At 32.2% G+C, this 103,288-nt stretch overlaps 13 protein-coding genes and 2 long non-coding RNA genes across 25 annotated transcripts; 10 read left to right on the forward strand and 5 right to left on the reverse strand.

Moving 5' to 3' along the window:
• Positions 1 to 1,212: 1,212 nt before the first annotated feature.
• On the forward strand, positions 1,213 to 7,576 carry LOC114173090 (protein TPX2-like). The gene is made up of 18 exons (XM_028057313.1): positions 1,213 to 1,638; positions 1,728 to 1,862; positions 2,172 to 2,264; positions 2,571 to 2,712; positions 3,051 to 3,159; positions 3,567 to 3,617; positions 3,902 to 3,999; positions 4,090 to 4,165; positions 4,247 to 4,309; positions 4,594 to 4,680; positions 4,945 to 5,003; positions 5,094 to 5,172; positions 6,393 to 6,458; positions 6,552 to 6,614; positions 6,798 to 6,875; positions 6,971 to 7,015; positions 7,143 to 7,231; positions 7,310 to 7,576. Exons 1-18 carry the CDS (start codon positions 1,452 to 1,454, stop codon positions 7,326 to 7,328), a joined length of 1,539 nt encoding a protein of 512 aa, XP_027913114.1. The 5' UTR covers positions 1,213 to 1,451; the 3' UTR covers positions 7,329 to 7,576.
• Positions 7,577 to 9,609: 2,033 nt separating this feature from the next.
• LOC114168991 (subtilisin-like protease SBT1.2) lies at positions 9,610 to 11,850 on the forward strand. Its single transcript, XM_028053999.1, has one exon. It carries the CDS (start codon positions 9,610 to 9,612, stop codon positions 11,848 to 11,850), a length of 2,241 nt encoding a protein of 746 aa, XP_027909800.1.
• Positions 11,851 to 13,744: 1,894 nt separating this feature from the next.
• LOC114174636 (subtilisin-like protease SBT1.2) lies at positions 13,745 to 16,006 on the forward strand. Its single transcript, XM_028059464.1, has one exon. The coding sequence runs from the start codon at positions 13,745 to 13,747 to the stop codon at positions 16,004 to 16,006; it is 2,262 nt and encodes a 753-aa protein (XP_027915265.1).
• Positions 16,007 to 18,240: 2,234 nt separating this feature from the next.
• LOC114173325 (YTH domain-containing protein 1) lies at positions 18,241 to 22,262 on the reverse strand. 9 transcript variants are annotated; one of them, XM_028057635.1, is made up of 8 exons: positions 22,145 to 22,262; positions 21,228 to 21,330; positions 20,519 to 20,748; positions 20,133 to 20,396; positions 19,969 to 20,045; positions 19,495 to 19,879; positions 18,858 to 18,917; positions 18,241 to 18,647 (listed from the first exon to the last, which is right to left on the reverse strand). In XM_028057635.1, the coding sequence occupies exons 2-8, from the start codon at positions 21,316 to 21,318 to the stop codon at positions 18,627 to 18,629; spliced, it is 1,128 nt and encodes a 375-aa protein (XP_027913436.1). In that variant the 5' UTR covers positions 21,319 to 21,330; positions 22,145 to 22,262; the 3' UTR covers positions 18,241 to 18,626. The 9 variants fall into 9 exon arrangements, with proteins under 9 accessions (XP_027913436.1, XP_027913429.1, XP_027913428.1 ...); XM_028057628.1 differs by adding an exon at positions 21,736 to 21,843 and having other exon boundaries at positions 18,241 to 18,917; XM_028057627.1 differs by adding an exon at positions 21,996 to 22,062 and having other exon boundaries at positions 18,241 to 18,917.
• Positions 22,263 to 25,438: 3,176 nt separating this feature from the next.
• Positions 25,439 to 26,841, reverse strand: LOC114173327 (leucoanthocyanidin dioxygenase). Its single transcript, XM_028057636.1, has 2 exons — positions 26,276 to 26,841; positions 25,439 to 26,179 (listed from the first exon to the last, which is right to left on the reverse strand). The coding sequence occupies exons 1-2, from the start codon at positions 26,773 to 26,775 to the stop codon at positions 25,618 to 25,620; spliced, it is 1,062 nt and encodes a 353-aa protein (XP_027913437.1). The 5' UTR covers positions 26,776 to 26,841; the 3' UTR covers positions 25,439 to 25,617.
• Positions 26,842 to 32,337: 5,496 nt separating this feature from the next.
• On the reverse strand, positions 32,338 to 33,080 carry LOC114174153. The gene is made up of 2 exons (XR_003602659.1): positions 32,988 to 33,080; positions 32,338 to 32,757 (listed from the first exon to the last, which is right to left on the reverse strand). It is a non-coding gene; the product is annotated as an uncharacterized LOC114174153 (long non-coding RNA).
• LOC114174152 (PGR5-like protein 1A, chloroplastic) lies at positions 32,793 to 40,707 on the forward strand. The gene is made up of 11 exons (XM_028058928.1): positions 32,793 to 33,163; positions 33,237 to 33,352; positions 33,495 to 33,591; positions 33,677 to 33,777; positions 33,995 to 34,051; positions 34,239 to 34,315; positions 34,413 to 34,464; positions 34,614 to 34,724; positions 34,797 to 34,894; positions 40,195 to 40,270; positions 40,434 to 40,707. The coding sequence occupies exons 1-10, from the start codon at positions 32,971 to 32,973 to the stop codon at positions 40,262 to 40,264; spliced, it is 972 nt and encodes a 323-aa protein (XP_027914729.1). The 5' UTR covers positions 32,793 to 32,970; the 3' UTR covers positions 40,265 to 40,270; positions 40,434 to 40,707.
• Positions 40,708 to 42,921: 2,214 nt separating this feature from the next.
• Positions 42,922 to 44,164, forward strand: LOC114166698 (expansin-A7-like). Its single transcript, XM_028051472.1, has 3 exons — positions 42,922 to 43,120; positions 43,200 to 43,515; positions 43,602 to 44,164. Exons 1-3 carry the CDS (start codon positions 42,958 to 42,960, stop codon positions 43,912 to 43,914), a joined length of 792 nt encoding a protein of 263 aa, XP_027907273.1. The 5' UTR covers positions 42,922 to 42,957; the 3' UTR covers positions 43,915 to 44,164.
• A 1,737-nt stretch (positions 44,165 to 45,901) lies between these two features.
• Positions 45,902 to 52,861, forward strand: LOC114166689 (protein FIZZY-RELATED 1-like). The gene is made up of 10 exons (XM_028051462.1): positions 45,902 to 46,435; positions 46,518 to 46,640; positions 47,123 to 47,227; positions 49,732 to 49,911; positions 50,013 to 50,075; positions 50,166 to 50,360; positions 50,754 to 50,855; positions 50,950 to 51,012; positions 51,141 to 51,209; positions 52,433 to 52,861. Exons 1-10 carry the CDS (start codon positions 46,025 to 46,027, stop codon positions 52,484 to 52,486), a joined length of 1,365 nt encoding a protein of 454 aa, XP_027907263.1. The 5' UTR covers positions 45,902 to 46,024; the 3' UTR covers positions 52,487 to 52,861.
• Positions 52,862 to 53,879: 1,018 nt separating this feature from the next.
• Positions 53,880 to 55,952, reverse strand: LOC114173885 (protein STAY-GREEN, chloroplastic-like). The gene is made up of 4 exons (XM_028058545.1): positions 55,534 to 55,952; positions 55,266 to 55,439; positions 54,622 to 54,789; positions 53,880 to 54,536 (listed from the first exon to the last, which is right to left on the reverse strand). The coding sequence occupies exons 1-4, from the start codon at positions 55,660 to 55,662 to the stop codon at positions 54,192 to 54,194; spliced, it is 816 nt and encodes a 271-aa protein (XP_027914346.1). The 5' UTR covers positions 55,663 to 55,952; the 3' UTR covers positions 53,880 to 54,191.
• Positions 55,953 to 64,325: 8,373 nt separating this feature from the next.
• On the reverse strand, positions 64,326 to 66,154 carry LOC114166160. The gene is made up of 3 exons (XR_003599858.1): positions 65,961 to 66,154; positions 65,779 to 65,841; positions 64,326 to 64,564 (listed from the first exon to the last, which is right to left on the reverse strand). It is a non-coding gene; the product is annotated as an uncharacterized LOC114166160 (long non-coding RNA).
• A 4,491-nt stretch (positions 66,155 to 70,645) lies between these two features.
• On the forward strand, positions 70,646 to 79,023 carry LOC114173678 (ubiquitin carboxyl-terminal hydrolase MINDY-2). 3 transcript variants are annotated; one of them, XM_028058198.1, is made up of 12 exons: positions 70,646 to 70,980; positions 73,784 to 73,902; positions 73,985 to 74,091; positions 74,187 to 74,274; positions 75,835 to 76,906; positions 77,016 to 77,070; positions 77,177 to 77,258; positions 77,406 to 77,486; positions 77,718 to 77,822; positions 77,912 to 77,961; positions 78,052 to 78,172; positions 78,544 to 79,023. In XM_028058198.1, exons 1-12 carry the CDS (start codon positions 70,797 to 70,799, stop codon positions 78,616 to 78,618), a joined length of 2,139 nt encoding a protein of 712 aa, XP_027913999.1. In that variant the 5' UTR covers positions 70,646 to 70,796; the 3' UTR covers positions 78,619 to 79,023. The 3 variants fall into 3 exon arrangements, with proteins under 3 accessions (XP_027913999.1, XP_027914000.1, XP_027913998.1); XM_028058199.1 differs by having other exon boundaries at positions 78,551 to 79,023; XM_028058197.1 differs by having other exon boundaries at positions 70,649 to 70,980; positions 78,563 to 79,023.
• A 6,901-nt stretch (positions 79,024 to 85,924) lies between these two features.
• On the forward strand, positions 85,925 to 91,665 carry LOC114173763 (homeobox protein HD1-like). The gene is made up of 6 exons (XM_028058350.1): positions 85,925 to 86,807; positions 86,917 to 87,037; positions 90,562 to 90,752; positions 90,860 to 90,991; positions 91,165 to 91,301; positions 91,390 to 91,665. The coding sequence occupies exons 1-6, from the start codon at positions 86,535 to 86,537 to the stop codon at positions 91,394 to 91,396; spliced, it is 861 nt and encodes a 286-aa protein (XP_027914151.1). The 5' UTR covers positions 85,925 to 86,534; the 3' UTR covers positions 91,397 to 91,665.
• Positions 91,666 to 93,582: 1,917 nt separating this feature from the next.
• Positions 93,583 to 97,315, forward strand: LOC114173849 (phospholipase D beta 1-like). The gene is made up of 10 exons (XM_028058498.1): positions 93,583 to 94,548; positions 94,620 to 94,736; positions 94,873 to 95,067; positions 95,146 to 95,394; positions 95,522 to 95,590; positions 95,671 to 95,818; positions 95,993 to 96,141; positions 96,425 to 96,598; positions 96,709 to 96,906; positions 97,022 to 97,315. Exons 1-10 carry the CDS (start codon positions 93,583 to 93,585, stop codon positions 97,313 to 97,315), a joined length of 2,559 nt encoding a protein of 852 aa, XP_027914299.1.
• A 2,279-nt stretch (positions 97,316 to 99,594) lies between these two features.
• Positions 99,595 to 101,063, forward strand: LOC114173149 (bifunctional dTDP-4-dehydrorhamnose 3,5-epimerase/dTDP-4-dehydrorhamnose reductase-like). The gene is made up of 2 exons (XM_028057393.1): positions 99,595 to 100,274; positions 100,418 to 101,063. The coding sequence occupies exons 1-2, from the start codon at positions 99,828 to 99,830 to the stop codon at positions 100,874 to 100,876; spliced, it is 906 nt and encodes a 301-aa protein (XP_027913194.1). The 5' UTR covers positions 99,595 to 99,827; the 3' UTR covers positions 100,877 to 101,063.
• Positions 101,064 to 103,288: the final 2,225 nt, after the last annotated feature.

The following is a 103,288-nucleotide window of genomic DNA, read 5'->3' on the forward strand; positions in this document are numbered from 1 at the left end:
ACCTGATTAAAATCATTTTAAATTTATTAATAATAAAATCAATTCAATTTAGGAAAAAGTATAGCAATTTTATCATAAATACATCATCTATTTCTAATTTTCCATACCAAATTATGTTGCATTTAAAGTATAAAAGCATTAACAATAATTAAACTAAAGAAATAACTATTTGTTCTGTTTCATAACAGTCTATATTATATACATTATCTCCCTCTACCAAGCTCTTTTTTATCTTCTTTACTATCTTACTGAATCAATGTTGTTCCAAAAGCTGCTAACTTCACTCTGAATTTCTGCATCTCTGATTTCATCACAATATACAAAGATTATGCGTATCTTCAAAAGAATAAAAAATCCAAGGGAAGTTTCCAAGGACAAGTTTCCAAGAACAAGTTAATAATGGATAAGGATGAGTTTTTTTTTTTGCCCTTGTGTACAAAAATATCCAAATTCGTCTGCTACTACTCACCATTAGATATTAACAAATTTATGAGAAAAAATATATTTTCCCTCGACTTCTTGATTATTTAATTATTGGCTTGCAGCTCCACTGTTATACACGTGTTTGTGTAGAGTTTGGAAGTAAAGTACCAACTTAAATATGCTCTCAGTTTTTAGAAACATGTAATTTTTTATTTTGATTTTTATTTATTTATATTTTTTAAAATCTTGATCAAATTCAAATGTTTACCACTAAAAAAATTGATAGAAAACAACAAAATCTTTCGACTTAAAAGTGAAATATTCTGAATTAATTTTTCAAATCTTGTAATGTAAAGTGATAATTCCTCGATTCCGCCAAGGATAGCTTGGTAAAAGAAGAAATAGGGATTGTAAAAATCAAACAGGAGGTGCGACTATCAATCGCTACCTTTTCTTTGGATTGCATCTGTTACCCGGCCCAGCCCAGCCCAAGAAGGAAGAAATAGAGCCGTTAGGGAGAATTTGATTACAAAAGGTGAAGGAGGGGGCGCCGAAATTGCAGAGTCTGAGTAGTGTGACCACACATGACGCAGCCCAAAGCACCCCTTCCCTTCAAATTGTAGGCCAAGGGTGAATCCGTCCAAACACAGTGTCCCACACAATTCAAATTTTGGATCGTTGGTCGTTACTCACTTACCTCACGCGGGTCCCACACTAACCAGACAAACAAGATTACAAAACCGATGTTTCCCATTTCTATTTTACACTTATCCTAATTATCAATTAATTAAAATAATAATATAATACTATTTCTCTTTCTATCCCCTGTGGCTGTGGTGTAATTACGAAACCTCAACACTCAACTGAAAACACTTCGAGAGTGGCACTGCCAAATTTTCTTTCAGTTCGCGAGTTTGAACGCACACAAAATATTTATTTACATTAAATATAATATACATTATAATAATGATGATGGATGGCGGTGCGATTTGACATTTGAACCAAAACCTATCTCAGCGAGGAAGAAGATGATGATGATGGAGGAGGAGGAAGACATGGAGATAGAAGAGCCACTGATGTTTGTTGCTCATGAGATTGATTTGGATTATGAGTTCGACGCAGTTCGATTCTTCGATTTCAGTGTGCAAGAAACTCCTGATCAAGCTCTCCAAGCTCAACAATGGTTTCAATCCGCCGTCAGCTACCCTCCTTCCCGTCCGTTTAACCCTCTCTTTCTTCCTTTCTTTCATACCTCTTCATAAATGTCCGTTGTTTGCTTTTAATCACTCTTTTTTTTATTTCAGCTTTTGTGGCGAAGCTAGTGGTAAGAGAGGACGAATCAGAGGGTCTGGAATGCGCAACCACCGTTCACGGTGCCAAGCCTAATAATGTTCCGTCGGGGATTGGATTTTTGCGCTCCGTTTTTCACTATGACGGTGGTAGGCAATCTACTTCCCTTATTCTATTAACTTCACTCTCGTGCCGCTGAACACAGTCTGGATTATTGTGCGCATTTGTCACTTCCGTATTTAACTTTATGCTCATTTTAATCCTGATTTTTCAAAACGACATTCACTTTGATCCAATCCTTTTTACGCAAAAGATTAGGGATTAATGTGAGAATTTTGTAAAGGACTATGATGAACTACACTTTCAATGTCAGGAATAGAAGGAGAGTTGACTCCAATTTTGTACTAATAAATATTTTAGAAGGAGAGCTCACTGATGTATTTTTTTCTACACTCCAGGTTCAAAAGGAGGAGATGAGAGCGGGAACATCTCTGCCTTGCTGAGTGGAGTTCCACGGGATGTTAACGGGAACCTGTTACAAGTAACTCCAGGTAACCAATCTTATGGATGGCGTGGTGATAGATTTGCTGAGTAAGGAAAGACAGTTTTTAAAAAAAATAAAAATTGCTAAGCATCAACTGATTAGTTGCACCACTTTAAAATTTGGCTTCATGAAAAATAAAGTTCTTTAAACCCAATCCGTATCGGAGACAAACATGGAGCCATTAGATTCTTCTTCTATTATTTAGGACATTATGTTTTTTTGGATTTTTCTTTAAGTTTTTTTCCCCTTACTCTCTATCTCGAACTGTTTTTTTCCACCCCTTTGAGCTTGACATCCAATTATATCGTTCCAGGACTGACCTTTAGTAGCAAGACAATCAATGGCAATTTGAGTTCAAAAGTTAAATCTGCTGCCATGAAGGGTTCAACACTAATGAAACCTACTGCTAGTCAGTTGGCTAAGCAAAATCGGCCCCATCAAATTGTTAGCTCAAGGTGATCGTTGGAGAAAATTGCCCCTTTCTCAACATTCAAGGCGTGAATTATTAGTAAAATTCAAACAGTCAACACTATTTGATTAGTTGGAAAGCTCCTTTTTTAAATGAATTATATCACTGCATTTTGCCATGAGATATATTTTTGTTCAAACATGGTGCTTTTATTTAAATGCTTTCTTGCTTGGATGGTCACTCTGTCCATATGAAGCCAAGCATGCCGGAGTATTACTGCATTTAGTCCCTACTTACTCTCAAGTTCTGTGATGTTTTATGGTACAAAATAAACTGCTTTTCCTTATATTATCTATAACTCAACTATTCCTTTGTCCTCCTCAGGTTTCAGAAAGTACAAGATGGCAACAAAAAAATGAATTCGTCTACGTCTTTTGGCATAGAGTGTCAAGCCGCCAAACGACAGAAATTAGAAGGTGGCAGCTTGCACAAGGTCTGTAAATTTGACTTATCTACTTCTGCCTGTAATTATCTTATAGCTGAAGTGGCAACTGTTACTTATGTCTCTGCTTATGTTTGGATATAAGCCAGAAATTGAACTTTTAGTGCTGTAAAATTTTGTTTCGGCTCTCAATGAGTTGCTGATGATACATTTGTGGTTAAAATTGTTTTCCTTCTTATGTATCAGAAATGCTTTAAGAAAGTTACAAGAACTTAGTATCTTTTTGTGGTGAACAATTACATCATAGATTATTAGAATTAATTTTGGCTCCATGTTTACTGGGTAGCATGGAAGTACTTGAAACCATGAACCGAGAATTTAAATGTGTCTTTGCCAGCATTCCATTTACTTTTGACAGGGCAGTTGAAATTGCTTACTGTGTCTTTTTATGATAATAGGTTGGTGATGTGAAGCAGCACGTTAATTTTGTCCACAAGGCACCTAAGAAGGTAAGGACTGTGATGCAGACTGCTTGCGTAGATTGTACATGTCAAATATTATTGATTTGTATGATGCTCATATTTTGTCCCATGTATTTTTTGTTGTTATTCATTATTGCTTTCCCTATTTGATTTTTTCTCGTAAACAAAGAACAAAAATCCATCCTCATTGTTTTTCAAATTTGAATAGCTAAAGTAGTTGTTAAATTCCTCATAGCAAAGGGGATCATATTTAATTAGGGATTGAAAATAGGTCACATGATGGTGCTCTATCAATCTGCATATTATTGCAGGTTGCCAGTGTTGATCAAAATTATGGACATTCCAAGCTGAAGATTACAATTCCTAGAGAGCCTGACTTAGAAACAGCTCACAGAGCACAAAGGATTAGGTTTGTTATTCTAGTGTAGTAAAATCTTTGTGAAGATCATTTTCTCCCCTCACATAATTGAACTCAATTTATTACACATGTGCTTTCCAGACCTAAAAATGCTGCAGAGGCAGAAGTTGTGACAGTGGCAGCCCCCAGATTCAAAGCCCGGCCATTAAACAGAAAAGTTAGTACTTGCTGTGTTTAGGTTCATTTTTCTTGTAACCTTTTACATCATTTTCCCTAACTAGTTATGCTCATAATCTAGATTCTAAATGCTCCTTCGTTACCATTTTCCAAGAGGAGCACACCACGATTGCCTGAATTTCAAGTAAGCTCTTGACACTTCCTTTCATACTTCATCCAGTTTCATTACCATTTCATCATGTAGAGGATGCAAAGAGACACATAAGTTGAAACTGTGTGTTTCAAGCACAACATGGAATTGATATTTATTTAGTGAATATAATAAACACAAAGATTCAGTTTTCCTAATTATTATACACACTCACACTAAATACAATAATACAGTAAGTGGAAAAGAATCGAACCAATTATTTACCAGAGACAGCATTGTTTATCTTGTTCATGTTCTTTTTATCTCTTGCTTCTCAGGAATTTCATCTCAAGACACAGGAGAGGGCCATGCAGCATACATCTGCGTCTTCGTCATCTTCACTTCATTGCAATGATTCAAATAAGGTTAATTTAGCTCCCACGATTTTAAATAGTAATATTAATGTCTCTTCACATAATTGTATTATTTGATTAGGCCAATCTCATTCATTTTCCTTGTACCTGATATGCAAATTACATTGGTTATGAAATTTCTAAAGCTTCAATTGCTTGTGATTTTTACCTGGATTTTCTTGCTTTAGTTTTTTGTGACAAAATATAGATATGTCAAAAAATTGTTTCAAGATGGAGGAGAATAGTATCTGGGAAATTGAACTTTACTGGTTGCAGGATTTGGACAAATCTACAACTGTTTCTGCTCAAGAAAATAGAATCGGGGATTTGAGAAGGTACTGTGATTATAAATGCAGAATTAACATTCTAACTCAATAAATCATGTAACAATGGTCTAACTTCAAAGTACTCCCTTTTGCACACAGGCCATCTGCCATGGGTGCTCCAAAGCATGATGGGTTGGACTTTGCACATAGTTTTAAAGCTCGGCCTCTTAATAAGAAGGTAACCAGATATTAGCAATGTATTTGGTATGAATATACCTGGACTGTGGTCCTACAGAGAAATGAAACAATAAACTTTAAATTATATTCCTGTTGTTGTATAAGATTTTCAAATTTCTTACTTTTAACCAAGCATATATCTTTAATTAAAATAGTTCATACAATTTTTTATCACTTTAAGAGATATATATAAGTCAATTGCATAACGAATTGTTTTTTTTTAAAGTAAAATATGTGTATATCTATCATTCATGTAAATACAATTTCAGTCCAAGTTATATTTCCAGTCAAACTAATTCTTGGTGTAAAACAAACAGGCCCTTGGTCGTCAAAGTAATTTAATTTCATGAAGAAAAGCAGTTATTTTGAAAATAAGAACTTTGTTAGCATCATTATATTATATAATATACTTGCCATCTGTATCTAGACTAAAAAATGTTGATTTAGTGTCTGTCTCGATTTTCTTAGAACTTAAAAGCTAAATTAACTTTAAAAATAGTAACTGGAAATGTAAGTTAAAGATTTTGGTATTTCTGTAACTATTTAAGCTTAAAAGATAATATTTCAAGTTGAAATAAAGAAGGAAAAGAAGTCAGAAGCCAAAGCTCCCTTTTAAAACTTCTCTTCATTAAAAAGAGAATTGCTTTTTTATAAGTTTCATATCTTAAAATTCTGTTTGGCAAAACTTCTCCTTTTAAGAAGAAACAAAACCAATCCAAGTTATAGCGAGGCTCTACCACCGTAGTGGGTGGTCCGGTTGACATTTATGATACGTTTGTTGGCTAGTTTTACTTATGAATTGTATCTTAAAATTGCTGCTTTGTATACAAGTTCTCAGACTCTTATTTTCATTTTCCCTTCTTATTCTTTTTTTTGTGAATTCAGAAAATATTTATTTTCTTCACCCAGTCTTAGGATTAACATAAAGTTATTTTTTTAACATTTTGTCTACCTGTGAAACTCAAGTTATTGTACTTAATCTCAAACTCAAAATAAATAATGTAAATAAAAGTATGATAACTTTTGCTTATAAAACCTTCTTTTGCTTATGATTTTTCTGTATTTGAAATAGTTTGATCTGTGAAAGATGGGGGAATTCACATGAATTTGTATTAAAATAGTTCATTTTCATTCTCTTACCTGCATCAAGTATGTTCTACCTTTCTTTCCACTATTATTTGTTTGATCTGCTGTGTTACCAACGGTAAATTGTCCGTGCAGATTCTTTCAAGTAAAGGAGATATTGGTGTTTTCCGGAACAGAAAGCAGGAAACCACTGTGCCAATGGTGAGTTGGTTTGCTTGTTTTTTCACCCTTTAATAATAACGGTAGTATGGTTGAAGAACTTGTCTATATCACATCTTGCTTCAATTTATACAGGAATTTAACTTCCATACGGAAAAGAGGATTCAGCATAATCCACCAATTGAACTCTTTAGCAAGGTGAATTAACGCTAATCTCTTTATTGCTCCTTTTAATTTTTTTTTGTTTTACTGCAATTTCTTTTGATTTACTCCTGCGCTATTTTGCATGAAGGGTTCTTCACTTAATCCTGCACTTAAACTTTTTGATTCAAGTCTAATTCCATTTATTCTCATTCATTTTCTATTTTAAAATGTTAACAGATGTCCCTAACATCAGAAGTCCACTCAAATAATGGATCTCACTTGAAACTGCCTCGGCATTCAAAAGTGTTTAGAGAGGTTTTCCTTCTATAATTTTGAATTGAATATGACGATCATAAATTGTTTTTTATTTGTCTTGATATCATACTGAGTTGTTCCTTTCTGGGTGTAAGGATTCAAAAGAAAATATAGGGAGTTCTTTTCAAGGGAATGCAAAGGTAATAATAGCTCTGCATGAAAACATTTAACCCTTGATTTTCATTCATATCCATTTTTGCTTCTTCTCCTTCAACTTCGAATGCTTTTCATGTTAAATATTAACCTTTGCTGACACAATTGTTGTAGGAAACGCCTTTCATATTTGGAGGAAAGCAAATTCACAGTAGGAGAGAAGGCTGCGACCCTGAAGCTGGTACTCTATTTACTGCGAGGAGGTATGCATAATTGCTGCTGCTGCTGCTGTTTATGTTCGGTATTGGCTATATTATCCACTTTCTGCTGAAATGGTGCAGGAGCTTGGGTATTCGATGACGGCAATATAAACATTGGTCAATGTGCAAGATAGCTGGGAAAATATGTCTACTGAGTTGAACTTCGATTACGACATAGCTGAATCTAACAGGCACCTAACAACTTCTCTCAGATTTATTCAAGTACACAGAATCTTAGAAAATTACTGTTAGGACAGAAGTTAGCATACTAAATTCTGCATCACTTGTATCTTGTAAAACTTCCTCTAGATCACAATCCGTTAATAAAATCGTTAACAGGTATTACTACATAGCTGAATCTAACATGCGCCAACAACTTTCTCAGATTTTATTTTTCAGTACACAGGATCTTAAAAAATTTGCTGTTTGGACAGAAGTTAGCATACTAAATTATGCATGACTTGTATCTTTCTAAGCCCAATAAAGTGATAAATTAATGAAATATTATACTTGAACTGATTATATCATTGATCAGCCAGCTAAAGATATATTACTTAGCTCCGAATTATCAAATCTAAACATTTGAACCGATATTCAAATTGTGAGAGTAGTGATGGAGATGGTTGTTTGCCAGGGCACTGAAGTGAAGCCAAACATTTAGTTTTGTTTATTTATTTTGAAAAAGAGTTCGGGTTAAGATATGCAGAAGCTTAACTACATCCCGTGAGTGAAAATCTTTTTGATTTTGTAACTTTGGATTCCGGAATCAGGGAATCGACCTCACAAGTCAGATGCAGAGAGGTGCTTTTTGTAATGTTTTTGCACAATACCTTCTTTGTAACAGATACTTTGGATTGGATGTAGAGAAAAACTTTGAACACTGGTATCTTGACACGAGTTACATTCATTTGATACAGCTTTTTTTCATGAAAGAGTGAAAAATAAGATCAGTGTCAAAATAATATTTTCCAAGAACTTTTGACAGAATGCAGGAGTATGTGCATATATTATTTTGTCTTTTGCCAAAACAACACGTTGTATACTGGACATACAAGAATGAATTAACTTATTCTTGACTATCATCTTTTTACATAAATAATACGAAAATCATATTTTTACTCGTGTGAATACTCCATATGTATATTACTTTTGGTTTGATTTTGTGCCATGTCAAGAAGGTTTTTTAAGTGTTAATATATTAGTAGTACTTATTTGAAGTAAAATATTAATACGTCTTCCAAAAGAAGATGAGTGATACTTTGACATCTCCTTTTAAACTTTTATCACCGTCTACCCATTTTTTATAATAATTTTTATTTAACAATTTAATTTAATATCCTAATTTAATGTTTTATTATTAATCACATTTATCAAAATGGTTGTATTTACGAAAATTATTGAGACTCAAATAATCAATCATGAACTCAATACCTTGACACTCAAAATTACTTTACAATTGCAATTTTTGAATTGAAAAAGAAAAATGTTAGTACTTTCTCTTCACTGTCAATCTATTACCATATACATATATAATCTAACTACTAAAGAATGTTCTCTGAAGTAGTTGCCAATTGTTAAGATATAAATTTTCTCTTTCACATGACAATTGATTGAAGTATTTAATTTAGCACCAACTTTAATTTTCTAATTTTTTTTTTCATTTATAAAATATAAACTCAAACCTTCAAATTATCTTACCTAATTCCATTCGTACAAATTGTCATCTAGCTTGATACAGATAACATCGGCTGATTAATTTTCAAAGGTGTATAGTATTTGAAACATTAAGAACTAAAAAAAAGTGAGATGAAGAGAATTTTTTTATAGTATAAAATTTATGCAGAAAAGAAAGAGTCACTACAAATAATTATAGACAAATATTGTATATATAAATATGTAAATTGTCTTTTTGCGTGCAACTGATGAGAAGAAGAGAAGCATATGATATAGAACACAGCTGTCGGTAGAGTGTAGTCTCCGCCAATTAATTATCACACAAGAGTTAGAGCGAACATTACCATGTTACTTCCTTATTTTAAGCATTCATTTTCTTCATACTTGCACACAATAAACCGTCTTAGGCCAGCAAATTATTGTAAGAAATTACACCTTCTACCAGTATTTTTCTTTTCTCATACAAAACACTGTACAAAATACAAAAGAGAGGAGAGAAAGCTGAGATAAAAATAACTAACATGACAGACAAAGCTAAAAAATAACGTTAATTAATTATACTGCAGGCCATTTCCTTCCTTGTTTGCTGAGTATAGTAAAACATTGACCAATTTGTGTTCCACTGCATGTATATATATACATGCATGGTATTAAGCCAATTTCAACCCAAGTAATTAACATTTCTCCAGAAAATTAAGTTCCCAACGATGGAGAAAAGCATGTACGTGATGGAGCTTGTGTTTCTTCTCGGTCTCATTTTCATGCTTGGCACCAATGCAACTTCATTTGCCGAAGACCATGGCAACAAGTTGCAAACTTACATTGTTCACGTGAAAAGGCCTGAAAGTAGACCTACTCTTGAATCAGAAGAGTTGCATAACTGGTACCACTCCTTCCTTCCACAAACCTCCAACAAGGATCGAATGGTTTTCTCTTACCGCAATGTGGCCTCTGGATTTGCCGTGAAGTTAACCCCAGAAGAAGCCAAGGCTCTTCTAGAGAAAGATGAGATTGTGTCAGCTCGTCCTGAAAGGACACTTTCTCTGCACACAACACACACTCCATCGTTCTTGGGGCTGCGACAAGGAGGAGGATTGTGGAATAGTTCCAACCTTGGCCAAGGCGTCATAATTGGAATCATAGACACAGGTATATACCCTTTCCACCCATCTTTCAGCGATGAAGGGATGCCACCTCCACCATCCAAATGGAACGGGCACTGTGAATTCACAGGGCAAAGAACCTGCAACAATAAACTCATCGGTGCAAGGAACTTGCTCAAAACCGCTGCTGAAGAACCTCCTTTTGAAAACTTCTTCCACGGAACTCACACTTCTGCGGAAGCTGCTGGAAGATTTGTAGAGAATGCTAGTGTTTTTGGCAACGCTCAGGGAACTGCTGCTGGCATGGCGCCTAATGCTCACTTGGCTATGTACAAAGTGTGCAATGATCAAGTAGGGTGCACTGAAAGTGCCATCTTAGCCGCAATGGACATAGCCATTGATGATGGTGTTGACGTTCTTTCTCTTTCCCTTGGATTAGGCTCTCTTCCGTTCTTTGAAGACCCTATTGCCCTTGGTGCATTTGCGGCTATTCAGAACGGAGTTTTTGTTAGTTGCTCAGCCGCAAACGCTGGCCCTGACTACGGCACTCTCTCTAACGAAGCCCCGTGGATCCTCACCGTTGGTGCAAGCACTATTGACAGAAAGATAGCAGCAGTGGCAGTACTTGGAAATGGTGCAGAATATGAAGGGGAATCTTTGTTCCAACCCCAAGACTTTTCCCCTACACTGTTGCCACTTGTGTATCCTGGTGCAGATGGAAACATCAACTCCAGCTTCTGTTTCCCTGATTCCTTAGACAACGTTGATGTGGAGGGAAAAGTGGTGGTGTGCGACATAGGTGGAGGATTTTCAAGTCTAGCCAAAGGACAAGTAGTTCTGAAAGCTGGTGGCGCTGCCATGATTCTCGCCAACCCAGAAACTCTTGGCTTCAGTACTTTCGCTGTTGCTCATGTTTTGCCTGCAGTGGAAGTTAGTTACCTTGCTGGGTTGGCCATAAAGTCTTACATAAACTCAACTACCTCACCAAATGCAACAATCTCGTTCGAAGGAACCGTGATTGGTGATGCACTTGCTCCCGCAGTTGTTTCATTTTCTTCAAGGGGTCCAAGCCGGGCTAGCCCTGGGATTCTGAAACCTGACATTGTCGGACCAGGAGTGAACATTTTAGCTGCATGGGCTCTCTCTGTAGACAACAAATTCCCACCATACAATATTGTTTCAGGAACATCAATGTCTTGTCCTCACCTCAGTGGTATTGCTGCATTGCTCAAAAGTGCACACCCTGATTGGTCCCCTGCGGCTATAAAATCAGCAATTATGACCACTGCCAACACGGTCAACCTCGGAGGAAAACCCATATTGGACCAGAGGCTTCTTCCTGCTGACATATTTGCCACTGGTGCAGGCCATGTTAACCCTAACAAAGCGAATGATCCGGGGCTTGTTTATGATATTCAGCCAGATGATTACATTCCCTATTTGTGTGGTTTGGGTTATGATGATAGAGAAGTTGGAATTGTTGTGCAAAAGAGAGTGAGATGCTCCGATGTAACAGTGATACCAGAAGCACAACTGAACTACCCTTCGTTTTCTATTGTGTTGGGTTCTACGACACAGGACTACACCAGAACATTGACCAACGTTGGACCTGCAGAGGCAACTTACATAGTGGATCTTGAAGTGCCTCTGGCGACTGGGATGAGCGTGAACCCTAGTCAGATAACATTCACGGAGGTGAACCAGAAGGTTACATTCTCTGTGGAGTTTATCCCAGAGGAGAAGGAAAACAGGGGCAACCAAAGTTTTTCTCAGGGTTCTCTCAGCTGGATCAGAGTGTCTGACAAATACACTGTTAGAATCCCCATATCGGTTATTTTCGAGTGATGGATAGTTGCATGCATGCATGCATGAGGGTGAGATGATGATGCTCAAGAAATAAAGAAGGGATGAAATGTCTAAGAAGGTTAATTTGAAGGGTTGGTCCTGTAATACTGTGTTAAGTCCCTAGTAGTAGAATAGTTCATTTAATTCATTAAATAATCTGTTGTGTTCAGATTGTCTCTGATGGCTGAAATGCACCACTTGTCATTTATTTTTTAATGGAATTGTTTTCTAATCAAATATAGTGTTGTCTTCATCTTCTGCAGGCTGCAGTTCATAAAGTGTGTTGGAATATGATATTACTGGAAAATAATGTTTTAATAATTTTCTCTTGTGTCCTATTCTAAGTGGTTTTATTTTATGTCTTTACATTTACTTAATTTTTTATATCTCAAAAACATTTAGAAGATACACCTAAAAAATTATCAAAATTTAATTCCTAAAATATCATTGTCTTGTTTATTATTATTGGGCCTAAAATCACTTTAGTCCTAAACCTCTTTTGTCATATTTTGATCCGTCAAAATATGGGTTGGGTTGACCCGTCTTACAATTTAATATTGAGTTCAATGGTTCGGTCTGTTCTGCGGACTCATAGGTGTGAATTTTTTTTTGAGTAAAATAATTTTTTTATTTTTTATAATAATTGATATTTATTTTTTATTAAAATAATTTTAATTAGTTTAGCTAATAAAAACAAGAAAAATAACAAAAAAATTATAATTAAAAGAAGATTATAATTAAAGTAATTAGGCCCAAATGGGAAGAGGAGTCTTAGGGATGGATATATAAAAAAGGGAGGTGCACATAGAAAAAGATAGCTACCGATGAAAAGTATATTTATTATACATTTGTTGACTAGTTTGAATTAGAGAATAAGATAAGTATGTTCCATGGAGAAGTTGAATGTTGGTTACTTGATATATGTGTTATGGGAATGCATTAGTTATATTGTTAGTTGAAATTGTATTATATAAATCCTTGTAAGGTTACAATAAACTCTTGTATTAAGTGGAACCTAGTTTCTACATTAATAAATATTTTCTGTGAAATGAACTTTTGAAAAGAGTGTGAACGTGATAATATAATAACTATACGCGCGGTATTGCATGCTTCAGAATAATTCGTTTTAGCCTAAATTTAAGAGAATGAGAATATGCATAAATCTCAATAAAATATTAAGAAGGGTGTGCTTAGGAAACTTAACGTGAATTTGAATATGGTTGTTGGACTTTGCATTTAAAGGAGGAACCGCTCATTGTTAGTAACACAATCTAATGTTAATGTTAAAGTTGTTAGGAATTTAAGTGAGTTTAAGTTTTATATGGACTAAAAATATAAAATAAAACACTATATAAGAATAAAAACTCATAAACTAATTTTCTTAAAATTTTGGATTGAAAGGAATGTTAATACCTTATTTAGTTAGAATCATGACTCATTAGTTTTGTATTTATTAGAAATTATTCGATATATAAAATTTAATATTTCATAATATAAAAAAAAAATAGATGTATTATTATAAAACAAAATATTTGATCATAATCAAATAAAATAAATAATATCTACATCAATATAGAAAAAAAAAAAAAAGCATACATTTGGCACCAGATATTGGATAGCGGGCATCACCATGCATCTACCTGAATTTACGTGATAATAATTTGTTACCTTGTTAAGTTCTAACCAGCTAGCCTCTGCTTGCATATATAATTTGGTATATATAGTAGCCGATCTGAAAAAACCTTGGTTTAGTCGAGGACAGCATAACCTTAAATTTTAATATTCCCCGTACTATAGGCCTCGTTAACAACTATGATTTCCACAGTATATATAACAACATGTAGTTCCCAGTTCTACCAACACCATAATAACCAACCAAGTATTCTCCACTAATATGGAACTTGCATTGCCTTTTGCTCTTATTTTTGCGCTACTTACTGTATGTCCAACAACTTCAGCACACCAAAATCCAGATTTTGCCAAAGCAATAAAACAACATTATCTTCCAACTCAAGAAATCGATGTTCCAAACAGCTTGCTGACTTACATTGTTCGCGTTGAAAAGCCTGATGAGGGTGGTGACTTGTATGCTTGGTACCGTTCGCTTCTTCCATCCAGTTTCGAATCTGACCAGAACCAGCGCCGCATTACTTTCTTATACCGCAACGTGATGAATGGATTCGCAGTGGAATTGACCCCAGAAGAAGCCCAAGCTCTTCAAGACAAGGAGGAGGTTGTGTCAGTGCGTCCTGAAAGGACCTTTCCGTTGCACACAACTCACACTCCAACGTTCTTGGGGTTGCAACAAGGACTGGGATTATGGCGCAATTCCAATTTTGGCAAGGGCATCATAATTGGACTTCTGGACACAGGTATAACCCCTGATCACCCTTCTTTCTCCGATGAAGGAATGCCACTTCCACCGGCAAAATGGAATGGCCTCTGTGAATTCACGGGACGGAGGACCTGCAACAACAAGCTCATCGGTGCGAGAAATTTTGTGAAGAACTCAAACTCAACCCTTCCACTGGATGGTTTTGGACATGGGACCCACACGGCAAGCACAGCCGCCGGAAGGTTTGTGCAGGGTGGTAATGTCTTCGGCAATGCCAATGGTACAGCGGTGGGTATGGCACCTGATGCACACTTAGCAATGTACAAGGTATGTGGCCGCTCAGGTTGTCTTGAAAGTGCAATACTGGCTGGAATGGACACTGCCATTGAAGATGGTGTGGATGTACTTTCTCTCTCCCTTGGAGGACCCTCTTTTCCTTTCTTTGACGATCCAATTGCACTCGGTGCATTCAGTGCAGTTCAGAAGGGAATTTTCGTTAGTTGTTCAGCCGGTAACTCTGGTCCTGATTATACCAGTTTATCTAATGAGGCTCCATGGATTCTCACCGTTGGTGCAAGCACCATTGACAGAAGAATATTAGCAACAGCGAAACTCGGCAACGGGCAAGTGTTCAGCGGGGAATCCATTTTCCAACCACACAACTTCAATCCAACGTTACTACCACTTGTGTATGCAGGTGCAAATGGAAACTCTTCTTCGGCCATTTGTGCTCCTGGATCCTTGGAGAACGTGGATGTGACGGGGAAGGTAGTGTTGTGCGAGGTTGGTGGATTGGTTAGAAGTGTAGACAAAGGACAAGAGGTTAAGAACGGTGGTGGAGTAGCCATGATCCTCATGAACTCAGAAATTGAAGGCTACAATCCCCTTGCCGAGATTCACGTTCTTCCTGCTACACAAGTAAGCTACCATGCTGGGTTAGCCATCAAAAGTTACATAAACTCAACTTCAACGCCAACAGCGACAATCTTGTTCGGAGGAACCGTTATTGGGAGTCTCTTTGCACCTGCAGTTACTTTCTTTTCCTCAAGGGGTCCAAGTTCTGCGAGCCCGGGAATTCTGAAGCCTGACATCATTGGTCCAGGACAGAACATTCTAGCTGCATGGCCCGTGTCTTTGGACAACAACGTGCCTTCGTTCAACATCATTTCTGGCACATCGATGTCTTGTCCTCATCTTGCTGGCATTGCTGCTTTGCTTAAAAACTCTCATCCAGATTGGTCTCCTGCTGCAATAAAATCAGCGATCATGACGAGTGCTAATACAGTGAACCTTGGAGGGAAATCCATATTGGACCAAAGGCTTCTACCTGCTGATGTTTTTGCCACCGGAGCTGGACATGTTAACCCCTTGAAGGCCAATGATCCCGGGCTTGTTTATGATATTCAACCGAATGATTACATTCCTTATTTGTGTGGCTTGAATTACACTGACAAAGAAGTTGGACTGATTTTGAACCAAAATGTGGACTGCTCCGAGGTGAAAACCATACCGGAAGCTCAACTCAATTATCCCTCGTTTTCGATTTGGTTGGGATCAACTCCACAGTTCTACACCAGAACACTCACGAATGTTGGAGCCACCAATGTAACCTACTTTTCGGAAATGGACCCACCTGTGGGAGTAGGCATAAGCATAAGCCCTGCTGAGATAACATTCACAGAGGTGAATCAGAAGGCTACATACACTGTTGGATTTATTCCTGGTGGAGACACAAAGAATCTCACGTTTTCACAAGGCTCTATCAGGTGGGTATCTGGCAAATACTCTGTTAGCATCCCTGTAGCTGCTGTTTTCGTGTGAAAATTTGGAGAAGTTAGAGTATCATATGGTTTTGTATTTAAGGAATAAAGATTGGAACTTGAACTCTCCAAAGATGCAGTGTTGCTGTGCAATGACATCAGAGAGCTATTTCAGTTCTCAACTAACTCTCTTAATAATATGAAGTTATTAGTTTTAAATGGTCTTATATACGTTGATATATATATTCTCTTTTTAGTTGAACCAATCAGTTCTTATTCTGTTGAACCAAAGTTTAAAGAGCTATTAACAAAGTGTTTTTAACAATGTTTTGAGAAACTTTCCTAGGTAAAAAAATATCATTTTATTACTTTATTATAATTAAAAATAAAAAATTAATTTACTTTAATTTCATTTTTAGAAATTTTGTTAAGTTTGTGAAAAGTTTTTTTGTCAAAAGTTAATTTTTCAAGTTTAAAAGGTGTAATTTTGTGAAAGGCAAATGAGTTTGGTATTACACCAGCACACTTAGGTGGAATCAATGAAGTCTATATATGTACCTTCTTTAGCTGCCAAGATTCACTTATTAAGGCTTTATGATGAAATTGATATAGTATAATGAGAACTGCTTAAACTAAAATAAAACATCGTGATAACACCATTATATTAATTATTTAAACATGTTCTTCTATTGTAAATATTATAAATAATATATATATATATATATATATATATATATATATATATATATATATATTTTAAATTGTTATAGCTTAACAACCTAATTATTGCATACAAGTGCCATACAATTGTTTTAATTATATTTTATTATTACAAAAGTTTCAAGTGGTTTATTAGAAACATTAAAGGTGTCAAACTATCTTTTAAAAATATTTTTTTAAAACTAAAACAACTACTCGACAACCTATTGATAATTAAAATAAATAAACACTTGTGTATCGATAAAAATTCAAAAGAAAAAAAAAACAAATAATAGGTATTATTTTGTTATATAAATTTGTTAAGAAAGCTAAACCTATAATCGTTCTTTATTTTAATTAAGGAAGTTAATGAATTAACTACTTATCTAAGAACGGAAAAGTGAATTAAAAAAAATGAAGTATCCTTTCTCTTGTCCATCAACTCCTCTCTATTTTATGTTATCTATTTTAACTTTTTTTGAGATATTTTCTAATCAAATATTATCAAACTTCAAAAAAGACAATATTTTAAATATATACAAAATTCGTATAAATTGACAAAATATATATATATATATATATATATATATATATATATATATATATAAAATAATATTTAATTAGATTTTCTTTTTCTATTCACGTATCGTTTTTTTCAATTTTACCCTAATTTATTATTTTAAAAACAATTTACTTTGACTGTTATTTTAAAAATATTTTTTATATTTTAATATTTATTTGAAAAAAATTGTGTATATATTTTATTTTTCAATTTAACTTATTATTTTAAAAATTAATTATTTTATAAATAATTTATCTTTAATCATTTTTATAAAAAATTCTTTTGTTTTTAAATGTTATTTTATTTAATAATTAATTAAAAAATTAATTATATATTCTGAAAATAAATATTATTGAATTTAGCTCAAATTTATATGAAAATTAAAAAGCATGAATACACATACACGACTAGAAATAATAATAATAATAATATTTTTTAAATGGTTTCATTATTTTAAAAATAAAAACAATTCCCTAATTAAATTTTAAGTAATAATATTTTAACAAGATTTATAATAGAACAATGTTTAAATACTATATTGAAGTTTGTCAGATAATTTACATATAAAACAAGGATCATTAAAATATCATTACTCTAAATTTTAAATGCCAACAAAGGATCCCAAGCAGTACTATCAAGTACTCCAAAGATTTCTCTATTTTGCCTGCCACAATTTTCTAGTAAATGCCAAAGAATTCTACCGGAAGAGGAGTATAATATATTTATCAACAATATTCAATATTGCGGTATTTTTAGGGTTGTCTTTGAAATGCTAAGAAAAGATTTTGAAATGTTATTTACATATTCTGTATACATCTCAAGCATCAAAGGCAATAAACAGCAATGATATTACCCATTTTTGGCCCCCAGACGATCATTTGCAATCCAATCAACTTCAGATCTATAAAAACAGAGCATATACATGGAAAACCGAGTGTTTCTTCATGCTTTTTTAAAAAAAAATTAACTAGCACGTATTTAAATATGACATGCTGAGTTCAATATTATAAAGAGCCTAAAGTAATCTCAAAACATTAACAAAATGGTAGACAGTTTAAAAATCAATCCAATATCACCATCATCTTTGCTGACAATTTTCAAGAGGGATAAAATGCCAGTTTAGCATAGGGATATTATATACACAAGGTACGTTTTGGTCATTCTGACTCTAATCTAAGCTCTGTACAATTTGCCAACAAGCCTCAAAGTCGCCTTGGAATTGAATCGCATTAATACGAGCTTCAATATCAAGTCCTAATTTTAGACAATTACAAGTAACTTCCATGTCATCTTTGCTATACGAAAACAGGAAAAGGGCCTCCTTGCCCAAAAAGTTACCATATTCGCATATTGTAGGAGATGTTGTATCCATGGAAAAGATGTCTGATGAATCCTCCAACGAGGGTTGCTCCTATTTCTATCAACACATTCTTCTATGTTCCTGCAAAATACATCCTAGCTGTGGAATCACTGAATTGACTACTTATTACGATTTGGAATTTGATTACAGTAATGACATTCATTTCCAACATGGTTTAGTTGCCTGAGAATTTTGATGTCTTGGTTATGGTTTCCTGTGACTAATGGATACCATGTCTAGATAAAAAAATACACAAGAAAATAGCAAAATGATGTTGATATAAATACTGACACTGGTGCGTAACTGTTTCCTGCCTCTGCTATGGACCTCCTCCAGGTATTCTTCATAGGACTACAACCAAAACAACATACATTCAATCAGAATTAGAAGAAAAAAATATAGAAAAGACACAAATTAAAACTGGAAAATTCACAAATTAAAAAGATAATAATCGGAGTTGAAACAGGATGAGTAAAAAGTGGAGGACTTGCACGATCGACCTTTACATGCCTTTTGAGCTGTCAAATAATCCAAACAAAATGACAAATTGTTCAATGTATGCTCTCTAACCATATCTGACTAGTTTTCTCACTAATGGAGAATATTCATTTATTGTGATTATAATTGCAGAGCAAAGCCATAAATATGATTTATTTTTTTATAAAAATTCTTCACAAATCTAGAGTCTGCCTAAATGGTGATTCAATATTACATTCTAATAGAAAAATAAGACCTCCTTCCAGGTTAAGGTCATTTGAAATATAGCACCACGTTTTAGAACACGAAAGATCTTATATTTGGTTTTAGCTTTGACAAAGGCATGTCATTCCCTAAAGAGGATTCTTAAGGTTGTCTAGCCAACAATCAGAAATAAAATGGAAAGAATAAAAAATAATTTATTAGAGGAAGAAAGAAATATTCCCAGTACCATGTCAAGAAAATCATCCTCAGTTAGGGTACTGCCAGCTAAAGGGCAGCCTGGAGACACACCCCAAAAATCTAATTGAGAAGACACGTCATTCTTTGTGGGTAGCTCTGGAATATGTCCACTATAATGAGCACGTTTAATCCCTGACAGTTGTGGCGACACAGAAGAAGTGATAGGCAATGTTTCAGTAAGCATTGTCCCACTGACTCTCTGCTTTGTTGAACGAGATTCATTTACTACAGGTTGATTTTGGTAAAACGGGGAAGAATAAGGCAGGGGCATTGACCATGACATATGAAATGGACTAAATTTATAGTCTTCGTTTCCCATTGAACTTGGAGTACTGACATAGCGGCCCTTAAATGAATAATCATCCCTTAATGAGCTGCACATGCAAAAACCAATAAGCAGGAAGCCTCCTCTAAACAGTGCTTGACAATAACCCGATAACAATTGCCTCCCTAAAAAATATACCTGGTCAGTAGGTCATTGGTATCATTCTTACCATCAAGAAGTTCACAAAGAGCTAGGCCAACGTCTGGAGATAACTCCTAAGAGGGGGAACTTGATTTAGAGTTACAATTGCATAACATATGCACAAATTTTGAAAGATCTAAAAGGTTAAAATAAAAGGAAACCTGACAGTCTCTGCTAATTTTGACAGGCTTATAGTCATTCAACGGATTCTTGAGATGTAGAGTTTTGTGGAAAGGCAAATCATTGAAACGCAGCCACTGGACCTTAAAACTGCGGCCCCAAGGATTACTTTTACCAATTCCCTCACTCCAAACATTGTCTCTACCCTTTCCAATGGAGGACATCATTTGTGCGTATCCTTGGAAGGAACCACTCATGTTGACACTAAATATAAGGATTACACAGCCCGAGTTCTGCAACATATACTGATAATTCTCAAGAAAATTATTTTTATCTTATGGTAATTTATTTCCTAATTCTTGACGGACCCTAAAGCCTAGAACTATTTAAACAATACAATTGGAGATGAGAAAAGTAGGCTACTTACATGAAAAGCTTCTTCTAGAATCCGTTCATTCATAATTTGAGTAGCCCAAATTCCTTTCTTTATAGACAAATCAATATTTTGACGGTTCAAACTCTTAATGATGAAATACTTAATATCATTCCACTTTTCCACTCCAATGCCTGTTGGATGCCCTATCAGACTATAAGAGTGTTCCGCTATATCTGTCCGAATTGGATTATTGTTTTCATTAAACTTGTAACAGGAGCTCTCTAACAAAAAGGATCACAGATAAATCAGAACTCAAAGTAGAAAAAAATATTAATACAAAAGAAAAAAAGCTAACATGCATTCATCTGTGCTTAAAAATAGATATGTACATGAATTTTGAGTATAATAAACTCCCAATCCCAATCTTCACTACACATGCCAAAGTCAGTGATCATATGGACAACTCCAAGAAAATTTTGCTAATTAAGAGTACGTTTGGATTTGTGAGTTTTTATGGATTGATAAGGTGATTCACCGTTTGGAAGTATAACTAAACAATGGAAGGAAGGATGTGGGACGAGTGTTTAGGTTAGAAATATGTAACTTTACTTTTTTTTGTCAGCCATTTTGTTTTACATATTTTATCTTACATGAAATGTTTAGTAATTTCAAATCTATAACTTCTCTAACTCCATCCCCCCACAATGGAAGCTCCTTAACCCACTTGATCTTCATGTTACAAGAGAAATATTATCAAAACCTGGATCATCTGAATTTCCAATGTCATTCCTCCATTCAGTGACCGATGAATCAACTACCGACACATTTTCCTTTGCGCTATCAGAAGACATATCCGAATTGACCTGTCATGAAATTATGAAAGTTAAATGCAGAGTGCAAAGTATCTACGTTACAACCACCCAATGCCAAAACTATGAAAGAGAACACCAAAACAACTATGTAGAATACAGGTATAGCAACACAATTTTCATAAATAACTGTTTTGCTGATGTCACTAACATGATTTCGAAAAAAATTAAGCAGATAACCCACGTGTTACTTTCATGATATTCATTCATAGGAAATACTAACAAACTACAAGGATTATGTTGGTTGTCTCCGTTAAAATTAGAGGGGGAGGGAGGATTTTACGGATAAATCTCACCGAGAAGTTTATTCTTTATCCTAAGACAAGAAAACAATCACAAGCCTGTTCTTCGGGATTTATGCGCAGTAAAATATAAGTAATGTAAGATAGGATAAACAACCTGCCCGAACAATCTAGCTCTCTCTCTCTCTCCCTCAAGAACACAGAATACTGATATAAGTCAAAGTTCACCTCAGTGAGAAACCTTGGTCAGAGTTTCCTATTTTGCCTAAAGTCGAAGCAAGAAGATTAATGGGTACTACAATTAGTTACAGTATGAATTACAAAAATTGAAGCAGAACAATAAAAAAAAACCCTGAATCCTAAGTGCGGCATGATTGGTGAAGAAGAAGAAAAGGTAAGGTGTAATACATAACCTACCCCCTTGAACAGTGAAAGACTTGCAAATGTAACGATGTGTGTGGTGCTTCAGGTGAAAGCAAAGTTACTGAATCGTGATTCAACAACGCATTCCATTTCAGCGTAATAAAGGAGAAGAGAATTTGCAATGGAAGTTTGAAGAGACTCACCAAATAGAGGAGTGAAGTCCGAGGCGCCAGTGTTATGAGTTTGGATCCTTATCGCTTATGTAATGACCATGCTGCACTTCTTGCTTTTCTTTACCGGCACTTTCTTTCTTTTCTTTTTGGAAGTGTTTATGCCTACTTTTTCAACTCTTTTCTAATTAAATCTTACTCCTTTTTTTTATCCATTCATTCCTAATTAAATGATGGTATTATATATTTATAAGTTGTTCTAATATTTTAAATTTACAAAATTATTTTTTTCTATCAAGTTTATTCAATTTGTATTTTCTGTCACTCAATTTGAAAAAGAAATCGTATCTAATTTAGATACTTATTATTTTACTCTAACTTCTGATTTGTTTTCTATATTATATTTTATATTTTAAATAATTAGATATTTTTTAAGATAAGTATGTATCTATCAAGTTGATGTAACCAAAATAAATAAATCATACATAAAATTGACTAATAGATTATAATTGAATATTTTTTAAATAAAATAAATAAATATATCTCTATTCTAAAATGGAAAAAAATATGGATAGAGTAAAAAACAATTCCTTCACGTCTATTTTAAAGAATAATAAATGTGAAACAGTATTTGTACTAATTATTTCTTTTACTTTTATAATATTGAATAAAATTAATTACTTCAATACAAATATCATCCGTCTTAATTATTGTTTAAAATTAAATGTAAGTATAACTTTAAATAGAAAAATTAAAATTATGAAAAAGACAACACGGAGTTGCTCTCGTGATTTGTGGTGTAGGTACTTCCAGGTAACACCAGTAACAGTAATTTAATAGATATTTAAATTTAAATTAATCAACATTTAATGAAAACAATTGGTTTGAATTTTTTAAAATTTTTTAATCCAATCTAAACCTGCCTCTTGTAGTAAAGTTTTGCTAAAAGAAAAATAAAAATATATAATTACACTGCATAACAGTTTTAGAATTACGCAAAAAGTTCTAAAACAATATAAAGTCCCAACACTCGACAAACTAATAAGATAATTTTTCAACTAGAATTTATAATTGAAATGGATTTAATGTGTATTTTTATTCTAATATAAAATAAAAGTAAAATGAGTTAAGAGATTTCAAATCCTAAATATAAATATAATTTGGTATAAATACACATTTGGTCCCCAAACTTGTTAGGAAAGTTCAATTTGGTACCCGAACTTTAGGAATGTTCAATTTGGTACTTCAATCTTCTAAAGAGATTTAATTTGGTACTCTCTGTTAAGTTGGAGTTAACACTGTGTCCGTACAGGACACGTGTCAAGCCATTAAATTTTTTTTTTATTTTTTTTTCAAAAAGATTAACTTTTTTTTTCAAAAATTTAAAAACTGTTATGTGTCCGTTTATCATCGTGTCACGTGGCAGTTTACAATCATGACATGTGGCAGTGTAATAGTTATTTTCAATTTAGTACCCTAATTTAAATTTTTGGTTCAATTTAGTACTCAAATTTTTTAAAATTATCCAATTTCGTCCGTTCCTATTTGAGACCAAATTAGTAAATAAGCTTAATTATAACTTATATAAACATGTTAAAATAATTGTTTTGAATTTATACATCAAATCACTACACCTAAATATTCAAATTAGGTTGTAAAAAATTACAAAGGTTAAAATGTAAAAAATAAAATAATTTAAGTATTTAGGTGAAATGATTTTATGTATATATTAGAAAAAGTTATTGTAACATGTATATATAGGTTGTAATTAAGCTTATTTACTAATTTGGTCTCAAATGGAAGATGACGAAATTGGATGATTTAAAAAAATTAGGGTACTAAATTGAACTAAAAATTTAAATTGGGGTACTAAATTGAAAACAACTATTATACTGCCACGTGTCATGATTGTAAGCTGCCACGTGGCACGATGATAAACTGACACGTGGCAGTTTTTAAATTTTTTGAAAAAAATAAAATAAAAATTTCATGCTTTATAAAATTGGGTACCAAATTGAACATTCCTATAATTCGGGTACCAAATTGAACTTTCCGAAAAAGTTTGGGTACCAAATATGTATTTATACCGTATAATTTTAACGTCGCATATCTTAACACTTGCCATCAAATGGTTTACTAAAATAATAATTATAATAAATGTAAACGATTAAAAATAGTATTACTTTAACAAAACTTAATAATGTATAAATATAATTAAATGATAAAATTCAATAGTAATGAATAAAAATATCGGATTTTAATATTTAAATTTTAACTTATTTTAGCAAGATAAACAAGTTTTATTTATAGTTATTTTAACATATTTCTCTTCGACTAAACAATCTCTTTTTTTTTACTTTTTTTCCAAATTTAGACATATTTTTTAGGTGTCGAAATTTTTATATAAATATGTATTTTCTTCTAACTTATCCTGGGTTATATTTACTGTAAATGATAATTAGGTATAAAGATGAGAGTATTTTTAAAATAGTAACATAAAATAGAATTGAGTTGAAGTGGTTAAAATTTACTAATATTACTCCACCAGGTATAATATTGTTTTTTCTTTGTATTTGAACAACCAAGTAATGATACAAAATTTCCTTTAGATATGTTCTCCTACATAAATCAATCACATGAATTAAAAGAGTAAACCTATATCAATCCATATTTGTATAAAAACTAATAAAAATCAAACCCGAACATTTACAAATTGTGTGTTAATCACAAAAATTCATAAATAAAATGAATTTATATGAATTGTTTTTATACATTTGAAAATGTAATTTGTGATCGATATCATATATCATAATTGATAGGAAAATTATCCCTAACTTTTTAATAAAAATATTCTAAAGAATTTTCAGCAACTTAACACACATGTATATTATTATTTAGATTTAATTATTTTACATAATATTTATTATTTATTAGATAGATAAAACCGAGTAGTTTGAAAATTGAGCCATCTTTGAAATAACTTTAAATTGTAAGTGAGATACTTTCCATAAAAATCACAAAACAAGTTTTTTTACAGTTCCAAGTAAGCTTTTTAATATCCATTTTGATCGATATATTTGAATTTGTTCATTAAAAAAAAAACAATGAAGGTGGAGGACTGCGTTATTTAAATAAAGTATGTCGCATATTTTTATATATTTTATTAGAAAAGTAAAGAACGGATATTTTGATATATTTTTAACTCATTATTTTAAATACCATTAAATTATCATATTATTAAAAAAATAAAAAAGAATCGAAGGATGAATTAAAAATAATCGGAAGTAAGTTAAAAGTATTATCTTATAATAATGATAAAAAAACAACTTGAATAAAGAAAAATAATATATTTAATAAAGGGGGTGAAACAAACTTAAAACAAGAGGAGAGAGACCAGATGAGTGGTCTTTTTATTAGTACAACCCATAAGGACTAAGAAAGTGCAGAAGAAGACAAACATAAAGTGCAATGTTATGTGAGAGTGTATGCGGAAGCCATTGAATCACTCAATTCGAGACAGCTTCCTCGTCCTTCCTGAAAAGTTTGTGGTGAATATGTTGAGCAAAAGTGCGGGGAGGAAAACGCGCCGGCTCTTTCTCAGTCACAAGTTCCGGCAATGGCTGCAAGATGATCTTCTCCTTCGGGGGTTCACAGAACACCGCCCACGATATTCGAACCTTCTCTTTGTTCACCAACCCCCTGTGGAGAATACTCTTGTACCTCCCGTTACTCAGGATCTCAATGGTGTCTCCGATGTGCATGAAGATGGAATTAGGCACACACTTCGCCGTCACCCATTTTCCCTCGTAGAAAAGTTGCAGACCCGGCACCATGTTGTGGAGGAGGAAGGTGAGTGAACTTATATCGGTGTGGGCTTCAACTCCCAGAGCCAATTCCGGCTGCGGACAAATTGGGTAGTAGTTGATCTTCAACTGAAGCAAAAGCTCTTCCATTCCACCAACCTCCTTCTCTAATCTTCCACCTTCCAACCCTAACCCAATTGAAAGTGCCTCCAGTATCTTCGTCGCAAGTTTCCTCAATAGCCTCGCATACTCGCTCGTAGCCTCACTTCTCATCAAAAAGAAAAATATGTAAGAAACTATATATATAATCAATCAGAAGTAGAAGGAAGGAAGAAAGATGATGATGATGATGAAAACTCACGTGTAATCGGAAGGTTTGGTTGGCCAGATGGAGAGGTCGCGTTTGTCTTCAGGAAAAACGAGGTGGAAGAAGTAATCTTCCCACTCCAATTGGCCACTGGCATTGTTGGCGAGCTTGCTTCCATAGCCCTGAATCTTCCCGGAGGCTTGATCGTTGGCGTACTTCTCCTTCTCCTCAATGGGGAGAGAGAAGAAGGTTTCACCTGCTTTCCGCAGGCGATTCAAGAGCTCCTCCGGGATGCCATGGTTGACCAAGTTCATGACGCCCCATTCCTCCGCCGCCTTCTTCAGCTTCTCCCGACACCTCCCTCGGACAACCTCCGACGGCGAATCTATCTCTCCCAGGTCAATCGTGGGAACTTGAGGCCCCTCCTTCTTCTCCTCCTCGAACACGTTCCCTATGTTCTCCAACTCCTCTTGCGGCCTCACGTACTCCTTCGGGATACACTTTATCCCACTGCTCGCCAAGCTTTCAACTCTGTGACCCACCGTACCCATCATCTTCAACCTTCTTCTTCAACCTTCACTTCTTCAATGTTCATTCAACACCCACTTCCTCTCCCTGGGTTTTATATTCCAATTCTAAGCAAACAGCACTGTCAATTTCCCTAACAGTCACCATCCATTTGCGTTGGTCATCACGTGACAGCTCCTCAACAAACCAAAAGTTCAACGCGCCTTGACTGGGGGTTAAGCTCCTGCATCATCTGCATGCACACCACTCCGCCTAACCCTCCATCGCCATTCTCGAACTTCTCTTTCTATCTCTCTCTCTCTCTTTTTTTTTTTTTTTTCTTTTTTCTTTTTAAAAACTAAATTTCTTCAACCATATTCTCCCTTTATTTATTACACCTCCTTCCCTCGAATAAATTCTCCATTCAACCAATTTTGCCTCCTTTCAATCAGAGGGGAAATATGGAACATAATGTTATTTATATATTTATATGTTTGTATATTTATATATTTATATATTTAATCAATTAGTATGTCTATTTAACGTTATCCACATAAAACAAATTATTTTATTCATTTTCAATATTTGTGTATATATTTGCTTTAAAAGAATACGTGGGATATCAATATATACGGGTACTATAAAAATAATTTCGACGTCGTGTCGGCTATAATTTGGTATCTATGAATCTCGAGTTGGTTCTGTTTAGAGTGGAAACTGGCCAATTTGTTTTATTCTGTCATTGATCTTTCTAAAATGGGTGTGGTAGATTCACATGCATCGTTCAAAACATATGTTAAAAAAATTTCAAGTTGTCAATGGATTCAGAAGTTGACTCACTAAAAAAATATATTCACGAGTTCACCTTGATAGGTTATATTTTTTCATATATGGTTTATAGTCATGGTCATGGCATAGTTATGGTCATTGAGAGATTGTGGTTCTATATGGTTATATAACATTAGTCTTACACATATAAGACCTTAGACACCACTTTTACACCAAAACCTTAAGGCAATGTTGTTATGGGTCTTTATTCTTATATGGTGTTTAACTTTGTCTTTTCTATCCAATGTGGGACTTTTTGACTCACACTTGGACTATTCCCAACATCTCCCCTCAAGGGTGAGTCCCTTGTTGTTTTTTTTTTCCTTTTTCATATGGTATATTTTCCCTTCAGGTGTATGAGTGACCCCTTTGGTTATGGTTATGCGGTCAGTCACATCGGTGACCCCTTTTGTTTATGGTGGTGGTTATGCGGTCAGTCACTCCGAACCATCGGCTCTGATACCACTGATAGGTTATATTTTTTCATATATGGTTTATAGTCATGGTCATGGCATAGTTATGGTCATTGAGAGATTGTGGTTCTATATGGTTATATAACATTAGTCTTACACATATAAGACCTTAGACACCACTTTTACACCAAAACCTTAAGGCAATGTTGTTATGGGTCTTTATTCTTATATGGTGTTTAACTTTGTCTTTTCTATCCAATGTGGGACTTTTTGACTCACACTTGGACTATTCCCAACACCTAATGTAGTAATTTCTTTTTGAAATTGAAAAATAAAATGAATGTATAAATAAATTATTCCATTAATATTTTGTGTAAACACAACCGGGGTAGATGAGAAGAAGAAAAAGTAAAAAATAATATCTTATAGTAAGATAAGATAGATGCACTTAACCCTGCCAAACATATTTCGTTATTTTTAGTAGTCAAATGTAAGAAAATCCAAGTTCTTCCTTCACATTTTACATGACATTTAAACATGTAAAACCCGCAATATAAAAGAAATGTCATTACAAGTTCATTTTATATCAACTTCAAATTCTCAATTATTTTAATATGATAAAACATTAAATTACTTTAAGTCAGTTTTTACATGAATTAAAATTAATCTACACACGCCCCAATAATAAAAATTTCGAAAGAGATTCTACAAGCTTATCAAAAGTTAGTGTGAAACTTTTTTGTATTATTTTTTTGACGGGTTTTGTTAAGTGTGTATTAAGATGATCTTAAAATTAATTAAAGAAACGAGAAAAAAAATGATATCATAAAATTTATATTGGATGGGAGAATGGTTGATAAGGGTTAGATGCATGCCATGCCACCAAAACCACCAGCCATCGAGTTTTTCGAGAATATATTCGTCCTTGTAATGTTAACTTAATGTTATATTATAATATATTATAAAAATTATTATTCTAATATACTCTAATGACTTAAAAAAGGGAATTATCAGCAAAATCTATTGATATCAAAATATTTTATAAATCAAAATTATTAACGGTTGAAAACATTTCTTATAGATAGATAGGAAAAAACCGTAAATATTATTAATAGTTAAAAATTTATTAATAATTATTTTTCAATAAATATTTATTTATAATTTTATTCATCAATAAAATGTATCGATAAATATTATATTTTATGTTTTTTCTTTTCTATTTTTTCAATGATTGTCACTATGGTTGCTACCACCGACATCTCTCCCGGCTATTGTCATCATTTGTTTTCCATCTTCTCTTTCTTTCTTTTTTACTTCTAATTAATTTTTAATAAATATTTCATTAGTGAAAAAAATTTACATCTATTTTATCAATCAAAATACTAACATATTTTTTAAAATATAATTATTAATAAATTTACTGATAAATTTCATAAAAATTAAATTATTGATAAATTTTTAAAAATTAATTATTAACGAATTTACCGACACATTTTAAAGTAAATTCATTAGAAACGAATTAAAACAAAATCAATTATTGACAAATTAATAAAAATAGATTTTTTCGGTGTATGGATTAGTTTTTATTTATGATCATTGAGGTTAATTCCACAATCTCTTCCACAGCTCCATAAGTCGTGTAAAGAGAATGTTGCCCTTATCTTCTTAGCATTGATTTATCCTACACACCAAAAGGTTCACACAAGTTAGGGTTTTTCTGCCTGCACCCCCAATTTGTCTTCCTTCACCTTCAAGTTTGACCTTGAAGACCATTATATCTTTCAAAAAAATAAAAAAAAAATCATAAATTAAATATTTCTGCAGCCTGCACCTCCAAAAATGAAATTCGATATCTCAGTTGAAAGCCGGTAACACCAATTTCTAAAAGTCGGTAACCCCAATTTTTGTTTTTAATTTTTTATATATATTTTTATATATTTTACAATTATATTTATATATAATTATATATTTATATTTAAGTTTAAGAAAATTTCTAATAAATTTATTTATATATTTTTTAGTTGTATATATTTATTGTTTAAAAATAAAAATTAAGTTGATGGATGTTGGTTGATAAAAACAATTAAGGTTTTATCTCTGGTCATAATAAATTATTTCTCAATAAGTCATCAAGAAAGTATTAAAGTAAAAAAGAAAAGTATGTAGATAAATGATTATCTTAATATTTGTCATAAATCATTAATATTTTATTATGATTTATGTATTTTAAATTTTTTATTCTCCTATAATATTTCTTCCAAATTAAATTTTACTCAAATTAGTATGAACCCTAATTATGATTTTAGAAATTCTTTTATCAAATTGGCATGGACCTTAATTATATTTTTACTCAAATTAGTACAATTTAAAATTATGAAGTTTAAAGGTTGTTGTGTTTTTTGCTGTAATGGTAACATTTATGGATATATATTGGGTTGCACTACAAATTCTGCTACACATGATGAATTAGTTAGATAACCTTAATTTGGAATAGAAATTAGAATATCTCTGTTGTGTAAATTCAATGATTTAGAAATATTAGAAATTGAGAAGTACATACGTGAATCACTCTATAAAAATGGTTTAAGTAAAGAAAATGAATAACTTTTTATTTAACTATAAAATTAATTTATATATAAAAAAATTAAATTTGGCACCGCTAAAATTTTTATTTATATTTCACTACTGTTCGTATTTTGAAGATCGATAAAACCGGATTTTGAAAGCCGGTAACACCGGATTTTGAAAGTCGGTAACTCCGGCTTCTGAAAGCCAACAATTTTGACTTCTAAAAGTCGGTAACTACAAACCAAAAGGGCAACAGTGGAATTATAAAAAAGCTGGGGGTGCAGTAAGAAAAACCCCACAAGTTATATACCTGGAGCAATGCAAGAGGTCCAGGCGACTGGGCCCAAAAGTGACAAAATCCTACAAGAAGGCCTAAGTTAGGGATAAGAGGATTCAGTTACAGTGACCGGTGCTTGCATTGAAAGACTTTGGATTTTATAATCACCACCATTGTCTATCTACACAAATTGCTTTCAAAGTCTTATTTAGTAAGGAGAAAAAGCAAGGAACAATGAAAAATATTTTTTCGTGTTAACGAATAGGATAATCTATAATACAAAATTTGTATTTGTATGGTATATTTAGATAATTTTTTTAATATTTTGGATTCCATAATATGAAATATATTATTCATTTTTCATTTCAAATCATATTTGAAATATAAATTTTATATTTTTATTGCACAATTCGAAACTTATTAACAAATACATTTTGGATTAAATAATCTGGGATGCGAAGTATATATTTTAGATTATATAATTCAAAATATATTTTTTACTTTTTATTTTTGAAATTGTATAATTTGAAATATGATTTTTTTATTTCAAGTATTATAATTTAGGATTTTTTGAAATTACATATTTGAAACTCAAAATAAATGTGTTGATTTGGTCTGTCAAATAAAAATGACCAATAATTATAATTTGTTTGGTATAGGATGATGGGCTAACGAACCAGACATGATTAGGGTAAGTTTTTTTTTTTTACTTTTTAAATTTATTTTCAAATATATATATATATATATATATATATATTAATAGAAAACATATTTAATTAAATAAAATATTTGTTAAACTTTTAATTCATTAGTTAATTTTTAATTAAATAAATTAAAATAATTATTACATTGACATGTTAAATTATTTAATTATAACTAATAATTGAAACTTAATTTGTAAGTGTTAATAATTTAAATTATAGTATTATTATATACTAAAAAATATATAATATAAGAAACTAATATTTTTTATTATTCTTATTTTATTTTTTAAAAATATCAACGGATCGATAATAACCTATATTTTGACTCTTCAAATTAACAGGCCGAATGAGATAGACTAAAATAATCTGAAAATTAAAACTTATCTCAATACATCCTTTTAACCTGGATCAACTAGATAGTCTTTTAGATTAATCTTTTTCGTCACCCCAAGATAGAAGAATCATACTTAAATTGAACTTTTATAAATTATTGTATTGTTTATAGACCATTAACTACCCAATTTTCTCTCCTTTTTTAATTATTTGTGTGTCATATTTCTTTTGGTGCATTTCTTTTTCAGTCATTCCACACCTCCATAGTCACCTTTTCCCTACATAAATATTTAGTTGACAACTTTTTCTTAATAATAATATAAATAAATAAAATACATAACTATATGAAACAGAGTTTTGATTTTCTTATATATTTATTTCGTGTCTTCAAAATAAATTGATAATTATTAATTTTAAATTTTTTAAATATATTAAAATTTTCTTTAAAATATCAGAAAATTGTGTTTTTAATGTGAAAAAAAAAACTCAGCACAGAAACCTCACTTTATAAAATAACACAAATATCACCGTAACCCCACCGGTAATTTTGCGGCACTGTCACGTTCTTGTTTCAAATCTCAAGAAATGAAAAATTTTCAAGCGCAGTCTCCTATTTCTTTGCCAATCTCTGTGTGTGATTCTCTGATGTTCATGGCGTGTTTCGGGAGAGAGTTTAACGAACAGAGAAACAAGAAGAGAAGGAGTGCAGTGAAATCGGTTGAAGAGACACAGATAAATATAGTCTTTGGTGACCACATCGTCTTCTGAACATCATTCATCATCTCTCTGCCCACGTGATAACCCTCAGCAAACACGAGGCCAACAGAACATTTCCACGTGGCCACAAGTAAGCGAATGGGGGCTTCAATTCGACACATGACGAAGACATGCCACTTAGTCACAAACCTAAGTGAAACAAAACAAACAAGAACACGATGTGAACTGTGAAGACAAGAAAATCAAAGAAGGGAAGGGAGAATAAACCGTTGCACTTCCCTCCACACATTCATCCTCGCCTTATCTTTCCCTCCGACCAAACAAATTAAAACAACCCTAAATAACAATGAATTTTCCTAATGCGTTATCATAAAACAACACATTCTCTGTTGGTACATAATCATGGCTACCAAACTCACCTTCACACTGTTGCAGCCGCAACCTTTCACTTCCCCTAGACCAACGACCTTCGTTCCAATCTCTTCCTTCTCCTCCACTTCCGTTTCTCCTCTCCACCTTCTTCAATTCAATGCTCGCCGCTTCTGCCTTCGCCGCCGGCTATTTCTGTTTCCCGTCAGGGCCACTGCCGATCAAGGTCTTATTTCTAACATCATCTTTTCATGCATTGCTCTCACATCTCACGACGCCGTTTCCTCTTTTTCTTTCAGGCAACGTTGAGGGAGATGATGTTGTGGATAGTAAAATCCTACCCTACTGTAGCATAGACAAAAAGGAGAAGAAAACAGTCGGTGAACTCGAGCAAGAGTTTCTTCAAGCACTGCAAGTACGATAAAAAGATAAAAAGATAAAAAGAACTACTTTTTTTAACACCCTTTTATTTATTTATTGCTGGATTTGTTATGCGTTATGAAAGAGGGAGCGTTATGTTTAACTTGAAGTGGGGCTCTGTTTTTGTTGGGGAACAGGCATTCTATTATGAGGGGAAGGCTATTATGTCAAACGAGGAATTTGATAATCTTAAGGAAGAACTCATGTGGGAAGGGAGCACCGTTGTGATGCTAAGTATATATATACATGGAACTAGCAATTTCACTCACAGTAGGATTAACTCTTGAAACATTTTGAGTCATTATTGGTTGCTGTGTAGGTCCGGAAGAGCAAAAATTTCTGGAAGCGTCTATGGCCTATGTATCCGGAAAACCAATCCTGAGCGACAAAGAGTTTGATGATTTGAAACTCAGGCTAAAGGTTTACCATTAATTCTCACATGAACACAGTCATGTTTTCTTGTTACTGATACACCATAAAAGTTAAAGTACTTTAAATGAAGTTAGACGATCAAAGAAGGATTCAAATCAATTTAAATTTTATGTAAAAAGTAAAATGTTATTCATTGCTTAAAGAATAAATACTTTTCAATGAACTCGGATTAAAGTGAAACCTTTTTAATGTTTAATGTTTGTAGATGGAAGGTAGCGAAATTGTGGCTGAGGGTCCTCGGTGCAGTCTTCGCAGTAGAAAGGTGTGTGTACATAGTTTAAGGATTTCATCATTCAAATACTAAATAAAAGTATACAAAAAGTGATGGTAACAGTGGTCAATTGTACACATGTGGAATTAATCATTCTGTGAACATTGAAGACAGAGATCAGTTAAAAAGTGTGTTAGATATGTCAATTCCTTAATTACTAATTGGCATCATTTTACAGGTCTACAGTGACCTGTCTGTTGACTACTTGAAGATGTTCCTGCTGAACGCCCCAGCTACTGTGGTTGCACTTGGATTGTAAGTAACTCTCTTTTTTTCTGTGGGTGATAACTTCATCCTGCTTAAGGTTTTGATTTCTTTTGGTTTCTTCCATTCTTTTCCTATATATTGTTAGGTTCTTCTTCATCGACGATTTGACTGGATTTGAGATCTCATATCTGATAAAGGTATATCATCATTTTTACTTGTTCTAGCATTCTTAGCTGGTTCTATTGCCCTCTTCATTCAAATAAGAAAGCACTTTAGCTGTCATATTTGAAAATAGCAGTATTACACCTTCAATGATTTAGCTAATGTCGTTAATTGTTAAGTGCAGATTCCAGAGCCATATAGTTTTATTCTAACTTGGTTTGCAGCCATTCCCTTTATTTTGTGGCTGGCTCAATCAATTACAAGGGCAATTGTAAAAGACTTTTTGATTTTAAAGGTACAGTTTTTGTTGCACTATCTCTTTATTCTGCATAATAACACAAGTACTAACATAGTTTTATCTGTAAAGGGCCCCTGTCCTAACTGTGGCACTGAAAATACTTCTTTCTTTGGGACTATACTGTCAGTTTCAAGTGGAAATTCCATCAACAATGTCAAATGTGAAAAGTAAGTATAAAACTGGTTTACCCTATTAGTGTGTATAAATATAATTGATTATGTCTTTAATAGATTATTCTATACATGTAACACCTAGCTGTTAGGGATTCTCAATTACTCCATGTAAATAGGAAATCTCCTATAATCCCTCCCCCTTTATTGAATATTAATGTAAAGATATTCTGCAGTGCCTATTTAAGAAAAGAGTGTTGCAGAATCAAAAACAAGTCATTCTGAAATACAATCTTGAGTATTGGATTGAAGTATGTTTTCACATACCGTGATATTGTGACATGGTATCAGAGCTACAACTCTGAACCGTGGGTCACTCTTGTTCTCCATCCCGCTCTGAACCGTGGGTCACTCTTGTTCTCCATCCCGCTTCTTCTTCGACCTGTTATCGAGCTCCGCTGCCGGGTCTTCTTTTTCGATACGCTATTATCGAGCTCCGCTGCCTCCATCTTCGTCACACTGTTCGGAATCCATTTTTCCGCACACTATTCGGAATCCATTTTCCGCACACTGTTGTTCGCAGTCGCTGGTTCGAACTTGTGATTGACGTTCGCAATCGGTGGGAGTTCTTCAACCTGTTCGCTTCTTGGTCGTTTGGGTTCGCGAGTAGTGGTGGTTCGTGAATCTATTCTTGTTCGCGATTTTGCGCTTCTTGGTCGGTTCGGTTCGCAGGCGGTGGTGGTTCGTGAATCTCGTTCTCGTCACTGTGATTATCGTGTTCGCTTCGATTCACGGTTCGTTCTTGTTATTGCTTGTTTACGCTCTTCGATTCATTCTGGTTTGACGTTCGTCAGACTCTTGTCTTCTTTGGTTTTGATTTCGAAAACCCATTCTTTGCATCCCTGTTCGTCATGGCCTCAGACAAAGTCGACACTTTTCTGGTTCGATTTAATGGAAAGAATTATGCTGCTTGGGAGTTCCAATTTAAGCTCTTTGTCAAAGGCAAAGAATTATGGGGTCATATTGATGGAAAAATTCCCGCACCGACGGCTGAAGCAGATTTGGCGAAGTGGGAAACGAAAGATGCCCAAATCATGACCTGGATTCTTAGCTCTGTTGAGCCTCATTTTATCATGAATCTTCGGCCTTACAACACTGCTAAGGATATGTGGGATTATTTGAAAAAGGTTTATCATCAAGCCAATGCAGCTCGAAGGTTTCAATTGGAGTATGAGATGGCTAATTTCACACAAGGAAGTCTATCGATTGACGAATATTATTCTGGTTTTCAAAATCTTTGGGCTGAATACTCAAATATTATTTATGCGGGTATTTCTGGTGAAGCCCTATCAGCTGTCCAAACGGTGCACGAGATTAGCAAGCGAGATCAATTTTTGATGAAGCTACGATCTGATTTTGACGCTACTCGATCCAATCTGATAAATCGTGACCCTGTGCCTACGTTGGATGCTTGCTTGAGTGAGCTTCTCCGAGAAGAACAACGAATCAAAACGCACACAGTTATGGAACAAAATATGAATTCTTCTGCTCCAGTTAGTGTGGCCTATGCTGCCCAAGGAAAGAATAAGCCCAGAGATATGCGTTCTGTCCAATGCTACAGTTGTAAGGGATTTGGTCATCTTGCAAAGGATTGTTCACAAAAATTTTGTAATTATTGCAAGAAAAGGGGGCATATTATCTCCGCTTGTCCTATTCGCCCTGCAAAGAAACAAGACACTGCTTATCATGTCTCAGTTGGTGCTTCGAGTTCTACAGCTTTGCCTGCTCCAACTTCTGTTCCTACACCTCCTGTCAACACTCTTACTCCAGAAATGGTACAACAAATGATTGTGTCGGCCTTTTCTGCCCTTGGTCTTTCAGGTAATACTCCTATTTCTTCTCAACCTTGGTATCTTGATTCTGGAGCGTCTAACCATATGACAAATTCTGTTGTGTCCCTATCCAATGTGAAATCTTATGATGGCAATCAACAAATTTACACAGCTAATGGAACCTCCTTACCTATTAGTGCTATTGGTGATATTTCTCCTTCTTTGCCTAATGTCTTTGTGTCTCCTAATCTTTCCACAAATCTCATATCCGTTGGCCAATTAGTTGATCATGATTATAATGTCCAATTTTCTCGTTCTGGTTGTGTTGTGCAGGATCAAGTGTCAGGGAAGATCATTCTGAAGGGACCTAAAGTAGGACGACTCTTTCCGCTATGCATCTCACCTTCCACATATTGTCCTGTTTTTTCTCTAGTTTGTGTTGATGATAGACAACTAAATAAAATGTGGCATAATCGTTTAGGCCATCCAAATTCTCATGTACTTAGTACCTTGTTTAAATCTGGTTCTTTGGGCTATAAAAACTCCCATGTTTCATTTGATTGTACTACCTGCAAACTTGGTAAAAGTAAAACTTTACCATTTCCTCATAATGCATCTCGGGCAAATCATTGTTTTGACATTATTCATAGTGATGTTTGGGGGATTTCTCCTATTGTATCTCATGCAGGTTATAAGTATTTTGTCACGTTCATAGATGACTACAGCCGATTTACTTGGGTATATTTTCTTCGGTCTAAAGCAGAAGTTTTCTCTGTTTTTCAACGTTTTGTTTCGTTCCTTAAAACTCAATTCTCTGCTCACATAAAAATTTTAAGATCAGATTCTGGAGGTGAATATATGTCTAACACATTTCAAAGTTTTCTTCAAAATGAGGGAATTCTATCTCAGCGTTCTTGTCCTTCTACACCACAACAAAATGGTGTTGCTGAAAGAAAGAACCGTCATCTTCTTGATGTTGTTCGCACTCTTTTGCTAGAATCCTCTGTTCCTCTTCGTTTTTGGTGTGAAGCTCTCTCCACTGCTGTTCATTTAATAAATCGGTTACCTTCTCCTACTCTCCATAATGTTTCTCCTTTCTATAAGTTGTTTGGGTATTCTCCTTCTTACTTTAATCTTCGTACTTTTGGTTGTGTTTGTTTTGTACATCTTGCTCCTCATGAACGTCACAAACTCACTAATCAATCTGTTAAGTGTGCTTTTCTAGGTTATGCTATTAATCAAAAAGGTTATGTTTGCTATGATCCGCAGCTTCGTCGCATTAGAGTTTCTAGGAATGTAGTCTTCTTTGAAAATCAGTTTTTCTTTCCCTCTTATGTTGCACCATCATCTTCATCTTTTTCCTTTATGCCACAATTTTTAGACTCTTCTCACACTATGGAACGGTTCAAGCCTGGTTTGGTGTATACAAGACGTCGTCTTCCTTCTGGTACCCTTCCTGATTCTGCTCCGACACTTGATTTTGTCCCTCCGCCGGCACTTGATCTTGTCACCTCTGTTCTACCTCTTCGTCGGTCCACTCGATCATCAAAACCTCCTGATTGGTATGGCTTCTTTACACCTATTTCTTTATTCACTACATTGTCGTCTATTTCTATTCCTTCTAGTTATACCCAGGCTATGGAACATGACTGTTGGAAAAAGGCAATGCAAGAAGAACTACAAGCACTTCAAGAAAATCACACATGGGATATTGTGTCTTGTCCTCCCACGGTAAAACCTATTGGAAGTAAATGGGTGTTCTCTATCAAACTTCGATCTGATGGCTCTTTAGATCGCTATAAAGCTCGACTGGTCGCTCTTGGTAATAGACAAGAGTATGGGATTGATTATGAGGAGACATTTGCTCCTGTTGCTAAGATGACTACAATTCGGACTATCCTTGCTATTGCTGCTTCTCAATCTTGGCCATTGCATCAAATGGATGTGAAGAATGCTTTTCTTCATGGTGATCTCAAAGAAGAAATCTATATGAAACTTCCTTCTGGTATGCTTCCTTCTTCCTCTTCTGATGTTTGTAAACTTCGATGTTCCTTGTATGGGCTTAAACAGGCTCCTCGGGCTTGGTTTGAGAAGTTTCGTACTACTCTGCTTAAGTTCTCCTTTACGCAGAGTCAATATGACTATTCTCTCTTCTTTCACAAGTCTACTGTCGGTATCGTTCTCCTGTTGGTTTATGTGGATGATCTCATTATTACGGGAACTGATCATGAGTTAATTATTAAGTTGCAAACTGCGCTCCATGCAACATTTCACATGAAAGATCTTGGACAACTCACATATTTTCTGGGATTGGAGGTTCATCATCGATCCAATGGCATTTTTTTAAACCAACAAAAGTATATTCAAGATTTAATCAAATTGGCGGGTTTAGTTGGAACTACTTCAGTTGATACTCCTATGGAAGTAAATGTCAAGTACAGGAAAGATGAAGGAGATCTCTTGCCTGATCCCACTCTCTATCGGCGTTTGGTAGGCAGTCTTATTTATCTCACCACTACTAGACCTGACATTTCGTATGCTGTTCACCAGGTCAGCCAATTTATGTCTTCTCCTCGTCATCTTCATTTTGCTGCGGTTCGTCGTATTATCCGCTATCTTAAAGGTTCATCTGCACGTGGGTTATTCTTTCCCAAAGCCTCATCTTTACAGCTTATGGCCTATAGTGATGCTGATTGGGCAGGATGTCCGGATACTCGTAGGTCTACTACTGGTTGGTGTATGTTTCTTGGTGATGCCTTAATTTCTTGGAAATGTAAGAAGCAAGATCGTGTTTCTAAATCTTCTACTGAGGCTGAATATCGTTCAATGTCAGCTGCTTGTGCTGAAGTTATATGGTTACGTAGTCTTTTGGACCAGCTTGGGTTTTCCCAACCTACATCTACACCTCTTCATGCAGACAATACAAGTGCTATTCAGATTGCTGCAAATCTAGTGTTCCATGAACGTACCAAGCATATTGAAGTGGATTGTCATTATATTCGAGAGGCCTTGACCAACAATGTCATCTCTCTTCCTTACATCTCTACTGATTTTCAAGTTGCAGATATCTTTACCAAAGCTATGACTCGACAGCGCCATCAGTTTCTTGTTGGCAAATTGTTGCTGGTTGATTTACCAGCATCAATTTGAGGGGGGATGTTAGTGTGTATAAATATAATTGTTTATGTCTTTAATAGATTATTCTATACATGTAACACCTAGCTGTTAGGGATTCTCAATTACTCCATGTAAATAGGAAATCTCTTATAATCCCTCCCCCTTTATTGAATATTAATGTAAAGATATTCTGCAGTGCCTATTTAAGAAAAGGGTGTTGCAGAATCAAAAACAAGTCATTCTGAAATACAATCTTGAGTATTGGATTGAAGTATGTTTTCACATACCGTGATATTGTGACATACCCGGCACTATCCCCACCCTATAATTAGACTAATACTGTGATTTATGATATATGATCTGTGATAGATCATTAGTTTAACAACCCAAGTTTATATTTTGCCTCAGTTGTGAAACCAAAATGGTGTATGATTCAAGAACAAGATTGATTACATTACCGGAAGGAAGCAGTGCCTAAATTGAGGTACATTGGCATTATATTTCTGGCATGAGAACAGCTTCATGTTTGTTTTGTGAGTGGGGTTTTTCCTTGTTTTTATGGGACTTTTCTGCTAAGACATCTTAATCTAAATGTTATACATATACCTGAAGGTTTTTAGCTTCATACTATTGTTTTCTGCAATTAGTTGAGGTGGTGAGGGTCAGAAACTACTACTTACATGTGGAAGCTAGAGACTAATTTATCAAGCCAGAAACTCAAGGTCGCTGTTCTTCTATAGGCCATGAAAGTAATCATTATTCTCACTGTGGTACATCATATATACAAGTACAAGTTGTAATTTTATGAACTTAGTAAACAAATGCAGGATCGTCCACTGGAAGAGATGAGTTACATGATTTCTTTTGTAACAAAAAAACAATCTAAAAAAGTTATGAAACTGCCCTGGTGGGGGATTTTTATTTGTTGGCGTGCTTTAGGCTTTAGCAAGCTATAATTTTTTGACAAATTTCTATAGGATTTGAAGAAAGAAAACTAGAATAAAATGAGATTTTTTATATAGAAGTCTCTCGTATAATATTTTTAAATTATTATTTTTAATTTCTGGCCAAGTTAGTTTTAGCTGACGGATAAATTTATTTAATCAATTAATTAATTTATCAAGAAGTTTTAAATTAACATATACCCTAATTAATAGAGAAATGATAGGTTAATACTCATATTTGATCACTTCTTTTACCATCTTAAAATTAACTTGTAATTCAAGACAAATTAACTTGTAACCTATGAAGGTGATAAAAAAAGTGGTCAAATGTGGGTGTCAATCTATCATTTCTCTAATTAATATATATGCCTTTCACTCTTATATAATAGAATCATTTAAGATAAATTTTAATAGTCATTGTTTAAAGAAATCTTTACGTATTGGTCAGTGATTACTAAGTGTAAACGATATAATTAATAATATTAATAAGAAGAAGAATTTGTCAGTAACTTATAAGATGACGAGCAATGATATGTTAACAAAGTATTTTTAACAAAGTTTTGACAAACTTTCTTATTCAGGTAAAAAAATATAATTTTATTATTTTATTTTTATTAAAAAATAAAAAATTAATCAATGTTAATTCTATTTTTAGAAAATTTGTTAAGTTTGTTAAAATTTTGTTTGTCAAAAGGTAATTTTCCTAAGATGACACATAAAAAGCTCCTACATTTGGCTAGTTTATTTGTTAAAAATTTTAGTTGACTCGAAACATCTCTCCAATTAAAAATTAAATTTAACCTAAAATTGAAAAAAAAAAACTCTTAGTTTTTTCCTTCTCCATACCTTATTTGTGTCCTATAAAATCCATTCACTTTAGAAAATAAAGCATTAAACTTCTAAATCCTTAACTATCAACATTTTTTTAATATATCAAATCGATGATAAACTCTTCAATATTTAGATAAAAAGTAACAGCTTGATGAAGAAAAAGAACAGTGGTGGGATCAGATTTACTTAATTTTAGTCAAAATAATCTGAAAATTTAAAAGAAAAGGCCTATGGCACAAACTAAAGAAATTGAAAGTGAGCTAGGGCTTTGAATAATCTTGTACAAAATTTATGTGTTTGGTTCCTTTTGCTTCCAGAAGAAAAAGGAGATGTTGATAAAATACAATTTCCTCTGAAAAACAAACATTTTTGTTAGGAGTGACAATACGAGTCAATCCGACCCATTTAGGTTCCGTGCGCATAAGACCCGTACATTGCGGGCTGGCCCACTCCGACACGCACAATTTATGCGGGCTGCAATCATTGGCCTGTCTCACACATCACTTAGCCCGTGGGTTGACTTGTTTTTTTATTTTTTGTTAGTTTTTATGATAAAACTTTCAATGTTTAAAAACTGGAACTTTAAGAAGTTCACAAAATTAAGTAAAAACTTTTGGAAGTTAGATGATAAAACATTTTTATCATATTCATATTCATACTATGACATACACAATGTATTCTTTAAATTTTAGCACATTAAAAAATATATAATACTTATCTTTTTCAATTATACAAGAATCTGGAACGTTAATTCAAGAGTCCATAAAAAAAAGTAACTAATATACACAAGTGTAAGTTTTTTTTATGCGGATCGCGGACCAATCCATGTAGACTGCGAACTTATGTAGGTCAAACTACTGCGAGCTAGTTCACTATCCTAACTCACATCGCATTTTTTTTGTTTTGTTTTGTTCTTGGTGGGAGGGTTAGCGGACTTTGTTAGTTCAAAGAGTGGAGTCGGTGGTTGTACTATAGACTCAAATTAAATACAAAAGTCAATATTTAAAATGTTATTGACTAATTAATTATAGTTCAAAGAAATAGTACAATGTCTAATGTGAATGAATTTTATAATCACACGAACATACAAAACTTGTCTGCACGTTTTTCACTAAAAATATATACCTTTTTTTTTTTCTTATGTGGTCTGTGGATGAATCATCTTTCATGGTCAGGGTTCGGGATTTGTCTTGTCTTGTCGATTACGTACATATACACCTTTGTCAAACCATATTGCTGCGAGAGCAAAAAAAAAACAACAACAATATTGTTGACTTTGCAATCGTGGGAATCACTAAGCCAAAACGTGCCCTAGAAATTGAACTTCCTATATAAACGATACATGCACCAGTCAATCATCATATCATCATACAGTTAAACTATTCAAAACATCACCATGGCTTCAACTCTTCAAGCTTCTACCTTGTTCTTTGCCTTTGCAACGTTCATTCTGATGTTCATGGGAGAGCAAGCAATGGCTGCGGGAATATTTCGACCCAGTCAATGGGCTCTCGCCCATGCCACCTTTTACGGTGATGAAACTGCTTCTGCCACTATGGGTATGTATATGTATGTGTGTGTTTCTCATCACTACCATATTCTAGTGTTCTTGAAATTACTAGTATACGATTGTTGCAGGAGGAGCATGCGGGTACGGGAATTTATTTCAAAATGGTTACGGGACAGACACGGCGGCTTTAAGTTCTACGTTGTTCAACAATGGTTATGCGTGCGGAACCTGTTATCAGATAAAATGTTACCAATCAAGTGCGTGTTATAAAAACGTTGCCTTTACGACGGTGACCGCCACCAATCTCTGCCCTCCGAACTGGGCGCAACCCTCCGACAACGGCGGCTGGTGCAACCCACCACGAGTGCATTTCGACATGGCCAAACCCGCTTTCATGAAAATCGCGCAGTGGAAAGCCGGCATCGTCCCTGTTATGTACCGCAGGTGAATTAGCAAATAAATAAATCATTCAATCTCATAAATTTGTTATACAGTTCATGATGATGATGATGATGACGATGATGATGCAGAGTGCCATGTGTGAGAAAGGGAGGGATTCGATTCTCTTTTCAAGGAAACGGGTACTGGTTATTGGTGTACGTGATGAACGTGGGTGGTGGCGGAGATATTTCGAGCATGTCGGTGAGAGGAAGCAGAAGTGGATGGATCAACATGAGCCACAACTGGGGTGCTTCGTATCAAGCATTTGCAACTCTTGGTGGCCAAGCTCTTTCTTTCAGGATTACTTCGTACAGCACCAGGGAAACCATTATTGCATGGAATGTTGCTCCTGCAAACTGGAACGTGGGACTCACTTATTCCACCACCGTTAACTTCCGCTGAACAATGAACTGCGCAACCCTTTGCGGCGGCGGCACACGCTTTTCCCACTGTTTTTTTCTTTATATGAAATCAAGAGACTGTGTCTGCTGCAAGTGAATTTTCTGCATACCAGCAGGTGCACACATACAGGTAGATGTAAAGAAACTGTCACTTTTTGTTATAGTTTGACAAACTTAAAGGGACGTTCATCGTTTCCTCAAAGTTCACACGTAGCTCCAAATTTGCAATAAAAGCTTCAGTTCTTTTTTCATCAATCTGGGTAACTTGATTCAGAAATTATGAAAGTGATGGAATTTGTGTTCTAACAGAAAAAACAGAAAAAAAAGTATTGAACATCTAAAATTAAAAAAAATAATTAAAATATTAATTTGAGTAAAAACTTTAAAAATTTTAAATTTTTTATTTTTAACCAGAACATTATTATCTAAAAGTTAAAAAGATATTTTTTTTCTTTAAAAATTCGGTTACATACATTCTTCTTCTTATATTTAACTAGAATTTATGTCAACATTTCATTGTTTTCAATAAAATCAAATAATTCGGTGCTATTGGACTTCTTTCTTAATGAAGTCATGCCAAACAGCACAACATTTTTTAAAAAATTACTCCATCTTAGTTTCAAAAGTAAATTACCCTACATTGTTAAAAAAACCTAAAAACTTGAGTCTGGTTTTATACTGAAATTTGGTTATCTTGGCCCCTTAATGAATTGAATTGGTGTTTACTGAGCTGGGGAGGCATTTGTTCTGTTAAAATGGGAAAATTGGGAATGAATTATTTTTAATTGTTTTGAAAAAGGTAAACTATTGTTTAGTACTTAATTTTTTTAGTTTTCTGTGTTGTTATTTTTCCGTCTACTTTTGTCAGGTTCATTAATCCAATTTAATTCAGTTAATTATATGTTTAACATCAATGATAACCATTATGGATATCATTGTCATATTTAATGTTGTTAGTTCAGTATTTTAAAATATTAAATGATTATTTTATATTAAAATAATATGACTACTGGACGTATTAATTATATATAATTCAACTGTTAAATTTAATGATTAAGATATAAATTATATTAAATGTATAATTTTCAAACCTTAAGTTTTGCTTACAAATGTTATATAGTAATTATGACCAATACGTTACACACACTACAACAAAAATCACTTTAGACAACAACATAAAATTATGATATAAATTATAAAAACCGTGGTCTAAAGATTAGACTACAATTTTTTAGGCGTTGTATAGGTGAGTGTAGCTATAGGTAATAGACAACGGTTTTTAGTATGACAATATTTTTAAAACCGTTGCTTAAAATTCTCACAATAAACAACAATTTTACATGTTGAATGTATACCTTACCTATGTTTTTAGACCACATTTTTACTAGTTTTGTCCACATAGTTTAAAGTAACAATTATATAATCATGGACTTTCATGATATTTATACATCATTTATAAAAATGTTGTTTATTATATGTTTAGGCTACATTTATTTAGCCGTTGTCTATTTTAGTGTGATCTAAACTATAAATTGTTGTAGTGACAATAATGACAAATACGAACTCCAAAATGGAAATAATTACATAGTAAATACGGTATACAATATTTACATTTTTAAAATTATATTTCTCACAAGCATTAAATTATTATTGATAAAAAAACAAATAATTATAAAATTCACCATACTTAATATTTTAAAAAAATAAATATGATTTAATTAAAATAAATATAATAGACAAATCGAAAGATCTTAAAGTTATTCGTCTTGAGTTAAAATTAATAAAATTTTAAAAAGGTTATAATTAAAATTTAAGCAAATAACTGATTATATTTTCTAAAAATAAATCTATTTTCAACTGCCACGACATTAAAATTTGAGGAATGAAAGTAAAAAGTGACTAATTATTTTACCTTACCTAGTATTGTGTGTGGTCGGGCGAGATGAGAAAGAGATAATATCATAGATAATAGGCGCCATTCTCACTTTTTTCCCGCGAAAAAAGCGTCTATTTCCCGGGAAAATTCTGGGGACTTCCCATTTCATCAAATCGAAGGAAGAAAAAGAAAAATAAGGGGGAAAGAGAAAAGGGTTTGGTCAGGTTTGATTATTATGGACGAATCGTTCACTCCACCTCCTCCAATGTCCTCTTCTCAGCACAACCATGTCAAACGAATGCTAGATTCCAATCGCTTCAAATCACCTTCCAAAACAATCTACTCCGACCGCTTCATACCCAGCAGATCCGCTTCCAATTTCGCTCTGTTTAACCTAACGCCGTCCACGGAAGACGGTTGTAGTTGCAGCCCCTATGGCAGTGCGCTACGGAGTGCCTTGTTTGGACCTTCCACACCCAACAAATTCGAAAGCCCTAATATATTTCGTTTCAAATCGGAGACTCGACAGTCCATGCACTCTCTTTCTCTCACTCCTTTTACTTCCCAAGATGTCCTTCTCCCTGGCTATGACTACAATCATAAGCCTCTTAAGCGACCTCGAAAGATCCCTCCTTCGTCTTTTAAGGTTTTTTTTTTTTTTTTGTCTGTTCCTGTTCTGAGAGGTTTTGTTTTGCGGTGTTTGGTATAATTGCAATGTTGTGTTTTAGGTTCTGGATGCGCCGGCTCTGCAAGACGATTTTTATCTGAATCTCGTGGATTGGTCCGCCAGCAATGTCTTGGCTGTGGCTCTGGAAAACTCTGTTTATTTGTGGAATGCTTCTAGCAGCAAGGTTTATATATTTTCTTTTTTATGACTAATTGGTTTTGGTAACCACTGTTAGGATCTTTGTTTCTTTGATTCCTGGTTGTACTAAGACGTTCCCACAAATTTTGGTCTTTCGTGTCGGTTACGAGATTAATCCTTGATCCATAGTCCTAAGCTTACTCGTATCTAAAACTATCTGATGAATATCGAGCATTCATACCTCTGGGGGTTAAGATTAGCTAGAAGTCTCTTATAGCAAACCAAAGCTTGAATTTTAGCTGGGAATTATGTTCGTATTTAGGGTGAGACTTCGCTTTGATTAGGATTGTTTTCAAACCAGGGTGCTTGTGCGAAGCAAAATAAAATTGAGCTATCATGTCGATGATGTTACTCGGGGATGTTGTGTTTCATAACTTGTATTGTTTTTTGTTTCCCTTTGTCTGCGTTTTATATTATTTGCTGGTGTGCTTAAGATGGAGCTGAATATTGAAAGTGACGAATGCGCAGGTAACTAAGCTATGCGATTTGGGGGTTGATGACTCCGTTTGTTCAGTTGGCTGGGCTCCGCTTGGTACTTACTTGGCTGTTGGATCAAACAGTGGAAAAGTCCAGGTAAGAGTTCATATGGAAAGCCAATCTCATGAAATTGTATCCACAGTTAGCTCTTTTAAGGTTTTTTAAGTGTCCTAGGTTAAGCATGATTCTTTTATGGGTATTCTTAGCAGATTCAGTGCACCCTGTCTGTTGAGGATTTTTTTTCTGCTATTCTTTCACGATGGTACTTGTACCCTTTGTGACGAGTTATACATAACTAGCCATGTACTATAATTCCAAAGAATCAAAGACATACTTTTGTCGTGTTAGGAAAGGTATCCGTATAGGAAGGGCATTAGCATGACATATAATATGACAAAGGTCTCTGTATAGTGATGGCAGTTGCAGTGGCATTTTATATAGCATGTGCTTATGACAAACACTAAAATCCATCGAGAATTCTAGATGTAAATTGTTACTCTGATAACAGCGTATTTTGGTAAGCTCACCATTAGCAAAGAAGGCTGATAAAAAAAAAAAACATTAGCAAAGAAGAAATAGAGTGGAATAGGAACCCTTGGTAAATGTTAATGATGAAATTCTGTATTTTGTTTTGCTGGGAAATATATTTTCAAGGAATTAATATGAAGTTGCTGGGGTGGATGTGAAGGAAGGGGAAGATAGTTATGGAAGTGATCATTAGATGGTGGTAGACATCATGTCGATCAATTAAACCTTATCAGAATGTTAGCAATCTAAATGCTCTCTACAGTACTTTCATGACACTGACAACTTCATGCAATACTCCTGTAGACAAAATGCGTTAATCTTAATGATTTCTTCTTGTTTAGCTTATAAATGTGTTTTGTTGCACATTAGGTTAGTTTTAGGCTTATGTTATTACATTTTAAGATGTTTTCACGTGTGTGTGCATCAAATATCCCTGAAAATATTTAGTTTTTAATATACACGGCTCATGTTTTGTCTTGTGTTTGCTGTCTATATCTATGGTTCAGCTTTATGTACATTCTTCATTATTACGCACTAAAACATGGGATAAAATTGTTCCTTTTCTTTATTTTTCCATTTTATTTGGAACCAAAGTACCCACTTAACCTGGAACACATCTCACATTAATGAAATTATGAGGAGGACAAATTAATACTACTGTTCTAGTCCAGGGTTATGCTAAACCAAGAAACAAAAGATTTAGAATGAGTATTTAGGATTGTCTTGGTTCAAAGTTATGGTGACTTCAAGCTAGAGAGTTTAAGTGTCCAGGCATTTGGACATTAGGGTTGTAGATTCAACAACTGATATCTCTACGTGTATGTTAAGATATGAAAAGATATAAAATACTGGAAAGTTGATTTTGGATATTTTAGTTAAAAATATAAGCATCTTATCTTTTCCTATAGTATCTTCGGGATTATAGGGGATTTGTTTTTAATTTATCTTCACCCAAAGTCCAAGCAAAAAGCTTCATTCCATCTGTTTAGTTGTGGTCGGTCAATATCTTATATAGCCTCAAATTCCCTAATCGGTACCTGAGTGTTCCAGATGGTTATGACAGGACACAACCTCCCAGCCTTTAGCCGATATCAGCTTAAGGTTGAATTCGATACCTGGGTGGTCTAAACACCTGGACACTTGAACTCTCTGGCTTGAAGTTACCATAACTTTGAACCATGACAATCCTAAACACTCATTCCAAATCTTTTGTTCTTCAGTTTAGTTTAACCCTATACAAGAAGAACGACTTATTGACAACGGGATTGTTCTACGTATAGGTCATGTAAATGATATTTCAAGGTGGCTTTTATGTAATTGTGCTGATCTTATATGTTGCTATTCCGGTAATGAAATGATTTGCTCAAATTGATTGTTGAACACATAAAATGCAATTAAAATTAAATAATTTAGAGTAGAACCCTCGTCTAAAGCTAGACTGCTATGCGGGGCATGGAACTACAAGTGCAAGTTCTGTCTATGTCTTGCATTTGTTTGATATCAGATCCATGCTCCTGTTCAGACCCCATTGGTTGGAAAGAGCGGTTCACTTACACTTAAAGCCAAGGCTGACATAAGTGAGTCTAGTATGGTACCAGACTAACGACAGTTTATTAAATGCACTATCAAGTCTTTTCCCCCTATTCTAGTTGTGCTATAGTGATTGTTAATTGCATATCCTGCTACCTTAAACTTGACTTTTGATGTTAAACATAAGTTTGTCGTGTTAGTGAGTCTAATAAACTTAGCCTCTTTGTTTTGGTGACTTCTATTCATTTGATAGTTATGTATTAATGGAGTACATAGGCACATGATGTGTTCTACTTTCAATTAACATACATAAACTTTATTTGCCCGCTTGGTTGAAACTTTGCTTTGGATCCATATCCATACTCAGTTGACCTAGAGGTAGGTGCCCGGTGCATCATTGCCACCTTAAACATTCTGAATTTGTGATATTTTGACCCATAAAACATGTTGTCAAAAGTCATCTTTTACTTGTTTTGTGATGTTGAGTACATTTATTGCATCCCTAGGACTTGCTAAGTTCCTCTTAACCTTTCTTTATGTAGATTTGGGATGTATCTCAAGGCAAGTCAATAAGAACTATGGAGGGTCATCGATTACGTGTTGGGACCTTGGCCTGGAGTTCATCTCTTTTGTCTTCTGGTAGCCGGGATAAAAACATTTACCAACGAGACATACGTGTACAGGAGGACTTTGTCAGTAAACTGTCTGGGCACAAATCAGAGGTTAGTCTTATTTATATTTGCAGTGACCTTATCTTATTAAACTAGCTACCTAATGTGTATGACTTAATGATTGAATTCCCCATTTTTTTGGTTCTTCAAAGGTTTGTGGACTGAAGTGGTCCTATGATAACCGTGAGTTAGCATCCGGTGGAAATGATAACAAGGTATATAACATCAAGCTGTGCCACTGCATTATTGTCTTTTTAATCTCTTCTTGACATAGGTTACTAATAATTTGTTTTCTATGTTTGCAGCTACTTGTTTGGAATCAAAACTCCACCCAGCCCATCCTGAAGTTCTGTGAGCATACAGCAGCTGTTAAAGCTATTGCGTGGTCTCCTCATTCAAGTGGACTTCTTGCATCTGGAGGAGGTACTGCAGACCGAAGCATTCGTTTCTGGAGTACTACCACAAACTCACCGTTAAACTGCATTGATACTGGAAGTCAGGTATTTGCTTCGTTTTAATTCTCTTGATCTAATAAATCTCTTGTTATTTGTTAGCTTTATGAAAAACTGAATTTATTTTGCCACAAGATTCATATTCCCCGTTGAAGGGTAATATGTTAAGTTTGATAAAGCATCAGATAACAGCAAACTATCATGCATGATAAAGCATCAGATAACAGCAAACTATCATGCATAATATGTCTGAGAAAACAATTTATATATCCCGTTGGCCACTCAATATCCATGGCAACAATTGTTAGATTATACTGAAGAACTGCTTTCAGAATTCATGGATTTTTCTCCACATATACAAGGATTATGGGTTTCTACCCCACACCGCCATCCCCTCTTTTTATATCATATAAAATGACTATCACATCTTGCATGGTACAGGTTTGTAATCTTGTCTGGTCTAAAAATGTAAATGAATTGGTGAGCACGCACGGCTACTCCCAGAATCAGATAATGGTTTGGAAATATCCCACCATGTCAAAGGTATATAGATAAAATCTGTTGTCATAACATAGACATAGTTCTTCAAAATTAATTTTAATATGTTTTACATTTTTTTTTTGTCCTTTTGATGCAGCTGGCAACTCTTACAGGCCACACTTACAGAGTTCTTTATCTTTCCATTTCTCCTGATGGACAGGTATTTCAATTGTTCTTTCGGCTATTATTCTAAGATTCTATGTAATTGGCGGCCATTTACAAAATTTCACTGTTTTCTGAATCTTATGTTATTTTCCTTGTGACGATGACTTCCATTTACGGCAATAGACTATTGTCACTGGAGCTGGAGATGAAACCCTAAGATTTTGGAATGTATTCCCTTCGCGGAAATCACAGGTAACTATTTATTAAAATATAGAGGAAAGAGTTTGTTATTTTCATGTTCAGCTCCTCTTGCTTACAACATAATTGACTGGATTTTTTTTTCTTCATCCTTTTTAAATGTTTAAATATCTGACTTTTAATAAATAATAGTTCTGAAAAAATATTTTCTTTTTACACATAATTGAAACTATCTTTTTTATTTTTGATACTAATAACCTTAAACGTTACCGTAATAATCAGACACACAAATTTACTCAGTTATAACCTTAATTATTGAGTGACAGAACTTGAACAAAAATTCAGAATTGTCAAATTAGATTTTTCTATATAAATTATTATTTTTAATTAAAAAAAAAGGTATTCATTTCCTCTCTTACCGTAATAATCAGACACACAAATTTACTCAGTTATAACCTTAATTATTGAGTGACAGAATTTCAACAAAAATTTAGAAGTGTCAAATTAGATTTTTTCTATATAAATTATTATTTTTAATTTTAAAAAAGGTATTCATTTCCTCTCTTCATTTGGTCTACTCAAAACAAGCGTACATGATAGTAAAATCCAAAAATATATAACTATTATTCACTATTATATCATAAAATTATCATAAAAAATTATCATTAAATATCAAAGATAAGATTACCTAGTATGGACCAAATTAAAGTAGTTGAAGTAATCTCTACGATAAGTTGTAGACTTGCCTTCTCCTAGATCTAAAATAGCATATTAACATAACATAGGTCAAACTACTTGTATTGGGTATTGCATACTAAAAGATTGTGTAATGTAAGTCGAAGCAAAAAATCATCTACAAGTCAATAATTGCTTACAAGTCAATAATTGCTCATAGGTGGGCCAAATTACATCAAAACCTTTCTAAACTTATATAAATAATATATAAATATAATTTTAAAATATATATAAAAAATAAAATGAGAAAACTTTGGGGAGCGGTGCTCCCCTTGGCAACCTTAACAGTTATCATAATATACAATCAGTTTTACACGATTTTACACTAACATAAATGTGCGAGTATGTTTACTATGTATATACATGAGAAGTCTTTCCTCTATATGTTGATTAGGATTTTTATTTGTTGGAAATGGCTTGGGCAACATTTGCTTGTTTTAATGTGTTGGAATGAATGCATATGCGTAGAAGTGACTTGGTCCTTCAATATTTTTAATTGTGAATATACTCACCATAGCCATATGGCTCTGATTATTGTGCAGAATACTGAGAGTGAAATTGGAGCATCTTCTTTTGGAAGATCCATCATCAGGTGACTTCAGCTTACATATATATATAGCACAAATGGCTGAATGAAATTTCAGAACGGCAAGAATACCGTAGGGGTGGAAAATTGTATGTAAAAGACATCTACTAATTGTGAAAGCCTTGGGGAGCCATGAATTTACAAATATGGCTGCCACTGGTGGAAATCCCTGCCCTTCATGAATTACCTTTAGATTTATCTGTACATGTTTGTTGAGGGGAGTTGAAGCCCAGTTTTGTTTTCCCCATTTTTTGTGTTCTTTCCTGTAATGCACCTTGCATTACATTGATAAATTAAGAATGTACCTCGAAGCATGTTTTCCATGTAATGGAACAGCTTTTGTATATAAAAGTATACTTCCCTCGGATGGTGTTTGTTTGTGCAAGGGTAGTATCCCCTCAAATTAGGGCCAAAATTTCAGTAACATCTTCGAGCGGTGATAGCTGTTAACTGAAGAAAATATCTGGCGTCAAAAGGTATTTTATTCTCTAAATTTATCTGTCTATCGAGCATGTTAGGTTTTTATAATAAATGAGCAAAATTTGCCTTGGGTCGGACAGAACGCAGGTTTTCTTGATTACCAAGAGAATTTTTAACACTTAAGTCTATATTTTATCTGTTGACAAAGTTTATATATTACACATAAATCATGCTATGCAATTTAACCATTAGCCTACAATCTCTGTTTTCTGAATTCTTTCGTAAGTTCGTGTAGAAAATAGAAGAGAGTGAAAAAATGCCATTCAGTATCTAATTTTTTGTTTTTAATACATTTATTGATTTTTAAAGTAGTTTCCAAAACTTTTTAGTACATTTTTGTGTTGGAAATTGATTGGTAATAATTAGTAAGAAAATATTTTTTTAAAAAAGCTAAGAAAAGTGTACACACCCTAAGGCTTTGCTAGAGTAAGTTAAGATTGATTAATTTTAAAAAAATGTTTAATGGAGAAATAAACTTTTTGAACCCGATATTTAGCAAGTGATTTAAATTTTAAATATTTATAAAGAATAATTACCTTAAATTTGAAGAATTTAAAATTTTTTAAATAGTTGAAAAAGTAATCACTTTTCTCCATCTTGTATTTCATCTTCATCTCCGTTTCTTCTCTTTTCTCCGGTCATAATCATAGGGTGGAGAAATGGCATTGATATATTTGTGACTATTGTTTATTCTCTCTTCGCTTCTTCCACTACTTTAGTTTAGGGTTTAGAATAAAGCAATTACGTAAATTACATCACCAGTTCTCATCGCATTCTTAAATCTTCTCTTCTAAGGCGGAAACAAGAATACCATCTCCAGTCAAACATCTCTATCCTATGTTTAAATCATTCCCAATACCTTCTCCAAACAACTTCTCTTCATTGGAAATTCAAAACTTATCACGCAAACTCAGAAAACAACATGACATCGAAAACTCAGGTTATTGTGAGCATATATAAAGGAAATGATACTTCCAAAAATTTATAGATGGACTTTCACTCCCTAAAAAACACGGTTTATGTTTTAGACCAATCACACAGACACGTGATACACGAACCAATTTAATTTTCTGCGGAAGAAAAAAAAAGTAAAATAAAAAATTGCAAACACTAGTGTCCCTATTTACATCGAAAGGATATTTAAGTGTTTAAATTTATCCTAATTTTCTGTACAGGGATAGGACATGCTAATTTGGCAGAAACCCTGTAACTGTGACATGAAGGTTTTTGTTTGTTTATAGATTTTGTTGTGGCTCAATCCCATCACAAGGTTCGTAATGGTGATTGGGAACTTCTTGAGACCACTGAATTGGGTTCAATGTCATTGGGGGAAAGCAACACTCGCATTCTTCTTGGCATGGCTGTGGAATCGCCAACCCCTCCTTGCTTCCAACACTTTCTTCTTCTTCTTCTTCCCTCTCTTCTGGGGCCCCACCGTATGCATCCCTCAGTGGGCCCCAGCATTCCACCTTGTTGAATTCTGGAATGTTGGAGTGAAAATATACCCAAACCAAGGCCTCTTGCAATTCCGGGTAATTGTTGAAAAGATCACCATCGCCGTGAACCACTGCTTTCAACACCTGATTAACACACGCAATTGCATAATGTTACGTTCAATTTTCGTTCATTGACCCTTCAATTTCCATGCTTGCAAAACTTGCTTACCACTGGTAGCTCCTTGCAGAAGATGAAGTATCTTAACCTCGCTAACATGTCCAACAGAAAATGACCTCCACTGATGTGACAGTGAACGTGCAGGGACATCCTTCCCTTCACCTTCTTCCACTGCGCCACCACTTCGTCCCTCTGCAATCTGTTGTACCATCCCTGCAACTGCAATTCATTCCAAAATTCACCATCCACACTGTAAACTAGCTTTCGCTCACTAAAAATAATCAATTTTAGTACGATTTACATTCACCAATTCATATGGGAGTTTTCGAACTGTAATTCATGAACACCTTAAAAGATTTATTTCCTATCAGGATGATTCGGACTTTGGAGTGTTGAACAATCCATTCCTATTCCCCCTTTATGCGAAATAATCATTTTTTTTTTTCAAACACCTGAATAAATTTCATGAATCCAACCAAACACCCACCCGATCCAATATTTTGCTTCGTCCAGCAGTATAATTCACGTGTTACCATCTAAAAATAAATAAAAACCCTTCCTCCCCAAAAAACGATCTCTTACTGAACAAGAAAACCCTGATTTCCTCTGTTTCGCGACAACTTCTGCATCCTCTTTTCTACTGATATTTACGTAACAGCAATTTCAAAAGAATATTAAGACATCAAAAAGAATACCTGAGAGTTATTTATGGTTTGAGAGATTGCCAAGGTGAGCTTAGCGGTTATATCGCTATGGGTTAGCGTATAAGTCCTCGGAAGATTTCCTGGGTGTTTATTTTCATCCACTCCCAAGAACAAAACCTTCAGTTTCGAGGCTTCAAATATGGCAGGTCCAAACAACCTAGCCATCTGTTCCAATTCCAATCATCACACAAAACCAACAACAACAACAATTTCAAAAAAAAATTGTTCGCAAAAACCCTAAGAAAAAAAAAAAACGTACAGGAACCATTGCTTTGTTCTTCTTGCGGTGCGGTGTTCCATAGGGCGAGAGAGAAATACCGTGGCGTGGAGGAAGCGAAGGGTTGTTGAGCTTCGAAGGGAGAAGATGAAGAGTAGTGAGAGTACCCATAATCCTTTTGTTCCAATAATCTCGGAGAATTCAAATTCAGAAACGAAACAGTAGCAGGTTGATTAGTGAGTGAAGCAGAAGCGATTAATATTTATTGTTTAAGGCTTCAACTGAGAGTGGAAGTGCTATGTTTCTTTGCTTCAGAATCTACTTTCTCCTTTGCTTGTGAGCTTCAACAATGAAAGCGGAAAACGCGATTATTGCTATAGGTGGAAGTGTTTGAAAGATGCGTGTAGTAAACTAATGCGTGTGACTTTTCCTCATAAAATTGCGGTTGCTTTAAGTCGTAGCCTTCGCAACTTTTATATGTGTTTTTTTTTTTCTTTTCGGTTGTTTTGGCTTGTAGTGGTGGCTCCTTCTCAATTAGACACGCTTTCAAGGTTTGCGCTACCCACTTTCATGTTTTTTCTAATTGCCGGTACACCCAATTTTCGGGTATATAAAATACCTGACTTTAGATTTATTTTCCTTTCTTTCAACAAACTGATTTAAAAAAATTATTTTTGTAAAAAGAAAATATATAGTTTATTAGGATTCTTTTTCTCACACGTTTCTTCTATGACATGTTGTGCTCTTATCAGTTATGTTACGTGTCATATATTATTACTGATATTTGTTTTAGGACTTTCAAAAATTGCAGCTACTACTGTCTTCTTGTAAGATCTTCATCCGAAAGCGTTGGTAATCGTAATTATTGTGTCGTGAAAATATTCCCTCTTAAAACGCACGACTTCGGTAGAAGGTAATCGCAGCATATCTTGAAGATTCAGGAGAGTGTGCTGATTTTCTTGATAATGGCTTATAAAACAAATCGTGAAATTTGAAACCACTTGGACCTTGAAATAAATCAATCGACAAAATTTACTTATTTTAGAAGATTTAATTATAGATAAGGTGTATTGAAAAAAATCAACTATCTTGACCAAAGAAATTTAAATATGAAGCTAATAAAGTGCTTATGGAAAAGGTAAAGAATTGAGTAATGATCACTGGTACTGTGATGTTCTAATTAGATAGTTGTATAGGTAATAAATTGTATTGATTTTTCGTAAATTACAATTTTTTATTAATTTAATAATTCAATTTATAAGTTGTAGATTTTTTAAAATAATTTTTTATATATTGTTGAGATCATGAAAACAATATACATCAGAAAGTTTTACATCATCTAAGATAAGTAATGGTTGAGCGATAGTAACTATACAATAAACTCTAAGTTTATAGTTTATAAGATTATTGTGAAGTTTGAGTCAAATTATTATTTTAAAGGGTTTGAATGTACTTAGGTTAGAGTGAAAATGGTATATTTTCACATATTATTATTATTATTTGGTTATCATTAAATAATAATCGTGATTCTTTTTCAATTATAAAGTTTTTACATTATATTATTTTGTTGATTTTATTTCTTTATTAGTATGGTAATTTTCAAAGATAAAAGACATTAATTAATAATGTTCATGATGAATGTTTTTTTCTCATTATAATGATACCAAAGTTTATGTTATAGTAGAATATTGTTAGTATGCTCTGTTGTTACAGTTTGATTAAATCTTATATATAAAAAAATATTAATTTTTTTTCATTAAAAATCATCTTTTCTTATCAAAATTACATTGATATTTGTGAGTGTTGTGAGACGAAAGACAAGACGATGGAATAAAGTTACAACTAAGTTATATATATTTTTCAAAATGTTAACAAATCATATTTTACATTATAAATATGATGTGACAGATATTTTGTAAAATTAAAAATATATTTTTAAAACACTTATTTGCAAGAAACACTCTCACCCAACATCTATGAATAGATCAAAATGGATTATATATTTTCGATATTATCTTCTTATATGTAAAGTTTATTTTTCCATTCTTTTAATTTTTTTTTCAATTTTATTCATCAAAATATTTATTCTACTAGTTATATGACCTAAAGTAAGATATTTATGAAGTAGAGTAATATTCAAGTATAAGAATATAAAATATTGAAATTGAATTTCATAAATACGGAATATCTTCAATCTCCTTGATTTTTTCTTTCTTGCTTTTTCTCTGCCTTTGTCTTCCTTCACCTCCCTTTGCATGTCAACTGAAGCGCGAACTGTTTTGAGATTTATCAAATATAATTTTTATGTACTTAAATATTGTTTTTATATTATTTTTAAATCATTATTTATTTTATAATTTATCTTATACCTCGTATTTTGTACCATAAACAATATTTAATGATGTTCAAGATTTCGTAAGGTTGTCCTTGTTAAATTTTTAAGGAGAAAGTATCACTGGAGAGATACAACACATCAATAAGATTTGAGCTCAATTATATAAGATATTGACACAATTTTCAACCTAAAATCTTAAGACAATGAGTTTATGGGTTTTTATTTTTGTACAGTGCTCTACTTTCTCATTTTTAGTCAATGTGAAACTTAGATTCACTTGAATTTCTAAGAGTCAACACACATTAATGAGACTTGAATTCAATCACATAACTTTCAACCTAAAATCTTAAGACAATGGGTTTATGAGTTTTTATTCTTATATAATGCTCTACTTTTTTATTTTTAGTCAATGTGAGACTTAAACTTAGACTTAGACTTCAATTCCTAAGAGTCCTTATCTTTATCCGTGATCGTGAGTGTATATGACCAATTGGAGCGTTGTATTTGAGAAGCAAGTATCTTCGCCGAATGAAATAAATAAAATCAGTACTATATGTTCCACATATTGTTTCTCTTTAAAAAAGAAAAAGAAAACAATAAGTTGGTCGGTGAAATTGTGGTTCATCTTTAGGTTATGTACGACTTCTTGTCTTGTATATCGTTTTAATATCTGCTTTCATCAAACATGTTTTTCGTACAATTGGTCGCAGCAAACATGGTTCATCTTTAGTCGATGCAATTTGAATTTTAGATTTTAAACACGTCAAGATACATGTTAAAATCTCAGATCGACTAATATAATTTTATAATATATATAAATGGACGTAAATTTTATTTTATAAATTTAATTTGATAAAATTAATTTAAATTTAAATGTTACTTACTAATATAATATCAGATTATTTTTTAAAATTTATTTTAATAATATTATAATTAAGTTTAAAGTCCACGGTTTAATAATAATGCTATCATAACAATTTTATGTTAATTTGTTCTGAATAGTATAATTTGTACTTGTATAAAACCATTTCATATTTTTAACTTACATTTTTCAATCCACTCCGTTATTTCAATATTACAAAAATCTGCAAGTGGATTTTCATAAATTTATAATAGATTTTAGTTTCATCTTACAAAAGAAAAAGTTTTATTGTAATTACAAAACATGATTATAAGATGAGAAATACCTTTTCCTTATTTTCCTTATAAAGACCATCTACTGTATTATCCCATCTGTGTTATATAGTTGGGATTTAAGTTCACTCTAAGTTTACAAAACTTATTATTTTTGTGCGTACAAATTATCTCTAACTTTTTTTTTTCGCTCCATTTTAATCGCATTCCACATCGACATAACCTAAAATATTGAATGTAACTAATCCACAAACCTAAATTCGTAGGACAACTAGATATTAGTTAAAAAATAATTAATCCACAAACCTAAATTCAAAGGACAACGAGAGATTGATCGGGAAATAATTGTTGCTTCTATTTTGATACCCGATAACTGCATATTCCTCAAAATTTTAAAAATATAAATGTATTATGTGAACTTTAAACTTTTTTTTTTTAATTTTGAATTAAGGTAAGGCATTCATAAATATTTTTAGTATTTTTTAATTTTAAAAATGCTTAATTTTTATAATTTTTATTCTCTGTTTTACTTCTATAGAATTATTCTCCTGAAACAAAGACAGAAGAACACAAACAAAATTTCTGTTCTCCCTTATCAGTAATTCACATGGCCTTCGTCCACTCTGACAGCGGAGCAGATTTCGTCTGATTCTTATCTTTAATTTATATATTTAAAAACAAGAGACTTTTTATTAAAATTTACTTTTCTTTAATTAATATTTAAGGTTGGATTTCGGGACATTTTTTATTAAAATATCTGGCTTCTAAAACTTTTACATTTTTCTAATTAATATTTAAGGTTTGATTACACTGCTGTGACAAGGGATGATAATGTATGGAATTAATCCAAATTTCATTAATTCATTTTCTTAAAATAAAAATATACTGAGCATACAATTTTTGTTTTATTTCTATCTTTATTGGGTAAGCGATATTTATATCCATACATGAATATATATATATATATATATATATATATATATATATATATAATTTAATTATTCTAAATATCAATTAATTAAATTTTTTATAAAAATATCACAATAAAAAATCATAATATTATCAAAATATAAAATATTAAAGAACATATTTTATTTTTTTATGATATCAAATGTTAAAAAAATATTATAATAATGTAAATATCAAATAAAAATTAAAAAATAAAACATTTATATAAAAACTAAATCATTACACATAAATAAAATTTTATAATAATCAAAATATATATTAATTTTATAAATTAGTAATTTTGCTTGCATACTTACATATTAAAAAAATAAATATAATATAATAAATGAAATTAAAAATTTTAACTATTAGAATACTAGTAAATTATGTATATTTAAAATTGTTAAATAAAATATAGATATTTTAATAATTTAATTATTTAAATCGAGTTGAAAATAAAATGCGTTTAAGACTAATGCCTCTCCATACCCAAATTAAAAAATTTAAGTATTATTCTAAATACATTTAGTGAATAAAAATATTTCTCGTCAAGAACGAATTAAAATAATATCTACCAAAATAAATTTATTTACCATCTGCGATTCAGTATGTGTTTATGTTTGAAAATAATAAATAGTATAACTAAAATTTAACGTGTATCATAAATTTGAATATAATATTATAAATATAAACAATAACAAATATAAAATTTTAATTATCTTTATCAAATGATATTGTTCTTTTATTTTATAGTTAATTTGACTTATAATTTGAAATTTACTTTAATATTTAATTTAAAAAATTTGAAAATCTAATACTTAATAATGATATTATAGTTTTAAATCGATTTTGATTGTTTTGATAAAATCAAACTTATAAAAATTTATTACAAAATATAAATATTTCATTAGAAGTTTTATTTTTTATTTTTTATGTAATATAACTCTGTCATACATAGCTTCTTTATTTCAGTTATTTTGAAGTGGAAATTTATAAATAATATATATACATTGGAGCAGTTATTTAGCAATAGAAGGAAATTTAGCATCGAGAAATGTCCAGCTAATGAATATAAACAAATAATGTACGTAAACTATTAGTTTTTTTTGTTACCTCTGCGTAATTTAATGTGTTTATTATTTTCTAATGAAAACCTCTTATTACTGCAATCTAATATGATTATTATACTTAACATTGTATACACGCAAATAAAATAATAAATCAAGAGAAATAACAAAAAGAAATAGAATATAGTACCCTCAATTTTAACATACCAACCATTTATATTTTTCATTTAAAATATCGTCATATTATTAAGTCATAAATAAATTGATATCTCTTACAAATAAGATATCGACATATTTTTTTATCATGGGTTAAATATATTTTTGGTCCTCCAAGTTTTAGTGAAATTTTGAATTAGTTCCTTTTCAAAATTTTTGACAAATTTAATCATTGATATTTAAAAATGTGTGAATTTAATCATTTTAATCAATTTTTGTTAAGCTTATTTGACATTTCAAGTGCATTTCATGATAGTATTTAAATTGTTTACACCGTTTGACATATTTTCGTTTCAATATTAACTCAATATTATCATAAAATGCGTTTAAAATATCAAATAAATTTAACAAAATTTGGTAAAAAAGACTAAATTCATACATTTCTAAAAATAAAAGACTAAATTGATATAAAATTTTGAAAATTAATTAATTAATTATAAAGTTTACCGAAATTTGAAAAACCAAAAACATATTTAACCCTTTTATCTTTGTATAAGTCTTTTACCGAAATAAAAGACTTATACAAAAGACTCACTTACAAAATTTGTGCTCTTCTTTCGTATCATACCATTAGAAACAAAGGAGAATAAGACTCATTTTTCCTTCTTTAACAATAGTAATTAGCGTGAGACAAATAGGGGCTTAATAAGAATTGATACCTCGTGTTGAAACTCTTCAAGCTCAAACAAGTTTGCATTAATGTGTATAAATCATCAATGTCTTGATCAATTTTATAATAAAATCAACTTATTTAAGGGTAACATAGCATGTATTATAATTCAAATCATTTTTTCATATAAATACTCGTCATTTAAATTATTTGTCATCATCCTCAAAGGACAATCATGAAAACGTTGTTAGAATATAAATAATGAAATGACAACTTTAAATAAATACATAAAAAGACCCGCAAAGCTATTTTGGTTTCAAACGTGCTAAATGAGTTTATTGACAAGTCACAATGTCAAATATCTCCAGGGAATCTTATTTTAAGATTTTGACAAAAAAATTTAAAGAGATAAATTTATTGTATGAACTTTATTCTTTGTTTTTTTTAATTAATATAAAACATTTATATATATATATATATATATATATATTGAACTTTTTTTATTTTTAAAATGCATAATTGTTGTATTTTTTATTGTATGTTTTTTTTATATAAAAGTACTTCTTATTATACCACCGACAAAAGAAAACCAACAAAAATCGACGCTGAGTGTGGACTCCCTGGTTCACGTGGCCTTTGTCCTTCGTCACTCTTGACCACAGGTGCCAGATTTCGTCACATTTTTTCAAGATTTGATCGGTTTATTTATTGGAAGACATTTTCGATTTATATTCAAAAAAATGTTGTGTACTTTATATATATATATATATATATATATATATATATATATATATATATATATATATATATATATATATATATATATATAAATATTATTCTTACTTTTAGTTTTTGTGATTTTAAGTTTGATAAAATAATTAAACATTAAAATAATATGTGTAGGGATTAAAATATCCAATTTTTAAATTTAAAAAAATGCATATTCTCATAAAGATCAAGTGAATAATTAGACTTATGATTGCCCTGTGATTATCTTCTGATTTATCAACCTTTATCTGATTTTTTAATTATATATATTTTTAGTTTCTGAAATTTAATTTAAAATTAAATTTATTTTTTCAAAATTTTAATATATTAAATTTTAAAAATAAATAAATATAATTTTTTTAAATTTAATTATATTAAATTTTGTTGAAGTGTCAAACACAATTTTCAGTAGTTATTGAACTGAAAATATGTTAAATAATATAAATAAATTCAATATTAACAAGTGTTTGACACGTTAAAATAATTAACATAATTGGGTTAAAATTATTATATTTATTCATTTCTAAAATTTAAAAATTAAAATGTATCAAAGAGACAAATTTAAATTTAATTAATGTTCGGAGAATAAAAATATACTTAACCCATTATTCTCTTAGTTTTGATAAATAGATAATTAATTATTTTAAAAATTATTATAATGATACACGATTTCTATTTCATATATATATATATATATATATATATATATATATATATATATAAAAGATAATTTTGTAGTGACGATTTTGTTAACATTAACATTGGAAGTATATTAGATTTTATTTAGTATATCATTTACCTTCTATTATTAGTCTGTTTACATGAATTTTACTTGGTTTCAATGTCTTTTATATGTTTTTGTTTTTTTCTTTCTCTTTTCTGTATATTTTCATGCAATAAAATATTATTATTAAATTTAAACATCAATTTTATGATATGTTAAAGTTAATAATGATGGTTATTATATATTTTTTTTTAAATGATTAATTGAATGATTTTTGCACTTTCCGGTGTACAAACAAACTTATGAAGACGGGATCACTTAAAATATTTTTATTTAAATTGAATCTAATTCACTTAATTCATAATAAATAAGTTTATGCATGTTTAATAGGTTTAATACATATTTAAAGTTAATTGGTTCATAATTTACCATTAATAATCTTTTATTAATTTTGATAATATTTTTCCAGAAATTTTTTTATCATAATTATTTATTATTTTAAATTATGTATATTAAACATATGATATTTTTAAATATTATAATATTTTTTAATATTATTTAAATAATTTAAAATTTCAATTTATTTATTGATCAAATTATCACATTTTAATTTTTAACCATTATTTTTATAATAAATATTTAATAGAATAAGTAAAAATTAATTTGAGTCTATCCATTGTTCCATAATAAATAAATAAAATAACTAAATTTGTAAATCTATGGTAAATCAAATCAAGTCCCACAATTTCTGTCTTAAGAAAACGAGATGGATTGAACCGACTTATTTTTAATTTAATATATAAAAATTCAAATTAGAAAATATATATACACTTTATTAATCCAAGAAAAATAAATAACGAACATTTTAGTAGAATGTTATCTCCATAATTCAAATAAGGTAATGATTTGTACAAAATAACAATTTCGTCACAATAGTTGTATGAACTATTTAAACTTCCATTAGTTTTGTCAAAGTTTTCGTTGTGACGTCCCATTTTAATAGATTAATCTACCAAATAAAGCGTCATAAAATTATAGTAATGAGAAGCACTCAGATGAACATAAACGCAGAAGAGGTAACTATTACAGTCATCTGGAATTACTTAGAGGCAACACAAGTCTAAAAGTTAAACAGTCTTGCAAAAGGGTTGCCACCAAGGCAACTGATACAAAAGGCCTCATGGCCATGAAACTACTCCTAAGACATCCAGACGCGAAGATCTAAGCTGCACTGCTGCGTCTCCCAGATTCATCTCGGGCCTCCCTCTCATCTGCTCCCACCAGAAGGTGATCATTGCAAAAGAGAAAACATAACAGGAACACACACAAAATGCAAGGGTAAGCTAGTGTAATATAATACTTATCATGGTATAAAGGAATAAATACATGAACATTCCCAGACATACAACACAGAGGCACATAGATCATGTTATGGCAAACAAGCAAGACACTATGACTCAATTATCCGGATACATATATTAAGATCGGATTCACTGGATGCCTGCACTCGTGGTGGCCTCTACTGCTCTGCAGAGCCATTGCCAATGGGTTTCACCCTACCACTCACGAGGTTAGCCTTTAAGCGTCTAAGGCCATTATCCTGCCAAAGACTAGGGCCTCCCGCTACTCTCACCACTTGGGTCAGATTTCTCTACCTGAGACTCACTGACCCTTTAGAGTTTCGGGATGCGATCCTTACTTGAATCCTTATCTTAACATATACACTACACGCCACCATGGAGTCTCCCCATGGGACTCATGGAATTACGCCTATCACACCATCAGAATCATGTTTCTCATACCATAACCACCACTTGATCTCATACATACAGTTCTCATGTTAAAACATCACGAAACCACAAATCCATGATCAATCTCATACCAAGCATGTCAATTTCATTCATAAAAACCCAAACACCCAAGCATATTCACGTACACCATATTTAGGGAGAATGATCCAAACCATACATGCAACAAATCATCCAAACAGCCAAGACAACATGGCACACATTCGCAAACTCGCTCAGGCGAGACGCTGGCCTCACGGACACAGCGGATTCTCGCCCAGGCGAGACATGCAACGAGGGATCTTCACGAACTCTCGCTCAGGCGAGATGCCGTCTTCCCTGAAACAGCGAATTCTCGCCCAGGCGAGACGCGCGACGTGGGGGCTTCACGATATCTCGCTCAGGCGAGGCCTTCTCGCCTGAGCGAGACTATGCGTCGCTCAAGACGAGAAAGGGCCGCCTAGGCGAGTTCTCGTGGCAGGGGGCTCTCTGGTACTCTCGCCTAGGCGAGACGAGCTCGCTTGGGCGAAAATAGCAGAGTTCACCACTGTCCACCCACATGCAATGGCGGAATCAGCTCGGATCCACACCCAAACACACATGCAACTCCATTTCTCTCAACAAAACACACCATGCATGCATATAAACATGAGAACGACCAAAAACAACTTAAAACAGATGGATCTAGCTTCCCTTACCTTCGTTTGAGCACTACAAGCAAGCTGATCTGAACTAAGGAGTACTACAGCCCCGGGAATGAACTGAAACATGACAAAAGGGACAAAACGAAGTCAAGAAACATAACCCCAGCTCAACCCACGCATCTTAAACAGAGGGAGGGGGAGGAGGAACGGACCAGGAGCTCTAAAGCTCAACTTACCTGGAAGAAGAGGGAGTTTTGCTAACGTGAAGACGCAACGATGGTGTGCCCTAGCAGAGTTCCTTCTGATCTCTTAGAGAAGTTGAGAGCAACTGTTTTTCTGAAACAGAAGCAAGTGGGAAAAGTGAGGGTGAGGCTGGTAGGGTAGGGTCCTTCTGTAGGGCAGGGCCTTGGGCCTCCGAAAGGCCAGACCCAAACTCTACAGTACTGAAAAAGAAGGCTTACATTCGTTACCCATTTTAGGTTGTCAATGTCACGTATTATTTTTGTCAAAGCCATTAACATGTAAACAGAAAATGATACTTTGTACTACGATAGCGTTTTGTTCGATAAACTTTAACAAACAATTTTTTTTTTTTAAAAAGATGATTAAGTAATTTTACAAAAGTTATGGTAATATAGAAAGAAAATACGGAAGTGAGAAAGAAATACCTCAATCATAATATAATCTTTATTAACAACATAACCTTACATTTTGAAATATTTAAATATAAATTGTGATTTAATATATTTTTAATTAAAGCAATAAAAATAGTTTGTCATTTTAATATATTTTTTATTAGCCACAAAACATTACATTATTAACATGTGAATATAATTAAACAAAATGACAAATAATATAACATACACATCACTTACTCAATTTTGTAGAGAAAATCAACTTAGCACTGTGTAATTCCGACAAATAATTTTGTTTTTTCACTGTGACATGTGCAATTATTCCTACATACATAGAATTGATTTTGACATTTTGTTTTTGAAAAAAAAAAAATTCTCAAAGGTTATGGAATAATTTTTGGTCTTATGTGTTGACACAGAAGCGATTCTAGTCTATTTCTACTAATAGAGAATCCATTGTCATCAATTATTGACGTTTTTTAGTGGTTTGAAAATCAATTATCCCTTGCATTTTTTCCGTGATTTGTATACATATATGGATGTGTTTTGCATTATACGTTTCACTTCCACTCTTTATTTTACTTCAAAAGAAATATTAATTTGATATGCGAGATTCAGAAAAACGGTAAAACTTGCTTTCACACGCGCTAAATCTTTGTTCATGCAAAGAAATAACTAACTTTTAATTTAAAAATAATTCCTAATTAAGATTAATAATAATAATAGTAATAATTACTATTATATTGATATTAATTATACTAATAAACAAATTTTATTCATGAAAATAGTTATTATAATGACTCACATCTCATTTAAAAATAATTTATAGAAATAATATTTTATTTTAAATTATTATTTAAACAAAAAGATAAAATTGTAATTGTACAGTTTAGTTATTTAAATTATATTTTAATCCATCAAACTAATTAAATTCTTCATAAATTTTATTCCTCGTTTTTTTTATTTGTTACTAATAAGATAAGCTTAGCTATATATATAATTACCTCGTTTTTTTATTTGACCTAATTTAATATAATAAAATATAAATTAATATTTAATTACGAGTACAAATATTTCACTCAATTTATTTATAAACAAATATTAAATTATACCGTATCCATTACGCTTAAGTGAATATTATTTTTTATTTGATTTTATCTGCTGAAGTAAAGTATAGGTACTCGTATGCTCTCTCAATAAGTAAATAATTACACATATAAACTATTCACAAATATCCATAAGAAATATACATTTAACCTTCAATGCAAAGTTTTTTCGCAAATATCTGTAAATATGAAATTTTTTTATCATCCTAAAACAGAAAATATAATATAGAATTTTTTTAGAAAATACAGTGAGTCATAGTGAAAAGCAAAAACGTGGTGTTAATATCACAATCTTAAAAAGAAAACATGAGAGACGTTTTGGTAAGTGAGGTTGGGAACTGAGCCAACCAATGCATATTTTTGGGTTTTGTACTATTTTCACTTGGTCTTTCTTCCTACACCTCCGAGTTCTTTAGCACCTCTAAAATTTCTTTAAATTCTCAAAATATCACTTGACCATTTAAGGAAACTCACGGATATCACAATTCCAAAAATATTTTTAGATGTGGATTTTCGAAAGTCAAAATATATCACCAAAAGTCAACTTTCGAAAGTCAAAATATATCACTGGAAGTCGACTTCCGAAAGTCAAAAAAACATTACTAAAATTCAACTTCCGGAGATAAAAAAATTAAGTCAATTTTAAATATTTTCAATTCTTTTTAAAATTTATATTTTCTAACTTTTATTTTATTTTATTTTTTAAAACACGTATTAAAAATTATAAAAACTATAAATTTTAAAAAATACTTTAAAAAGTAAAATAAAATAAAATATAAAAATACTAAATAAAAAATTTAAAAATAATTTAAATTAAAATAATAAAACTTTAAAGTTAAAAAAAATGAATATATATATATATATATATATATATATATATATATTTGTTTTTAGTTAAAGTTTTGTTATTTTAATTTAAATTATTTTTTAATTTTATTTATTTTATTGATATTATTGTAATTATTTTAATTATATATTTCATATGCATAGTATTTTATATTTTATTTGAATTTTTTAATTTTGTTTAAAATTTAAATATTTAATTTTAATCAAATTTTTAAAATTTTTTCAATTATATTTTTTTTATATTTTTAAATTTAAATTTATTTTTATATAATTTATTAAAAATTTAATAAAAGTAAAAAAGAATTAAAAAAATATATTTAAAATAACATATATAAATAATGAAATTTAAAATTTAAAAACACGACTATATATATATATATATATTTGTATATATATTTTCTTTTTTATTTTTTTTTAATTTAAAGTTTTATTATTTTAAAATGAATTTAAATATTAAATAACATTAAATGAAGCAGAATAAAAAATATAAATTTTAAAAAGAATTAAAAATATTCCAAATAAAATTTGTTTTTTGAGTTACGGAAGTCGGAGAATATTTTTTGACTTCCGAAAGTCGACTTCCGGGAATATTTTTTGACTTTCGGAAATATTTTTTGACTACCGGAAGTTGACTTCCGGTGATAATTTTTGACTTCCGGAAGTTGACTTCCGGTGATACATTTTGACTTCTGGAAATCGATTTCTGATGATATATTTTCACTTCCGGAAATCATATATGTTGACTTCCGAAAGTTAACATAATTTTGGGGGTGTGGTGTCTGCGAGTTTTCTTAAATGGTCAAAAGTTTTTTGAAAATTTAAAGAAAGTTTGAAGATGTAGAAGAAATTTTTGAGGTGCAGGAAGGAAAACCCTTTTCACGAGTACAAGCCCAATTGTAGTAATTTAGTCCTTGTATAGTGTATAGTGTTACGGGTGTTTCTTGCTGCACCCCATTTTTTTTTCTGCATCCCATAAAATAAGGATTTCTCAGACTATGGCTCATTAAAATTATACTAAAATCCCTAAACTTCCTCTTTTCTAATATTTTATAAATTGAATATTTCATAAAATATTTCCGAAATAAGGAGTATATTATGGAACACTCAATTCGAAAGGTATGAAAAATACATTCTGAAACGAAGATTCAAGAATATATTTTTGAATCGAAACCCTCATTCCATTTTTTTTATATTTCAAATTATTATTCTGGAAAATATTTCTAGATCCAGAATGTAGAAAAAAAAATGTATGAAACGGGTATTCATAAAAATATATTTTAAAATCAACTTTTGTAATTTTAAATTTTTAATATATTTGAAAAGTTTGAATGCTATTTTTTTTTAAATTCAAGAAAGAAAATCGGAAACCAATTCTTTTAAGGAAAACCTGGGACAAACAAAGTTGTCTTCAAATTGTTGTGTATTAGTTGAATTTTCACTTTCTTCATTTTTCAAAAGAAATTAAAAAAAAAGGATTAAAAAATCTTTAACGAAGCTGTATGTAGGAATACAAATAATGACCTTGTTATATTGTGTTCCAACCACCCATTTCATATCTATCATTATATATAAATCTAGTTATCACAAAAGAAAGCCATTTTCTTTCTTATTTTTTCATTCTCTTTCGTCTTTTATTTTCTCTACTAACTGTATCTTTTATGGTGAAGTTGCTTTATAGGGCAATAAGAAAAAATTTACAATGACAGTAAGAACAACCAAGTTTCAAGGCTTTTGTGACTACAACATCACTAACATCATATCTCAAATAATGCAAAGGCTGTCCCTTAAAGACAATTACTGTTTCATTTTTTGTATTATAAATAAAACTAAACTTTCGAAAAGTATTTTCAGAGTTTAAAATATAACTTTTTGAAAAGTATTTTTTGGAAAAAAAAAATTATAGATAAAAAGATATTAGTAAAACCGTATGGTGTAAATAACAATTCATTGGCATTTGGATCCATGATGGGCTGTCACCCAAAGTCACCATTAATTGGTAGGCCCAAAATCACACTGTAACTCTTTTCATGATTCTCCGTATTCACGTATTCACGTACAATGAAGCATGTAATTCAATTTATAATGTTTTTTTTTTTTAATTTGAAGTAAATAATAAATTAGAAAATAACTCAAAAACATATTAAAAGTAGTATAATAATTTGATTTTTCAATAAAATTAAAATAAGTAATAATGGATAACAAATGAAAATAATAAATTAGAAGGGTCTGAAATAAATTATTTTAAGTATTATTAATTTTGTAGACAGAGAGGAGAGGGTGTTAATTTTGACAGAAAGTTAGTTAGGGGAAAAGAAAAAAAAGAAAAAGATTGGGGAAAGGAAAGAAATAAAATGCGAAGTAATGTGGGGGGTTTGACAATAAGGTGGAGCAATCAATGAAAGAAGCTTTAGTAGTGCTACTCCATTGACATATTTGTTTTTTCATAAAGTATTGTGGCGTTGGAAGCAAATCCGGAACCATCGAAATGGCATCGTCGTCTTCGCCTACGGACCAACAACAACTCAGAGATGAAGATCGTGAAGAGGAGCATCCTCCGCTTCAGCCAGTCAAAGAGTGCGTTCACAAAACCAAAACGATTCAGTTTCTCGGACGCACCACTCCGATCGTTCTCCAAAACGACAATGGACCATGCCCGCTCCTCGCTATCTGTCAGTGCATTTCGCATCTTAGGGTTTCGTCATTTCGCATCTTTTATTGCTCATTTGCTTGATTCCTAAGATGATACCGTTTTCTCTATTGCCTTTCCTCAACCAAATTGGATTGCGTTTCGAATATGGAATTCCCCTTTCTTCATGATTGCCTCTTACTGTCAATTCCCCTTCCTCTCTTTATTGTCTTTATCTTATTTATTATGTTAGTTCTTGATTGATTCTTTAAGTTGATGACGTGAACCATGTTTTGTTACGTATTAATCTTGATGGTATTTCGTTATTTCTACATGTTCCTTTTCACACCACACCGCACCATTTGCTTGTATTTTTCTTTCCTCTGGGAGATTTACCAGAGCAAATGATTTCTTGATAGATGCCAATTTTTACAATATCCGAGATTATCTTTTTTATTATACCTGATAGCATATCACAAACAAACGGAGACTCGACAAGGGTCTTACTTCCTAATATTTGGGTTCAGTTGCAACTTGCCAACAAAAACTTATTAGAATTCGTATACGAATTCTCTTTCAAATTGGTTGCTGGCCAAGATGCCAATAGTCCAACCTGTTTGTAGCCCCTCTTAGGTCTTAGCCCTTCTTTTTTATCTTTGGCATTATTTGCGTCAATGCTTTCACTCTTCTGCCTAGTTACCAGTGTCCCCTGTTCAAGGTTTCTCTATCATGAATCGTGGTACGTTACCTATAATTGTATATAACAACGTAGCTAGTCTTATTTTCTATCCTATGAATTTCAGCAAAAGTCGTAGTATGTTTTTCATAGACATCCTTCGCCTTCAAGGAAATGATATTATTTATGCCTGGAAATCTCCCAGATTCACTTCCTTTCATCTATTATTGAAAAAAATTAAAGTCCTCAGAACTATTTACTACTGTTGTCAATAAAGCAAAATTGCGGTGGAATTGTGTAATTTAATGAAAAAGCAGTTGGAGCATGCTACAGAAGATATTGTTGCAGCTTTAAGACATCGTTTAGGGCTGTTTTAGTGTTTAATTCAGGATTTTTCCCTCTTCTTTTGGAACAGAATGAAACCCTAACTTTCTCAATCACTTTCTGTTAATTTTTTGGCCGCCCCAACCTGTGCAGCCTTATTTCTCCATTGTAGGAGTGGCAACTAAATTCAAACCTGTAGGGTACCCATCTTACCTTACCCCAACTTCGGCAGGAAGCTTGCTTTGGCCGTGGTTAAGTTCAGGTTTTTCTGGACCTCTGAAATCCGGGTTGGGGATGCAACTCCCGCATCAATACATGCATACATATCTACACACATGTATCCCGTTAAGGTTTAGAAAAAATAATAATTTCCAAATACTATATCCTTAATAATGTGGCTTAGAATATTGAATGACCATTGTAGACACCGGTAGTGTTTCCCAATCCCAGACTTAGGTATTCTGCCATTCGTGTATGATCTAAGGAAAAGACATTTGTATGTTTTTGAATCTATATATTTCTATGTATGTTTACTAATTTAAAATGAAATATTGAAAGTGCATGCCTTCAACATAAACCTGAATATAATCTCACATGGGCTTCAACACATCTTTTTTCTTCAATTCCTTGATTGCTTTTTAGTCCATGTTAGGTGCTGTGCTGCGTTCTTAAACCTCTTCCAATGCTATTTCTTGATATTCCTTTTAGGTGGAAAGAAAAATTCTCAAAATTCTGTGATAGCTTAAATTTATTTGCAATATTTGTAGTTTAAATTTTTGAAATGGGTTTCCCTAGAGCTGTTAAAATGGGTTGGAACCCGCAAGCCAATCCGGCTCATCACGGGTTCGGGTTGGGTTGAAATTTTTTTACAAATTTCAATACGGGTTGATTTTTAACCCGACTCATTTAGAACTTAGCTCACTCGGGTTAAACCCGTGGTGAGCCGGGTTGGCTCACCAACCCACAGATAAAAGGGTCACACAAGTGTTTTTTATTTTTTTTATTAAGTTGGGTTTTACATTTGGGTCATGTTAGGTTGTTTTTTTATCCAACACATAAATAATTTGTATTTTTTTTTGTTTTGGTTTATATTTGAATTGTCTTAAAGTTTATTTAGATTTAAATTAGAAATACAATTTAGTTTTAATTGAAAAAAAATAAAAACATTTGTATTTTTTTAATTAAATGAACCCGTGAGCCAACCCGTTTAACCTGCCAACCCGTGGTGGGCCGGGCTGGTTCGAATTTTTTTGGCTCGGTAAAAAGTGAGCCGGGTTGGGTTGGCTCACTAAATCATCAACCCGTGGTGGGTCGAGCCGGGTCGGACCGGGTTACCCGTTTTGACAGCTCTAGGTTTCCCCAACCTAAAAATACCCAATAGGCATGGAGATATGTTTAATATTTTTGTCTGTCAGGGAGAGCAAAGCTCACCCTGTTTGTTATGTTTACTCCATAGGTTGTGGTCATCCCTGACCTGAGGTTCTTTTCTGGCAAACCTGTTACAGTGTCCAGCCAAAGTGACCTTTCCTATCTTGCTCTTTTTTGTTTCATCATTTTCTGTTTTGTAGTTCAGGCCTATCATTTCACTCTCTTGTGCTCTTGTCTACGTTTTACCCTTTACCATTTTTATATTTTCCATTTCTTCTGTACCATTTGGATAGACATAGGATTCTGCACAAACTGATGGTCTCTACTCTTAGATGATAATTTAAAAAATGTGATTAACTGTTTGTTTCCTTACATGACATGCTTAATTTTTTCTCTTTAGAAGGGTTACTTGCAACATTTGTTTGGCTTTGTAGCATCACAACTATTACTCAGTTGTTTATACGTTGCAATGCTGCAGGTAATGTTCTTCTGCTAAGAAACAACTTAAATTTAAGTCCAGATATTGCTGAAGTCTCACAGGAGAAATTACTTTCATTGGTTGCTGAACGATTAATTGATTCAAATAGTAATGTGAATGTAAGAGTTGCATTTGTTATTAGTGGTTACAGTTACTCCTGTGATGTAAGTTTATTTGACAACTTTTATTATTGTCTTGTAGAACAAAGATGCAGGCTATGTTGAAAATCAACAACAGAACATTGCTGATGCAATTGATTTGCTTCCTAGGCTTGCTACTGGCATTGATGTAAATATAAAATTTAGAAGGTTAGTTCCGGAGTTTTGCTCATCGTTTCTTTTTGCAGTTGTGTTCACCTGTTAACAATTCTGAAGTTCTGATAAGAATTACACATTAATTGTAGAATTGCTGATTTTGAATTCACTCGAGAGTGTGCCATATTTGATCTGTTGGACATCCCTTTGTATCATGGCTGGATTGTTGATCCTCAGGTATTTTTTCACCCTCAGTCCAAATTAATTAGTTCTATCTTGTCATGTATTTTGTTATTCTGAATAATTTGATTAAAATCTTTTAATTTGTTCACTTTATTGATTGACTACTTAATGATTATTTTGAATTTGGTTGCAAGCAAGGACATTTTTGTTTGTTTGGCCGGAGAGGGGGGTGTTCAACTATTATTTTATTGTGACTATTTATTAAGCGATATTATTAGGTTATCAAAAATAATTTTAAGGTAGTTATGATAGAACCTGCAATCCTTTGGGGATGCCAAAATGAATTTGGGAGGTTCCACTGTACCTGTAACAATCTTGCTGTCTGTAAAATGAGATATCTATTTTAACTCTTCAATGTTAGATTAAGGACATTTTTTTTTTTGTGTTCAGTACATTCCAGTGGCCTGGTAACAATTCCCCTTTTCTCATCCATTTCATTTCATTTTTTTTGGGAGATGCAAACCCTCAGTTTTGAAATGCTATAATAATGGCAGGTTTTCCCTATTCTTTATTAAAACGTTATGTGTTTCTGCTGCTTCAGTATTGATGTTGCTGTTTTGCAATCAGGAAGTTGGAATTTATTTTAATTGAAGAAAAAATATTTTTTATTACATTCAACTTTTTTGTTACCTTTCTGAGTAGAGCTGTCAAAACGGGTAACCCGGTCCAACCCGGCTCGACCCACCATGGGTTGATGATTTAGTGAGCCAACTCAACCTGGTTCATTTTTTAACGAGTCAAAAAAATTCGAACCCGGCCCGACCCACCACGGGTTGGTGGGTTAAACGGGTTGGCTCACGGGTTCACTTAATTAAAAAAAATATGATTTTTTTTTCAGTCAAAACTAAATTGTAATTTTAATTAAAATCTAAATAAACTTTAATACAATCCAAATACAAACCAAAATAAAAAAAAATACAAATTATTTATGTGTTGGATAAAAAAACAATTTAACATGACCCAAATGTAAAGCCCAACTTAATAAAAAAAAAAACACTTGTGTGACCCTTTTATCTGCGGGTTGGTGAGCCAACCCGGCTCACCACGGGTTCAATCCGTATGAGCCGGGTTCTAAACGAGCCGGGTCAAAAATCAATCCGTATTAAAATTTGTAAAAAAATTTCAATCCAACCCGGTCCGAATCCGTGATTAGCCAGGTTGGCTCGCGGGTTCCAACTCATTTTGACAGCTCTATTCCTGAGAGAGGTTTCGGGGGGAAAAATAGGAAAAAAAGGTGATTCCCCGGGAATCCTTAGATTTAATCAGAACCATCCTCTTGTATGCATATAATTTATCTCAGTCTGCAAATTGTCTGAGTTCATTGATTGTCGAAGCTGCTGTATCAAGTGGCTCCGTATGCCCCATCTTAAAGTTGATCTAGCCTTAGATTCTGTTAAAAAAATGTGTGGTTCAATTGTATACTGTAAATTTTAAATAGCCAACTCGTCTTGAATGTTTACCAAATGCTGTCTTCATGTTTTTCTCAAACAATGTGGGGTTTATTTATTATTTTTTGATGTTTTCATTTGATATAAAAATGTTCATTGGAGCCAGGATTATGACACTGCAAATGCAATTGGATCAAAGTCCTATAATGCTCTAATGGGAGAGCTTGTCTCTCTTGAAACACTAAACATGGATGTCCATCATAAAAATGTTGCAGAAGAAGATTGTGTCGACTTTGTGGCTGCAACAACTGCTACTCTTGGAGTTCCTTCTCCCAGTCTTTCAAAAACCAGGTCTTTTGAAGATTCTCCTCAATCTATTTCTGATCAGATACCAAGAAAAGGTGATCTTGAAGAAGAGGCAGAGTTGTTGAGAATCTTGAAACTGTCTGAGGCTGATTCTAAAGCTTCAATAAGTGATCCTGTTGCAGTTCACGTTAATGGAGGAGAAATTTCTGCCAGTATGGAAGGACATATGAGTAATGAACAGGTTATAAATATGGATTCTGGAGATAAACTAGGAAGTAGCGCTGGTGCTGGTAACACTCACTTTCATGATTCAGAGCCTTCTGTATCTGACGACATCACTGCTTCTGACAGAGACCTCAACAAACAGATATCTTCTACTTCTACTTCTACACTGGTAGAGGCAGCTAATTCATCCTTAAAAACTGATACTGTAAGTGACCTTCATCAATCGACTTATACTGGAACCAAAGAATCTTCTGACCAAAATGATGTGATAGAGAAGAACAGCCTTGATGCATTGGTTCAGAATGATAGTGAAATTATTCCTTCTCCCAAAGAATACTCTGTCTCAGACGTTTCTGGAGGAGATGGAAAAATCCATGATCAGTCCACTCCTACAACTATAGATCATGAAGTTGTTGGTGAATCTCATGGACCTGATGCAACGAGATCATTACATTTGTCCCCAGGCCATGCAGACTCAGACTCACGTAGCATCAGTTATCAGCAAACTGATGTTTCTGGAGCTTTGACTTCAAGTGTTCATGGGAGTGAACCCATATACGAGGGAGAGGAATGTGTGTTGGACAGAAGAACTTTTGAGGATCGTGAACCTGTTTATGAAGGTGAGGTGGTACTTGCAGAACAGGCCGACAAAAGCACCTTAGCTTCTCCTGATCTTAGAGCTAAGGATGAACTAACTCCAGAGCAAGGTAAGTAGTGCTATATATCAAAAAGTGGATTGCTTCTCATTACAGTATTATTTTCTTAGATAACTATATGTTTTTATCTCATGGGAGACGTGTCCTTTTATTGTCATAGGTGAATTGATCAAAAGTTTCTTGAGGAATAATGCCAGCCAGTTGACATTTTATGGGTATGTGATGTCGTCTTGTTGGTCTAATTATCAGGCCATTCGTCTTCATTGTCTACGACCTTTTTTTTTTTTTTTTACATTTTATACATGATTAATTCTTTTGCAGTCTCTTCTGTTTACAAGATGGGCTTAAAGAGCGTGAGCTCTGTGTTTTCTTCCGTAACAATCATTTCAGCACTATGTTCAAGGTCAGTCAAAGTCTTGGAATATTATTTCTTTGGACATTTGGATTACTCATATCAAGTGCAGTCAGTAGCACTTTTTTGTCATTGAGAAAAAAATGTTGGCTGTCTTGCAGAGTCTTCATACTAAAGTTATTTTCTCTTTATCCACAGTATGAGGGTGAGCTCTATCTTCTAGCCACTGATCAAGGTTACATTAATCAGCCAGATCTGGTCTGGGAAAAACTGAACGAGGTAAAAGTTTATATGATCTTTCTTGTTAGGATCATTTTAAAAATTTCCTTCTATGTTGCCACTTGTAGCGAATTCTGTGTGCACGAATCTTTATTAGAATGTTGTGCCGCACAGTTCATTTTTCATTTTACTGTTGGCATACCCTTTCTGGTCCATCTTGTCCTATTTTGTATTTTCTTACCGTCGTTGAGCAATATTGAATTGCAGAAAGTTTATGTACTTATGTTTCAGGTCAACGGTGATTCATTGTTTATGACCAGTAATTTCAAGGAATTTAAGGTAGAAAATCATGAAAATAGCACATGGAATGAAAGCGATGTCCTGACCAGCACTGCTGTATGTATAAATATATTCTTTTAAAATGGGAATATATTAATCTTTGCAAATAAAATTTTCTTAGATATTTGGACATCTTCTCGTTTCAGGACTATCTTGCCAGCATCGATAGTGCAACACAGGCAGGCTTAGATATCAAGTAATTTTCATAATTTGCTGTTGGCCATGAAAACTTGCAAATTATTCCTTTTTCAAAATTATATTCTTAACTAGTGTGCAATTGTTACAGTTCTGATCTGCAATTAGCAATAGCCTTGCAACAGCAGGAATTTGACCAGCAGCCATCACGCCAGAATAATTTACAACAATCATCCATTAGTGGTAACTCTAGACTGGTCACAGGACCCCAGGTACACATGCCTTTACTACAACTAATTTACAGTGTTTTTGGTAAATGATATCATTGTCTGCAGTGTGTGTGTATATATAATATGTATGTCACGCACACTTTTCAATTTGTTGGGATGGGGGGATCTTTATTTTATCGGTTAGCAAATCTAGATAATTTTTTATAGAATTAGTTTTAATATACTATTTTTATTTTGTCATCTACTCAGTCTGTGTCATATAGAATAAGATTGTTGATTACTGTAATAACTACTATAATTTGTTGAAAATCTAAATTTCTTTACATTGAAATACATGATTCTTGTAAGGAAAAGATTTGATGTTTGACTGCTCTAGTAACGCCTGCATAGATGATTTGTTGAATTTTTTCAAGACTTCAGCGGTAATTGCAGGTTGCAAGAAACACCGGAAGACAGGCTTCGTCTGCATCTACATCTCCCAGGCCTGATGGAAAATCCAAAGAAAAATGTATAGTGATGTGAAATTCACGGAGTTTGTGTAGAAGCATGCACTTGAAAATGTGTCCACCCTGATAATTGTATTCCCATAACAGCAATCTTATTGAGCTTGTATGAGATATTAGGTTGAGTTGCTTATGTAAATATTGGAAGTATATAGTGTATAACAGTGCTAGGTCCTTTTTAACTGTGACCACAACGCTCAATCCCTTCCCGCCGCCACTTGATATTGTCTGGGCTAACTATAACTATCTCAACCATTTTATGCTGATGATTCACTGTGCAGCACTCTAAAGTAGGGAGTTAAAAGGCCACTCAGAGACAACTCACGATTTTACCATGTAATATTGCCAGATAGAAATTGATTGAGTGAGAATCAAAGTGCATGATATTAATTTTTTTACCAAAATTATTTGTTTTTGTATTTTTAGGTGGCATTTTTTTTGTTCATCCTTTTAACGGCAACTTTTGAAATCAGCTAGTAATTCAACTTTTAAACAACTCACAAGATATTTTTTAAAACGGCTAGCAGTTGTTTTCACGTTCAATAAATCTGGTATTCAATACGTCGGTCGGTTTTGATAAATTGCATAAAATTTTGTATAATGTGAGCCTCAGGTTATGTTGAAGTTCCCCATCAGATTTGATGGCTCATTTTAGGAAGTATTAATTGTCTGCCTTATGTTTTGTTTGGATACGAAGAGAAAATAGGATGATAAGAAGAAGTGATTTTTTTCTTCTATTATTCACCTAGAGACAAAAAAAGGTGAATAAAAATAATTATATATTTGTCATTCATTTCTTATACTGTTTTTCCCCAGAGTAGGAGAGACATTTTATCCTGCAAGTTTCATCTGAATTATTTTGTTCTGTTTGGTGTCTATTCCAAACAATGGAGAATATTTAAGTAAAGCTTCTTTTTCCCTTTAAGTTTTCTTTCGTCCTTTTCCCTCTGAGTTTTTAAAAATTGTAATAGGTGATGATGAGTGAAAATAGTTTATTGTTATTTGATTGTGGTCAGGTGAAAGGAAAGTGATGGATGGAAGATAGGTTACTAGAATGATTTGTTGTGTATTGTAATAGGGGACCACTTTAACATATCGTGTTTTTAACGAGGAAATGAATTATGATACAACACTACAGTACTACAGCTGTGATGCTGATGCAATCTCCAGCTGTTACCTTTCTTCATTCACCATTTTTATTTATTATTATTATTTTTTAATTTCTTGGGGACTACCTTCTCAACTCTCATCTCATTTCGTTAATTACCCTATTTTCTTCCTTTATGTCCTCATTCTCTCTCTTCAACTTTTTTCTCCAAATATTTCTTCTCATTTCTAAACAAATATAACAAATAAGACATTTCCTTTCTTCATTTTTTTTCAATAAAGACATGCCTACTAAACTTTTTTCTTTCTTTTTCAATAAGCAAGCTGGGAATAAAAGAAAATGTCACCTCATGAATTCACTTTAATATGGGTAAGACCTAGTAATATTTTATTAAATAAATTAGTTAGAACGTTTATATATAAAAATTATACATTTATATATCTAGTTTGTGTTTTTCTCTGCATGTTCTCTAAATTTAAAGAAATTTTTGACAGTAAATTTTCTTATAGTTTGAGGCGTGTACAGTCAGTAAAGTGTTGACCGATTTGGATCAATGTAAAAAATATACAGGATTGTTTGACATTTTTGTTATTGACCAAAATAAACATAAACACTTAATTAATGTTTGAAAATCAAATTGAGAGATTAAGGACTATAATTTAGTAAAGGACAATTTGAATAATATGTGAATAATTAATTATTTCAAGAATAGGAGTTATTATCTGAAAAGATAATCCAGCAGAATCGGTAGTCTAACAGTTAACACCAAAATTAAAAGTATTATTAATATATTTTATTGTAACTTACAATTTTATTAATCAAAATATTTTTTTAATTTATCAAATTACTTCTTTTACTTAAAATTTTTCATTATTTCTTTTTAATATTTTATTTTTCCCTTAATTTAAACAATTTTGTTTTTATCTTTTTCTTTTAAATATATCCTCCCATCTATTTTGCCTTTCACAAAAACATCTAATTATAAATTTTTCAACTGAAACATTTGAGACCGTTACAAATAATATAGAGCACAAAAAAGTAAAAGAAAAAAAACATAAATTAGAATGATATTTTTTTTAATTACTTTAAAGTTAGTGCAGACAATAAAGACGCATGTAGGGGCGTGGTGTAGTTTCTAAAATTATGATATGGTTAATGTTGTAAGCATTTGACAGTCACTTTATGAGGCTTTAACACTAATTGCAGTGAAATACTAATTCTTTTATCAGTGACACAAATCGAAGAGAAACGTAAAATGTGAGTTATATTGTCAGCTTTAAACGTTTCTTTATGAAGTACTTCTTACACACAATCTGACTTAAGAAGTATATTAGCTGCACAAGATTTCCAGTATTTTCCAAAAACTTTCTCAATCCAATTTCACTTACTAAAAATATTAACTCAATTTTATATATATAATGACCATTATGGTAGGTTAAGTTTTCAATCTATTCCCAATCCCCTTTAGCCACTAACCAAACACATGGTTGGGTCAATGAAGAGAGAAATAGTGTGCAATAATCATGAATTATTATTGTTTATTTCTCAATAAAAATTAATTAAAAATCGGTAAACATCATTTTCATATTTTAAATGAATTTGCATAGGAATGATATTATGGGTGCCTTTTTAGCATTAATTAAGCATTTTATGAATTGCCAAACTTGTTTTATCTTATGTTAGTTCCTTCTCACTTGATACATTTAGTGTTATCATCTACATCGATTTTTGTGCATATAGTCTTATAGTCATAACAATCATTAATTATTGTACCGTCTGGAGAATGACTGATTTCAACATGCTCATTTCGATTTCGACCCGATAAATATTTATCATGATTCAACGAGTTTCAGTCATGGGTCGAGGTGACGAGCATTTGGACCGAGCAGGATTTAGGTCGAGCAGGATTTGGGCCAAGCAGGATTTAAGTCGAGCAGGATTTGGGCCAAGCAAGATTTGGGCTGAGCAGGATTTGGACCAAGTACGATGTGGGTCGAACAGGATTTGGGCCGAGGTGGTTAGTTTGTTCCTAAAAAGAAGAGATTTAATATCCAACGAAAAAATAGAAATTTGTTACTAATATTTTGTCACACTAACACGTCTTCCTACAAATCAGGTAGGTAGGAAACCTATATAAAGGATAAGAGAGAAAGAGATAGATAGACATTTTTTGGAACCATAACTACTGAACTCCAGAAAGAGAAGAACACATATCTATTAGTATAAGAGTCAGATGGGTAGTTTGTTCTTGGTTTTCGTCTCACTAATTAAGATTCGAGATCGGAACAATTATACATGCAAGGACAAGTTGGTTTAAATTTAAACATTAAATACTTTATATATAATATACATATATTTTAACTCATCACAATACATCATAAATTGCAATGATAATTTTTATTCTTACCATTTGCATTAAATATTTTCTATTAAATTTAATATTTATCATTTAATGAAGTGATTCATGCGTTAATGGAAAAGATATAGCACCAATAAAATATGAGTCCAGCCCACACATAAAAGATTAATACTATTTTTAACTAATAACAAAATCTTAAGATAATAAGTCAGAATCTTCGTCCTTATATAATACTCAATTTTTTTTATTTATACTCAATATAAATCTTAAAATCACACTTAATTTCTATAATACTTTACTATATCAAATATCTAACATTACACGTACTCATAAAGAGTTATTACACACACAAGGAGTTTTACCCCTAAAGATTCACATTATAAAGATATATACATAAACCACCCAAAATGGTATGTATCATAATAATGATCTCATTTCTATCATGCTCATAATATATAGAAACGTGTATTTTCTTCATCCGATTTTTTAGTCTTAATAATACTAAGTTTAAGAATAAGTATGATTCTTTTATCCTTGCAATTCATCCACTTTTTGACCACAGGTTTGTATGGTCTTAATTTCTAGGGCGGTAAAATTACGTGGCACATCTTGGAATTTAGCTGAAATAAAAGATACGATGTATTTCTTGTTACATGTAAAAATATAAGATATATATATTACAAAATGGGGAAAGCATTCACGTGCTTCTTATCACACTCTTTCTCTTCTCTACTCATTCTCAACCACACAATCATCCACTACACTGCACCAACTTTAGACCTAATCGCATCTTTTAAATTATATTTTTCCATATATTCTTATCATTATTATTTATTTTTGTTCTATCAATTGTCTTCTTCTTCTTCTTCTTTATTTTTCAGTGTTTTTGTACAAATTCATCTTTTTTTATGTTCCTATATTCATAAATATTATTTTAAAAAAAAACTGTGTACTTGTTTGATTGATATTAGGACAGTTTCCTTTCCATGTTGGATCGCTTCGCATGTCTGCGCTTCAAAGCTTGTTTTTATCGCTACCTTCCTCCTTTTCAAATATGTACATGTCCTCTTCTATTTTCTTAAAACATTAAGTTATGTTAAATTAAAACGAAGATAAATAATCAAATATAAAATGAAAATTGTTTATAAAAATTTGATTTCATTAAATTTTAAAATTACTGAAAGAAAATTAAAGTTTAAGGTAATTATTTGTGAAATAGAAAGGAAATAAATAATAATAAATTTTGATGATGATTAGAAACAATCAATTACTTAACTTACATGAAAATGACTAAAGGGGCCCGCATTGTAAGATTGTGGAAATACTATCTTCTTTTAACGAAACAATGTGAAATTAGAATTATGGTTCCTCTTTTGATCTTTATTCTTCCGACGACGAAAAGAAAGAGATTACATAAATGGAGAAAATGGAAGATATGAGATGTTGCTTCAAAGGTTTTGATTCTAGTCTTATGGATAAAATGCTTCCTTCTTTTACACGCAACACCTACTCTTCAAACAAAAGTAACCACACACAAAGTAAAAAGAATATTCATTTCAGATTTTTATATCATTTTTTCTTTGCATTTGCTTTATGCATTTTTTAACTTTTCTTTTTGATGATTCAACCACCAGTTTTCTAAAATAGACAAAATAAATAAAAAGAAAACACAAATTTCAGTATGTGAAGACGTCCGTGACTTGTTTTGTTCTCTTGCAAATTGTCATCTTTATTTGTTTGAGGTGAATAAAAGACTATAAATTTATCATATTAAGATTTTAAATTAAGATTGATGTTGGATTTGACTCATATTTTATTAATGTTATATATATTTTTGGTGATCATCTTTTGACAGATATAATCACAATTTATAATATTAAAAGAGTTAAATATGTTTTGTTCCCTTAACTTTAAGTGAATTTTAGAATTAGTTCATTTTAAAATTTTAGACCAATTTAGTCTTTCATCTTTCAAAATACGTGTATTTAGTCATTTTAATCAAATTTTGTTAGGTTTATTTGATGTTTCGTACGTATTTCATGATTGTATTTGAGTTGTTTATACTGTTTGACATATTTTTGCTTTAATGTTAAGTCAAATATTATTATGAAACGTACTTGAAATGTCAAATAAACTTAACAAAATTTGATTAAAAGGACTAAATCCACATATTTCAAAAGATGAAAGACTAAATTGGTCTGAAGTTTGGAAATTGACTAATTTCAAAATTCACAAAGTTAAGGGATAAAAACATATTTAACCTATATTAAAAATGTAAAATCAAAAAGAAAATTTGAGTATATTAAAATATTGATAGTTATTATTAATTATGCTATAGTTGAAAGTCTCGCATTATATAAAACTATGATTATGAGGGTGTTTTTGAGTGAAAGTTGGTGGTGAGTGAGTATGTTTTTGTTGTGTTTAAAGAAAGGGGTTACTTACACAACATAAACACTGTCCCTTTCTTTGATTTCACCTTCTATCCCCTGAATACTGCAATATATGAACACTTGTTATACACAATTAATTTGCACAACAAGTAAAGAAGATGGAAGATGAAAAGCATAGCACCACCAATTGTGAGAACCAAACATTGACACCTCAACCTTCAACCCACTTTATCAACAACTAACAAAATTAAACTTAAATGAAGGTTGGTGATAAAGGATATATACATCTTTATTTTATTTTCTTTTTTAATATATATTTTTTCTTACTTCAACCCATATTTTGCTGTTGCGTATATATTAAATATCGTCGGTTAATTTAAAACATCAAATTATTATAACTAATCGTTTGTTTTTCTTTTTGGTACAACTAACTGTTGTTGAATTTTGCACTCACCAAGTTTCTCTGCCCACTAATTAGTTGAATTAATATATGACCCATAATAATAATAATTATATGTAGTTGTCGAATAAAATTACTCTATCAACGATGAAATAAATATAAAGTATAAGTTAAACTAACCACTGGATTAATTAATTCATAACTGCACTGTCGGTGGTCTTGTTTCGTATGATTAAAATGTTAATACACATTAACTCCCGAAAAAAAAAACTATGAACACTTTATTATAATTTTATTTCTAGAACTAACATTATTGGTGTGTGACAACAATAGAATAACCGTAAGGCTTCACCCAGAAGCAGTTACGGTTACACACATTGCTTAATGCAGATAATTATTATTTTTTAAATCTATTTAAAACACACGGCTAATTTAATTCATGGAAATAATATAAACAAATATTTGGCATTTTGATGACGCCAAAAAATTGCGACGCACATGTTGTTAATTCAAGAATAGTTAATTCTGTGTTGTATTACGTTGGGATAAAACCTAACCTATGAAGTTTTGTCATTGCAATAGATGAAACATGTTTCTGTTATTGTTGAGGCAGAGAATTACTTTATATGAGGGACAACCATTTATAAGGAGACAGAAGGAAAAAATATATCTTTATTAATGTTTTACAAATTACGTTAATCTATGGTAACTTTGAGATCTAACATCGAAGAAGAAAGCATGTGGATTGGTATAAAGCTCCATAATATCTTCGGTGTCCTTAATTCTTTATATACTTTTGTAAACAAAATAATAATTCATTGAAAATTTGATAGGATACATGTAAATTGAATGATTAAATGTATTTGAATAAAGTAAAAACATTTGAATGGAAAGAAAATGAAAAGTGTTTGACATGTTTAAACAAAGTTTTAGCAGAGTCCTTGAAGTACCTAATTGTTTTGTCTGTTTGTTATCTCTCTTCACCTTTAAAGGCACAGATTTTTTTCTTTGGTGGTGATAGGTGTGATAAACTCAAACCATCGTCGCCAATCAAATCAAAGTACCTTAGCCTAAAAATCCATTATTGTTCCTTCCAGATAATAAAAAAAGAAAAGAAGAGGAAAAAGAAATGAAGGTGTCAGGTGACAGAAGCAGCTTTATCTTCTTTTTCTGACCTCGCTTCCATCCCCTTTCATAGTAATGATTCCGCAGCTTACTCTTTTCTCTGTCTCCCTTCCTCTTTCTATTTTCTCTCTCTCTTTCTCTCTTTCTCTCTTTCTTAAATAAACAAAACAAAACTTCAATCTCTCTCTCTCTCTCTCTCAACCGTGTTTAATGCCTTTGCTTCACCCTCTTTCTCTGTGTATGTAAAATCTTTGTTTTTATCAGAGCTCCTGCAGAAAGTTGTGTCTCAGATCCCTATAAACACCGAAAACGATACAACTCTCTGCACTCTGCACTCTCTCTCTATCTCTGAAAATCATCATTTACAATTTTACACACAACCTATTACCGAATAGGGTGGTCCTCAACCTCAACCTCGCTCATTTTTCTTTCTCTTTTTTTCTCTCTCTGTCTACCCTATATTATTCTGCTCTGCCTTTATCAATCGATCCATCGCACTCTCTAAAAATTGAGAAAATGCAAGAACCGAGCCTGGGAATGATGGGCGGGTTAAGCGGCGAGGTCTCCGGCGATCACCACCGTCAACTGAAGGCGGAGATAGCCACACATCCGCTGTACGAGCAGCTGCTGGCTGCACACGTGTCGTGCCTCCGTGTGGCTACTCCCATCGACCAACTCCCTCTCATCGATGCTCAGCTATCTCACTCTCACCATCTCATACGCTCTTATGTCTCTCACCATACCCACTCTCTCTCCCCCAATGACCGCCAAGAACTCGACAACTTCCTGGTAAATATACCAAACAAACAATATTATTATTGTTTTTTTTTTCTCACAAAACAAATTAATTAACACAATTTCATGGATCCCTGTTGTTTGTTTGTTGTTACCACCGCAGGCACAGTATTTGATAGTTTTGTGTACTTTCAAAGAACAGCTTCAGCAACATGTCAGAGTCCACGCCGTCGAGGCTGTCATGGCCTGCCGCGATATCGAAAATACCTTACAAGCTCTCACAGGTATTTACCGGTTGTTACTTCGTTTCTTTTAGAAAAAATATCATAAAAACGAGTAGAATGTATGATGTTGCCATTTTTTTTTTCTGTGAGGAGTTAATGGTGGCAAGTAAAATTAATTTCTCACGGTGTGAAAGCATTTTTTGTTTCTTGTGATTTACGCGATTTAGCTGAAAGGAAAGGAGGTACATAATAATGGTATACATATTTTTTTCTTTTGCAAAAGTTTTTGTTGTCGAGTTAATTAGACTAAGGAATGGGGTGGTGGGGTCTAGAAATGTTATCTGGTGGAGTGTACAGAAATGGCAATGGGAAGAGTTAGTTAGTTTGGTGAGGAATGGTAGACCCTCTTCTCCCACTATGTCACTGCCAACAACTTATAATGCCGTGACCCAATAATTTTGTTCCTGAAAGGATCTGCTACACACATATATATTTATCCCTACAATGCAATTTTCAGTAAGATTTCTTACACCATGTTGTTTTACTATTTTACTTGTATGTATATATTTGTAAGTATTTGATTTAAATCAAGTATAATGAGACAAATTAATTAGCTTGTTTTAAACATTGGAATGATTTTAAACATCTCCTGACAAAGTATTTAATTAGGAGATGACAATGATTTTAAACAGTAGAAAATGAGAGATTTTGGAGCCTTGCTAGTTTGTTATCCCTGCTATAAAAAATCCCACATGAGTTTCTTGTCAATCTGCATCATGTTTTAGTACTGATTTGTTTTTACAAGTTGGGATACTGGTATAACAAGCTTAGTTCACATATTATTTATTGTTGAGAAGATAGAAAATAGAATAGCTAGGAAGGGAAAAGAGAGAACAATTCACAAGTTGATGTAGTAGAGAAAATCATAGGACTAAAAAAACATTAAGTTGATTGTAATAGACAAACTTTTTTATCCTTACAAATATGTCTCTATCTTATGTATAAGTTGAGATAGGTGGAGAAAAGATAAAGAGAGCATAAAAAAGATGAAGGATAAAACATTTAAAAAAACGAGTGTGAAAAATATCAAAACTCTTTCTTAAAAGGATCCATATATTGTTTCCATGGAAGTGCATGATGAGGCTGTCTGACTAGTGCATATATGCTGCGTTCGAACCAGGCTGGCCTGTGCCTATAACGCATAAACAATATTGAGAAGTTCTAACGCACCCAAAGCTGAAAACTACATGCCAAGCTTTATATCACAATATTTACTCTTACAAATAATTCAATATGATTTTAATAAGTCTTCTTGTGGTTAGTATTAGTCAATCAATCATAAACCGGTATATTTTTTTAAATATCACTATAAAAAAGTTTATGAATTGTAGTTATATGACACTATAAAATATCTTCAATTACAATATATTACTTATTTATTATAGAGCTTTATTTAACCAAAGGGTTGATCTTTATTTAATATTTAATATTTCAATGTTTCTTTCTGTTTTTCCGGCCTTAATCTTTTTATTTAATGTCTATAAGCCTTAATCATTATTTTACAAAAAGTATTTTCAAAAAATCTTGTTACTTGTGATAGCTTTTTGGAACAATATTTGTAGAGCTAATGTGAATATATATAGTTGTGGCACATTGTTTAATAGTATCTTGACATTAATCCAATTGAACACTTCATAAAGTACATGCTTTAGAAGACTGCTTAAATAAAGAATTGAAATCTATTTTTGTAGACAAATATTAGTAATATATTTGACAGTAGTTTTTAATGACATTTTCATTATATTAATTTTTTAACTTGTATTCTTAGAACACTCCATATGACACTCTTTTATTGATTATTATCCTTGAAACATTTAAATTGTTTTATTTAAAATTTTGAAATTTATTGTTACTAATATATTAATTACCATGATTTAAAAAAGCCTCTTTTATCTATGTAGTAGAGATTGTTGAATAGTTGCTTTGCTATTATAATTTTGGCATGTTAGGAATTCAATTTTACACCAATTTTGTTATATTAGGTCTTTATTTTTTTTAGGATTTTGTTTCTTTGGAAATATTTTAATGGTTATGTATCAATTAATTATACCAGGGTGTATCAGTGGTTAGTTTAGTTGAGTTAGAAAAACTATATTAATATAATCACTTCAATTCAATAGAGTGCATTAAGTACTGTCAAGAGTAGGAGTGAACAAAATTAGTTGGACTGAGTTGAAATTTTCAGATCGAGCAAATTAGAAAAGCTAAGTGTCTATAATAAAAATTTACTAAATTAGTAGTTATAGTAGTTCAGTGCACTGCTGAACTGATTTATTTCATGACGGTTCAAAAATGAAAAAAAATATCAACATGAAAGTGTTGTTGGATTTAGCTATACAATATCAAAACATAAAATATTATAGTAGCTTATTTAGAATTAGTAGTAACAAATTAGTAGCTTTGCAATATTTTGAATATTTTATTAGAAGTAATGAATTAATAGAAATATTAAGAATAAGAAAAGTGTTGATTTGAAACTAAAAATAGTATTTTATAACGCACTGAAAAAAATTCAACTAAAAAACAATTTAATTTAAATATTCAAATAAAATTCACAAAACATAAAAATAGTGCAGATGAGTATATTCAATTTATTTTTCAAAATTCTGTTTAATTTCTTAAAATTATTTTTTCTGTTTAATTCAAGTATTACACTTGTTAAAAGCTGACTTTAACATGCATAGGTATTAGATACATGAAGAATTTCTTATATAATATTAAACAAACGATAAGTGATAAGTAATCTAAATTTTACTTTTCTGGTTTAAGCAGATATGGTAGATATAGGGGGAATTTTTATGGTTATTTTGATATCCAACTAATCGTCCACCTCATAATTATGGATGATATGACTGCACATATGGCGTATTAAGTGGGATGAAGAAGAGATATTCAACTGACCCTTTAGGACATCTTCAAAGTATAACTCACTTTAGGATAAAATAATTAACTTCAATTCGCCTGGTCAATGTCATCTCTGAATTATGATTAAAAATAGATGATTAGTCCATTATTGATGTTATCGGCAACTAACTTTATTGCATGCTTTTATGTATGATTAAGATGTGTCGAACATTTTGGCACTATTCAGACCCGTCACTGTTCCACTCAAAAACCAAGGGCCCCTTCTATCTGTACTTCTCTCCCTCACCTGCACTTTCTTTCAATTTCAAATCACCAAGTTGCCACCCAAAATTTATGCCATGCATTTTCTGCTCTAACCCTTCAAATCGAGCCAAAAGAAGTTTCCTTTGCAAGACTAATTACTTCTTAAGTGTAATTTCAAAGTAATTACAAGACAATCCAAAGATGTCAGACACAAACCAAACTTGTTCCCTCACCTGTTAGAGAAAAATATTCGGAGTATTGAACAAGAGTTTTTTTTATCAACCATACTATGTTTTGACTACCCTTTTTTCCATGTATTTCTTCAGTGACAAAGATGAATTTCTGTAGTTCCTTTTGTCGTTAAAAATGTTCTCAAAATCAAGTCTTATATGGACTTCTGTTTAATTATATTTCAGGAGTGAGTCTGGGGGAAGGAACTGGTGCAACAATGTCAGATGATGAAGATGAGTTACAGATGGATTTTTCTTTGGATCAATCTAGCGCTGAAGGGCATGACATGATGGGATTTGGTCCCTTACTTCCTACAGAATCTGAAAGGTCACTGATGGAGAGAGTTCGTCAGGAACTAAAGATTGAGCTGAAGCAGGTCATTCTTGTACTCAATATATATACATGCTACCTGTTCTTGCAGTTTACATGCAGTTTTACTATTTTCCGTAAGTTTGAATCACCAACCAGTTTTAGTTTCTGCAGGGTTTCAAGTCAAGAATTGAAGATGTCAGGGAGGAAATATTAAGGAAACGTAGAGCTGGGAAATTACCAGGTGACACAACTTCCGTGTTGAAGAATTGGTGGCAGCAACATGCAAAGTGGCCTTATCCTACCGTAAGTGAACACCTTCTCATCAATATTTCCATAGTTTTGTGTTTCGCCAAAACTTGTTTCTTAGCTAAGAAAGAGTTCATGTCATACCCAACATTGCTACTATAAGATTCTGCTAATTGTGACATTTATGATACAATAATGACCTCTGACTCATTGAGGTTGGTTTGTTTCAGGAAGATGACAAGGCAAAACTTGTGGAGGAGACAGGGTTGCAGCTGAAGCAAATTAATAATTGGTTCATCAATCAAAGGAAACGCAACTGGCACAGCAACTCTCAATCGGTTACCTCTTTGAAGTCGAAGCGTAAGAGGTAGACATATTTTGTCCCAACTATGTGGAACAGCTAGCAACACAACTTATATAAGAACTTACTATATATATATGCTTATTTCTGATAGAGTGTAGTCTCCCTAAGGATTCCGATAAGATGCAGAAGATAGTAGATGGGTTACTGTAATGTAAGATAGCTGAAGAAAAAAAGCCTGCAAGTAAATTTGTGGAATTTAACGTATGCAAACAACTTTTGTTTTAGGTGTGGTTATGCCTCTCTTTTAACGGTCTTTGTAAATTGTTTGTTACTTTTCTGACCGACGGCAGAATTATTACTGTCACTACACACATCATTGGAAGATTTTCGCGGTTCTTTACAATTATATATGTTCTTTGATCCTACATATTTGATCTTTTATACCACTCCAGTTCTTTTATCAAAAAGAGGAATAAGATTAATTTCTTTTTGGATATTAATGTTGATATTTATTCTTACAGTATTTTGTCATCTATGGTAGAAATTAGTGAAGAAAGAAGCATGCTAATGAGTAATGAAGTTACAGTAAAGAGTTCAAAAGTTGGTTCACATTAAATATAATCTAAGCACAGCTTATAGTTTGCATACACTTTAGTTAATAATTCGTAAATTAAAAAACTATAATTATTTATTTATAAAATAGTCCTGTGTTTGAACTCGTCAAATTGGGCAAAAAAAAACGTTTTTAGTTTTATTTATTTAACTTTCAAACTTTAAGACGAAGTATGTAAGTTGAGGTTGCTTTAGTTGCCTTTAATTGAAAAATAGGTTTAAATTATAGACTTTAAATAATTAATATTTATGAATTAGTCCCTGTTGTGTATACAAATTATAATAATGTCTTTTTTGTCATGTAAGAACTGAAATGAAAATTATGTATTCAGGAAAGACTGAAATGTACATTTTTTTGGTGAAGACCAAATGAATGTAAATTATTTTACCCAAAAACTAAACATAAATATTAATACTGTGTCAAATATAAACACGAAATCAAATTCTGTTATAATTCTGGCGAATGACAAAAACTAATTTACAAACATTTTTTTCATGAAGATAGCGTATGATATATGAAGATTTTAATTAAAAGTCGTTTTATAGCTACTGTTAGAAATAAGAAATTAAAATTAAAATTGTAAGTAAAAGTCATTTTAAGTTTAAAATATACTTTTAAATTAAAACTTTTTGAGTGATGCTGAATATTGGAATTTGAAATAGATAAACAAACACCTAATTGTTTTTCCCTCTCTGATATTTATGAGCGTGAAATATCCATGAAATTTCTTTTTTTTTTTCTTTTCTTGAATCACTTTACACCACACACATACCATTCATAGGACTTGTGGGTTTTTTGAATAGTCTACCGTTCAATGTTGTCAGGTACGAACTGGGTCTCAATTAGTTAAACCATCATTTGGTCTATTTTTTTATCAGTTCCTTGGACGTAAGAAATATTGGAAATAGTCCAGTGTTCATATAGGATATAACAAATGGAGTTAAATATTATATAAAAATAAAAATTTATTGATATAATTATTTTTAGATTTTAGAATAAAAATTATGTCAAATATTTTATAAACATAAGATTAATGTTATATATATATATATATATATATATATATATATATATATATATAATCTTTCACTATATATAAAAATGGCTTTACTAGTCCGTAAAATAAAAATGGCAGGGTCTAAGTTAAACTTAACATTTGTGCAAATTCGTATTTTCAGCATTTCGTGTGATGTAATATCTTTTATCGTTAAGAAACTCACACCGGCAACAACATTGCACGATCAATAGTTTGAAAACTTTCATTGAATATACAAATTCAATTAATATCGCATACATGTTCCCGAATCCGGGAATGATTAAATTCGTTATTCAGTTTTTTTTTTTTTTTTATTTCGAATTGCTATAATTTTTGTATTCTTTATGTCAGTGATTCAATCGCCACCACCACTATTCTGGCGGACATAGCTAGTGTCTGACCCATTCACCATACAACTTGAACTAAATTAATTTATTCATTTTCCACTTGTTATGTAAAAATAATAATTAACAGTGCGTTCATGACCTTCTCTTCGTTTCATTCTTCGAATCCTTAACCCAGTCAAAATTGAGACACTCCTTTTGTATCACATGAGGGTCAACGCCATTTTCAAATCTAGTCTTCTTCTTCATTATGACTTCAAATGCTCACCCCCACGTTACATTTCTCAGATCCATCACCAAAGCATCGTTCTTTAGCAAAGTCTCTCACATTCTAATTACTTCTTACACTACATGGCTCATATGGTTTATGGTGAAACTCCATCTTTTGGAGCTTCCCACCATGGACAGGCTCAGCAAACTATTCCGTTTCCGACCACCGGAACTTCCTTAAGGATTCTGCTCTTACATGGCAACTTGGAAATATGGGTCAACGAGGCCAAAAACCTTCCTAACATGGACATTTTTCACAAGAAAACGGGAGATATGGTTTCCAAGTTGTCCCGAAGACTTGGCGGCAAAGTCGAAGGCATCATGTCCAAAACTGGAACCAGTGATCCCTACGTTACGGTGTCTGTGGCGGGTGCTGTGATTGCCAGAACTTTTGTCATCAGGAACACGGAGAACCCCGTTTGGACGCAGCGTTTCAACGTCCCCGTCGCACACCTTGCTTCTGAAGTCCACTTCGTCGTAAAGGACAGTGATATCGTGGGTTCTCAGATAATTGGAGCGGTGGGAATTCCAGTGGAACAGTTATGTAGTGGCACAAGAGTTGATGGCTTTTTCCCTCTCGTTAGTACTAACGGAAAACCATGTAAGAGTGGAGAAAAGTTGAGTTTATCCATTCAATACACCCCTGTTGAAAAGGTGCCTCTATATATCCATGGAGTAGGTGCTGGTCCTGAATATCAAGGGGTCCCTAACACATACTTTCCCCTTAGAAAAGGTGGAAAAGTTACACTTTATCAAGATGCTCATGTTCATGAAGGCTCCCTTCCCAGTTTGAAGGTGGATGGGGATGTGAATTATAAGCATGAAAGTTGTTGGCACGACATCTTTGATGCAATAAAACAGGCTCGTCGGTTGGTTTACATTGTTGGGTGGTCGGTGTACTATAATGTTAGTCTCATTCGGGACATGGGTGATGGAAAGGCTTACACTTTAGGTGACCTTCTCAAAGCTAAATCACAGGAAGGTGTCAGAGTGCTGCTCCTTGTATGGGATGATCCATCTTCTGGAAGCTTGCTTGGATATAAAACGGTAATCAACTTCAAATAATTGGTTTTGGTAATATTCACTGATTAGTATCTGACTTTGTAAGATTTTTTCAGGTTGGACTTATGAAGACTCATGATGAGGACACTCGCCAGTTTTTCAAGCACTCTTCAGTACAGGTTCTTCTTTGCCCACGAGCTGGTGGCAAGGGACACAGCTTTCTCAAAACGCAGGTATCAGAAATACTGAAATTTTTAATAATCTTTGTCTTTCTGGTTTATACTTTTTATGTACATCTTCTGTCATAAAAGTTAGATTTGTGATTGAATTTAAACAAGAGTTAGTTTTTGTTTTATACTGAATTGTTAGGAAGCTGGAACAATCTATACCCATCATCAGAAAACAGTCATTGTAGATGCTGATGCTGGTCACAATAAAAGAAAGATAAAAGCTTTCATCGGAGGTCTTGATTTATGTGTGGGTCGATATGATACCCCAGACCATTCTCTCTTTAGAACTTTGCAGACAACACACAAAGATGACTATTATAACGCTAACTTTGAGGTAAATCAATTTCAAAATTCATAATCTTTATGCTGTCATCTGTGTTGTAATTATCTTATTTGTGTAACAAATAAACAGGGTCCTGTCACTGATTGTCCAAGACAACCATGGCATGATTTGCATTCCCAAGTTGATGGACCAGCAGCATATGACATCCTCACCAATTTCCAGGAGCGTTGGTTGAGGGCTATAAAAATGAATAGATTGCGAAGGATGAAAAGCTCGCATGATGATTCACTGCTTAAAATTGATAGAATCGATGACATTGTTGGCATTGATAATGTTCCTGGCCTTAATGAAGATAACCAGGAGACTTGGCATACCCAGGTATATCATCGATTGTGTTGGAAATAGATGAATAATTCCTGCTCCTATTTCTAACAGAATATATATTCCCTCTGAGAAACTTGTTCAGATTAGTGTCTGATTATCTTTTGCATTGTTCTAACTGAAGATCTTCCGATCAATTGATTCCAATTCTGTGAAAGGATTTCCAAAGCAACCAGAAGATGCTATAAGAAGGGTGAAGTGACTTCCTTCTGAATTTTTACCCTTTTTTTTGTTGTGAAGGAAAATGCTAATTCCGTTTACTTCATTGAACAGAACTTGGTTTGTGGGAAGAATGTGCTGATAGACATGAGCATACATTCTGCTTATGTCAAGGCAATTCGATCAGCCCAAAAGTTCATCTATATTGAGAACCAATACTTTCTTGGTTCATCATATAACTGGGATTCTTACAAGGACCTTGGTGAGTATTGAAGTTCAAAGATCTTGTTACTGAAATTACCTACTGTTATGGCATGGGCTATTTTCATTTCAAATGCCCTGTATTATCACATGTGATTTTTTACCAGTTCCTCCTGAAATTCCAATGTTACGCATGCATCTTGTTACATGATGGTTTTTTCCATTTTGAACACAGGTGCAAACAACTTAATTCCAATGGAAATTGCATTAAAAATAGCGAGCAAAATCAAACAGCATGAGAGATTCTCTGTGTATATTGTCATTCCTATGTGGCCTGAAGGAGTACCCAAAAGTAAAGCTACTCAGAGGATTCTCTTTTGGCAGGTACGCTTCCTTTATATTTATCTCTTAACATGGTACTATATAACAAACCATTAAAACCTTTATTGGCTCGATCATGAAAATGGATTAGGAAGATTTGGTGTAAGAAAAACTGCTCTCAAGCAGAAGAAACTGCTGATTTTCTTGTGCTTCATATTGCCAAATGATGTTAATTCTTTGAAGCACAACTAAACATTTTGCACTGCTGAAAATATGAAGGAAAACATAATGTTATTATGGGTTCAGTTGTGCCTTTGTACACATTCTCATGTTGATTTGTTTGCAGTTCAAAACAATGCAAATGATGTATGAAACGGTTTACAAGGCCTTACAGGAGGCTGGGCTTGAGAATCAGTATGAGCCACAGGACTACTTGAATTTCTTTTGCCTTGGTAATCGTGAGATCCCTGACAATAATGTCTCAAATGTTACAAAAACTACCGGAGAAAACATACCACAGGTTTCTTTTCTTACCTTCCTAGATAAACTTTATGATTTGTCCTTGTCTCCATGTCTCATTGCCTCCTAAACAAGTTTCTCCTTCTGTTTCCACACTGGTATGTAACCTAGGCACTGACTAAAAAGAACCGAAGATTCATGATTTATGTTCATTCAAAGGGGATGATAGTGGATGATGAATATGTGCTACTGGGGTCTGCAAACATCAACCAGAGATCCATGGAAGGCACCAGAGATACAGAGATAGCAATGGGAGCATATCAGCCTAATCACACTTGGGCAAAGAAGCATTCTAAACCTCGCGGACAGGCAAGATTCCTAAACTTACAAGTACTTTTTATGAAAAAACAAAACATGATACTGTGATAGATGGTCGAATCTAAGAAAAGTGTATGTGTTTTGTTTTGGGTTTATATGATCTCAGGTGCATGGTTATAGAATGTCACTGTGGAGCGAACATGTAGGAAGTGTGGAAGAATGTTTTGAGGAGCCAGAGAGCATTGAGTGTGTGAGACATATAAGGTCATTGAGTGAACGTAACTGGAGACAGTATGCAGCAGATGAAGTAACTGAAATGAAAAGCCATTTATTAAAATATCCGCTTGAAGTTGATTCAAAGGGCAATGTGAAGCCTCTTTCTGGCTGTGAGACATTCCCAGATGTTGGTGGGAACATTAGTGGCACTTTCACAGTACTCAGAGAAAATCTCACCATCTGATCAATCTTTTCAGTCACCTTCTTCACAGGTTTTCATTCTTTTGGAAGGACAAAATAAAAAGTATAAAGGTATGTACTTATAATAATAACCTGCTCTGAGTTATTAGATTGCTCTCAATGCCTTATCTAGGGTTTAAAGTTTTCCTTTTCCTAAATACCAGTTTTCTATTTTTCCACCTCAATAAATCTCTCTTTTTTTTTTATTTTATATATATTAATGTAAGATTGTAGTTGTGTTGAAAAATATGATGGTATAATGGATTTTTCTTTTGAAGTGATGATTCAAATTTATAGTGTGTACTATTCCTGAAATGAAAAATAAAATAAAATTATGTGTATTGGATAAAGTAGCACTAAAATGGTAACAATAGAATGTTGTTTTCGACATTTTTCTAGTAAAAAAGCGAAATTTGATTTAATTTGTTGAAGGAATAATAATTAAAATTATGAGTTCAAAAGTTGTAATCATTGAAATTTTTATTTTCTTTAATATTTTTGTTTCTTTTACATTCATGTCGTTTTTCAAAGTTTTATTTAAATTCCTCTTCTAGTCTAAAATTTTCAATCAGCTTTTCCTATTTATTTTCTGGGTACCTATCATTCACAATAATTTAAATTCTCTTACTGTTTTTTTTAAACTAAGATATTATATATATATATATATATATATATAAACTTATTTTAGATGCAAGCATATACTTTAAATTATTTTAACAAATATGTACGGCTATCTATATTGATAACCACGTATCATCTTTTCTTATAACCGTTTTTGATGCATATATATTTATTGTATAATTTCAACTTGTTATTTTGATGTATATATTTTCTATATTTATATCATATCATCAATTTTGAAAGTTAATTTGGCTTATACATTTTTTTTTATACAATTTTAATTTTACAACTTCGATAATTATATTTTATCATTTTACATTGTATTTTCGCTAATATTTATAAAACTTATCATACCTAGTTAACATGTTATAGTGTATGTATGGGTAGGTGACAAATCAGTAAAAAAAAAGTTTAATTAAATATTAAATTTTAAAATTATTATAGAATATTTTCGAAAACAAAATTATTTATTTAAACTATAAAAAGAATGATAAAGGATGTTAAAAGATGACTTTCTATGATGGATGGGTGAGTGTTTGATAAGAAATGGATATCGAAAATGAAATTATTAAGATTTGAGAAGACTCTGCATCCCAAATTTTAATTGTGGTGTGCATCTATTTCACCATTCACAATAACATGTGAACTATAACAAATCAAATTTCAATTAATTTTCCAGTTTAATTATTCCCACCACAAAAATACGTAAGGAGGCATGCTGTTATTGTATCTTGCTAAACATAATTAAAAATAAAAAATAAAAATAAGCTAATAAGTTATTTTCTTATAACCATGTTTACTTTGTGTAAGATACAAGTTTAAATATAGCAAAAGTTATCTACAAATACACAAAAAATATGAAAAAAATGGAAAATTTAAAAATATATTTTTATTTTCATTGATATATAGAGATAATATCCTTTTTAATAACTTTTTTTAATCATACTATTGTATTCTATTTTATTAATTAAAAATCTAATGTGTATATTGTTAATCTTATGTATTTTTAAATAATATTTATTTACAATTTTTTTAGTAAACTTTACTATGACAATTTGTGTATAACAATATTAATCCATTCAACAAAAGTTTAGAATATTTTTCTATTATTATATATTGTTACATATTATTACTACACTACACACTCTCTTTTTTTTTTTTTTTCAGAGTAGAAAGGAGTGGATGAATAGAAGGAAAATTACATATCATATAAAAAGTTAAATAATTTTAACACTTCATATTTAAGATGTGTGCAAAAGTAGATAAAGATGCTACTTCGTTTTTGAGATTCGGAATGAACTTGATATGGTGTCCAAAATTTATAACAAGATATTTAAATTTTTTAAATTTGCAAATATTTTTAGTCTCAGTCTTTAAAAAAAATAACTAATTAAAAAAAACATTTCTAGTCTCTTCACACTAATTATTTAAAAATAAGAAATAATTTTAAATTTTAGAGAGAATTAAATTTACATTTATAAAGTTAGAAACATTTTACACCTACTGAGAAAGTTATAAAAAGCGAGATAAATATTACAAGGATGTTAATAATATTTTATCCCCGTTTCTTAGGTGTCATAGAATATATTTAATTAACATTCATAATATATATATATATATATAATATAATTAAAAATGAAATGAAAACAAAGATATGGAAAAAGTAATAAACATTATATTAAAATTTAAAATTTAAAATAAAAATATTTTGAAGTTGCGACAGTGTGGAGGAAGATTAAATATTGAATTTCGGTGAAGATAGTACTTTTATAATCACCGTCGTGTTGAGTTGTCGGAAAAAGACAGAAAATGAATAAAAGAAGGGAACCCTCCCTCTGTATAAAAGAGATAAATCGAAAAAGAAGAGAAGAAGAAGAAGAAGAAAATAGAAAGAGATGGGTGCAGAAGCAAACGGCGGCGAGAAGCAACTGAAATTTCTGATCTACGGTCGAACCGGTTGGATTGGTGGTTTGCTGGGTAAGCTGTGCGAAGAGCGAGGCATCGAATACGAGTACGGAAGCGGGAGACTGGAGAACCGGTTGTCATTGGAGGCGGACATAACGGCGGTGAAGCCCAGCCACGTGTTCAACGCCGCCGGAGTGACCGGCAGGCCGAATGTGGACTGGTGCGAATCTCACAAGCTTGAAACCATCCGCACCAACGTCGTCGGCACTCTCACCCTGGCCGACGTCTGCCGTCAAAACAACCTCATTCTCATTAACTACGCCACCGGCTGCATCTTCGAGTACGACTCCTCCCACACCGTCCGATCAGGCATTGCCTTCAAGGAACACGATACTCCCAACTTCACCGGATCCTTCTACTCCAAGACAAAGGCCATGGTATATATATATATATATATATATATATATATATATATATATATATATATATATATATATATATATATATATATATATATATGCTACTCTCTATCTCTTTCTCAACGTTAATTAATTACGTCATCATGTGATGGCTGGCACAGGTGGAGGATCTGCTTCGGAACTACGACAACGTCTGCACCTTGCGTGTGAGGATGCCCATTTCCTCGGATTTGTCGAACCCTCGCAATTTCATCACCAAGATCACTCGATACCACAAGGTTGTCGACATTCCCAACTCCATGACCGTACTCGACGAGCTCATCCCGATCTCGGTGGAGATGGCGAAGAGGAATCTGACTGGGATCTGGAACTTCACCAACCCTGGAGTGGTTAGCCACAACGAGATTCTGGAGATGTACAGAGAATACGTGGATCCCAGTTTCAGTTGGAAGAACTTCAGTTTGGAGGAGCAGGCTAAGGTGATTGTTGCTCCCAGAAGCAACAACGAGCTTGATGCCTCTAAGTTGAAGAAGGAGTTTCCTCATCTTCTCTCCATCAAGGACTCCCTCCTTAAATACGTCTTTCACCCCAATTCCAAGAACCCTAAACTCCTCGTTTAACGTTCTTAGTTTTCAGATCTTGTGTTGTTGTTGTTGCTGCATGTCATTTTCAATCTATCTTCTATTTCTTTCTCCACGTATCCTATCATTCGAGTCTAGTTCACTATTTACGGATCATTTTTGTGTTTGTTTCTGACACACTGCATGATGCATTAGCTGCCAACTGCTGGATATTTTTTAAATATATTGTTGATATGCATTATTTTAGTATTTTAAAATATATTAAAATTATTTTTAATATATCAAATAGTATATTTTGCATGTATAATATCCGGACTGGAAAGGACATGCTGTTTCATTTTGGGCTAAAATAATGATTCATTTACTAAGGATTTTTGTTAATATCATTCTAACCACCGAAATACATTGACAATATGCAATAGTGTATAAACTCTCATAGTCAGCATCGTTGGATTACCTAGGAATGGGTATGAAATGATAAGGGTTCAGGTTGCACATGAATAATATCTATTTCAACCTAATCTTTAGTCAAAAATTTCATTCATTATTCGTCTATTATTCGTTTGAATACTTATGTGTTTTTTAAATTTGTAGGTATGATTGATATCTAAAAAAATATTTTATAAAATTTTAAAATAAAATTACCAAAAAATAAATAAAAATTATTTAATTTAATTTTAATTAAATTAAATTTAATAAAATATAAATTTAATAAAATATAAATTAAACTTTAATTTTAATTTTTTTCGATAACAGATACTTACGAATACAGATAGAATGATATCTACCAGACTCATTTATAAATGGGTTTTAAAATACCCGCTACTCGGGGATACCAACTATTTATCATAGGTTTGATCTCTAGATACCTACAAACATAAATATTTTTGTCATCTCGGATAAGAATATAAGTAATATCCAATAAATATATATATATATATATATATATATTATATTTAACATCTATATAATTTCAATTGCTTATTCCAATTTGATAACAATAATAAGATGGTTCCTTCAAGAGGAATTAAGTAAAGTTTTGGGTCATTGTGTTCTTAATAAAAACTGCAATTATCTTCTTTCAAGCAATGTGGAGTCTTTCCTTTGCACCAAGAATTGGTTGTTTGTATTTGATTTCAAAGGTACAAACAAGTATGTCTGAAGTTTGAATTAAAGTTTTTAATTTATTGCAATTTATGTGTTTAGTTTTATGATGAATTAAAATAATTATTTATGGAAAAAGCTTCTGAAAGTAAAAATCTATCACATAATGATAAAATTAGTTATAATTGATTAATGAATTTGACGTTGTTATGTATTATCTTGTGATAATTTTATATTTTTTATTATGTAATTTAATATTCAACTTATTTTGTATTTGACTTCAAATAAAATCACTTTTTTAGTTATACTTTGACGAGTGCGAGAAAGTCCATCTAACCCACAATTGTGCAGGGTTTGACGATTTACTAAATGGAAGCTCATTTAAGATGTAATTTATACGAACACACTTTTTATTTATTTATTTATTACGGTTTTATATGATGTAAGCTATACGAACATTCATTTTAACCTTAATTATGTATGTACAGAATTATGTTCCGAGATTTGTATAACTTTTCATAACTATATGATATTTGATGTTTTATGCTATTTAAGATGGATACAATCTACGGGTCTGAGTAATGAAATTTAATATTTAATGAAATTAACATATTTTTCCCATGATATCTTTAGTTATATAAAGATTTGATGTTTTAAGAAGTCATTAAATAGTTCTGAATTAACAAATTGTTTATATTATATAAAGAAATTAGTTGCGTAAAAAAAAGAAGAAGTTAATATTACTTGTTTGTTGGCAGTACATATTTTGTTTCATTTCTATAATTTTGTTCATCAAAATTGTTGCATAAAAAAGAAAAAAAGAAAGTTAATATTACTTGGTTGGTGGCAGTATATATTTTGTTTCATTTCTATAATTTTGTTCATCAAATCAAGACACTTTAAATTTTGTATTTTCTTAAATATTTTTATTTATTTTTTATTTTATCATGTAAACTAATATTTTGATAAACAAAATTATATAATTATTTTAATTTTGTAACTCATTCTTATAAGTATAATTTTAGTATCATAAATGTATAAAGATGTTTTTATTTATTATAATATAATAATTTAATATTTATTGTCATAAATCTTAATTATCATCCTCCACAATAGACTAAAATTTAAAAATAACTATTTTTTATATTTTAATCTTATTTTATTTATGCAATTTCACTGTAATATAATTTTTATTAGATTATAAAAAAAGAGATTTATTTAGTGTAACAAATATTTGGTAAAGTAATTTTTGGTGAACTAATAAGTTTTAGATCATTATACATGAAAATATGAGTTAGAGCTGAATATGAGATTTTTATTCTCACATCCAACCTTTGGTGACATACT

This window comes from Vigna unguiculata, chromosome 2 (assembly GCF_004118075.2).
Source record: "Vigna unguiculata cultivar IT97K-499-35 chromosome 2, ASM411807v1, whole genome shotgun sequence".
Taxonomy (NCBI): domain Eukaryota; kingdom Viridiplantae; phylum Streptophyta; class Magnoliopsida; order Fabales; family Fabaceae; genus Vigna; species Vigna unguiculata.

Excerpts from the sequence above, each read along its gene's own strand:
- LOC114174636 (XM_028059464.1), top strand. The coding sequence starts at position 13,745 with ATGGAACTTGCATTGCCTTTTGCTCTTATTTTTGCGCTACTTACTGTA.
- LOC114173149 (XM_028057393.1), top strand. The coding sequence starts at position 99,828 with ATGGGTGCAGAAGCAAACGGCGGCGAGAAGCAACTGAAATTTCTGATC. Across the intron at positions 100,275-100,417 it reads ACTCCAAGACAAAGGCCATG|GTGGAGGATCTGCTTCGGAA; the intron begins GTATATATATAT and ends TGGCTGGCACAG.
- LOC114173849 (XM_028058498.1), top strand. The coding sequence starts at position 93,583 with ATGGCTCATATGGTTTATGGTGAAACTCCATCTTTTGGAGCTTCCCAC. Across the intron at positions 95,068-95,145 it reads ATTATAACGCTAACTTTGAG|GGTCCTGTCACTGATTGTCC; the intron begins GTAAATCAATTT and ends ACAAATAAACAG. Across the intron at positions 96,907-97,021 it reads ATTCTAAACCTCGCGGACAG|GTGCATGGTTATAGAATGTC; the intron begins GCAAGATTCCTA and ends ATATGATCTCAG.
- LOC114173763 (XM_028058350.1), top strand. The coding sequence starts at position 86,535 with ATGCAAGAACCGAGCCTGGGAATGATGGGCGGGTTAAGCGGCGAGGTC. Across the intron at positions 86,808-86,916 it reads AAGAACTCGACAACTTCCTG|GCACAGTATTTGATAGTTTT; the intron begins GTAAATATACCA and ends TTACCACCGCAG. Across the intron at positions 87,038-90,561 it reads TACCTTACAAGCTCTCACAG|GAGTGAGTCTGGGGGAAGGA; the intron begins GTATTTACCGGT and ends ATTATATTTCAG.
- LOC114168991 (XM_028053999.1), top strand. The coding sequence starts at position 9,610 with ATGGAGAAAAGCATGTACGTGATGGAGCTTGTGTTTCTTCTCGGTCTC.
- LOC114166689 (XM_028051462.1), top strand. The coding sequence starts at position 46,025 with ATGGACGAATCGTTCACTCCACCTCCTCCAATGTCCTCTTCTCAGCAC. Across the intron at positions 47,228-49,731 it reads CAAACAGTGGAAAAGTCCAG|ATTTGGGATGTATCTCAAGG; the intron begins GTAAGAGTTCAT and ends TTCTTTATGTAG. Across the intron at positions 51,210-52,432 it reads TCCCTTCGCGGAAATCACAG|AATACTGAGAGTGAAATTGG; the intron begins GTAACTATTTAT and ends ATTATTGTGCAG.
- LOC114174152 (XM_028058928.1), top strand. The coding sequence starts at position 32,971 with ATGGCTACCAAACTCACCTTCACACTGTTGCAGCCGCAACCTTTCACT. Across the intron at positions 34,052-34,238 it reads GCAGTCTTCGCAGTAGAAAG|GTCTACAGTGACCTGTCTGT; the intron begins GTGTGTGTACAT and ends ATCATTTTACAG. Across the intron at positions 34,465-34,613 it reads AGATCTCATATCTGATAAAG|ATTCCAGAGCCATATAGTTT; the intron begins GTATATCATCAT and ends TGTTAAGTGCAG.
- LOC114173325 (XM_028057626.1), bottom strand. The coding sequence starts at position 21,318 with ATGTCTTCTGATAGCGCAAAGGAAAATGTGTCGGTAGTTGATTCATCG. Across the intron at positions 20,749-21,227 it reads TGGAAATTCAGATGATCCAG|AGAGCTCCTGTTACAAGTTT; the intron begins GTTTTGATAATA and ends CCTTTTTGTTAG. Across the intron at positions 18,918-19,494 it reads AGGATGATTTTCTTGACATG|TCCTATGAAGAATACCTGGA; the intron begins GTACTGGGAATA and ends TTTTGGTTGTAG.
- LOC114173327 (XM_028057636.1), bottom strand. The coding sequence starts at position 26,775 with ATGATGGGTACGGTGGGTCACAGAGTTGAAAGCTTGGCGAGCAGTGGG. Across the intron at positions 26,180-26,275 it reads ACCAAACCTTCCGATTACAC|TGAGGCTACGAGCGAGTATG; the intron begins GTGAGTTTTCAT and ends TTTGATGAGAAG.
- LOC114166698 (XM_028051472.1), top strand. The coding sequence starts at position 42,958 with ATGGCTTCAACTCTTCAAGCTTCTACCTTGTTCTTTGCCTTTGCAACG. Across the intron at positions 43,121-43,199 it reads AACTGCTTCTGCCACTATGG|GAGGAGCATGCGGGTACGGG; the intron begins GTATGTATATGT and ends CGATTGTTGCAG. Across the intron at positions 43,516-43,601 it reads GTCCCTGTTATGTACCGCAG|AGTGCCATGTGTGAGAAAGG; the intron begins GTGAATTAGCAA and ends ATGATGATGCAG.
- LOC114173885 (XM_028058545.1), bottom strand. The coding sequence starts at position 55,662 with ATGGGTACTCTCACTACTCTTCATCTTCTCCCTTCGAAGCTCAACAAC. Across the intron at positions 55,440-55,533 it reads AGAACAAAGCAATGGTTCCT|ATGGCTAGGTTGTTTGGACC; the intron begins GTACGTTTTTTT and ends GAATTGGAACAG. Across the intron at positions 54,537-54,621 it reads TCTGCAAGGAGCTACCAGTG|GTGTTGAAAGCAGTGGTTCA; the intron begins GTAAGCAAGTTT and ends TGTGTTAATCAG.
- LOC114173678 (XM_028058197.1), top strand. The coding sequence starts at position 70,797 with ATGGCATCGTCGTCTTCGCCTACGGACCAACAACAACTCAGAGATGAA. Across the intron at positions 70,981-73,783 it reads ATGCCCGCTCCTCGCTATCT|GTAATGTTCTTCTGCTAAGA; the intron begins GTCAGTGCATTT and ends GCAATGCTGCAG. Across the intron at positions 77,962-78,051 it reads CAGGCAGGCTTAGATATCAA|TTCTGATCTGCAATTAGCAA; the intron begins GTAATTTTCATA and ends CAATTGTTACAG.
- LOC114173090 (XM_028057313.1), top strand. The coding sequence starts at position 1,452 with ATGATGATGATGGAGGAGGAGGAAGACATGGAGATAGAAGAGCCACTG. Across the intron at positions 6,876-6,970 it reads ATTCAAAAGTGTTTAGAGAG|GATTCAAAAGAAAATATAGG; the intron begins GTTTTCCTTCTA and ends TCTGGGTGTAAG. Across the intron at positions 7,016-7,142 it reads CTTTTCAAGGGAATGCAAAG|GAAACGCCTTTCATATTTGG; the intron begins GTAATAATAGCT and ends CAATTGTTGTAG.